Here is a 144,179-nt window from a genome sequence, read left to right as displayed (position 1 = left end):
TATCTAGTAATAATGGAGAGAGAGTAGTGAGAATTCATACATTACTACTGCAATCAAGGATGATTTGGGAGGGGAATTCTAATGGTTTATTAGCTTGAGAGAGAGGAGAAGAGAGGGGAAAGGGTTGGGAGTCTAATGAATGATTTTTTTATGGAAGTGTTAAGTGTGGGGAAGAAAGTGTGGGTGTGTATAAAATTGGGAGGTGGTCGCCACTACAGTTGGAAAAGGTTGGCATCCACCATTTCGGCCATATCTCCAAAAAATTATTAAAAAATACAAGCCAAAACTTCAACTCACACGCTACAACTTTCATGTTTAAAAGTTTTTTTGGATTGGAGTGGAAGTATTTTTAAAAAATCTTAAAAATCATGTGCCTGATTTTCCTTCCACTAATGCTTCCAAGAAGGGTCCCATTTGTTTGAATTATCATAAGGCTCCAAAGCCATGACATTATGAACCTCACATGCCCTTTGGATGGCTCCAAATCCATTTCATGTATTTTCTTTTCACATTACACATTTTCCCTTCACCTTCCTCCATTGATCTTTACTCTCCACCCCCCTTGGTAAACCGGTCCATGAAATATTTCCATCTAGTGATTTCTTGGATTTCCCAAGAGGTTGTTCCCACCCTCTTCTTTATTTCAAACCTCCAAATGTACAAAAAATCAACAAAGTTTTAGACAAATATTTTTTTTGTGATTTTCTTGGATCATATAGCCCCCCCAACTTGGCTAGAGGTATTTATGTCTCTAGACACTCTTTGGTATCTTGAGCTGACCCCACCCTGATGTGATAGGGTTTTAAGCGGCATCCATTTACCCTGGTCTTGTGCACTTTTCCCTCAATGTCTTGAAGTTTGTAGGAGCCATTGTTGAATTTTTTTGTGACCCAAAACAGTCCCTCCCACCGGTAGAGAAACTTGCCATCCTGTCTTTTATCAAAGCGATTGTCATATCGAAGCACTAAAGATCCCTCCTTGATATTTTTATCTGTTAGCTTCTTGTTGAACTTTTCTCTACGTTTCTCAGCTTCCTGGGAGTAGTGGTTGATGGCTTCTTCACGATCCAATTGTAGCCTCTCTAGGTCCAGTAATCTTTGATGTAACTTCTCCTTTTGAGAGTCTACTGTGCCACTTAATAACTGAAGGCTAGCTAATTTCACCTCAATAGGCAAAAGAGCCTCTTGTCCATAAACTAGATGAAAAGATGTGAACCTTAACATGGTTTTGAAGGAGGTTCTATAAGCCCATAGAGCTCCACTAAGGTGCTTGTCCCAATCCTGGGGCCTTGAATGTACCTGTTTGCTGATGATTTTACAAATCATTCCATTACCTTCTCCACCAATCCATTGCATGAGGGTAGTAAGGGGTAGAGTGTCGTCGTTGAATATTTTGCTTTTGTATGAGTTCACTCACCACATTAGCTCTAAACCCTGGTCCTCTATCTGATAGTATTTCAAGAGGGGTACCAAATCTACAACAAATGTGTTCAAAGATGAATTTACTCACTTCCTTAGCAGTGATTCTTCTAGTTGGCATAGCCTCGGCCCATCTAGTCATGTAATCTACCCCCATGATAATATACTCTTTTCCTGATGGAGTGCATGGTAGATGCCCTATGGCATCAATTCTCCACTTCTCAAAGGGTCCATAGACCGTGATTGGGGTTTGGGGTTCTACTATGAGCCATCGTAGTCCTGATTTCTGACATTCTTCACATGTTTGACACCAATATTTGACATCTCGGTGTAGACCGGGCCAAGTAAAGCCGGCTTGTAGAACCTTTCTACTTATGATGTCATGTGCAAAGTGGCCTCCACTCACATAATCATGGCAAGCTTTTAATATTTCCTCAATTTTCCACTTTGAAGGCACTTTCCTAAGCACACCATCCTTACCAAGACAATACAAACTATCATGTACCATGCGATGTCTTGTAGCCTTCCGAGCTAGCCACTGTCTTTCTCCCTTAGTCAGGTGTTTGGGAGCTTCTCCTTGCTCTAAGAGGTGTAGAATATATTCTAAGTCTTCCTTGCCTTGCTGAAGTGGGGGTTTGATAGCCACTGCTCCCACCATTGACTCATTCAGCTTTGATGATGCTAGATGGTCGGGATCCTTGTTCTGGTCTCTTGGCACATGATGTACTTGTGCCTCCCTAAATCTTCTCATAAGAGATTTGGCCCCTCTCATTTTACTAAAGAGGTTTGTATTTTTGCATGCCCATGTACCTTGCATCTACATTACCAATAGCATGGAGTCTCCAAAAGCATTCAACCTCTCGATTGAATTACTAAGACACCAACAAAGACCATGTATTAAAGCTTGATATTCTGCCTCATTGTTAGAGTGGACACCTTCCACGATGATTCCTTCACCATAGATTTTATCTCCTAAAGGAGAGAAAACAACAATGCCTGCGGCTGCCTTATCCTTAGTTCTCTTATATCAACCATCATAGTAGAGGCTATAAGTATCTACAAGAGTCTTTATGGATGGGGGTGGTGGAAGGCCCTTTCTTTTCACCCTGAGATTTTTTCCATAGCATCTGTTTGTCAAAATATCAACCAGGCATTCTCGAGTTTTTTTTCACCTGCACTGTATAATCAAACTCTTAAAGTCAGACCACCCACTTTGCTATTTTGTATATGTTGTAGTGCATAGGGAAACATATCCTCCACAGTGATGATCACAAACCTCTTTGGAAGCAAATATGGCTGAAATTTCGTTACTGTAAACATGAGAGCCAACACTAGTTGTTCCATGGAGGTGTAAGCCTTCTCTGAGGCTTTCATGAGGCGACTGGCAAAATACACAGGCCTCATGAAGGATGTTTTTGGATATTTTTGTAGGAGAGCAGCACCAATGGCCTCTTCGCCCATGCTAGGGTTTACAAAGAATGTTTCTTCCCAAGGAGGCTGGAGGATTATAGGAAGTGATCCCAACATTTTCTTTATCTCCTTAAAATGTCCTTCACTTTGTTCACTCTATACAAGTGTTTCTTGGCATGTCAGTTGCTGCAGGGGATATATGGCCTGAGAGAGTAAGTGTATAAATCTACCCAAATATCTTAGCTTTTGTAAGAAGGAGACTAATTGTTTGATGTGAAAGGGAGCGACGGATCAAAGGTTGGACTCAAGAGCTATGGCGGGAGAGCAAGAGCAAGAAAGGGAGAGACTAGAAATGGGAACTCCAATAGTCACAATGTGTGACCAGGCCTTCCTTTATTCAAACTGTCACTAAAAGAACAAAGAATAAAGTGACGGTGATGGGCGCCCACTACCTGTAGTGTGCAGTGGTGGTGACTGTCAGTGTAGTAATACATTGGCAGCTAGGTAGAGGCGCCTTTAGACCTAACAACCTCGCACTTAAAGACGAATCTGCCCCAGTGAGGAGTGAAAAGAAAAAGAAAAAAAAGATAGTACAACATGTACACATGTACAACAGGATAAGGAAAGACGTCATCTCATCCCACACCCATCAACCTCCTAAGGAAGGCAAAGCGCTCTATAGAGAGGCTTTTCATGAGCAGATTTGTAGGATTCTGATCAGTCGAGATCTTGACAAGATCAACAAACTTGTCCTCAATGACCCCACGTATGAAGTGATACCTCACCTCAATGTGTTTCGTCTTTGCATAAAAGACTGGATTCTTGGCTAACTGAATAGCACTCATAGAATCTGAATGCAGTGTAGGGATAGCACCAATACCAAGGTCAGCAACTAAACGACCCAACCAAATGGCCTCCTTGCAAGCCTCAGTGGCTGCAACATACGCGGCCTCTGTAGTAGAAAGGGCCGTGCATTTCTGCACCCTGGACATCCAAGAAACAGCACCTCCAGTATAGGTGAATACATAGCCGAAAGTGGACTTCCTACTATCTCCATGTTCTGCATAATCAGAGTTAGTGTACCCCATGACTCCTGTATCTTGGCTGCCATAGCATATGCACATATCTGCAGTGCCCTTCAGGTACCTCATGATACCCTTCACGGCATCCCAATGCTTATTGCTAGGTGTAGTCATATAGCATGCCACAACACCAACTGCAAAGGCAATATCTGGACGAGTGGCTATCATGGCATACATAAGACTGCCCATTGCGGATGCATAGGGAATATTGGCCATCTCGGCCCTCTGCTATTCTGTTTGCAGACAATCAGCCTGTGATACCTTCAGAGAAGAAGGCAATGGATAGCCAATAGGCTTTACGTCCTATATGCGGAAGCGCTCAAGGACTTTATGAATATACACTCCCTCTGTGACAAGTAGAGGAGTGCCTGATGCCTATCGCGTCTAATGCACATACCAAGTATGTGAGCGGCCTATCCCAGATCTTTCATCTCAAAGCTCTTCTTGAGCTGAGCCTTAAGAGCATCTAGCTCATCATGAGCTTTCCCTGCTATCAACATATCATCCACATAGAGTACTAAAACCAATAAAGAACCATCATGGGATTTCTTCCTGTAAAGACACGGATCCATAGCACTCCGGCTGTAGCCCAGTGACTGCATAAAGGCATCAAACTTATGATACCACTCCCTAGGTGCCTGTTTCAAGCCATAAAAACTTTTCTTCAATTTGCACACTAGGTGGTGCCAGGTTCTGCAAAGTCCTTAGACTGCTCCATATAAATCTCATCATGCAAGTACCCATGTAAGAAAGCTGTCTTCACATCCGTCTGGTATAAATCCAAGTCAAGCTAAGCAACCAAAGCCAAGACTAAGCACAGGGTGGTCATCTTAACCATAGGAGAAAAGACCTTATCAAAGTTCACACCATGCTTCTACTTAAAACCCTTTGCTACCAATCTAGCCTTGTATGCGGGCTTGGGGTGTCCAAGGGTACTTTTTAGCTTGTACACCCACTTGCATGGCAAAGCCTTCTTGCCCGTAGGCAAGGAAACTAAATCCCAAGTGTCATTCTTATGTAGGGAGTCTATCTCAGACTGCATAGCCCTCTCCCAGGAGTGACTGTCACCCCTGCGTATAGCCTCATCATAGGTAAAAGGCTCTCCTGTATCTGTAACCAAGACATAATGCATCGAGGGCTGAAATCTATCAGGTGGACGTCTGTCTCTAGTAGACCGTCTCACGACAGGCTCTACTGCCTGCCCAACTGCCTGTCCAACACCCTAACCATGAGCATCTGCTGCAGCTGTAGGCTATCCAACTGGCTACGCGGGAGCTCTCGGCTCCTCCTGAAATATGACCCTACAGATCTCAACAACTCTCTCAGGTTGCTTATGCATTTTGTCTTCATGGAAGACTACATCATGACTGCAAATGACTTTTCGCACCTGCGGATCCTAGAGACGGTAACGCATCTCACATGCATCCCCATAACTAGGGAAAATGCATTTGACACTCTTGGGATCTAGCTTACTTCTCTTGTGCCTAGGCACATGGAAAAATGCCTCATATCCAAAGACACAGAGATGCGCATAAGAGGGAGGTTTTCTAGTCCATACCTCCTCTCCAACCTGAAAATCCAAACCACTAGAGAGTGATCTGTTTATGACATGCATAGCTGTACCAACTGCCTCAGCCCAAAAGCTCTGTGGTAGACCTGCATGGCTAAGCATACTGCGTACACGCTCCTCGATGGTTCTATTCATTCGCTCAGCCAAACCATTCTGGGGGGGGTATAGGGGGCGGTCAACTGACACTTAATACCCCTCTCATCACATAACTTCTCAAAAGCACGTGAGACATACTCACCCCCATTATTTGTCCTTAGGCATTTTAGCTTGTACCCAGACTGGTTCTCAACCAATGCAAGCCATATCTGAAACACAGCCAAGACATCAGATTTTAGCTTAATGGGATAATCCCAAGCTTTCCGTGAAAAATCATCTATGAACGTAACAAAATACCTTGCACCACCCATAGACTGACAAGGCATGGGCCCACAGACATCCGAATGTACCAATGCCAAGGGCTCACTCATGCGTGGCCTACCAGACTTCTTATGCGTAGACCTAGTCTGCCTGCTATAAAGACAATGCTCACATGAATCAAAACATGCATAATCAAGGGGCGGTAAGTACTGCAAACTAGAAAGCATTTTCATTCCCTTCAAAGACATATGGCCCAAACAGGCATGCCAAAGAGATACATGTGGGATAGAACCCACAGACAAAACATGATCAAGGGGGGAACCACATTCTAGCTTCTTCCTTGAGCACCAAAGGAAAAGCCCTCACTTTAATGCTTCATAATCCCTCCCAGAGACAAGGAAGGCCATCTCAAGGTTGTCCAAAAAATCCAATACATTTTCCCCATTGCATGCCCAAAGAAGCTTGGAAGTGCCATGTTGCCTTAGTAGAGTACAAAGATGAACATGTCTACACTTAAGTTGTATTTTATGAGGGGAAGGATGAATGGGTTCACAGATGCATTGATTTCAGTAAGACATCTAGGCTCCAGTATGCTTCTAATAATGCCTTGGAATCTAAGCTTTGTGCTGGCTACAATATGCATAGTTTGCATAGCAAGAGGTTGGATTGGACCATACAACTCGGGATGATTCATGAGAAACTATTATAATAAAATAAAGACATGTACATTGAAGGATGCATTGTAGTCTAGCATTGGGAAGATTATAGGTTCAGGTGATACAAGAATCTCCCTTAATCTTTCAGCCCCAAAGTACATGACAAGACGCTGCTAGAAGAAAATCTTCCTATTGATGCATACATTAACTTGGATGTTTTGTATAGAGTGGAAGGTGTAGAAATTCCAGCCATTATTATTATTCATAAATGGAGACTACTTAAGGGAGTAGAGGGAATGCACTTTCTTTTTGGAACCCATCATCTTTGCTATACAGAGAATTTGCTCACTAGTGATTGTTCTTGCCTTAGTGTGTCCATCCTCGGTGACATATATTTCATAAGGTGTGATGGCCTCCTTTTCAACCACACCCAACCTTTGAGCTAGCAACAGTTGAAGGTAGTCTCCATACTTTGCACCTCTACAAAACTCCACACCGTTCATACATATTTGTCCTCCTTTGATGTGGATTAGACCCAGAGAGAGAGAGGGATTTGCTGATTTGGAGACGAGGACCTCCTGAAAGGGCCTTTACTTTGTTTGTAAAACACTCACCATAGTTATGAGCCTAGCAATTGATGACAACATGATTTTTTCCGTCGTGAGAGAATGAAATTTCTAAGATGAACACCTTTTACCCGCATACGTGCCGTCATCTAATAGGCCTACTTCCTTTCTTGGGCTTCCTTGGGAGCACTTGTTGGTGAAGGCATTGGAAAAGAGCCACTTGGAGCACTTATTGTAGAGGATGCACCACTATGTGTCGTATCGTCCCGCATAAGGAGGTAGAGAATTGTGGATGAGAATGTCCTCAGTGGAGGCACCAATTTATGAAGAAGGAAATTCGGTATGGCAACCTCTATACTATGCCAAACTCCCTTCTGCCACAAAATGAATGAGGTAAGGGCACCACCTAGTCATGGAAGAGCGGACTAGGACGCCATGCAAGAGGGAGAGGAGCTTGTGAGGGAGAAGAGAGAAAAACTAAGAGAGAGAGAGAGAGAGAGAGAGAGAGAGAGAGAGAGAACTACAAAAAATAGATGAATCAATAAAACTTAAGAGGGAACAAGAGATGAAGAACCCTCAAGACGTAACCAATATACACAATATGGACACTAATAGCATGGGCTTATTACACTATAGAGCATGCATTAGCTATAGTAAGGGAATGAACTGCATGAGCTCAGGAGAGAGAATTGAGAAGGCTCAATAAGGATGAAGAAGGCCTCTTGGCTCTCTCTTGCTTGCAAATTACAAAGGAGAAGGCCTCTTTATATAGGCCTTGAGGGTATTTAGGGAGGAGGTTAAGATAGAATAGGAATTAACACCACCAAAGCTACATTAAGGCGGTTCCACCAATGTGGAAGCTCCATCTAGATGTTTTGTTGACCAATTTTGTACTTAATCAAGTTCCATTATAGGCGAGTTGTCTCCATTCTCCCCCCTATATCTTGAGTTCAAGAGCTCTCCTATAAAAAAAATATAGAGAATCTTCATAAAATAAGATCATATCTAGCAATAATGGAGAGAGAATAGTGAGAATTCATATATTACTACTGTAATTAAGGATGATTTGAGGGTGATTTAGGAGGGGAATTCTAATGGTTTATTAGCTTGAGAGAGAGGAGAAGAGAGGGGAAAGGGTTAGGAGTCTAATGAGTGATGTTTTATGGAAGTGTTAAGTGTAGGGAAGAAAGTGTTGGTGTGTATAAAATTGGGAGGTGGTCTCCACCGCAGTTGGAAAAAGTTGGCATCCACCATTTTGACCATATCTCCCGACTCGTAGCTCCAAAAAATTATAAAAAAATACCAGTCGAAACTACAACTCATACGCTACAACTTTCATGTTGAAAAGTTTTTTTTGGATCGGAATGAAATTATTTTTAAAAAATCTTACAAAATCATGTGCCTGATTTTCCTTCCACTAATGCTTCCAAGAAGGGTCCCATTTGTTTGAATTATCATAAGGCTCCAAAGCCATGACATTATGAGCCTCACATGCCCTTTGGATGGCTCCAAATCCATTTCATGTCTTTTCTTTTCACATTACACATTTTCCCTTCACCTTCCTCCATTGATCTTTACTCTTCACCCCCCCTTGGTAAACCGGTCCATGAAATATTTCCATCAAGTGATTTCTTGGATTTTCCAAGAGGTTGTTCCCACCCTCTTCTTTATTTCAAACCTCCAAATGTACAAAAAATCAACAAAGTATTAGATAAATATTTTTTTGTGATTTTCTTGGATCACCACTATACTTTCCCATGATCATTTTTTTGAATTGAGTATGCAAAGAGATCTATTTCTATTCCACCTTGAACTAAAATGATGAAGAGAAAGAGTGAGCCAATTTTGCAATGTAAAAAAATGAAGGGCAAACACTACGACTTGGCTTGCTTTCGTGTTTTAACCTGAAATTGGACAAGTGTATCAAATTGGTGGTTTGAGCTTTGAGGAGAACTTGATTCTATGTTGGCTCCATCTTCTTATCCAAACAAAAGTTACCCTTAGTTCATGAACTTACTTTGTATCTATCTCCCACATTGTATCACATGATGTTGTTGCATGGGTTGTACATATGTATTCGCCATTATAATAGTGTAGACATGGCATAATAAGACCAAGATACAAGCATACTTCAAGGAAGGACTAGCCTAGAGTCCACAAAGTAGGTAGGATACCCAAGAGAGGGTGCAAAACCTAATTCACAATTGTGAAAACACTAAAATGCAAAATAGATACAAATCTCCCACCCTAGAGAAATGACCTAATAGTAGCCCTAATTTATGTTTACATAAGGGTGGGGGATCTTAGTTGTATTCACCCTTTTGGTGCATCCATGCTACAGAAGCTCTATCATTGCAACTATGGAAGCTTCCTAATCTCTTCTTATATTCTATCATCTTGCCTGCATTGTTGAGAATGACTGACAGAGAGTAAGTGAGAGGTGTGTTGAGTGAGTGACTGAGAGAAGGTAAAGCTATTTGTCATCTTCTTTCTCTTTTTCCTTTTCTCTACTAGCTTTTTGACTTATTTGTGTGCTCAATGGTGGATGCAAAGGAGTGAAATCCGATCATGTTTCTTGGGTCATGGAACCATCTTCCAATCTTCAAGCTTTCGGACTAGAATAGGAGAAGGTAAGTTGGTGAGTTTACTACACCTCAAGGCTAGTCTTGTATTCCTTGATAGAGAGAGATGATTTTTAGTTAGAGTGAAGTGTGGAGAGAAAATGTAAGATATTGTCACCACAGTGAGTTGCAACTTCTAAAACAGTAGAAGTCAGTCCAATGTCTTAATTGTTGTGTGTTTAGCTCAGCATTTTAGTTGCATTGTTGGGACCTGGGATGGTGCAACCATCAAGGTTCTCTCGCTTCTACCATGTGGTAGAATAGGAGGCTTGTTGCATTGTTGGGACCTGGGATGGTGCAACCATCAAGGTTCTCTCGCTTCTACCATGTGGTAGAATAGGAGGCTTGTGCATAAGCGTGGATAGGATTGGTGGGATGTGGATCATTTGCATTTATGGATAGCATACTTTGAAACCCATGTGACTAGTTTAGGAAGGCCAAATCAAGAGGGACCCATTTGTTAGAGTGAGGTTGCAGAGATACAAATTGTTAAAGTAGAAAAAATCACAAAACAAAAAGTTAAAAAAATAAGAGTCAAACTCAAAACTCAAAATGCAAAATGCAAAGCACAACAATCATACTCTTCTTGCTTGGACATGTGTGGTGAAATTGAGACTACTCAATGCATATTTCTTGTTATGGAAAAATATGTGGTGTGTGCATTGAGGAAAGAGATATTGGATAAACTTTAAATCCTAAAAACATAACACCCATAAGCCTAGCCCCACAAGGTAAGTCTAACCACATCTTTGATTTGTTTTTTGAAAAGCTTGATACATGATGAAGATTTGGATTTGTTGCATATAGGGTTGCATTGCTAATGGTTGTGGGGAAAATAGGGCATTGCTTGTGCCTTGCATTGCATCACCGTTTCTTTTGATACTTGCATGCTTACAATAATTTGGGGGGCTATGGATTTAGGGGGATGCTTCTTGCATCTAACTTGATTGAGAGGTCATATGGAGTTGAAGTTCATTACATTTTGAGCTAGCTATCAAGACTATCATCTTTTTCATTTGTGATTCTAGTAATTATTGACGTATTTGGCTCATTTATATTGGTAGGTTGATGTTGCTAGGGAAGTCATCATTATACTAGACATGGTGCCATTTGTCTACCTCTCTTGGAACACAAGCCTATGACCTCAAGTGCCATTGCAGCTCTCATTGTCTTGAGCAGTGATCTTTGAAGTGCTTTGAGTAGCAATCTTGTTTATCTGAAATGTAACTACTCAAATGAGCCATTACCAAAGATCAAATAGGGGCCATAGCTTATTTTGATATGATATGGACATTGTCATGGTTGGTAGATTCATTCTTGTTCAAAATGTGCTCTCTTGAGTTGTTTCCTGTGAGAAGACTTTCAGAGGACATCGCCGCCTATGAAGTTGCATAAGTTGGGGAAGATATAACTAAACTTGCACATCAGGTACATTTGGAGTTGTAACATTATAGGCGGCGGTTGGCAGGCTCATAGGCAACAATTGCATTCTATTCAATGATAGCTACCAGATTAGGTGGTGTGCAGCTTATGTAGCAGGCAATTCGGGGGCTGTGCGGTGATGTTCAATTTGCAATGAGCTTGCACATCAAGTGCATTTGGAGTTGTAACATTACAGGTGGCAGTTGGGAGGCTCCTAGGCAGTGATTGCATTATTGTGCTCAATGATAACTAGCAGACTGGGTGGTGTGTAGCTTGTGCAGTGGGCAATTTGAGGGCTATGCAGTGATGTTCAATTTGCTAGCATTAGCATGCAAGATACATCTTTCTTTCTTTCTTTTTTATTTAAGTTATTTATTTATTTGTTTCTAAAATAAAAACAAAAAATACCCCTTAAGATACACCACCACCATACAAGCACATCACCCACGTAACACATATACCCCCTACCCCTATAAGGGCTTTGTAACTATACCATGGCATTACTGCTAGAAAACACCTATTTACAGAGTAGTAGTGACTTTGAGCCTTGCTTAGCTTACACTCTACATGTGATTCCTTATGCCCAATGGTAAACCCTCACATGTGTAGCGTCACGAGGGTATAGTCCCTAGGATGTGCCTATGTTATACTATTTCCTTCATTGAATGATACAAGAGTGTAGCTTGTTCTTATATATCGTGTTACCTTTATGTGCCATGTTCAGTGTGAGTGATTGAGTGCAAGTGCATTACACTTGGTATCAGAGCAACTTTATAGGAGAGAACTAGTGTCTCAAAATCATATCGTGACAACCCATGTCATGACACCCCACATCACGATGTCCTATGTCATGTTGCCCCACATTGCATCACCCCACATCACATCAATCCCCATCACGATGCCCCTAGTGTGATAATTTCTGGTAAAAGTCATCATCTGAAGACATGACATGGATTTCAACCAGAACAACCATTATCGAAAGGTAGATACTTGAGGTATGCTAGAGTCACTGAAGATAGGAAGGGAGAAATGGCAATCATCTACCTAGGGGAGGACACTATTAGTTGGTACCTACTAGAATAGGAGAAAGGATGCACTATCTTTTCATGGGAAGAACTTCAAGAGGAGCTCAAAGACTACTTCATCCTAAATATGGATAAATTCAAAGGTACATATGAGTGGAGGAATCTCAAGCAAACACAAGGAAATATGAAGGAGTGTGTTAGCAAGTATAGGCAATTGATGCTGCAACTATCCAACAAGGACACAGATACAAAGTTATATGGATTTCTATTCAGCATGCAAGAGTGGACCAAGGGAGACATTGAAAGACAAGGACCAACTAGTTTGGTAGAGGCCATGAGGACGGCTAAAAGATTGGTCGACTTAGAAGGGAGGAGGGTAGCTGAAGGGAGTCAAGCTATATTCAACACCAACCTTACCACCAACTATTGGACCTCAAGACCCAATCCCCCAAGGGCCTCCATCTCAAAGATTCAAGGTCAAATCTCAAGAATAACCCCAGCCACATCACATTCAACCTTGAAACCAAGAGGAGCAGTTGGATATTGGAAAAACAACCACTATAGACCAACCCCTAGTGCATCTTATAGGTCTACAAGATCAAATACATCACGTGGAGACCCCAAGCCTCAACCATAGGGGTTAGATGTTTCAAGTGCATGGGATCCTATTACCAAAATAGATGACCCCCCATGGAAGACATCCTCAATAAGTGGGTCCAGGGTAATAGTCACAAGTGCTACTGAGGAGAAGAGCCACAACCCCTGCGCATCTAGGAAATCCCTAATGGAAGTGAAGAGAGCCTAGACCACCCAAGATTGATGACAATTAGTGCACATCCCCAATGCATGGTGGCTCGAGTAGCAACAATACATCACTTATACCTCAAGGGAAGAGTGAGTGAAGGGAATCAAGCAATCATGATAGACACAAGAGCCACTAATAGTTTAATTACACCACATTGTGCAGCAAAACATGGACTCTGACTGTTTAAGGCCCCACAAGGATTAACAGTGACCTTTGCACAAGGAGAAGCAAAGGAGGTCAAGCAAGTCTTTGTAGTGCAAGTGAAAGTAGGTAAATGGAAGGCCAAGCTCAACTTTCTAATCATGGATGACTTTGAAGTCATTTTGGGTCTGGAGTTCTATGACAAATATGCCATTGTAATGTTTGGAAAACAAGGTAATGAAATGCTACTAGATATGCAAGGAGAGGGCATAAGAGTACCATGGAAAGAATGCAAGTCCCACATAGGACATCAATCAAAGTGCAGATGAAGGAGACCAAGCTTGGAGTCTTATGCCAAGCTGCAAAGTCAGCACCTAATAAACTAGGAGCACTAGTCCAAGTAATGCCTAAGCAAGTCACCAATATTGGGCCCTGCATCATGACTTGTAGTGCCAAACAAGTGGAGAAATCATTGGTTAGGTTAGCATTATGTTTTGATTCTATTGTAGTTTTATGTAGTTATCTATGTTACTCAATGAATAATAGAAAAGATTATTGAGAGCACTCTCCTCTTTGAGATTTCCTCACTCAGTGTCTCTCTCTCTCCCTCTACATCTTGAACATGCCTCACTATCACCCACAATGATCGAATCATTCACATATATGGTAATGACCCACAATACTAGCATCACTCTCACATACATAGAGAGTGAGTGATCAACCTGTACTCTACAAAACCCAACGTTGACAAGGTATTCTGCAATCCTATCCTTCCATGCTCTAGGTGCTTGGTTCAATCCATACAAGACTTTACAAAGCATGCATAGATAATCTGGATGATTCTTATTCACATAACCACGTGACTACTCCACATAAAATTCCTCTCGTAATTCTCCATACAAGAAGCCATTTTTTAGATCCATTTGATGCATGGTCCCACCCTTTGATATATCCATTGCTATCAAGCAAGGAGACATGGTGCATTTATACATTATTTGACCTATAGAGCAGGAGGTCGCCAAGAAGGCCAAACCACAAGTTGGCAACAAAGAAGTGGAATTGATACTTGAGGAATATGTAGATATGATGCTAGCAGAATTTCCCAAAGGCCTTATGAATCCAAGAAGTTCACATATATAAAAACTAGATGGACCACACATAAGAAGGAAATGCTAGCAATTATTCACTACCTTAGAAAATGGAAGCAATGTGTACAAGATAAACACACAATTGTGTTCACGAATAACATATCACACATTCCAAGCCAACATGCTTACTTCAACCAATATCGGTACCTAGCCAACCATGGGATGTCATTAGCTTGGATTTCATTGTGGAACTCCTCAAATCCCAAAGCTATACCATCATCTTTGTAGTGATGGACTATTTTTCCAAACAAACCCACTTTGCCAAGCCACCATTGAATGCCAAGGAGGTAGCCTGTCTCCTCTTTATGCATGCCTTCAAGTTAATGGGCTACCCTTAGCCATTGTATCAAATCAAGATGGTTGCTTCATGAGTGACATGTAAAATGAACTCTTTACGACTTTGGAAAGACAATTGAGATTCTCATCATCCTTCCACCTTGAGAAAGGTGGACAAATAGAAAGAGTGAAGCAAGGCATTGAACATTGAAGACAATCTTAGAACCTATGCAAGGATGGACCAAACAGATTGGACCTTGTATCTTGATATACTCGAGCTCCACTATAATAGCTCAATTTATTCAACAATAGGTTACACACCCTTTGATTTAGCCACAAGGAAAGAGGTCATCACACTCTTAGCCTTATCTTTAGGAGCTTCCAAAGTCGAAGATCCGGATGCAAAATACTTCTTGAAGAAATGGAGAGAAAGAAATGTGGCTGTTAAGTAAATTTTGGAAAAGAGAAAATTTACCATGACAAACAAACCAATAAGAAATGCAAAGCAGTCCTCTTCACCAAAGGAGACATGATTTTGATCAACTCCAAGCATATGTCCCTTCCAAAGAATATAAGGCCCAAGTTTAACCACTGCTACTATGAACCCTGCTGCATCACCCAGGTCCTGAATGAGGTCACATACAAGCTAGACTTTCCAGAAAGCATTTGTGTCTAAAATGCATTCCATGTATGCCTTTTGTGCAGGTTTTACCCTGACACCTAATGGGGGTGGCATTTTTCATTGCTTCATTCCAATGGCCCCTTAAAAGTAGAAGCAATCATTCGGTGTTGAAAACACAAAGATTACCTCGAGTACCTCACCAAGTGGAAAGGGTGCCCTCTCAAAGAAGCCACCTTGATTTCGAAAGTGGAGGCCCATGAATGTGGCAATGAGGCCTTTACTACTTAGCTCAAGGAGAATCCCAATAATTCTTCCAATGTACCTTGAGTCATAACTTAACTTACCATAGGACTTGCAAACCTCCACTCCTCAAATGTAATTTAGTCAAGGGTGGATTAGCACAGTAATAAGAATAAAAGAAAAAATGAGCCTAGATGGGTAGACAATGGCCAACTTGATAGGAAAATCTATGTGAAGACCCCCAAGTTCTAGTGCAACATGCACTGACCAGCTTAATAGAAAAGGTTGCATTAAGAGCCCACTAATGCATCAAGTCCTACACTAGCAGAGACGTTGACCAACTTTTTAGATGGAGCTATCTTAAGACATCAAAATGATTCAATAAGCACTACCCTTAGATTACTAAGGACACCAATTAATTATGTGGGAGTAAGTGTAAGGGATTTGTAGCTATACCATAGCATTATTGCCAGAAATACCTATATAGAGAGTAGTAGTGACTCTGACCACCTACTTACTTTTCACTCTACGCATAATCCTCTATATCCAATGGTGGTGAACCCTCACATGTGTAACATCATGAGGGTGTAGTGCTAGGATGTGCAGATTTTTTTAATGTTTCTTTTATGGAATAATAAGGTATTTGTAGCTATACCATGGCATTACTACAGAAATACCTATATAGAGAGTAGTAGTGACTCTGATCCCTACTTAGTTTTTACTCTATGTGTAATTCCCTATATCTAGTGGTGGTGAACCCTCACATGTGTAATGTCACGAGAGTGTAGGCCTGGATGTGCCTATGTTGTACCATTTCTTTCATGGAATAATACAAGAATATACCTTGTTCTCACATATCATGCTACCTTTTTGCACTGTGTCAAGTGATTGAGTGCAGGTGCATCATAGACCTCCTTCACAAGCATAGATTTAGAAAAAATGTTCAACAAACACACACCATACATACCTATCCACACATGGCACTCCACTAGCTCATACCCACACACACACACACATTTACCCCACAAAAACCCCTTTCACATGACCACTCCATCAAATACACTAACCACCACCCTACCCTAATCATCACCACAAACCACTTAGCCCTCTCACTCAAACATCCCTACCTACCTCACACTATCTAGGCTCAGCACTCCCACTTTGTTTCCCTAATACTTAGATTTATACTTGCACCTCATCACTTTCAAACTTCCACCTAGGCCCACTCTAGCACCATTCATACCACTCATTGGAACTTACTTTTTTTCACTTAGCCCATATCAATCTTTTTCCCTATAATCCTAGCTAATAGCCATACTTATACATTAGGTCTTAACACATGTACTTGTGTACTAGGATCACAAACTTCCACCTCTTTGATCCCACTCATCTAAACACAACTCATTCTAATGTATGTACTATATCACTCACCACCACTCACACACTAGGTCATACACACTAGACCCTAGCCCTTGTACTCTACCCCTTAGTAGCACACTAGAACCTAGCCTACATACACTCATACACTAGTTTACTCACACACTAGAGCTCATCCACTTGCACACTAACCCACCCCTTGTACTTGCACACTAGACCGAGGTCTACCCCTTGCATGCTATAGCACTTACACACCATGCCATTTGGACTCACACTCGAATACTATATCCTCGGAATTTGCATAGTAGCCCTATCGTTTGTACTCTAGGATTCATGCACTAGGATTATTACCGTAGCACTCACTTCTATTCACTCACTCACTTCTACCCAACCCCCACCCACTTCCACTTCTACCCACATAATTCCATCCAATCACCCCTACTCACCTACTTCTACCAACCCACCTCTACTCACCTACACATGTGTACCATAGACCCTAAAACCCACCACTTCCACCCACTACTACCCACTCCCACCCATCTACTTCTACTCGTCACTTCTACTCACCCGCATTAAATCTATCTACTCACTTCTAGAACTTCCTCCACTATCCTCAACCCTAACCCACTTCTACACAACCTAGTCACTTCTATCCTACACATAACCCAACCCACTACTACCCTTGGTCCACTTCTACACTAAATCCTAAAACCTAACCACCCTAAACCCTTGCATACCATTCATTCCATTTAATTGCATCACATTTATCTAGTCCTTGCATTAAGAAAAGTTTTTTTGACTCAATGCCATCTTAAGGATTGTGATATAATTGAGGCATTGTTTGCACACGCGCATTGTGATTTTGAAGACAATAAGCCTCATTTTTGCACCAAGCTCTCTAGAAGTGTGATGTGAAGAGAGAATCACGATCACTAATGATTCTTCTGGGCAACCCATGTAGCTTGAATATCTCCTTGATGAACAACCTTGCAATGTCTGAGGCTTTATAGTTTGTCTTAACAGGAATAAGGTGTGCAACCTTAGTAAGCATATCAACCACAACTATAATAGAGTTGTATCCTCCCTGAACTTGGGGTAGGCCAACAACAAAGTCCATACTGATGGATTCCCGTTTCATTTGGGGAATGTCAAGTGGTTGCAACTTTCATGGCATTTTGACATGTTCGACTTTAATACGTTGACAAGACAAACACTTGGTGACATATTTGAGAATGTTACCTTTAGGACTCTCCCAATAGTAGCTTTTCCTGACTGCATTGAGGGACTTGGCATAGCCAAGATGTCCTGAGAAAGGGGAATCATGAGCTTCCCAAAGTATCTTCTGCTTGATTGACTGGCTTGCCGGTATACATAATCTCGCTCTATAGTAGACAAGTCCACTATTGATAGAGAATTCTTGATACTTAGCCTGTAGCTTCGGGTCCTGATCCTTGATAGGGATATCCCTTAGCATCTTCTGATAGGTTGGGGATCATGGCATGCTTCTTCTCTAGCTAGCTCAAGTATTGGGTTGTTTGGCATGGATACCTTTGTGGCTAGAGATCTAGCTGTTGATGGATTTTGCAAGATTAGAGAATTAAGGAATGCCTTACAACTAAGTGCATCGGCAACTACATTCTCCTTTCCAGGCCGGTACTTGATTTCAAAATCATACTCTTCCAGCACTTCAATCCACCGACATTGCCTCATGTTGAGTTCATTTTGGGTAAAGATCCACTTAAGACTTTTATGATCTGTCACTAGGGTAAACTTGTTACCCAGCAGGTAATGTCTCCAAATCTTTAGAGCATGGATGACAGCTAATAGCTCTAGATCATGGGTAGCATAATTCCTCTCATGGCTCTTCAATTTCCTTGAAGAGTATGCTATAGGATGACCTTCTTGCATAAGCACACAACCTAAGGCCAGCGTGCTAGCGTCGGTTACCACTTCGAACTCTTACTGAGGTCCGAAAGTTTCAGGATAGGTGCTGATACCAAACTTTACTTTAGTCTGTCAAAGCTAGATTGTTCAGCAGGTGACCATGCAATCGATGTTTGCTTCTTCAGTAGATCCGTCAAAGGCACTGCAATCAAAGCATAGTTTTTGATAAAGACCCTGTACCACCCTGTCAAACCAAGAAAACTGCGTATTTCTTTGGCAGTTGTTGGTATTGGCCACTCCAGAACATCTCTGCCGGATCCACTGAGATTCCTTCCGCTGATACGATGAATCCCAGATATTCAATCTGACACTTGAAGAATGCACACTTCTTGATCTTGGCATAAAGCTTGTGTGCCCTCATTGTCTCAAGGACAATCCGAAGCTGGGGTGCATGATCTTCTTCCTGTTTGGAGTAGACTAAGGTATCGTTGAAGAAGACGAGTACGAAGTCATCAAGATATGGCCTAAAGATATCCTGCATTAACCTATTGAAGGTGGCAGGTGTGTTTGTCAGCCCGAATGACATGACTAGGAACTCAAAGTGTCCATATCTTGTGTTGAATGCCGTCTTTGTGATATCTTCTTCCTTGATCCTTATCTTATAGTATTCAAACCTGAGATCAATCTTGGAGAAGATCTTCGCACCCTGAAGATGATCAAGAAGTTCATCTATTCTTGGAATAGGGTACTTGTTCTTAATGGCTGATTGATTCAACCCTCTGTAATCAATGCACACTCGAAGCGTTCCATCCTTCTTCTTCTGGAACAGCACTGGAGCTCCCCATGACGAAATGCTGGGATGGATGTAGCCCTGATCTAATAGTTGCTTGAGTTGCTCCTTCAGCTCAATTGCTTCCGGGATGGACATTCTATAAGGCCTCTTTGCAATTGGCACAGCTCCCGGCACTGGCTTGATCTCATGATCAACTTCCCTTTGAGGCGGAAGTTCTGTCAGCTCTTCAGTAAATACGTCTGCGTACTCCTTTAGCCATGAAGGTTCTTCACTGGACTCCTAATTCTAATCTAGCTTGTTAAGCTTAATCAAGTAGACAGGTAGCCCCTTTCTAACTCCCTTTATAATCCAAGATGCTTTGGCCAATTGAATTTTCATCTTTCTAGCCTTTTCTTGAGTTGTGACCAATTCCCCTTCAGAGTTTCGAAAGGAAAATTGGCCCTTTCCACAATGAATGTGGGCGTCATTAGGTTTAAGACAATCCATTCCGAGCAAACACTCATGGATACCTAGGTTCGAAAGGAAACTTGGCCCTTTCCACAATGAATGTGGGTGTCATTAGGTTTAAGCCAATCCATTTTGAGCAAACACTCATGGATACCTAGGTTCATGACTCTGAATCTGACTGAAGTCGTCTTTCCTCCCCAAAAGAATTCCACCTTAGCAGTTTGCCTAGTACAAGTGACCTCATGACCATTTGCTAATTCCACAAGCAAGGTAGGTGCTTCTATTGTGGCTATTCCTAATCTTCTTGCACAAGTGAGTGAGATAAAGGAATGTGTACTGCCACAATCAATCAAGGTTTTGAAGCCTTTACCTTGATAGTCCGATGGTGTTTGAATCACCGAAAACTGGGGATTTGGGCCTTTCTTGTGAAGGGTGGCATGGACTATTGCCCTCTCAAAGTCTGCTTCCATGGTCGGGTCTTCTTCTTTGCACATTTCCCTATTGGCAACACCGGTTCTTCCTTTGCCCTGGGTGGCGGCTCCTTGGCCACGGGCAGTTCCTTGGAAAGGTCCTTGACGTTGTCGTGTGCCAAGTTTAGGACATTGCCTTTTGAAATGATCGGGCTCATTGTAATGGAAGCAATGGAAGTTGTGGCCATTACCTTGGGTAGGAACAAAGTTGTTGACATTGTTGGTCCTCGCTTTCTTCCTTTGTCCTCGGTTTTGACCTTGAACTCTGTTTGCTTGGGACCTATATACTCCTTTGTTCTGATCATCAAAAGACTAATTTTTGTTACTTCTTGGCCTGGCCTGCACTTCCTGAATTATAGACGCAGCTCGAATGAGTGTGTCCTAAAGGTCTATTGGGTGCATTGGTTCGAGATGGGTATTTATGGGTGGGTTTAATCCAGCACAAAACTTCGACACCTGTTGTGTCATATCCATTTGTGGCGCATACTTCAGAAGAGAGACAAACTTTGAGTAGTATGCGTCAAGAGTCAAGCCTAGCTGTTTCAATTCATAGAACTCATTCATCTTCTGCGTGAGATACGCAAGTGGTAAGTATCTTCCTTGCACAGCTTTTTTCAGCTTTTCCCAGGTAACAAACCCTTCCGAGATTCCTTGGTCTCTCCACCATTTCTTCCACCAAGGTCTGGCTTTGTCCGTGAGCTTTAGCTTGGCGAGCATTGCTTGGTTGGCGGGTGCAGTACCGGCCGCTTCAAAGTAATCTTCCATTGACTCTATCCACATCTCAGCATCAGCTTGGACAGTCCTTCCTTTCCCGTCAAATTCTGGTGGCTTGATCTGCTTGAGAAAAAACTTCTTTTCCTGAATCACGACTATTCTTGGTGTAGGGTTTGGACTAGGAACCTGTACTTGAGGTTGTGCCTGAGTAAAGGACTCTTAACCTTAACAACTCACTAATCGTTACTATTATATTTCATATCCAATTTAGCTTTTAGCCAAGAAACCTAACCACTTAACTTTTTATCAATACTCATAGACAAGACAATCATTGATAAAAAGAAGTCTTATTTCATTCATGTGGGCATAGCCCTTTCGGAGTACAATATTTCTTGGGATGGTAGAGCAAGTTGATACATTAATTTGGGGAGAATAATGTTGTGTTACATTCAGCTACGGGAACTGGGTAGTAGTATGGATTTGGGTCATGGATCTTCAGGAATTGATATGTCATTGGAAGATTAGGGTATCCTCTCCTTTGGTACCCATTCTTCTCGTAGCATCCCAACACCTTGATCCTGTCGCGGCGGGGATTATGCGGATCACTTCCTCGTACACATATGTGTTCAGCTCGACCTTCTGACTTTCGATATGTAAAGTTGTGTTTACGTGAGCCTCAACAAAAATGAACAGCTTTACGATCTTCAGGTCCTCCAACCATTTGATTCTCTTTAGGTTGGTTCGAAGGTACGCAAACCAGTGGGCAGCTATGTAATAGATTCCTGAATCACCCCTCCATCTCCGTTCCATGTACAAAGGCGATGGATTGTAAATACGGTCTAGGATGTTCATCATATCAATCCTTCGTCGATAATCCAGGCATGCATTGCGGTCATAAACATGACCTGGAACACCATAAACCTGTTCCATGCTTCATGACTCTGCAAGACAGCATCGAAAGTAAGGAAATGTTCTTAGCAACATTTTCTTTACTTCTTCTTATTAAGTTTTCTTATAAAGACAGATCCTTCGCTGGTTCGCTCTGATACCAACTATAACGTGTCCACCTGTTCCCTTACAGGACACGTCTTAGCAGCCCATCAGAAAGAGGGTCTAGAAGGCTCTGCTCGGCACTCCCATGGAATGTTACGGGGTTTGCGATCTAGGTCTTTTCGAGTCTGCCACGTAGCGAAAGTATTCCGGCTGTTCCCACTTAGGATCACCTGAGTCAGGGTTCTCCCTAATGGTCAATTTCCTAAAACGGCAGCTAGCATCAATCCCATGCAAACTACTTTATGCAGAAACGTCAGGGATGAAGTGGATTCATGCTGCACTTAGTTCAAGGAGAATGGGAAACAAGAGGGATGCAAGGCTCGACCTCTCTGCCCATAAGACATGGTCCCATTCCGTTCCCCTAAAACAACATAAATTGGGATTCTAGTAACCTAAACTCTAGGTCAGCACCCTTATTGTTCATTTCCTTTGAGAAGAGCTCCTTTCTGTCTATTTCAATTGAGAAAAGTTCCCAGCCAATTGGGACCACCCATCTGTAGGACGGAGCCATGGCCACATCCACCACACTTTCCTCAGGGTTGCTTTAGTTGTCTAATTACCTACCACATTTAGTTAGACACACATAAAGCAACTTCCTTAATTAGCTAGTTAAGCACTGCTTCCTTCACGTAATCTTAGCACTTGACATAGAAAAACAATGCCAAACAAGTTCCTTTTCAACAGGTTATCTTACTTATCTTTGGAATACATCCATAAAATCCAGCCCGTAGGCTAATCCATAATCCGCCCGAAGGCTATCCATAATCTGCCCGAAGGCTATCCAGCAATCCACAGGGATTACTAATCCAAGATTCCACCTGTAGACTAGTATACAGGCCTCGAGATCCAATCCCAAGTCGCGTTGGCCTCTGCAAGGCCTGGAAGGCAAGGGATTTATGGCAAGATCCCCCCGTGGCACCCAAACGTCGTCCTGCTCCAAGTAGCACTCAACGAAGAGCTCACACGGTGGGTTCGATCCACGTTCCCGGTGTGGCTAACAACCCCCTTGGTTAGGATCAGGCAGACAGTCGGGGGTAACTGATGCTACCTCTTCCTTCAGGCCTTCAATCTGAAGCATTAATTAACTTTCTATCTTTTAGTTCTTTGAGGAAACAATGCAAACAGTGCTCCTAAACTGTTACAAGCACAATCAATCCAGTGGTCATTTATTTGGCCAACTACTAAAAGGAGTGAATCCTTCTCTCCGAATGCATCCAGAATTTGATCCGGGATCAATTGCGACTTGGAAAGATCCCCAAGGGTTTGTTTGTTCACCCTTTTGTCCTTGGGTTAGGGCCATACCTTGTTAATCCAACTTAACCAATACCTTAGGTTTCATAAATTAATAGTAAATCCTGGCGACCATGTCGCCCTAACTTGATTGATCCTTTGCTTCCACAAGCAAATACCTAACTTTCCTTAACTTGGCAAATCAGCCCAAGAAAGGTAATGTAGCAGGATGACTACTCATCCTCTTGCAAGTTAGACTTATGCCAGAACCTACCAACCTCATTCCAAGGAATGAAAAATTTATCTTGCGGATAAACCACAAGACAGAAGGCATACGCGGATTTGAAACATCAAGATAGAACCCTCGAGGAAGGAGGCATGGTCTTCATTTGCGTACACCCAAAGAAGAGTTCCCTATCATTAGGAGATTGCAAGAAGCTAAGTCCAAGGTATTGTGGACCCTACAAGATCCTCAAGTGCCTAGGACCCAATGCTTACAGACTGCAACTCCCTGAGAACCTAAAGGTTCATAATGTATTCAACATCAGCCTACTGAAGAAGTATGTACCTAATCCTAGCCATGTACTTGATGACCAACAAGTTGTAATGCCTAGCCAAGGAGTCCTTGAGCTACGGCCAGACAGGATCTTAGATGTTAGGGAGAGACAATTGAGATCCAGAATCTTGAGATAATGCCTCGTCCAGTGGAAAGATTATTCCGAGGAGGATGCCACTTGGATGGATGAAAGCACTCTCAACCAATAATACCCCCAGTTCTTCTCGAGATGAGGACATCTCGATTCCTCCAAGGGGGAGAGAATGTAATATTCCCACTCAAAAATATTACTAAACTTAACTCCCCCCACATCGCATAATACCTATGCAAGGTTCTCTCCCGCATCGTAATTACTGGCAGCTTAATCCGTACCATGCACGTGTAAAGATGAGGCATGCGTATTGTGAAATCAAGCCCGGGGGTTCAAGACTGCATAACCGTGAGGAAACACCCTTTTGGAAGGGGGGAAAATGGATAATGATGCATATCAAGAAAAAAATTTTAATTCCCCAGCCAATGCATGGCTGGAGGGAAGGGAATGGGAGAAGGAGGTGATGTGTTGAAGTTGGTGTATGGGGGGAGAGCCATGCACCAGCCACATGGTGGCTTCCCTCTCCCCCCCCTTTAGCTATAAACCCCCCCCTTAGTTAAGGATTGGAAGGAGGGAGGAGCAGACAAACGGTGTTGTGCTGAGGGAGAGGAGAGAGAGAGTGGAGGCCGCCATTGCCATCCCCAAGCCAGGAAGCTGCCGCTGTTTTGACTCCTATTGCCACCACGCAGATTTGCTGCCACTCATCATCAACGCCACCATCCGATTCGTCATCCTCATCACCTCCCTCTTCTAGATTCCCTCTCCACGTAAGCTCTGATTCAGAGCATAGAAGCTTCCTTGGAAGCTTCCATAAGGGGGCTTCCTTAAGCCCTGTTTTTGTGTAGCCACCCCGGTTTCAAAAAAACTGGCTCATAAAGCTCAATTTCCTATGCGAAGAGGAGGTATCGATCTATGGCAGTCTCGGAGAGCGAGAGTAGAGGCTAGAAGGAATCCACGGGGCTCAAGTCATCAACGATGGCTCCCAAGAAGTCGTAAGGTGCACCCGCAGGAGGCTCTTCCCCTAACATTCAAGTGGATATCATCGCGGATCCACAAACCCAGGTTCCACAAATTTATTTTCCACATAAAGAAATGCTTTAAAGCACTTATGCATGTTTCTAATTCACCTAGCATAGGGATAATGCATTTCTCGCTTATCGCTAGTTCAAGTAATAGTGATAAAAGTACATTCGATAAATTATCTCTTTGAAAGATAGATAAGGATTGGTGCATGTCACGAAAGTGGATCATTTGCATTTCCAGAGTTGTCCGTCTTAAGAGATTAGCTGCATGTTGCTATTTTTGGTGCATTTCCAAGTAACGAGTCTAAACGCCTATTTTTTAGGGCAAAGGGATGAAATTGTTAAGTGCATTTTTGATTGGACATGGAAAGAATAAGCGTATGTCGCATCTTAGGCAATATCTTCCTTGTAATGATTCATGAGGAAAAGTCGTTAACACCCGTAGGATGTTACCCGAAAAGGAATTGCAGAGCATGAAAATGAATCTATGGATTTGCATGTGGCATATGCTTGTAAAATGGAATAAGTTAACACTAGCCTTAGTTTTGCATGAACTTCATTAACTACATTGTAGCTAGGAGAAGGTTGCTTGTTGCATATTTGTCATGCAAAAAATTCATTCATCAAGAGTTGCATTTAGGAAAGGTTGCATGGCTTATCAAAGCATGAGATTCTAAAGCGTAGATAAAAGGGTTGTAGGCATGATTCTTTGATGTAAATCCTAGTGGGTCCTAGGTAAGTTATTCTTCAAATTATCATGCGTGTTGACTTTACCAAGGAAAGATAGGGTTATTGCGAATCTTGTGGTATGTAGAAGCAATGAATCGCATGTTTACATGTATTGTGACATGTTGCAACTAGTTTTCTCCTTTAGATCAAGTTTATCATCTCTAGGGAAGGGTCATTCTTGTCACAAGACAAATAGAACAGTTTACCCAAATCACTTGTGATATTAGAACTGTTAGGGTTTCGTGTAGGCATAACTAGTCGACACGATAAACACTTTAAGTACTAGCTAGGGCTTGGCATGTTGGAAGTGCTGCCTAATATCGCACTTGGAATGCCAAGCTGAAACCCTCAAACCCTAAGGTCCTTCCCACATTCACGGAATGTTTGGGTCAATTGGACGCTCATGCAAATAACGATCTAGGGTTTCTACCCTAAGGATCATTCGACTTAATGCTAAAACTCGGATTGAGTTTGGAAACCCTAGGACCGAACGTTGTTGCTCTAGTACAATTAGGATTGGGTTGGGTAAGAAGATGCCCTAATCCCTGCATATTGTCTAAACAAAAGTCCTCGACTAGGAAACACCATTCAATGGGTGAGATGATCCCATGAGTTAGGTGCGGCACTTGTGCAACAAGTTGCAACATCGCATGGCTTTGTGGTTTATCCACAAGATAAATTTGTCATTCCTTGGAATGAGGTTGGCAGGTTCTCGCGCAAGTCTAACTTACAAGAGGATGAGTAGTTATCCTGCTACATTACCTTTCTTGGGATGATTTGCCAAGTTAAGGAAAGTTAGGTATTTTCTTGGAAGCAAAAGATTATCAAGTTAGAGTGACATGGTTGCCAGGATTTACTGTTAATTTATGAAACCTAAGATATTGGTTAAGTTGGGTTAACAGGGTATGGCCGTAACCCAAGGACAAAAGGGTGAACAAAAAAACCCTTGGGGATCTTGCCAAGTCGCAATTGATCCCGTATCGAATGCTGGATGCATTCGGAGAGAAGGATTCACTCCTTAGCAGTTGGCCAAATAAAAGACCACTAGATTGATTGTGCTTGTAACAGTTTAGGAGCACTGTTTGCATTGTTTGCTCAAAGAACTAAAAGATGGAAAGTTAATTAATGCTTCAGGTTGAAGGCCTGAAGGAAGAGGCAGCATCAGTTACCCTCGACTGTCTGCTTGACCCTAACCAAGGGGGTTGTTAGCTGCACTGGGAACGTGGACCGAACCCGTCGCGTGAGGTCTTTACGTTGAGCGCTACTTGGAGCAGGAGGACACTTGGGTGCCAGGGGGGGCTTTGGCCATGTATCCCTTGCCTTTCGGGCCCTACACAAGAGGCCAATGTGACTCTGGATTGGATCTCGAGGCCCGCATACTAGTCTATGGGTGGAATCTTGGATTAGTAATCCCTGTGGATTGCTGGATAGCCTTCAGACAGATTATGGATAGCCTTTGGGCGGATTATGGATTAGCCTACGGGCTGGATTTTATGGATGTATTCCAAAGATAAGTAAGATAACCTATTGAAAAGGAACTTGTTTGGCATTGTTTTTCTATGTCAAGTGCTAAGATTATGTGAAGGAATTAGTGCTTAACTGGCTAATTAAGAAAGTTGTTTTATGCGTGTCTAACTAAATGTGGTAGGTAATTAGACAACTAAAGCAACCCTGAGGAAAGTGTGGTGGATGTGGACATGGGTCCGTCCTACGGATGGGTGGTCCCGGTTGGCCGGGAACTTTTCTCAATTGAAATGGACAGCAAGGAGCTCTTCTCAAAGGAAATGAACAGCAAGGGCGCTGACCTAGAGTGTAGGTTACTAGAATCCCGATTTATGCTGTTTTAGGGGAACGGAATGGGACCATGCCTTATGGGCAGAGAGGTTGAGCCTTGCATCCCTCTCGTTTCCCATTCTCCTTGAATCAAGTACAGCATGAATCCGCTTCATCCCTAACGTTTCTGCGTAAAGTAGTTTGCGCTGGGGATCGACGCTAGCTGCTGTTTTAGGAAATTGACCATTAGGGGAAACCCTGAATCAGGTCGATCCTAAGTGGGAACGGCCGGAATACTTTCACTATGTGGAAGACTCGGAAAGACCTAGATAGCAAACCCTGTAACATTCCATGGGAGGTCCGATCAGAGCCTTCTAGACCCTCTTTCTGATGGGCTGCTAAGACGTGTCCTGTAAGGGAGCAGGTGGACACATTGTCAAGATTGTGGGAGAGAAGGAAGGAGTCTCACTTGTAGCTTTCTTGCTTGCACAATGGGGGAATACACACAGAGGTGGAGGCTGAAAACAGATTTCCTCTTCTTAGTTGTGTAAGCCAAAAAGAACTCTCATACAAAGAAATAGAAGAACCCTATATATGGGTCTCAAAAACCAAACTCAAATAACTAAGGTGGCATACTAACTGAGCCACGAACTAGAGTAGATAAGGATAGCTGTCATCTAGCTATTATTCATGGGCGGTGTACCAACCACATCTGTAACTGACACGTCGGTGACATAAATGCACAATGGTCACCCTGGCATATCACGAGTGGAGCTCGATATCTCAACACTCCCCCTCGAGCTCAATCCCAATTCCTGCACACCAAGCAGGTCTCTGAACTTGCGCAGCTTCTCTGCGCCCAATGCCTTCGTAAATATGTCAGCTACCTGATCCTCTGTGCTGACATAAACTAGATCAATAAGACCTAGTAAAACCCTCTCCTGCACATAGTGATAATGCACCTCAATGTGCTTTGTTCTAGCATGATAGACTGGGTTATTTGCCAAGTGTATACTGCTCATGTTGTCACAATAAATGACAACTGGCCCATCTGTAGGCTAATGCATATCATAAAGTAGCTTATGCAACCAAGCTACCTCACATGCAGCCATTGCTGCACCCCTGTACTCGGCCTCTGTGCTCGACAAGGCAACTGTAGGCTGTTTCTTGCTGCTCCAAGTGACTGCAGCACTCCCAAAAGAGAACATATATCCACTGGTAGATCGTCTATCAGAAATACTACCAGCCCAATCAGCATCAGTGTATCCATGCAGCTGTATCTGAACCCTAGTCTCATAAATTAGTCCATACTGTAATGTGGACTTCACATACCTGAGTATGCGTCTAGCCACATCCAAATGCGGTTTCCTTGGAGCCTGCATAAACTGACTTACCAGTCCAACAGCATAGCTCAAATCTGGCCTGGTAATAGTCATATAAATCAAGCTTCCTACTATGCGTCTGTACATAGTAGGGTCTTCCAGAAGCTCACCTGCATCTGCGCTCAGCTTCACATTCTGCTCCAAAGGAACTGAAATAGGCTTACAGCCAGTCATCCCATATTTGGACAGCATGTCCAACCCATACAGCCTCTGCAAGAGTTGTATCCCACTTGGTGATCTAATCACCTCAATGCCCAAGAAATAACGCAACTCTCCCAAATCCTTCATCTCAAACTTCTGCTTCAATAGCATTTTCACATGAAGGATATCTTCATCACTGTCACCTGTCATAATCAAATCATCAACATAAATGACAAGTAGCATAATACCTTTCTCTGTTTTTCTCACATAAAGTGAGAAGTCTGCCTTGGAAATCTGAAAGCCAATAGTGACAAGATATTATCCTATCTTGTCAGACCATACTCTAGGTGCTTGCTTCAAGCCATACAATGCTTTCTTCAACCTGCAAACAAACTCAGGATGAACAACATGCACATAACCTGGTGGATGCTCCATATAGACCTCTTCTTGCAAATCACCATGCAAGAAGGCATTCTTTACATCCATCTGATGTAAAGACCATCCCTTTGATGCAGCCATAGCAATGACTGCTCTTACGGTTGCCATCCTTGCAACCGGACTGAATGTTTCTTCATAATCAATGCCATATGTTTGTGCATACCCCTTGACTACTAATCTTGCCTTGTATATGTTCACAGAACCATCTGCATTGTGCTTCACCTTATAAACCCACTTACAGCCAATTGCATTCTTACCTTTAGGCAAAGGTACCAACTCCCATGTAGCATTTGCTTCCAAGGCAACCATTTCTTCATCCATGTCTTTCTCCCATTTTTCTTTTCCCATGGCTTGCTCAAAAGAAGTGGGTTCTGGTTCCTGTATCACTTTGACCATATATGCATAGTGAATGGCTGTAAATCCATCATATTTCAGCCTATCCACAGGATACCTAACTCTGGTAGACCTGCGCAAAGTAGGTTCACTCCCAGGTGCTCTCAAAACATCCCTGGTCTTCCTTACTCCAGGTGTAACAATAGAAGGAATACCCAATTCATCATCAATGCTCTGTTTTGAGCCACTGGATTCACCATCCACATAAGAGTGACCTGCATTCACATCAAACATGGGCTGATCTACCTTCTCTTTTCCTTTTCGTGATACCTGCATACCACTAGCTACATTGCTTTGAGAAGATTCTCTTGATCTCAATCTGCCTGTCCATGGCGAAGAATGTAAACCACTGCTAGAGGACGCTCCAGGTCCACTAATATTTTGTGACTGCTGCTGTGAATTCTGTGCAGCATTACCATTTTGTGCATCTACATCATCAATCACATTTACTGGTTTATACCAGCTACTCATCTCATAAAAAAAAATATCTCTGCTCACTGTAAACTTACGAGTAAAAGGGTTATAACATCTATATCCTTTTTGCTACAGAGAGTAACCAATAAAGATGCACTTCTCAGCTTTTGGATCCAACTTGGATCTCAACTCATCTCGCACATGTACATAGGCAATGCAACCAAAAATTTTCAAATGAGAAATATCTCGTTTCCTACTAGTACACCTCTCCTCTGGAGTCATCGCATGTATTGCTGCAGTGGGAGTCTTGTTCATTATATAGACTGCTGTAGCAACTGCTTCAGCCCAGTAAAAATCTGGCAAGTCTTTTTCGTTGAGCATGGCACGAGATACCTCTCCAATATGCTTGTTTTTCCTTTCTACAATTCCATTTTGTTGTGGGGTATGACTGCATGAATATTGCTGCTTTATGCCATGCTCCTGCAGGAACCTTGCAAACTCATTTGAGAGGTACTCTCCCCCTCCATCTGACCTTAGGCATTTTATTTGCAGGCCTGTTTCTTTTTCAACCATAGCTTTAAGAGTTTTGAAATTCCCAAAAACTTCACTTTTCTTTTTCATAAAATACACCCAAACTTTTCTACTATAGTCATCAATAAAAGTGACAAAATAATGACAGCCTCCAAGAGATGCAGCTTTAGTAGTCCACACATCAGAGTGGATTAATTCCAATGGCTTCTTACTCTCTTGAACATGTCTAGGAAATGGTTTCCTTGCCTGTTTTCCAAATTGACAGGCTTCACATACCTTATGCATTTTTGCAACCTTGAATTTTGGCAATCTTGCAACAATATTTTGGGCCTGCATTGATTTAAGTCATTGTACATTAACATGACCAATGCGTTTATGCCAGATATCAATATCTGCAACTACACCGGTCCCATGTGCAAACATTGCTGCACTCAATTCAGACATGTCTGCATCCAACGTAAACATTCTGCCCTTCTTCTTTCCTTTTGCTATCAAGCGACCTTTATTTTTCATATCCTCAACAAAGCATCCATGAGGATTAAATCTGACCTGCAAGCCCTGCTCAACCATTTGACCAACAGAAACCAGATTCTTGGTGATATTCGGGACATGAAATACATCGGACAGGTATTTCTTTTTCCCATCCTGCATAGACAAAGGAATTTTTCCAATCTGCACAATAGGATGTGCAGTATCATCACCTGTCTCCACAAATCCTGGTTTTTCCATTTTCCTTGCATCCTGCATCCATTCTGCATGACCTGTCATGTGGTTTGATGCACCTGAGTCAACATACCATACATCGTTGCTTTCTTTTGCACTTGTCACAAAATTATTCATGTGCTGCACCATAAACAAATGCTCATTTCTGTCATCACCCTGTCTACTAGAAGATGCATAATTCCCTTGTTGCAGTTTTCCATTCATGATGTCATTCTGCTTTTTATAGCAGTCTTTAGCCATATGACCCATTTTACCACAGTAGTAGCATTCAACATTACTGTTTGCATTTTGGCCTCTTTGCCATCCACCACGACCTCTTTGGCTCCCCCTGCCTCTAGAGTTACCATGTCCTCCTCCATAGGACTGGTTTTCTTGAGTTTGCTACATATTCTGATTTCTACCACGGCCTCCAAATCGGCCTCCTCTACCTCTGCCTCTACCTCTTCCAGCATTTGAGTAGAAGACAGTTTCTTTTGAAGTTCCTCCTGAAGAAGATGCACCACCATTTCTCTGCTCCTCAGAAATTAGAAGAGCAATCAACTTCTCAAAATCAAGAAATCTTTCATGAACTGAAATGGATGTCCGAAACTGTGCATAATCCTTTCCTAGACCATTCAAGGTCACAGAAACTAAATCATCATCTTCCACTAGCGACCCAATGGAAGCAAGTGTATCTGTAATCTTCTTCACCTTCATGTGGTAGTCATTGATGCTCATACTTTCTCTTTGCACATTACGCAACTCTTGCTTGAGCTGCATTTTCTTGGCTTGCGTATTTGTGCTATACATTTTTGACAAGGTATCCCATGCTCCTTTGGCGTACTTGCATCCTGAATATGCACAATCATAGAGTCTGAAATACTGATAGACAGCCAATACATAACTTTCCTGGCTCTCTTATGCCATGCTTTAAATGCCTGCATTTGCTGTTGATTGGGAACATAAGGAAGAACTGGTTCTTCTTCATTTCCTGCAACAAATTCCCAATATCCTTTTCCCATAAGGAAATTCTTCATTCTAAACTTCCATGCTTGGAAGTTGTTCTTGTCAAGCTTTTCAGTTACAATCTGTGAAAGAGAATCAGACGCCATTACAGAACACTGCAAAAAATTCTGTCACTGCAAAAAACACAGCTTCACCCTCATAAGGGCAAATCTGCAAAACTGGCGAAAGTGGTATTTGACCACACAGTCACTTCCTAGTAACGACTTTGCATAAACAGGAACCAAGGATGATTCTGTAACTCCCAATGTCTCTGCGCACAGGCATACAATGCAATTTCTACAGTAACTTTTCACTGACTTGTAGAATAATGGTCGCACAGCATAAAACTGGGTCTTTTCCTGAGTGCGTGCAGAAAACTTCCGCCTCCAAAAATAGGCCCCGAAATGGACTCAAATAAAAAAAACAGGGTTGTCAAGGGCTAAAGCCCTTACCCGCAGCATATACTGCCCTCTTGCTTCATTGCGAAAGGCGTCTCAACCTGAGACAATGCGCTCTTGTAATTTCCGGCTGTGCTACCTGCAGAGATCTGCTCCCAAAATAGAAAATGAAAGCAACACTGCTCCTCTTACCAGAACACCGCGAGCTTGGCTTGCTTTCTTGAGCTCCTTACCACGAACAAGGCTCTGATACCATGTCAAGATTGTGGGAGAGAAGGAAGGAGTCTCACTTGTAGCTTTCTTGCTTGCACAATGGGGGAATACACATAGAGGTGGAGGCTGAAAACAGTTTTCCTCTTCTTAGTTGTGTAAGCCAAAAAGAACTCTCATACAAAGAAATAGAAGAACCTTATATATGGGTCTCAAAAACCAAACTCAAATAACTAAGGTGGCATACTAATTGAGCCACGAACTAGAGTAGATAAGGATAGCTGTCATCTAGCTATTATTCATGGGCGGTGTACCAACCACATCTGTAACTGACACCTCGGTGACATAAATGCACAACGGTCACCCTGGCATATCATGAGTGGAGCTTGATATCTCAACACACATTACACCTTAAATGATTGCAGTTCTAGGAAGAGAAGAGTGAGTTGTTGTGGATTGAATCTTCTTTTGGTGAAGTATGCAAATGACATGGTTTTGCTTTGCTAAATTTATTTTAAAGAAAATTTTGATTTCGAGTTGGCCTTGCTAGCCAATATAAGTTGTTTGATAGAATATTCAAGTGATTGATTTATGGAGAATAAATGTTTTTATAGCCATGGTTGAAAAGTTGATTGCTTGATTGTGTTTGCACAAAAGTTATTGTGCCCTCATGGGTGGATTTATAGTTACGCACTAGACCTCTCCTAAGGTTAGTGGAGGAAGCCATTCACCAATGGATTATTTAACCATACTAAAGTAAATGACAGATCCAAGATATGAGAGGTCTCTTTGTAGGAGACCCTTGGGCAAGAGGGGGTTGAGGATGCTAGGGGGCTATGGCTAGTAAGCCCCTTATGCTCCAAGGAATCACCTGACCATGACCCAAGATGGACTTCCTAAAAGGTCCTATTGCTAGATAAGGGTGGACTGGTAAATCGTGTGCATGAGATTGGATAGAAGTCCCAAATTAAGGGATGGAATACCGGGTTGGCACTTGAGTAAGTTCCTCATGAATATATGTGTGAATCACATGGGTTTAAAATAAGGCATTTTTTTAAATACCATTTTTATACATTTTTTACATACAGAAGAGTGTAATATAAAGGGATTATTTATAGATTGAATAGAAAATGGATATATTTTATTCAATAAAAATTCATAGATAAGAATATTTATAGATACGCCATGAATGCACATGATGTAGAGGATATACATATAGTAACTTCCCCAAGGGTTGGCATTGCATCTTAAAGAAGGTATAGAACAAGTACACTATTTTATAATTGATTTAAAAACATTTTTTTGACATTGTCTTTATATTTGTGATTATAATTTACCTAAAGAGACTAGTGTTTAATAGTCAATTAAAGAACATGTGTTTGTATGCGAAATATAAACATGTTAGGATAAGTAGATAACTATAATATGTCTTAAGGAAAGTAAGAGGGTGAGATTCCCACTGATCTATCATATGCATGGGTGATCTTGGTGAGCCGAGAGTTTTCCTTCAAGGTGATGTAATTAGGAAAGAGTTGCATACATGATTGTGTAATGTATTGTCATAGAACCCGATCAATGTCATTTTGGGAAAATGGAGTCTAGACTATAGCCTACAAGTAGAGGGGTCGATGTGCATTGGTGCCCCTCATTTCCACTCACCATGAACCAAGTGTGGCATTAATATGCTTCGATTTAAACTACAAATGTAGCGGGCTGAAAGGTCGATGCTAATTAAGCTATTAAGTAATCTTAGTGATGAGTTAGGAATCCAGTTTCAAGTTGATCCTTATGGGTTATGGCCAAAACCTTCCATTTGCAAGTTGGACTGGAGAGACCCTACATAACAAACCTCATGGTTTTCTAAGGAGTACCAAGTGGCATCACCTAGAAAGAGTCTTTCAATGGATGAATAAATTGTGCCATTTTTTAGGGCTCCTCAATTGAGCACATTACACGTGGTATATCAGAGTGAAATGAATAAGCTATCAATTAGCTATGTATGTGCTACCTTACCATTTTGATTTATATGTTCAAGAACAAAATAGTTGATGTTATCCTAAAGAAACTGCCTAAACGATATGATTTTGATTATTAGGCACCTTCTATCAACATGGATGCTTGAGTTCACACAAAAAGCATACAATGTCGAGACAGATGCTAAAGTCTAGACCAAAATCCTTGAATATTATCTTGATATGAAAGAAATAAGTGAAGCAAACAATGAAAAAAAAAACAAGAGGGGAGGGAGGGAAGCACTCAAGAGCACACACACATACAAAAAATCAATGGAGACTTCAGAACACAAAGAGATATGGCTAAAATATTATTATTCTTCTTCTTCTTTTCTTTCACACAAAAGAACTAAGTGTACAACATGATAAAAGAATAATATGAAAGTATCACGACATATGTACACAGGGTCACTAAGTATGAACATGTTAGGAAGGAAGAGGTGGTACAATAAATGTACCATAACCAAGGATGAACTATGTGGGTGTAATCCAATTGTAGAATCACTAGCATAATCTCATATTGATCACCTAATAAGCTAGTGAATAATATTGTGCCACATTACGAAGGCACGTAGTGGATGCCTTCTCATGTAGAGATTGACATCCCAACACTTTTCCTCAAGCTAGCATGAGCTCATAAACTCCAAGCATAGTCCTAAAGCATCAAAGCTTTTCAACTCTCAAGGCCTTGGTAAAAAAATTAGTAGTTTGATCCTCTATGATGACATAAACCAAGTCAATATTACCTACTAGAACTTGCTCCCAAAGGAAATGGTAATTGATCTCTATGTATTTGGTCTGCGCATGATAGACTGGTTTCTAGCCAATTGAATACTACTAAGGTTACTATGATAGATGATAACTTTCTTATCCACCTACATCCCCCAATCACCAAGTAGCTTGTGTAACCAAGTTACCACACATGCTACAATTGCAATACCTCTATACTCTATCTCTATACTAGACAAGGAAACCGTTAGCTCTTTCTTGCTACTCCAAGTAACAACACCACTGCCAAAGGAGAACATAGAACCAATGGTAGATCTCCTATCTCAAATATGGCTAGCCCAATCTACATCTGTATAACCATGCAAGTCTAATGGTACATTTGTGCCATAGAATAAGATATAGTCCAATGTGAACTCAACATAGTACAATGTGCACTTCACTGCATCCAAATGTGGCTTCTATGGAAGCTACATAAGCTAAATCTCCAAACCAACCATGTAGTTTAGGTCTAGCATAGCAATTGTCAAATAGATAAGGCTACCCACAATCTTCTCATACATAGTGACACCCTCAATCAAATCATCCTCATATGCACTAAGCTTATCATTAATATCCAAAGTTATATAGATCGGCTTGCAATCAGCCATACCATACTTCAACATATCCAATGTATATTGTCCTTATGAAAACTATATATCCTTTGGAGTCTTGATAATCTCTATACCAAGAAAATAGCGTAGCTCTTCTAAATCCTTTATATCAATTTCAACCTTGAGAAGATCCTTCATATTGTCAATTTCTATCTTAGTAACACCTACAACGATCACATCATCCATATATATAGTAATGACCACAATACCTGCATTACTCTTACATATATAGAGTGAGTGATTAGCTTGTGCTTTGAAAGTTCCAATGCTAACAAGGTATTCTATAATCTTATTATGGCGTACCCTAGGTGCTTACTTTATCCCATACAAGGACTTATGAAGCTTGCATACATAATCTAGATAATTCTCATTCACATAACCACATGGCTATTCCACATAAACTTCCTCTTGCAAATCCCCCTGCAAGAAGGTATTCTTAACGTCCAATTGATGCATGATCCAACCTTTTGATGTAAGCACTATTATGATGGCCCTTATAGTGGCCATTTTAGCCATTGGAGCAAAGATCTCCTCATAATCAATACAATGTGTTTGCATATACTCTTTGGCAACCAACCATGCCTTATAGCACTTAACAGATCCATCTAATTTATGCTAGACATTGTAAACCCATTTGTAGCCAATAGTTTTCTTTCCTTTCAGTTAAGTGCACTAACTCCCACATATCATTATCCACAAGTGCAACCATATTTTCATCCATAGCATGGTCCCAATACTCATTACACACTATATCCTCAAAACAAGAGGATTCTACATCTTGCATAATATTAGTCATGTACGCATAGTGATGAGCTACATAACTATCATATGTCAATCGCTATGTCGGCTTTCTCACTCTACTTGACTTGCGTAGACCTAGATCACTACCAGGTGCCTTAGCATCCTCTTGTGCCTTCTGTACACCAGGTTTTTTAATAGATGTAGTTTCAAACTTCTCATTCCAAGCTTTGCTCAGAGCCATCTAAATTAGCATCAGCATGAGAGAAACCTAATGATACATATGTCACAATATGTGATTTCCCAACCTTCTCTTTACCTTTTCTTAACATCTTTGATGTACTTGTTTGATCAGATTGCAAGCATATGAGAAATCGAGGCTCATGAAGATCAATTTATCTTATGGCGGATGATCTTCAGACTTGAGATTCGTGTGGCTTGTTGTTATTCACATGGCATTACCTTGATCAGATTTGCAATATGTATTTGAACAACAAAGAGGCTGATTTACTCCTTGTGACCTTAATTCCTTCTCCAAATATTATTATTTTGCCTTCCATTCTTATTCTTATGATTTTGAGAAGTTTCATCACCCTATTTTGTCCAATTTTCATGTTTGGATATGACAAATTATTCTCTCATGTAAACAAGATTCTTTAATTATCTTTTGTGGAAGATAATTGCAAAAAGCAACTTGCAAGAATGGAAAGTGATTTCTCTCTGTTCACCTTGCTCCAAATCATTATCAACAACAATCAGATATCTTTTTAATTATGATCTTCAACATGTACAACAAGGATTTATCTTGAGTTCTCTCCATCTCATTTAGCGTCCCTAGAGTGAGTGACTTCATGAACCCTGCATGTATTATTCTATCATGTGATATCTGGTGAACGTGATGGGAAAGCATCACTTCTGATTGTCTAGATGGGAGACTCTTCGAATAATCCACCCACTTCATCATCGAGTGCTTCTTCCTTTACGTTCGAAGAGATGAATAATTTATTGCAAACTCTATCTTCGGCTATTATGATGCAACATCAGCTGATGCAGTTATCTATGCAGTAGTAGCAGTAGTTACATAAGCAACAATTGGATCAACAACGAATGCTACATCAAGAACAAGAGCATACACATGGAGCAACCAAAGCGATCGAGGCCATGGTAAGTGAATGCAAATTATTTGATGGTGAGAATGTTTTCGCTTATCTTAAAAATTTTGAAAGCCAGACACGCTTCTTTGAAGTTCATACCAATCCGAGCAACTATTTTTTACCGCTTGTCACACCTACTTTGTGGGTTAGAGTGACTGATTTATTTATGTAAGATTCAAACTGGAATGTCTTCAAGAAAGCGCTCATAGATGAATATTTTGTGGAGGATTATGGTATTGCTACTCAAAAGACGTTCAGAGAATGGGTCTATCAGACCAACATAGAACTTGTTGCTTCTGAGTTATTGCGCGAGTTTGAAGAACATTACAACTAGTTGGATGCACGTGAACAAAGAGCCCTAAACTCAGAGAAAGTGGAGTTATTCTTGCAAGTGGCTGATCCTGCACTTGAGGATGAGTTGGGAGAACTTCTTGAAGACCGTACGTAGCCTATGGGATTGAAGACAGATTGGCAAGAGGCTGTTGATGCGGTTTCCACATTGACAAAGATGTGGGGATGGAAGGCTCACTTACAAAACGGTATACAATCACCTCTAACAATATCTTCTCCTACCTCCACTTCTCCTACTTCTCCTGCTACTCCTTTCACTTCTTCTCCTACTTCTCATCCTATGCCAATGCCTACTTCTATGCCTATGCCTATGCTTATTCCTGCGGCAGTTGTCAAACCATCTGCCAAACTAACTGTCGAAGACATGGTGGAAGAAATTTCAAAGAACTTGAAAGATCTTCAAATAAAGATGGCTAGAAGAGATCAAAAACCACTTAACCTAGCTCCAACTTATGCCCCAACCTCTTCTATTCCTATGAATTTTTCCAGAAATGATCGTGTTCAACATTGCATATGGTGTGACAGTCCAGACCATGAATGGAAGGACTTCCAAGACTTTAAAGAGGTAAAAAGGCTGAAGTTGGTGGTTTGGAAGGAAAGGATGATATAACTTAGAGATATAGAGAGTTACCACTTAAGAACAAATTTTGGCAAAGGAGATATGAAGAAATTATTGGAGGAACCTCTCTTACGTTCTTCTTATGTGAAGCAAGAGGTGGCAAGAGAAGTTGCTGCCTATGGTCTTCAATTGGAGCAGTTGCTGAAAGATAAGTCTCCTTTATGGTCCTATGCACTGCATGGAGAAAAGAAACGTAAAGCTTCATCATCCAAACTTTCATTAATAGGAGATGCAATTAGAAAAGGGATAGGATGGAATGATCGTATAAATGTATTCTCTATCTATGCTTATATTGCAAAATCTCAAGGATTTGAAGCACTTGTTGAAGAAAAGCGTAAAAGAGATAATGATCAACCTGAAGGATCAAAGAAGGCAACTAGGAGGAGTGAGAAAGTTCTTTACCCTTCTTCTTCAGGAGTAGAGAAGAGTATGACTGACGTATAAGTACAAGAAGATCAAAAGGCCCCAAAGTTAAAGGATTTGAAGTCGAAGAAGCAACCTCGATTCAAGTTGCTATCCGACATCAAGACATCCACAGACTTAAAAAAGGTACTTGAGGATCGAACTCTTAATTGCAAAATTGAACTTACACTTGGAGAAGTTTTGGGGATTGCCAAGAGAGAGTTTCATGATGTTATTATTGACATCATTAAAAAAGCACCAAATTATTGAAGAGCCAACAGAGGATATGATCCATTGAGAGGCTTTAGCTATTACTGAGTCTATTCTTTATGGATTGCAGATTGAGGAGGTTGATTCTGAAGAGGAGACTATTGAGGAGCCTACGGATGGAGCTCTATGTTTGCAGTCCAAGAAGTCTTTTTATCCTTTACTTCAGCCCATACAATATGATGAGGGTGACGATGTGCCTAGATTGGTGCCTCGTAGCCATTTTTCTTGAAGTCACTGGGCTCATGTGACTACAGAAACTATCATCAAGCTTAGTGAGACTTAGACTCCTTGTGTTGCTCTTTTGGATCATGATTCCAAGATTAATGTAATTGTGCGAGGTTTATATGATACTAGTAGATGGCTAGTTGATGTGGATCATGGTTGGCACGTGCGTGCAGCCAATAGCACTGTAGGAGATTTATATGCTACTTGTCCAAATCGGAAGGTTTCTATTGGAGATGTGGGTGAGTCTTATCCTTTGTTTGTACAAAACTCTTGTTCTTATCCTATTATTTTGGGGCAGCCATTTAATGCTGAGTCTCGGATGGAAACCAATGTTCTGGATGATGGGTCTGCCTATGCATGGACCCGAAGAAAGGATGGGAAGAGAGCCGCCGTCCAGTTCATGACGTTTGTATTAATCATTAGAGAAATAAGGATTCTTTGAGGATTCCATTCTTCCAGCAAGAGAGCCGGATTTTTGCTAGGTAGCACTGTCTTGCGAGATGATGGTGGTACGAGTTAGGGAAAGCTCTTGCCTCCTACCAGCGGCAAATTTTCCTCATGTGTATCCACTAAAAGTAATTTGTGCTTTCAATATATTTCAGTAGACATGCCTAGAATTGCCACGAAGTATGTAAAAAGAAAAGAAAAAGAATTGATGATTGCAGGTGTTTTGCAGGAAGAAGACCGAATAGATGGTCTCTATGATGGTAACAATCAAGAGTTGTCATATGTCTTACAGGTTCATTCTCTGGCAATGTATTGTGAGATTGTTGATTTCATGCTTCAAAAGCATTTGGGTGCTGAGGATTCTCAACAAAATGTATTCTTTGCTGACATATTTCAACAAAAAGATTTGGGTGTTGTTGTTTATACACAACAAAATTTGTGTTTTCCATGGTATTTTTATCGAAGGGTGAAATTTGCAGGTTGTAGGAATGAAGCTAGAGTTCAAACAAAATATAAGACATTTGACAAGAAGGTTAGACCAGTTGCAGGACCGCTACCTTTGGACAATGATGAGATGATTAGGAGAGCTGCTATGCAACCTCCTCTGTGAAGTCCTATAGGTATTGGTGGGTATATGTTTTCAGATGAGACATTGAAAGAGATAAAGATTGGGACCGAAGATTTTCTGCTTCCTCAAGAGGTACGATGTTTTGAAGAGATGTTATCCAGACATGAAAAAGCGTTTTCTTTCTTTCCACATGAAATTGGATGTGTTGATCCTAGGTTTGTGACGGCTATGGTTATTTTTACCATTCCACATGTCTGTTGCCATCTATGGCCTATTCCTGTGCCGAGGGCTCACTTACCTAAACTGGTAGAGCTCTTGAATGAGTGGATTAGGATGGGAATTCTAGAGCTATCTTCAACTCCATATTCCAATAGGTGGTTCATAGTTCCTAAGAAATGGGACACTCAAATTTATACAGGAGCTACAGCTAGTAAACAAGGTCACTATTCAAAATGTTGGTGATGGACCTATTGTGGATGAGTTTATTGAAGCTTTTGTTGAACGTGCTATCTATTCTCTTGGTGATCTTTATTCCGGATATGATCAGTTCGAGCTTGCCCTTGAAAGCAAAGATTTGACTACAATGAAGACACCCTTAGGCCTTGTCCGAATGTGTATGCTTCCATAAGGAGCTACTAATTCGGTTGCTCATATGATGAATGGGATGAATAAGGTTGTCTATGAGATTTTATTCCTGAGCTTACTATGCCTTTCATCGATGATTTACAGGCTATCAAAGGTTGTTTTGAAGAAGGTAAAGACGATTCTTTAGATGATCATGGATGTAGATTCTTTGTGGCTTCACATATTAGAGATGTTGAGAGGATTCTTTGCAGACTAAAAGAAGTAAATTTGACCTTGTCAGGATTGAAGTCTATTTTTGGAGCCAGAGAAGTTTTGATTCTTGGTCATATGTGTGGATATTACGGCAGGAAGCCTTCCCCTGCGAAGATTGATGCCATAGAGAAGATTGTGGAGACTTGCTCTTCTTCTTCGGAGGTTCACAGGTTTCTTGGAGCTTGTGTGTTCTATCTTATTTGGATTCCTCATTTTTCTCATATTGCAGATGATCTCTACTAGCTCTTGAGAAAAGGGAAATGTTTTTCTCGGGAGATAAAACATACTAAAGCCATGAAAAAATTGAAGAAATTATTGAGAGCTACTCCGAATCTTCGAAAGGCAGATTATGAGTGTGGAAGACCTATTGTGCTTACTGTTGATACTAGTCCTATCGACATTGGATAGACTGCTGGCCAAGATGATGCATATGGGAATAGGTATGCTATTCGGTTTGGGGCAAAATTCCTAAATGAGCGACAATGAAGATATCCACAAGTTAAAAGAGAGCTCTTAGGAATAGTCACGGCTCTCAAGAATGACAGAGAATACTTCATTGGTGCTGCTCTGGTGGTCGAGACTGATTTTTTGCCTCTTCTAGTATGATCATGGGTTGTTCTACTCCAAATATTGCCATGCTTAGGTGGATTGGGTACATTAAATCCATAAATTCTAAGTTCAGGCACATATCAGGTAAAGACAACCCAGTAGTAGTAGCTGATATACTTTCACGAGCGAGGTATGATGATATGGATTTTTCTTGTATTGATTATGCTAATGATGGGGCTGATCTTATAGCCATGCATGTTGACCATATTTGTCATGTGACTCCTTTGGAAAGCTTTGATGAGTCTTTGTATATAGGAGAGTATTTGCAAATTGGTCATTATTTGAGTACTATGTCTAGACAGGATGGATGGACTGATGCAGACTTCAAAAAGATTAGAAGAAAAGCTTATGGGCTCTTCTTGCGAAGTGGGCTACTTTGGTAGCATCCACGAAAGTGGGGAGGATAGCCATTGAGAGTTGTTTGTGATAGAGTTTCAAAGGTGTGTATCATGAAAGAATTCCATGAAAGTCTTTGGGCAGGGCATCAAGTTGTATGGGCGACCTATGAGAAGATCAAAGAGTGCTATTGGTAGAGAGGCGTGTACAAAGATATCTCAAAGCTTGTTGAAACATGCCCTGATTGTCAGTTGTTCTCTTTAGTGCGGCATAGAGATGAGCTTCATCCTATCTACCCACTATGTATTCATTACAAGTGGGTTCTTGATTTGATTACTATGCATGTTGGTTTATGGCAGATGTGTTATATTGTTTTGGCACGAGAAGATCTCACAAATCAAGTGGAAGGAAGAGCATTATGAACAAAGTCTACTTCAGTGGTTTGTAAGTTTCTATTGGAGAATGTTATTTGTAGGTATGGATGTATTGGAAAAGTTACTGTAGAGAGAGGTGAGTTGGATGTGGATGAGGATAGAGAGTTTTTCTCCCACCTTGGCATTAAACTTGCTTTGACTTCGGCATATAATCGAGAAGGCAACGGGAAGAGCGAAAGAGGCCATTCACCAATTGTGAGAGCCTTGGCCAAAGCATGTGGTGGACGGATTCCAGAGGGGCCTAGGTTATTGCCTTCTGCCTTATGGGCCGATCGCACTACTCACAGTGTGGCTACATGATATATGTGAGCTGAGTTGATGTATGGACAGAAGCCAGTCATGCCTACAAAGACTTGTACACTTGGAGTGCTTTACCGTGGCAACAAGAAGAGATGTCTAGAGAATATCTTTTGGCCCTTTGTATTTGTCAGTTGGAAAGAAGACATGAAGATATTAAGAGAGAAATTCAAAAGCTCAAAGAGGCCAAAATTGGTAACAAAGATCACTTTGATAATAGACACTGATTGAGGCCTAAAGAGATTAAAGAGGGAGATTGGGTGTTGGTATATGATAGCACTTTAGAGAACCAGTATAGTGCTATCTGCAAGATTTCCAGACGATGTTTTGGGCCCTATCTAGTGTAGCATGTCCATGACAATGCTACATATTTCTTAGTAGAACTTGATGGTACGGCCTTGCGGATTCTAATTGCAAGGAAGAGAATCAAACTCTTCAAGAGAAGAGATGCTACAACCTATGCAGTCGAGGAGTTGGATGATGTGATTTATGATGGTCTTGAGCGAGGAGAGGATGAAGATGAAGATGTGGACATTGAAGATGATTTTGTAGAAGATGAAGAGATTGTTTTGACCTTCGAGCTTGGTGGTGATGAGGATGCGTAGCTGTGGCCCATCTAGAGGATGTGCAAGTTTGGAGGGGGGTAGATGTTGTGACGGTGCCAATTTTTTTCCTCTATTATGATATGTTGTCATCATCTATCAATCAGATTGCTATCCTATTCGTAGTTTATGAATACTAAAGTCACCATATTGTCATCCACATGTACCGCTCCTTGGGCCTCTCAAGAGGCCCATGAACACATGATAGATAGTCCTCAAAATCGCCTAAACATAATTTGGTGGCACGATGCTAAAAACTTTGAAGTCATTCAAAGATGATTTTTGAAACAATTTGATGGCACTCAATATAGAACGTAGTAAAACGTCATCATTGATGTTAAACATTGCTTTTCCAAAGTTTTTTTAAAGCTGTGATATTTCAGGGTGAAAGGCGTACAACGAAGAGGAAGTGCCAAAGGCGACGAATGTGAGGCGACAAAGCTGCTAAGAATATGATGATAGAAAAAGCTTCTTGAGAGAAAAAGCATGAAACTTTTGTAACCCGCAACCAGCATGGTCGACGACTTTATAAGAAGGCAAAACATCGCAAAGGGGCGGGGAGTCGAAGATGAGGATCTGCTGAAGGCAAACGGAATTGAAGACGATCAGCCGAGGAGCTCTGCGACTTCGGAGTATGGAATGAGTGAAAGTTAGCTTCAAGTCTTCGGTGAAGGTTGCTGTGTCTGAGAGAAGGTGACGAAGGGATGCAACCTGTTGCAAGAGGCCATCTCTGTGCGAGGATGGAGAAAGAGTGTAGCAACGTTAGTCAAACGATTAGCCTAAGAGATCAGACTGCAATGTAGAGAACGGGTCATGATGAAGATGAGGAAGTAGCAAAACTCTTCAGAAAACGAAGTAGGAAGGAGAGAAATCATTATCTCCAAGGCTCATTTCAGAGAATTATCCTCTTACTGAGGATCATGATAGTAGTCAATATAAGCTTCAGACTATAACCGATTGTTGCAATTCGACTGCATGACAGAGTCCGGAAAATTGGATTAACTTGAAAGAGAAGGAATGTGATGCAATGCAGCTACGCAGGGTGATGAAGAAGAGGCTCTAGTGCTGCGACAAGAACGAATTTACAGGGAAACACAAAGGTGGAAGGTGGTGGACAAAGGTACTGATTGAAGGGGTGAGAGAGATGATCATTAATAGCATGTGTGATTTACATTATGGGTTTGACGGCATCTGCCACATCACGATAAAGTCTATTTTAATGGTTAATGAGAACTTTGTGAACAAGCAGAGATTGAAGCTGGGACGTGAGCCATCAAGAAAAGGTTTAGTTGCTGTTTGAGAAGGCAGAATTGGAGAAAGCTAGTCGTCACAGAAAATTCTTGTGGAGTTGATGAGATCACAAGCATATGAGAAAGAGAGACTCATGAAGATCAATTTATATTATGGTGGATGATCTTTAGACTCGAGATTCGTGTGGCTTGTTGTTATTCACATGGCATCACCTCGATTAGACTTGCAATATGTATTTGAACAGCAAAGAGGCTGATTTACTCCTTATGACCTTAATTCCTTCTCCAAATATTACTATTTTACCTTCCTTTCTTATTCTTATGCTTTTCAGAAGTTTCATCACCCTGTTTTGTCCAATTTTCATGTTTCGATATAATGACAAATTATTATCTCATGTAAACAAGATTCTTTAATTATCTTTTGTGGAAGATAATTGCAAAAAGTAACTTGCAAGAAGGGAAAGTGATCTCTCTGTGTTCACCTTGCTCCTTATCATTATCAACAACAATCAAACATCTTTTTAATTATGATCTTCAACATGTACAACAAGGATTCATCTTGAGTTCTCTCCATCTCATTTAGCATCCCTGCAAAGAGCGACTTCACGAACCCCACGTGTATTATTCTATCGTGCGACACTGTGCCCCATGGAGTGTCTCTCTTCCCTGTGATCCAAGAAGACCTTCTCTCAATTGATGACCCTTCGACAAGAAAGCAACGTATCCTTGATATACCATCTTCTTCATGATTTGTGACCTTCAGGAGTCTAACTGTGGCGACCCACACAATGGACATACTGCATGATAACCTGAGGTAACCAAACCTATCCCAACACCTCTATTTAGTGAAGACAAACTTGAACAAGCTATGATAGATATGACCAACGAGAATGCAAGCCTACTTACCTAAGCACTCCTGGAATTCCGAAAAGTCATGTATGGTCTACATGAGAATGGCTTGTATATTGGCAGACTGTCGACCATCATGCTTGCTCATATCTTCCATGGCGACCCCCTCCTTGCACAAAATCTTAAGCTCATCGACTAATGGATGGAGATAGATGTCCATATTCTTCACTTTGTAGCACTTAGGAATGAGCAAGCTAAGGATCAAGTGTCCTTTCTTCATAGAAAGCCATGGTGGAATATTGTAGTTAACAAGGACTACAGGTCACAGAATGTAAGATGTTGAGCGAAGATTGAATAGATTCATGCCATCCATAGCAAGACTGAGCTGAACATTCCTTGGCTCTCGTGCAAAGTCTGGAAAGGTAGAGTCAATGTTGCTCCATGTACATAAATTCGTTGATATTCATTGGACTCCTTCTATGGATCTATTCTACGCATGCCATGTTATTAAGGTCACCATGCTCGACGTATGAAACATGTGAAGTATCGGCGGGGGATAAGTAAAAACGGTCTAAGAATTTTCTGAGGGATGGTTTGCCCTTGCAAGTCATGTCAATACTTGTGAGCACCACACTTTGGACATGTCTCTATAGTCTCGTACTCTCCTCGAAATAGCATCCAATCGTTGACACATGCATGGATACTCTTGTAGTCCATGCCAAGCTTTTGTAAAATATATCGTGTATCATCACAAAACTCAGGTATGGTATTTCCAAGTAGTAATATATGATACTTTACAACCTAAAAAGAAATCATAAAACACCTTGAAAAAGCACAATTTTTTTAAATAATGGTGCCAAAAAGAAATCAATGAAGAGTTCGTAGAAGGTACTTGAACAAATCGGTCACACTCGCATCGCTCTAACCGTATTTTGCTTGCACACTAGGAGTGAAAGCAGTATCTTTAGGCGAGATACTTGGCACCCATCATATAATGGTATGGATGCTTCTTCTCTAAGAGAATCAGATGTCTTAGTATCCATGGGCATCAATGCATCGATCATTGCCTCCATCTTAGGCTCTAAGTTTGTAGGAAAGTGTGAAAGGCTGCCTATCTCCTTTGGTATTGACGGTATAGGCTAGGTAGTGCCTTCCAAGTGGTGGATTGGCTCAAGCACTTCATCCATCCCACGCCCACGAACTCTTTTAACTAGTTGCAATAGGTACACTCCTCCTTGGAATGAGACGTCACCTCATTGTATGAATTTTAAGGCCACATCCAATGTTGTTGTGTTTGGTATTCAATTAGTTTGCGAATATAATGCATGATTGATCATATACACTTTTCTTACCATTTGCTCAAAGTCTGAGATCGCATGATCAATGATCTCCGATTGAAACTCATTGAAGTGTCATATATGTTTTATAGACAAGCGACACTTTTGTCTGATTGCCAGCACTACAACAGAAATGAGGCATAGACGCGCACGTTAGACGCGCACAGTCGGGCGCGTCTATTAGAGTGTCTATAAATGCGTGTAAATGTGCGTATAAATAGACACGAATTTTGTGTCTATATATCCGTGCAAATAGATGCTAATATAGACGTGCTATCAGATGCACAATTATTTAACCACCTAAAATTAGCAATTCACATAATTGAAAAACCAAAGTTAATAATTATTTAACCACCTGAAATTGATTCTTGAGCATGCACATGTGCGCATGATAAAAACCATAGAATTAAGAATATACATTGAATCATTGAATTAAAAAAAGAGTTAATAATTACTTTTTTATTGCTCTCTAATGAATGGCAGTTCCTCCAGTTGACACGCCTGATATAAGTAATTAGCGGCAAGCGATAGAAACCTTACAATTAGTAGCAAGCATTGCAATATGTATCTCGTAATTTCTCTATGTACTTGAAGATGATAAAAGATACTTCCTTTTTACTATGAAAAATTCAATACTTGCTTTAAAATTGACTATTGATTCTTGAATATGCACGTGTGCGCATGATAAAAAGCATAGAATTAGGAATACACATATATTGAATTAATAAGCAAATTAAGTATGTTACAGTGAATGATCCATCTCATCTTCAATGAGATCAGCCCTTGCTAAACTATCTACTTCTAGGTCTATGTTACCAAGAGGTAACGAAACAAATAAGTCTATCCCACTATCAGGTGTGTTGCTATATTGCTCAATAACTTCATCAATATCATCGACAATCACATTATTGTCTTCTTCTGCGTTTCCTTGAACATCATCGCAAGGTTCATCTTGTACTATATCATGCATATAATCCATTATGGTGTCATCATGCACATCATCATTATTTGTTGGATTGTCATCTGCTATCTCCATGTCGGTAATATTACCATATATTGATTTTGAACGATTAGATATAGGGATGACATACCACCATCGCTTATTGTTTACCATTGGATGATACACAACCTGTATTTGAAAAACAAAAGTAAAAAACTTAAGTACTTATTATATTGTGTGTATGTATCACATGTATACATATAAAAAAATTAGCCTTTGCATATATACCTGCTCGCATTGTTGAGGTAGTACTAATGTGTCATTCTTGTTTTGGTGAAATTTTGTAGAGTTAATGATTACAAAACCACTTGGATGACGTCTGATTGTGCAATGCTCACCATTTGTTACCACTTCTTTAAACCACTTCACACCCAGTACATATATAAAGAATCGTCTAAAGTCAAGCTTCAGAATATCTTGGATCAAGTCACAATAACCTTCCATGGTACCATTGGCAACCTCGAAGTGAGCAAGGACACCACAATCTTGGGTATTTCTCTTTTCATCTATACGTTGAGTTCGAAGATGTTTACCCTCACACCAAAGTGCATTGAATAATGTGCACTAGTAGTAAAAGATAAAAGATCAAACATGTCAATTATTTATATAAAATAAAACTTATAGAAACAAATTAATTGATAGTATGTCTCACCTTTGATAAGCAACCTCATGCGTATTCCCACTCTTCTTGAGATATATTAATTTCCTCCTCTTTTTCCATTCTCTCCACTTCCTCATGTAACCAATCTATATCAATATGACGTGGGAGCGCATTTAGATGATCTGGAAATGAGACATTACGTTTATATCTAGTGCGAAATTCTTGTGTTTCGCTTTTTCTTCTTGCCCTTGCTTCATTATATAGTGTCACCCATTTACTCATAACATCACTATTGAGCACACAAAAACTATTTAACTTACAAAGTTCTTTTTTTGTTAGCACTTTACTCATTTCTTTTCCTTGAGGTACTATAGAGGTCATCCTTAAGTCTTCATCATCTTTCCATAGTCGTGGTTGAGAGGGATCCACTTTAGCAAGATATTCAGAGATATAAACAAGGGATGATTGCACTAACCAACCCTCAGCCATGCTTCCCTCAGGCCGTGCTTTTTGGCTCACAAAATCTTTCAAGGTTTTCATGAAGCGCTCAAGAAAAAACATCCACCTTACATGAACTGCCCCACAAAGTGCGATCTCATCAATCAAATGTACGAGTAAATGTAATTGAGTAGTCAAAATGGATCAAGGAAAAATTTCCTCCACCAAATAAACCACCTCAATAGATAATACTCGAGCATCTTGCAATGTGTTTGGATCAATTTCCTTCGAGCTCACGTATCTGTCAAGATGTATTTAAGAATTGTTTACTTTTATGTAGAAATTCAAAGATATATAATGAAAAAATACAATGTATACACACCTCACAAGCTCTCCATCTTGTAAATGATATCACATACATATTTGGAGGCACAATGGGATATGCTAGTAGGAAGTACGAACTGAATGTAAATAATATTCATAGATGCAAATGATTAGTGAGGAAAAAGTCATCATACCCCAAAGTTTACACATAGTTATGCCACTAATTACTATATTCATGGTTAGAGATACCCTTATTTGAATCATTTTGTGCCAATCGTGGGACTTCAAACCAGATAGTTGCTCCACATCTCTTTTCTTTTTCTTTATAAAGGCTCCCTTGAGACATCTCATACATCCTGTGGGTGTTCGAAAGCTATATATTTGTTCCTTCACTATTTTTTCCTCGTTCTTTGACGATATCCAAGGTGCATGGGGTAGCTCAATCTTTCCTCTGGGTCCAATTCGTGGCCAGGCTCGTCTCATGCGACCAATGTTACGTAAATCCTCCCTTACATTCACTGAATCGCAAGCCCCTATCAAGTGATCCCATAATGTAGATACAACATTTTTGAATATGTACATGGGGTCCAACAGGTGATTGATCTTGAGTTCAGTCCAGTACGGAAGACGAAAGAATATAGAGAACCTAACAAACAAACAATATATTATGTAAACATTTCATCATGCTAAATACTTTAAAGTCAATTGAGAGAAATGCACTTCTTACCGACTCATGCCATGTGGAGGGTGGCTGTCGGCATTAATCCATCTCTCCTTCCAATCTCGAATGGTTAGAGATTGTGGAGTCATTCCATTAGTAGGGAGAACATATTTGGGATGGTCAATAGGAAGAAATCGATGATGATTGTCGTAGATAACCTTCTTTAAACGTGCCGGCCTAGAGAAAACTAGAGAGGGACCGCAAATAGGACATGCATGATATCCTGACGTGGTTAAACCTGAAAAAACAAGTAAATTAATAAAATGAATTTCAAATATAGAGTTATATACATGTACCTGAACACTCTCCGTATCCTGGAAAGTCGTGGATGGTCCACAACAACATGGCCTTCAATGTGAAATCTCTAGAGGATGCAGATGCACTTGTATCTTGCACCTCAATACCTTCCCATAACATTTCTAACTCTTCAATCAAAGGCTCTAAGTAAATGTCCATGTTTTTTACCTTGCGCTTTCCAAGAATCAGAAAGGACAACATCGCATGTCCCTTTTTAATTGCTATGGATGGAGGAATATTATAGTTCACCAATACCACTGGCCATACATTGTATGATGTGCTTTTGATGCCAAATGGATTGATTCCATCCATACCTAAACCAAATCTCAAATTTCTTGGCTCTTCTTTGAAAATGGGCCACAAATTATCTATATGTTGCCATGCGGGTGTGTCTGCAGGGATCCTCCATTTTCCATTACTTGAACGATGACTAGCATGCCATGACATGAGCTTTCCAATAGACTTACACTTGAACATAAGTTTTATACGTGGAAAAATCGGAAAATGTCGCAAAACCTTACGAGGTACATCCATTGACTTCATCTCCACTTCGTATCTTGATTCGCCACAAACAGGACACTCTCGTGCGAACTCATGAATCCCATGAAATAAGACACAATCATTGACACATGCATGGATCTTGACATAATCGAGGCCTCCCAGAGATGTCAAGTAATGTCTTGCTTGCTCTCTCTTAGTTGGCAATTTGTTTCCTTTGGGACGCATTTGTGATAATAACCTACATATATTTTAAAAGTGAGTTAAAAAACCACCAATATATATTTCTGTCTAATTTCAAAATAGAGAGGCTAACAATTAATATTATGATTCATATATAAGCCAAACTGAATTGATACCTACTTCAATAATGCATCCAAACTGACATTACTCCATCCATAAATTGTTTGCAAGTTAAGTATCTCGAGGGACGCACGAAGAACGGAGTACGTACAACCTTCATACAACGGAGTAGATGATGCTACATATAGTGGATCATCTGGCTTCGTAGAGTGACCTTCTCCCTGAATCGGTTGTGAAAATAGATGGTGTACCATGTTGTCCAAAATCTCATCCTCTACGACTTGATGGGGCATTTCATGAGGGCTACTATCATGATCGTCAGTCTCTACTCTCCTTGAAGACTTTGCCTCCTCACGTCGACGTTTTGCAGCCTCTCGATGCCCGGGAGGGAGCATCTGAGGATGTGGCACCGCATCCTGCTCAACCACAAAAGGGAGTTTCATGTACGTTGATATATAATTCCCGTAACATATACTAGCAATCTTAGTGATTTAAAAAAACAATGAATACCAGTGATTTTTCTTGGTCCCATTCTCCATACAAGCTGAGGTGTGACATTGCAATTCGATGTGCTCGAAAAATACACCCTCGACAACGATCACACATGCATCTAATTTTTCGTGGTAGCCATGCATCTCGATTATGAAGATGCAATGTTTTATCCTCACTTGAGGATGTGCTCATTGACTCACCAACTTGCACTGCACTAGGTGATGACGACGTCGACATGATTAAACCTAATTCATGACAACATCAAAATATTTGTCATTCATATGTTTACATAAGATCTTAATTTTAAATACACAAAAATCATCATCTTAAAACTTATCTTAACTTATCTTAACTTATCAAAACTTAAGAAGAATTCACTATCAAAACTTATCTTAAAAACAAAAAATTATGATAAATCCCAAATGCACATCTAAATCCGCGTCTATCTATGCGTCTATTTTTGCATCTATATTCGCGTCTATCTGAACAATAGACACACATATACACGCGAAAATAGACGCACACGTCAAAATTCAAACCATACTTAAATCATTTCTTTTCAAACTGCACCTTTTCTTTCTTGCGTTTTTTGCAGTTCTGAAGCTTGAGTTTAGCCGACATGCAGTCTCTTCATGCCTCACCTAGTCTCTTCATGCCTCACCTCCTCATGACTCACCTCTTCTTTTATTTCAAACACACAAGGAGGGAAAAATGAAAGCCAAGGAGAGGAAGAAAGAGAGAACAAGAAAGAGGAGAAAAAGAAGAAGCAGTAAGCAAGCAAACAAGCATCAAGGTAGGGTAACTTACCAAGGAGAGGAAGAAGGAGAAGGAGAAGCACCACCACCCGCCACACCAAACACCCAAGGTGAGTCTCCTCTCTCTCTCTCTCTCTCTCTCTTTATTTCTCTCTTCCTCTCTCTGCTCTGTCTGTGTATTTAGGATTGGTGATTCCATTATAATGTATTGCATTATGTAAATCGTCAATGGCTGTCGTCGGCCTAAAATCGGCCGACCCAGCGCCTCTGCTAGTGCATCTACATCTCAGTGTAGACGCGGACATAGACGCGCAAAAAAGTCTCCTCTCAGAGCGTCTGAGAGCGCGTCTTAGAGCGTGTGTGCTGGCGCGTGTGCTCTGCAATGTACATGCGATGATACACGCATTGCACAGAAGGTTGACCTGCAATCTACACGCGATTTTAGACGTGCATTGACTTGGGATGCACGTCTGGCAGCGCGTCTGTGCTGCACGTTAGATGCGCAAATAGACGCGCTGGACAGAAGATGAACATCAATGTTATGTCAAAGACTTAAAAAATGCAATGTAGTGTTTTTGTATGCAATAGGAAAGCTATGCTACAATTTAGGACACCCTAGTCATAATCTTTTATAAATTTTACTATATTCAAGTTTATAAGGCTATAATCAATAATAAATACTTTTGAGCAAGATCCTATTGTGTGACATCACCTAGAGCATAATCTTGTTGCGTGGTATTGATTAACTCCTAAATAGAAGTCTAGTTAGATCTAAAAGTGACAAATTAGAAAATGGTATACTTTTATATACATTTATACAAACATTACATTCTTTACATAAAGTAAGATTGAAACTTGTGTGTTCTACATGTGGATCTCCTGAATTAGAGCCCTCACCTAGGCATATAGGCCTCAATGTGCCCTCTAGTCTATGGATAGTCACCTCCACCCCTCATCCATGAGTTGCTTGTACTGCACAATATCCTCCTATATTTTTTGTATGCAAATAAATGTGTCTTTTTCCTGTGTTTTTTTTGCAGATGTCGTATCCTGGTTCATCTAGCAATGAACCAGATGTGGATCGCATGAATGATACATTGGCCTCCTTTGGTAGGGGGGTCAATGCATTTTTTGGAGGTTTTCCTAGTAGGAAAGACTTGATGGGAGAGATGACCAGACACCTTGGCCGCTCTCCCACAGCGGACGAGGTGTTCACTGTCATGTCTGGGACGCCTCTGGCGTCTTTGCCTGGCACTACTTCCCAGACTCCACATGCAGGTACTCCACATACAAGTACTTCATATGCAGGTACTCCATTTGCAGGTACTCCACGTGCTCCACGTGCATCGACTGAAGCACAAGCATCTGCAGAAGCACGTGCATCTATAGAAGCTCGTGCGTCCAGCGAGGCAGAGGGCAGTTGACAGAGAGGGAGGAGGGAGAGTCGAGGGGGAGGACGAGGGTTGTGTGGGGATTGCCTAGGAGGTGGCGAGCGATCACCCTTACCAGTAGATCATGTAGAGGAGGTTGTACGCCATTACTATAGAGTTACAGATACCGGTGGCATCTTTCATGATGATGAGGGAAGGGATGTAATGGCGTACATGAGGAGCGTCGTGCATGTGACATATAAAGATTGTTTCATTGCCTTCAAAAATTAGAAAAGCGGCTTGTGGCAGGAGGTGTTGAGGGCAGTCCATAGGAGGTACCCAAATCCTGAGGGTCAGCGATTCTTAGATGATTGGGGACGTACAAAAGTGAGGGATATGCTTCACAACAAAAGATCCCACCTCATGACACGGGCCAGGGACTCACTGCGGAGGGTAGAGGAGGGGCGTGGAGCCTACAGCCAACCACATATGTGCCACCGCGTAGAGTGGAAGAAAGCCAAGAAGAAAGCAGCTGAGAAAGTGAAGAGTTGCCAGCACGCAGAGGTGCGACGGATCCAAACGGAAACAATGGGATCGTCACATTACGGATCGCGCGGCAGAGAGTCGTGGGAGGCAGAGTTTGTAAGTATATTTTGATTTCTAGTTTTTTTAAATTTATATTTCTTTAAATTCTTTATATATTTTAGTCTAATATATTGTGACGTCTAATTGTTTGTATATCTCTAAATGTTTTGCAGACTACCATCGTTGGTAGGACACCTACCCCTAGAGAGGTAGGTTACCATCGAGGCCATAACCACGCAGCAACATGGCTTCACTTTTATGAGAAGGGTCTCATCACTGAGGACCAATACAACTGGGCCATGAGAATTCGACAGCCAGAGGAGGTATGTTTTTCTTACTTTCCTATTAAAAGTATAACTAATTATAAGTTTTTCTCCACCTTGTCTATGTAAGCAACCCTAATCTTTTGTGTGTGTAGGCGAACCCGGATGTGGAGCATAGCGAGGAGGGGGATAGCGACACTAGTAGCCATGGTGGTACTAGCGAGGATGTCTCCTCTTCAGATTCGTAGAGGAGCACCATACCTCCTCATGAGGCCTTCTTTTCTTGTATATGTATGATATCTCTTTGAGCCTACTGCTTGCGGCCACGCTTTAGGTCGCAAGCACTCAAAACTTCCCTTGTAAATGCTTTGATATATAATGAATACATGGACTTTTACTTTCAATTCTCGTGCCCGTAAGATACATTGTCTTTTTCCCAAATACACAATTTGATGTATGGGAGGGGAAAAAAAAAAACCAGACACATGCTCTCTGGTTGTTTTTTTCCAGTTCTGTTTCGCGCGTCTATCAGCGCGTCTAAATTGCAGGTAATTCGCGTTTATTCGCGCGTCTATAATGCAGACTACACGCGCTGCATAATTCAAATTAAAAAAGAAAATTAAATATCTTTAAAAAAAGGTCATTTTTTGTTTTCCGTTCGCGTCTATCAGTGCTTGTAAAAGCGCGTCTAAAAGCGTATCTATATGCGCGTGTATATGTGCGTCTATTGCGCATCTATTTGTGCGTGTAAATTCGTCGATACATGCGATTATAGACACGGAATGATAGACGCGCAAATAGACGGGTGGATAGATGCGCCTGTAAGTTTTTCTCTGTATTCAAAAATCGCGTCTAAATGTGCATGTATGAGGCTTTTTTGTTGTAGTGCAGCTTGCATTGAGAGCAAGGATATGAGACATGCTGATTACAATATGCCTCGCAATCTTCAACATCAGGACCTTCATCATTTTTCATTTTTTCTATGTTATGACAAACAATTTGTTTTTGTTCTCATTCTCTCTTTTTTTCTTAATTTATTTGAGAAGGGATTTCTTCTATTGTAACTCTACAAAATTAACGTCAATTGTCGTCTTGGTTTTCTCCCTATTTCTTTGATTCTTCCTCTTTTTTGCATCTTTCTTTGCACTCTTCATTTTATATTCTCTCCCCTTTCTCTTTCTTTCTCTCTCTCTCTTTCTTTGTTGCCCTTCTCTTTGTTTTTCTCCACCCCTTATGTTTTCTCACTCATTCTCCTCTCTCCCTGTCCCCTCTCTCTCTCTCCCCATTTCTTTGTTGTTTTTTATGTTTATTCTCTCTCTCTCTCTCTCTCTCTCTCTCTCTCTCTCTCTCTCTCGTTCTCTCTTCCTTTTTCTTTCTTCTTCTCCCTCTCTCATTTTCTGTCTTTCTTTCTCTCCTATCTTTATTTCTCTCTCTCTCTCTCTCTCTCTCTCTCTTTCTTTGTTGCCCCTCTTTGTTTCTCTCCACCTTCATACGTTTTCTCACTTATTCTCCTCTCTCCCTCTCTCCCTCCCTCTCTCTTTTCCCATTTCTTTGTTATCTTTCATGTTTATTCTCTCTCTCTCTCTCTCTCTCTCTCTCTCTCTTCCTTTTCTTCTCTCTCTCTCTCTCATTTCCTATCTTTCTCTCTCTCTCTCTCTCTCTTTCTTTGTTGCCCCTCTCTTTGTTTCTCTCCACCCCCTTATGTTTTCTCACTTATTCTCCTATCTTCTTCCCTGTCTTTCTCTCTCTTTTCCCATTTCTTTGTTATCTTTCATGTTTATTCTCTCTCTTTCTCTCTCTCTCTCTCTCTCTCTCTCTCCTTCTGTCTTCCATTTCCTTTGTTCTTCTCCCTTTCTCATTTCCTATCATTCTCCCTCAATGCACCTCATTCTCAAGAAAAACCATCTCTTTGTTTCTCTCCACCCCCTAGTGTTTTCTCACTCATTCTCCTCTCTGTCTCCCTCCCTCTCTCTTTCTCTCTTTCTTTGTTATCTTTCATGTTTACTCTCTCTCTCTCTTCCTTTTTATTTCTTCTTCTCCCTCTCTCATTTTCTCTTTCTCTCTCAATGTGGATCTATTCTATTTTTAATTTTTTTTTAAAAAAAGAAGAAAGAACAAGAACAAACCCTCTCTTTGTTTTTCTCTACCCCCTTGTGTTTTCTCATTTATTCTCCTCTCTCACTCCCTCTCTCTCTCTCTCTCTCTCTCTCTCTCTCTCTCTCTCTCTCTCTCTCTCTCTCTCTCTCTCTCTCTCTCTCTCTCTCTCTATTCTTAGAAGTGTAGGATAATCATAGTGTGGTTGTGAGTCTACTATATTAAACACACAAAATCTCTTGGAATTACTTATGATGGCAATAGTAATGATGTCATTACCCTTGAAGGCTATTGTGATGTGGATTTGGCCTTTGATCTCAACAAGGCTCACACTAGGAGTATATATTTTCTTATACTAGCTAGAGGTGTAGTTTCATGGAGAATTAAGGAGAAAACTACTATCTCTTTATCGAGCTATGAAGCAAATTATAAGGTAGCATGTGATTTTTTTTCTCTAGTATAAGTGAAACTATCTATCCTCAGACCTTGTACAATCAATAGCAAAATCATAGATGAGGTTGGGCAATATATTTTATCAAACCAACTTAGAAATCCCTAGGAAGATCAAGAAGAACAAAAATACTTGATGTTTAAATGAGTTAGAATGCTTCATTATCCTCACAAGGAGTTATCAATAAATTTTATTTATGAATAAATTAAGATAGGGACAGTTAGCTTTGCTCTTAGTGAGCATATCTATACAACAATTATTGACTCCCTTTCAAACACTATAATAGATTAAGCTTATTATGACATTAGATTCCAATGTGATTAGAAAAAATTTCATGTCATCGCTATTTACCATTAGTGCAAGTGTCAATATATATCATTGAATATACAAACATAATTTTTTAACAACCTATCAATGCACTTATCAATGATATTACTAGCGATCATAGCGACACTACTAAAATTTACATAAACGTGAAAGTTTCCCCTAAGTATGCTCATTCTTTTGGTGCCATCTTTCAAGGTAAGTACACAAACTCTTCACAAATTTATGGTTGATTTCTCTCTCTCTCTCTCTCTCTCTCTCTCTCTCTCTCTCTCTCTCTCTTTCTTGGTTGTTTCTTGCTTGTACATGAAGTATTATGCGATGTAGCTATGTCTTAGGGATTTGTGAAGGTAATTTTTGTTGATCACACACACGCACACGCACACGCACACACACACTGTAACGTGTCCACTAGTATCATCCAGGACACGTCTTAGCAGTCCATCGGAAAGGATGTCTAGAAAACTCCGCCCGGCACTCCCATGGAATGTTACGGGTTTTGCGATCAAGGTCTTCCCGCGTCTGCCACGTAGCGGAAGTATCCTGGCCGTTCCCACTTAGGATCGACCAGAATTAGGGTTTTTCTTATTGGTCATTAGCTAACAGCAACTAGCGTCAGACTCGAGCGAACTACTTTATGTAGAAATGCCAGGTCCGAAGCGGATTCACGCTGCACTTGGTTCAAGGAGAATGGGAAATGAGAGGGATGCAAGGCTCAACCTCTCTACCATAAGGCATAGTCCCATTCCGTTCCCCTAAAACAGCGTAAATTGGGTAAGACATAACTCTAGGTCATCGCTCTCGTTATCTGTTTTGCTGATGATGATCATCCGCTGTTCTTCGAGATTTTTGAGAAAAGTTCCCGGCTAATCGGGACCACCCAACCGTAGGACGGACCCCTGGTCCATCCTCCGCACTTTCCTCGGTTTGTTTTAGTTATGTAATTATCTAACACATTAATTTGACATATAACAATCAGCTTCTTTAATTAATCCTATTAAGCACTGGTTCCTTCACGTAATCTTATCACGTGACATAGAAAACAATATCAAGCAAGTTCTTTTTTTAACATTTCATCATTTTATCTTTGAAATACAAGAAGTTCCGCCCGTAGGCTTGTCCATAATCCGCCCGAGGGCTATCCAGTAATCCCCAGGGATCACTATTCCAAGCTTCTGCCCGTAAACTAGTATGCGGGCCTCGAGATCCAATCCCGAGTCACGTTAGCCTCTTGTGCAGGACCCGGAAGGCAAGGGATTATGGCCAGAGCCCCCCTTGGCACCCAAGCGTCCTTCTGCTCCAAGTAGAACTCAACGGAGAGACCTCTCGCGGCGGGTTCGGTCCACGTTCTCGGCGCGGTCAACAACCCCCTTGGTTAGGGTCAGGCAGGCAGTCGAGGGTAACTGAAGCTGCCTCTCCCTTCACGCCTTCAACCTGAAGCATTAAATATCTTTTCATCCTTTAGTTCCTTGAGCAAACAATGCAAACAGTGCTTTCTAAACTGTTACAAGCAGAATCAATTCCAGTGGTCGTTTATTTGGCCAATTGCTAAGGAGTGAATCTTTCTCTCCGAATGCATCCAGCACTCGATCGAGGATCAATTGCGACTTGGCAAGATCCCCAAGGGTTTGTTTGTTAACCCGATATCCTTGGGTTAGGGCCGTACCGTACTAACCGAACTTAACCAATACCTTAAGTTCTATTAACAGTAAATATATTATTCCAATTTACTAATTGATCTTTTGCTTCCAAGCAAATATCTAATCCTCGTAACTTGGTTACTTTACCGAAGAAAGGTACTATATCACGACAATTATTTCTCCTCTTGCAAGAAAATCTTGCGTAAGAAACTTCCAATCTCATTCCGAGGAATTGGCCATTCCCTTTTGATCAAATCACAAGATCATGCGACTCTGCAACCTATTGCGCGAGTGTCGCATCAAAATCATGGGACTATTTTACCCATCGAATGGCATTGTCTAATCACGAAATCATGATTAGATAGGAAGCAGGGTTAGGGTATCTTCATAAGAATCCGTTCTTGATTGCACTAGGTGGATATTGTCGATCCTAAAGGTCCAAATCCAAATCGAGTTTCATTCTTTTAGCGAGCGATCCTTAGGGTAAAAACCCTAGATCGTTTCTCGCAAGTGTGTCCTATTGTCCCTACATTCCGTGAATGAGGGCAAGTCTTTAGGGTATAAGAGTTTCAGCTTTGGCAATAAGAGCGATTAGGTCACGTCCTCAATGTGCTAAACCCTAGTTAGCTCTTTGGGATATGTTGCATTGATTTAACCCTTCTTGAATGAGTTGCTTGCGGTTTAGGTGTTTTTAGGGTAAACCAATTTACTTATCAATTCTTGAAGGTATTTACGATTCCCTTCTCGTAACCTCATGATTCATTTCCTACGTTTGAGTATATTTACAAACCCTACTTTTCTGGTTAATACCAAAGCATATGCTAAGTTACGACATAACTTCTATTGATGCATTTAAGATTCATGATGCTAAGCGATAGGGTTTTATGTGAACCAAGCAACCTTTTTCTAACTTCTTTTCTAAATGAGATTTTCGTATGCTGCATAAGCATTGTACAACCTTTCGTAACTATTTACGTAGTTGATTGAGATTTAAGCCAATTGACTAGATTTTAATCTACTTTACGCAGTTTTAAAAACCATTTCCATGCCTTGTAAATTCCTATGGATTATTAGCGACCTTCTTTTAATGAATCATTTCGAAGGAAAGATGCCTAATAATGCGACATATGATTTATTCTTTCCCATGCATAATCGAAAGTGTACATCAGTAATTTCAATTTTATAAAGATGGGCATTAGTTAATTTGAGTTCGTTACTTTGCAATGCATAATAACCACTTGCCAGGAATGCATAAAGATCTTATGCTCTTCTTTTTCATTTGTTTAATACAAATGACCGATTCTTTGATCAAAGTTATTTCCTTTAATTTAGCCAAGGTATTTCAATCCAAAAAGTGCATCCTAATTTCCGTAAATGAATCATGCACAATTGAAATATTACGACGTAAACAAAATTAGGAAGAAAACCTGGACTTGTGGTGAAATGTCCACATGGATGTTAGGAGATGATCCTCCTGCGGTTGCGCCTTGTGCCTTTTTAGGGGCCATCATGAATTCAACTTCTTGCCTTGGCTGCAGACTTATGATCTTGGCCCGTTTCCCTCGGACGTGCAATTCCCTTGAGAATCGACTTCCTTGACCGACGCACCATCTTGCGGAATCAGCCTTGGAAATGGGGACTTGTGAAATTCTCCTTCCTTTCATAGAAGCTCAAGGGAATGCAATTGGTCTACACGGAAAGGGGCCTAAGAAAAATCCCGAGGTAAAATGGCTTGAGGGAGTTACGAAGGGAAAGGGGATTAAAACTAGCTGGGGGGGGGGGGGAATCCACTGGAAGGGATTAGAGGACTTGTGTGGGAAGGATTTAAAAGGAAACCGAGGTTGTAAAAAGGCTTTGTGGGATTGCTAGGCAAGGCCTTTAAAACGCGACTAGTGTGGCTTATGGGGGATGCAAGGAGAAAAAGTCTAATTCCCGAGGATATAAGAGACTGCTTGGGAAGGGCAATAGAAAGGGAGTTTTAAAGGAACCCTAGGGTTAAAATGAAGTTTTGTTGGACTTGCAATAGGAAAGGGGCTTAGGTGGAACCCCATAGAAATGGGTGCTCAAATCCCGAGGGGGGGTATATAAAAACCCACTTGGAAGGGCTTATAAAAGCCCATAGGAAGGGGGGCTTCCTAAGGGCCCTTAGATGCTTCCCAAGAAGCTTCTTGGAAGCTTCTGTGGCCCACGGAATCCACCACGTGGAAAAAGAAGAATATTTGACGACGCTTGGCAGAAAGTTTTGTCCCTCTCCCTTCACGGGGGTCTTCAGCAGAGTCACGACAGCTTTGGATGTTGGCAGCGGTGCAACACATCAATGCCCTTCGGCTCCTCACCTCCACAGCCTAGCACAATAAGCACGCGACTCTCTCCTTCAGCACTTTCCACAATCCTCTCAGACCGCAGCATTATGGCCCTCTCCTCCTTACTCCCCCCCCCCCCACAGGGGGTTTTTAAAGGGTAGGGAGAGGAGACCTCTCTCTCTACGTGGCCAGTTGCATGGCCCTTATCCCTTCCATGAGCTCCACCAACGAGCTTAGTCATCCGCGCCTCACTCCCTTCCCTCCAGCACGGCCTTCGGCTAGGGGGAAGAAGGATAATAATTTTTATTTATATTTTAAACAGCCATATATCCATCAATTATCCCTTTGGCCTCCTACCAAGAGGAGGTTCTTATGAAGAACGTGGGTTAGGCATTGGAAATATTACATTCTCTCCCCCTTGGAGGAATCGAGATGTCCTCATCTCGAGATAAACTGGGATATTGATGGTTGAGAGTGCTTTCATCTATCCAAGTGGCATCCTCCTCAGGATAGTCTTTCCACTAGACGAGGCATTCTCTCAAGGTTCTGGATCTCAGTTGTCTCTCCCTAACATCTAAGATCCTATCAGGCCGTAGCTCAAGGACTCCTTGACTAGGCATTGCAACTTGTTGGTCATCAAGTACATGGTTAGGATTAGGTACATACTTCTTCAATAGGCTGATATGGAATACATTATGAACCCTTAGGTTCTCAGGGAGTTGCAGTCTATACGCATTAGGTCCTAAGCACTTGAGGATCTTGTATGGTCCACAATACCTTGGACTTAGCTTCTTGCAATCTCCTAAGGATAGAGAACTCTTCTTTGGGCATACGTGAATGAAGACCATGTCTCCTTCCTCAAACATTCTAACTTGACACTTCAAATCCGCGTATGCCTTCTGTCTATCCTTTGCAGCTTCGATGTCTTGTCTTATTGACTTTACTTCGTCATCCATCTCCTCCAATATCTGCCTTGAAGCTTTTAACCCTCAAGGTTGGATCTGAGAAGTTTAGGGAACTTCGATAGTCATGACCATACAATGCTTGGAAAGGGGGTCATCTGAATGTTTTGTTGGTAAGAAGCATTATAGGCAAATTCCACCAAAGGCAAGTATTGAATCCACCTTTTTGGTTCACAATAGCAGCGTGCCCTAAGCATGTCCTCGATAACTTGATTGACTCACTCTGTTTGACCATCGGTTTGAGAATGGTAAGCTGTGCTAAAACAGATTTGAGTCCAAATGGCTTCAAAGATAGCTCTCCAGAAGTGTGATGTGAAGAGAGAATCATGATCACTAATGATTCTTCTGGGTAACCCATGTAGCTTGAATATCTCCTTGATAAACAACCTTGCAATGTCTAAGGCTTTATAGTTTGTCTTTACTGGAATAAGGTGTGCAACCTTAGTCAGCATGTCAACCCCAACCATGATGGAGTGGTATCCTCCCTGAACTTGGGGTAGGCCAACAACAAAGTCCATACTGATGAATTCCCATTTCATTTGGGGAATGTCGAGTGGTTGCAACTTCCTTGGCATCTTGACATGTTCGATTTTTAATACGTTGACAAGACAAACACTCAGTGACATATTTGAAAATGCCACCTTTAAGACTCTCCCAATAGTAGCTCATCCTAACTGCATTGAGAGTCTTGGCATAGCCAGGATGTCCTGAGAAAGGGGAATCATGAGCTTCCCACAATATCTTCTACTTAAGTGATTGGCTTGTCGGTATACATACTCTCGTTCTATAGTAGACAAGTCCACTATTGATAGAGAATTCATGATACTTAGCTTGTAGCTTTTGGTCCTGGTCCTTGATAGAGATCTCCCTTAGCATCTTTTGATAAGATGGATTATGGCATGCTTCCTCTCTAGCTAGCTCAAGTATTGGGTTGTTTGGCATAGATACTTTTGTAGCTAGAGATCTGGTCCTTGACGGATTCTGCAAGATTAGGGAATTTAGGAATGCCTTGCGACTGAGTGCATCGGCAACTACATTCTCCTTCCCTGGTCGGTACTTGATTTCAAAATCATATTCCTCCAATACTTCAATCCACCGATGTTGTCTCATGTTGAGCTCGTTCTGGGTAAAAATCCATTTGAGACTCTTATGATCGGTTACTAGAGTAAACTTGTTACCCAACAGGTAGTGTCTCCAAAGCTTTAGAGCATGGATGACAGCTAGTAATTCCAGATCATGCGTGGCATAATTCTTTTCATGACTCTTCAACTTCCTTGAAGAGTATGCTACTGGATGACCTTCCTGCATAAGTACACACCCCAAGGCAAGAATGCTAGCATCAGTTACTACCTCGAACTCCTTATTGAGGTCAGGAAGTTTTAGAATAGGTCTTTGCTTCAATTTTTTGAAGCTATTTTGTTCAGAAGTTGACCATGTAATGGAAGTCTGCTTCTTTAGTAAGTCTATAAGAGGTGCTGCAATCAAAGCATAGTTTTTGATGAAGACCCTATACCATCCTGTCAATCCAAGAAAACTACATATCTCTTTGACGGATACTGGTATTGGCCATTCAAGCACATCTCTGACCTTGGCTGGGTCTACTGATATTCCTTCTGATGATACTATGAATCCCAGATATTCAATCTGACTCTTGAAGAATGCACACTTCTTCATTTTTGCATACAGCTTATGAGACCTCATTGTCTCAAGGACAATCCGAAGTTGGGGTTTGTGATCTTCCTCCCGTTCGGAGTATACTAAAGTGTCGACGAAGAAGACGAGTACAAAGTCGTCAAGATATGGCCTAAAGATATCCTGCATTAACCTGTTGAAGGTGGCAGGCGCATTTGTAAGCCCGAATGACATAGCTAGGAACTCAAAGTATCCATATCTTGTGTTGAAGACTGTCTTTCGGATATCTTCTTCCTTGATTCTTATCTGATAGTAACCAGACCTGAGATCAATCTTGGAGAAGATCTTTGCACCTTGAAGACGATCAAGAAGCTCATCTATTCTAGGAATAGGGTACTTGTTCTTGACAGTTGATTGATTCAACCCTCTGTAATCAATACATAGTCGAAGTGTTCCATCTTTCTTTTTCTGGAACAGTACTGGTGCTTCCCATGGTGAACTGCTAGGACGGATGTAGCCCTGATCTAGTAGTTTCTTGAGTTGTTCCTTCAGCTCAATTGCTTCCGGTATAGACATTCTATAGGGTCTCTTCGCAAATGGCGCAGCTCCTATTACTAGCTTGATCTCATGATCTACTTCTCTTTGAAGCGGGAGTTCTGTTAACTCTTCAGGAACTACGTCCGCGTATTCCTTTAGCCAAGTGACCAAATCACTTTACTTCTTTATCAATATTCACAGTCAAGACAATCATTGATTTTTAAAAAAAGTTTTATTCCATTCATATCAGCATAGCCCTTTCGAGGTACAATTATTTCTTGGGGTGATGGAACAAGTTGATACATTAATTCGAGGAGAATAATATGTTGTTGCATTCAACTACAGGAACTGAGTAGTATTACCGATTGGGGTCATCGATTTTTAGGAATCGATAGTTCATTGGAAGATTAGGGTATCTTTTCCTTTGATATCCATTCTTCTCATGACGTCCCAAAACCTTGATTCGGTTGGCAGGGATTCTTTGAATCACTTCCCCGTACACATACTTATTCTGGTTAACCCTTCGACCCCCGACCTGTACGGTCGCGTTTGCGTGAGCCTCAACAAAGACGAACAGCTTCACGATCTTCAAATCCTCCATCCACTTGATTCTCTTCAAGTTAATTTGAAGGTACGCAGGTTGATGGGCAGTTATGTAATAGATCCCTGAAACACCCATCCATCTTCCACGTACACAGGCAATGGATTGTAAATGTGGTCTAGGATGTTCATCATCTCAACCCTTTGTCGATAATCCGTGGAATGCATCGCAGTCATAAACATGACTCGGAACACTAAGAACCTGTTCCATGCTTCATAATTCTGCAAGACAGCATTGAAAGTAAGGAAATGTTTGGGACAATAACATTTGCTTTACTTCTTCTTATTAAAATTTCTTAAAACAAGTCCTTTGTTGGTTCGCTCTGATACCAACTGTAATGTGTCCACTAGTATCATCCAGGACACGTCTTAGCAGTCCATCGGAAAGGATGTCTAGAAAACTCCGCCCAGCACTCCCATGGAATGTTACGGGTTTTGCAATCTAGGTCTTCTGGTGTCTGCCACGTAGCGGAAGTATCCAGGCCGTTCCCACTTAGGATCGACCGGAATTAGGGTTTTTCTGAATGGTTATTAGCTAACAGCAACTAGCGTCAGACCCGAGCGAACTACTTTAGGCAGAAATGCTAGGTCCAAAGCGAATTCACGCTGCACTTGGTTCAAGGAGAATGGGAAACGAGAGGGATGCAAGGCTCAACCTCTTTGCCATAAGGCATAGTCCCATTCCGTTCCCCTAAAATAGCGTAAATTGGGTAAGACGTAATTCTAGGTCATCGCTCTCGTTATTCGTTTTGCTGATGATGATCATCCGTTGTTCTTCGAGATTTTTGAGAAAAGTTCCCGGCTAACCGGGACCACCCAACCGTAGGACGGACCCATGGTCCATCCTCCGCACTTTCCTCGGTTTGTTTTAGTTATGTAATTATCTAACACATTAATTTGACATATAACAATCAGCTTCTTTAATTAATCCTCTTAAGCACTAGTTCCTTCATGTAATCTTATCACATGACATAGAAAATAATATCAAGCAAGTTCTTTTTTTAACATTTCATCATTTTATCTTTGAAATACAAGAAGTTCCGCCCATAGGCTTATCCATAATCCACCCGAGGGCTATCCAGTAATCCCCAGGTATCACTATTCCAAGCTTTTGCCCGTAAACTAGTATGCGGGCCTCGAGATCCAATCCCGAGTCACGTTAGCCTTTTGTGCAGGACCCGGAAGGCGAGGGATTTACGGCCAGAGTCCCCCTTGGCACCCAAGCGTCCTCCTGCTCCAAGTAGAACTCAACGGAGAGACCTCTCTCGGCGGGTTCGGTCCATGTTCCCGGCGCGGTCAACAACCCCCTTGGTTAGGGTCAGGCAGGCAGTCGGGGGTAACTGAAGCTGCCTCTCCCTTCACGCCTTCAACCTGAAGCATTAGATATATTTTCATCCTTTAGTTCCTTGAGCAAACAATGCAAACAGTGCTTTCTAAACTGTTACAAGCACAGTCAATTCCAGTGGTCGTTTATTTGGCCAATTGCTAAAGGAGTGAATCTTTCTCTCCGAATGCATCCAGCACTTGATCCAAGATCAATTGCGACTTGGCAAGATCCCCAAGGGTTTGTTTGTTAACCCTATATCCTTGGGTTAGGGTCGTACCCTACTAACCCAACTTAACCAATACCTTAAGTTCTATTAACAGTAAATATGTTATTCCAATTTACTAATTGGTCTTTTGCTTCCAAGTAAATATCTAATCCTCGTATCTTGGTTACTTTACCTAAGAAAGGTACTATATCACGACGATTATTTCTCCTCTTGCAAGATAAACTTGCGTAAGAATCTGCCAATCTCATTCCAAGGAATTGGCCATTCCCTTTTGATCAAATCACAAGATCATGTGACTCTGCAACCTATTGCGCGAGTGTCGCATCAAAATCATGGGACTATTTTACCCATCGAATGGCGTTGTCTAATCACGAAATCATGATTAGATAGGAAGCAGGTTTAGGGTATCTTCATAAGAATCCGTTCCTGATTGCACTAGGTGGATATTGTCGATCCTAAAGGTCCAAATCCAAATCGAGTTTCATTCTTTTAGCGAGCGATCCTTAGGGTAAAAACCCTAGATCGTTTCTCGCAAGTGTGTCCTATTGTCCCTACATTCCGTGAATGAGGGCAAGTCTTTAGGGTATAAGAGTTTTAGCTTTGGCAATAAGAGCGATTAGGTCACATCCTCGATGTGCGAAACCCTAGTTAGCTCTTTGGGATATGTTGCATTGATTTAACCCTTCTTGAATGAGTTGCTTGCGGTTTAGGTGTTTTTAGGGTAAACCAATTTACTTATCAATTCTTGAAGGTATTTACGATCCCCTTCTCGTAACCTCATGATTCATTTCCTACGTTTGAGTATATTTACAAACCCTACTTTTCTGGTTAATACCAAAGCATATGCTAAGTTACGACATAACTTCTATTGATGCATTTAAGATTCATGCTACTAAGCGATAGGGTTTTATGTGAACCAAGCAACCTTTTTCTAACTTCTTTTCTAAATGAGATTTTCGTATGCTGCATAAGCATTGTAACCCCTTTCGTAACTATTTACGTAGTTGATTGAGATTTAAGGCAATTGACTAGATTTTAATCTACTTTACGCAGTTTTAAAAACCATTTCCATGCCTTGTAAATTCCTATGGATTATTAGCGACCTTCTTTTAATGAATCATTTCGAAGGAAAGATGCCTAATAATACGACATATGATTTATTCTTTCCCATGCATAATCGAAAGTGTACATCAGTAATTTCAATTTTATAAAGATGGGCATTAGTTAATCTGAGTTCGTTAATTTGCAATGCATAATAACCACTTGCCAGGAATGCATAAAGATCTTATGCTCTTCTTTTTCATTCGTTTAATACAAATGACCGATTCTTTGATCAAAGTTATTTCCTTTAATTTAGCCAAGGTATTTCAATCCAAAAGTGCATCCTAATTTTCGTAAATGAATCATGCACAATTGAAATATTACGACGTAAACAAAATTAGGAAGAAAACCTGGACTTGTGGTGAAATGTCCACATGGATGTTAGGAGATGATCCTCCTGCGGTTGCGCCTTGTGCCTTTTTAGGGGCCATCATGAATTCAACTTCTTGCCTTGGCCGCAGACTTATGATCTTGGCCCGTTTCCCTCGGATGTGCAATTCCCTTGAGAATCGACTTCCTTGACCGACACACCATCTTGCGGAATCAGCCTTGGAAATGGGGACTTATGAAATTCTCCTTCCTTTCATAGAAGCTCAAGGGAATGCAATTGGTCTACACGGAAAGGGGCCTAAGAAAAATCCCGAGGTAAAATGGCTTAAGGGAGTTACGAAGGGAAAGGGGATTAAAACTAGCTGGGGGGGGAGGAATCCATGGGAAGGGATTAGAGGACTTGTGTGGGAAGGATTTAAAAGGAAACCGGGGTTGTAAAAAGGCTTTGTGGGATTGCTAGGCAAGGCCTTTAAAACCCGACTAGTGTGGCTTATGGGGGATGCAAGGAGAAAAAGTCTAATTCTCGAGGATATAAGAGACTGCTTGGGAAGGGCAATAGAAAGGGAGTTTTAAAGGAACCCCGGGGTTAAAATGAACTTTTGTTGGACTTGCAATAGGAAAGGGGCTTAGGTGGAACCCCACAGAAATGGGTGCTCAAATCTCGGGGGGGGGGGGGGGGGGTATATAAAAACCCACTTGGAAGGGCTTATAAAATCCCATAGGAAGGGGGGCTTCCTAAGGGCCCTTAGATGCTTCCCAAGAAGCTTCTTGGAAGCTTCTGTGGCCCACGGAATCCACCACGTGGAAAAGGAAGAATATTTGACGGCGCTTGGCAGAAAGTTTTGTCCCTCTCCCTTCACGGCGGTCTTCAGCAGAGTCACGACAGCTTTGGATGTTGGCAGCGGTGCAACACATCAATGCCCTTCGGCTCCTCACCTCCATGGCCTGGCACAATAAGCACACGACTCTCTCCTTCAGCCCTTTCCACAATCCTCTCAGACCGCAGCGTTATGCCCCTCTCCTCCTTACTCCCCCCCCCCCCCACAGGGGTTTTTAAAGGGTAGGGAGAGGAGACCTCTCTCTCTACATGGCTAATTGCATGGCCCTTATCCCTTCCACGAGCTCCACCAATGAGCTTAGTCATCCGCACCTCACTCCCTTCCCTCCAGCACGGCCTTCGGCTGGGGGGAAGAAGGCTAATATTTTTTTTAAAAAAACAGCCATATATCCATCAATTATCCCTTTGGCCTCCTACCAAGAGGAGGTTCTTATGAAGAACGCGGGTTAGGCATCGGAAATATTACATACACGTACACGCACACGCACACGCGCACACACACAAAGCCTAGAAAGAGTATAGAGAACAAACCAATACACTTAGAAAGGGTAAAAGATAGACCTATGAAACTAGATGCTAGGTAATATTTTATGTAAGAATATATCCATGGTCCAAAGATACATAATACTACTAGAAAAGAGGAGAAAAGAGAACTGCTAGAAGTACATTCTCTCACCCTTAGTGAAGTATTTCTGATCTCAAGTGGAAATGTTGCTTTGTGTGGTTCAGATGCCTCATGGTCTATCTCTTGTGTTTCTCAATGATAGCTTAATTGATCTATCTACATCAAGGATGTTTGGGCCTCCTCCTCGGTGTATGTGCACGTCTTTATTGACTAAGCAACATTGTGCTCTCCAAGGAGATACCACCTAAAGATGATCATTACTTTGCTATTTGTCAGCAATGGTTGGCATATACCAATTGTGATAAACATTTGAATTAAGTATATCAATAAAAATATTGGAATAATCAAGAGTAGATTTGGATCGATCCTTCATTAAATGGCTTCTTACTCTCTTGAACATGTCTAGGAAATGGTTTCCTTGCCTGTTTTCCAAACTGACAGGCTTCACATACCTTATGCATTTCTGCAACCTTGAATTTAGGCAATCCTGCAACAATATTTTGGGCTTGCATTGATTTAAGTCGCTGTACATTAACATGACTAATGCGTTTATGCCAGATATCAATATCTGCAACTACATCGGTCATGTGGTTTGATGCACCTAAGTCAACATACCACACATCGTTTCTTTCTTCTACAGTTGTCACAGAATTGGTCATGTGCTGCATCATAAACAAATGCTCATTTCTGTCATCACCCTGTCTACTAGAAGATGCATAATTCCCTTGTTGCAATTTTCCATTCATGATGTCATTCTGCTTTTTATAGCAATCTTTAGCCATATGATCCATTTTACCACAGTAGTAGCATTCAACATTGCTGTTTGCATTTTGGCCTCTTTGCCATCCACCACGACCTCTTTGGCTCCCCCTGCCTCTAGAGTTACCACGTCCTCCTCCATAGGACTGGTTTTCTTGAGTTTGCTACATATTCTGATTTCTACCACGGCCTCCTCTACCTCTACCTCTACCTCTTCCAGCATTTGAGTAGAAGACAACTTCTTTTGAAGTTCCTCCTGAAGAAGATGCACCACCATTTCTCTGCTCCTCAGAAATTAGAAGAACAATTACCTCCTCAAAATCAGGAAATCTTTCACGAATGGAAATGGATGTTCGGAACTGTGCATAATCCTTTCCTAGACCATTCAAGGTCACAGAAACTAAATCATCATCTTCCACTGGCGACCCAATGGAAGCAAGTGCATCTGCAATCTTCTTCACCTTCATGTGGTAGTCATTGATGCTCATACTTTCTCTTTGTACATTGTGCAACTCTTGCTTGAGCCGCATTTTCCTGGCTTGCGTATTTGTGCTATACATTTTTGACAAAGTATCCCATGCCTCCTTTGGCATACTTGCATCTTGAATATGCACAATCATAGAGTCTGAAATACTGATAGACAGCCAATACATAACTTTCCTGGTTCTCTCATGCCATGATTTAAATGCCTGCATTTGCTGTTGATTGGGAACATCAGGAAGAATTGGTTCTTCTTCATTTCCTGCAACAAATTCCCAATATCCTTTTCCCATAAGAAAATTCTTCATTCTAAACTTCCATGCTTGGAAGTTGTTCTTGTCAAGCTTTTCAATGACAATATGTGAAAGAGAATCAGACGCCATTACAGAACGCTGCAAAAAATTATGTCACTGCAAAGAACACAACTTCAGCCTCACAAGGGCAAATCTGCAAAACTGACGAAAGTGGTATTTGACCACACAATCACTTTCTAGTGACGATTTTGCATCAACAAGCAACAATGATGATTCTGTAACTCCCAATTTCTCTGCGCACAGGTATACGATGCAATTTCTACAGTAACTTTTCACCGACCTGTAGAACAGTGGTCGCACAGCATAAAACAGGGCCTTTTCGTGAGTGCGTGCAGAAAACTTCCGCTTCCAAAACAGGCCCCGAAATGGCCTCAAATAAAAAAAACAGAGCAAGTAAGGGCTAAAGCCCAATCCCGCAGCATATACTGCCCTCTTGCTACACCGCGAAGGGCATCTCAATCTGAGACAATGCACTCCCGCACTTTCCGGCTGTGCTACCTGCAGAGACTTTCTCCCAAAACAGAAAAATGAAAGCAACACTGGTCCTCTTACCAGAACACTGCGGACTTGGTTTGCTTTCTTGAGCTCCTTACCATGAACAAGGCTCTGATACCATGTCAAGATTGTGGGAGAGAAGGAAGGAGTCTCACTTGTAGCTTTCTTGCTTGCCCAATGGGGGAATACACACAAAGGTGGAGGTTGAAAACAATTTTCCTCTTCTTAGTTGTGTAAGCCAAAAATAACTCTAGTACATAGAAATTGAAGAACCCTATATATGGGTCTCAAACCAAACTCAACTAACTAAGGTGGCATATAAACTGAGCCACGAACTAGAGTAGATAAGGATAGCTGTCATCTAGCTATTATTCATGGGCGGTGTACCAACCGCATCTGCAACTGACAAGTCGGTGACATAAATGCACAACGATCACCCTGGTAAATCACGAGTGGAGCTCGATATCTCAACATGACCAGCCAGAACTCTCTTCGCAAAACCATTTGATTCCCTTCCACCAACTTTCAAGTCTCCTGCTTTAATATCTTCTACCTACACAAATGAGACATCTTACCTATCAACAATATGAAAAAGAACATAATGAGATTAAGAAGTACATTATCTCAACTATTTCAAAAGTGCAATTAAGTACCAAATTGTGCTAGAACTAAAAGTGTTCTTTTATACCTATGCATGAAATACAAACTATGCATCCCAATTCAATAGGTCTTCATGATCAATGCCATTTATTGTAGGGTTAAACTCTTGAAACTCTGCCTCAGATTCAAGATCCAAGGGAATTGGGCAATCATTGATATGATTGTGTGTCTTAACATCCAAGGAAGGGGGTAAGGAATTAATAATGTAATTTATTATTGTAGTTGAGACCCACCACTCACTTAAACTGACTCAATGATAGGCATCGATAAAGTAAGGTGCAAGCTTGATCCACCATCATTATTTACAAGCATTTGAAGATAGACTAGTTTGCCTTTCCAACCTCATTACATAGCCAAACTGTACAAGTCTATGTACACTATATGTGTATCAAAATCAAGCTTCCAAATATACCCCAAATGGTGTAATATAAATAGATTGGTATTCCATGAAAGAGAATCCTATGCATGTTAGAACTTCACATTCTCCATGTTGCAATCCTTTAAAAGAAGACTTAAAGTTAAGTCACGAAAATCCAAGGACTTAATATAAAGTTATATTATGCAAAAAATAGATGAGTTCAATATGTACATTCCAAAACTCTCTTGAATTTTTGGATATGCAAATCACTAATCTATGTCATGCAAATCATCTACAGCTTTTACTCATATCTAGGTTATGTATATGATTGCCGAATACAATTAGATGCTTTTGATAATTCCCTTAAAGAGGTTTTGTAAGATTCAGATCTAAATTCCTATTAATTGGGTGATCAAACTATCCAATGATAGCCCTTGACTATAACCATAAGGTTGATTTTATTTAGAGTAAGTCATATAACATTTCATGTAAATTAGATTATTAAGCTTGGCATAATGAGAGCTATTAACCAAACTTGTAAGAATCAAATCATTAAGAAACAATATCCGCTGATTGTAACAATAATAGGAAAATTTTGTTATCAGTAAAATACTAAATTTATATAAATTTGACTATCTAACTATCACAATTATATCCCCCAACTATAACCATAAGAATCCATGTATCAAAAGTACTTCATATGCACCACAAAAAGGGTCTTCAATAATTCTCACCCACCTTCAAATATCTAGCATTCATCAATAGCCATTGTATCATAACACTTAGATGACCAAACTATCATATGAGAGACATTCATAAGAGCCATAAGAATAAATAAACCATACTCATGTTAAGAAGGGATCAAGTATACCATTCAATTTCATTCCACCTAAATTTACTCAAGAAAACCATAAACTAAAATCCCAAGAATTAGACTATCATGAATAAGCTCTAAAATATTATCCTTATCCATATTAATTAGATGATCTCTATAACATTCATACACCTCAAATGATCATGGAAAAATTAAATGCATGACAAGATGGGGCCGCAATAATTTACACCCATCAAGCATCTTGTGACTACCAAAGTGTTCAAATCAATGGTAAGACATGCATTTATATTAGTGTTTCAATACACATTTCATGTTGTAAATGTTGAAATATAGACAAGAATCTGATGAAATTTTTGATATGTTTAACATACTGTTTGGTTAAGTATTTGTATTAGCGGTGGTTAAGTACAAGTTTTTTCTTGTAAGCCTTGAAACATAGACAAGAAGTTAAGGAATATTTCTACTGTATTTAACAGAGTGCCTAATATGCAAAATGGTGTTTAACACAGCCTTAAAGGTCATGTTTACTTTGTGAAAAGAGCATGGAAAATGTAGTAAGCAAGAACATAACATTTGATCTCTATAGAAGAAACCCAATAAAAATTCACAAACTCTCCATTATAAGACTAAGAGAAGCATACCTTACATGCTTCATGAGACATATATATGGTATTGCAAAGCCTCCTCCAACAAGCTTTCTTACATTGGCATCTTGCTTTGTGTGTGTGTGTGTGTGTGCCTGCAGGGAGGTTTAGGTGTATAGATACTCATAGCTTCAAATTTGGAAATTTTGGGAAAGAAGGATAAAGTTTATGCAGTCAAAATTTTGAAATCCCAAATGTGTTGAAGATCACTTAAAAAAAGCATTAATATTTTTTTTTCATGTGTAAAATTCAATTTATGCTTTTTATAAAAAAATTGCACATAGTGCCATGTGGTTTTATGAATTTGTACATTAGATGTTAAACATAGCCATATTTTGTGTCTCTCTTCTACATCTTTGTTTCCATTGTGTTGTAGTGGCTCAATAACTGTTTGCTTTTAAGATCCAGATCACATGGAGCTCAAACAAGAGGACAAGCCAAGAGTTTGGTAGCTAGCTCAAAGGGATGAATTTTAGTGTGGGCACACCCAAGTGAACCTATTGAGAATGAAATAAAGCTCACAACCATTTCTCCTATTGCTATACAAAAAAAATGGTAGATCAATAACTCTTGACTTAGGAGGGAGTGCTCCACCAACACAAACTCATTGAATCACTGATCCATACAAGGACCTCAAGAAATAGATATTCATCTCTCACATGATGCATTACTCTTGTTTTGCTAAACACATGAAAGAGACAATGTACAAGATACTAGGAATAGGAATCCATTATGATTAAAGTACAATGGTTAATGCTATCTCATGCACTCCACAAGCTCTTTCTCAACATCAAGCATTTGCAAGTACAAGTATATGAATGGATATTGAATTATGGACACACTCCTTTTATTTAAAAAAATAAAGGAGTTGTCCTACTATAAAACAAATTGGTCAATTACCTAACATTCATTAGAGTGGTCAAGGATATTTCTAATAGATTGTCCAAATGTACTTTTATTGATGGGCTTTAAAAAATGGAAACTTTTAGCTATTCTTTGTTTGTAGGAGGTAGCAGAAGACTTTTCGTTGGTTTCATGAATAAGGCTTTGTTTCTACTCATGCACAAAAGATCACATTAATGAACAAGGACTTTAGTATGGTGAGTAGGCTAAGATATAGCTTTGGCAAAGATTTGAATCCCTTACCTTCTACTAATCATAAGGACTTTGAGATCTTGAATATTCTCCCAAAATTATCTAAAAAGGAGAAAGAGTCCATTGTTTAGAGTGTTATTAACTTGTATCCAACAAGAGGTGCAACTAAGTGAGAGACTATCTTGGAGGAGAAAATGAAAGAGATAATTGAAAGTGAGTGTGTGATTCTCAAGAGGAAGATTAAGTATCTTGGCCCATTTAACTATGAGAGAGGATGGGAAAATTTGTTTGGCTAGATTATTGTAAATGTTTCTCTTGATCCAAACAAAGAGGAATACCTTAGCACATCTCTTGATGACAAGACAATGCTGGAGAAAAATGATATTTAAGTATTAGATTCTGTGGTTTATCATTATTTGAGGTAAGTCCATTTTCCTCTCTTTCTTATGTATTGACTTATTCAATGATTGTTGAGCCCTCATTCTCTTGTTTTTTCTTTGTTTTGTGTACAAGGGGCGTATATTGCTTCTCTTGGCTATGATATCACTAACAATATATTTATTATTAATCCAATTCTCTCTACAGATATTTCTTTAAATTTTGGTTCAAATGTTACAAGGTTTTTATAAATTTTGACAGTGTCACACACTTTGATATCTTTTTTATGTTGAAAGGTATGCCCTTTATAAACACTTGCTTTTAGTGATTTATCTTCATATTTTTTTTTGTTGATTAATTTTTTACTCTACAGAGGACACTAGAGTCTAATCTACATTGACATTCTTACTAGAGAAGTCATCCTTATGAATTCTCTTTCTAGATTTCATGGCATAGAGAAAATGTATTGTGAATGGTTTTCCCATCTTTTCGATTTTAGGTTCTTTACTATTTGCTAATAAGTTTTCATTTGCAATGTTGCTAGACTTATTATTATCCACTTGGACACCAACTTTGAGGTTCTCAATGAGCTTTCAAGTTTCTCCTTCAAGAGGTCCCAGTACAAGTGAGATGCATAGTTGCAAATGGAAAGTGATTTTGAATGTTTATAGAATAATAGATTTAAAGTTAGTGAACATAGACCAAGTGAATGTTAGTCCTCTTATCTTTAGCTTTTAAATTGAAATTTTTGTAATTTCAACTAACTTGTTGTGTGCTAGATTATAGTGTAAAGATTACCATGAGTCATATGTGTGGTGGATAAGGGAGAGGATTATTGAGTTAGTTTTGGATATAGCAATTAGACCAATGAACCATGAGTATCCACTTCCACCTAGGGCTTTGAAGGGTAAAGAAATGAAATAAGTAAAGGTAACAACCAAGGGAAAAGGAAAGGGCAAGTCAACAACCAAAAAGACTATTGTAGCATCTACAAAGAAAGGAATAATATTCAAGATATCTCCTTTGAAACCTCAAGAGAAGAGAGTGTCCGTGAAATTCAATTTCTTCCCATTACTAAAAAATAACCTATTAATCAAGCTTGGCATAATGAGAGATATTAATAAAACTCGTAAGAATCAAATCATTAAGAAACAAAAGCCCTTTATTGTAATAAGAACATCCAAATTTTGTTATTACTAAAATGTTTTAACTATATAAATTGGATGATCAAACTATCCTAGAGCTATAGCCCCCAACTATAACCATAACAATCCATTTATCAAGAGTATTTCATATGTGTTAGAAGGGTGGTCCGGAATAATTTTCACCCACCTTCAAATATCTAGCAATATTCATTAGTAACCATTGCAGCAAAACAATTAGATCACCAAACTATCATACGATACACATTCATAATAGCCATAAGAATTAATAAGTCATACTCATGTTAAAAGAGGGTTGACAAGTATACCATTCAATATCATTCCAACTAAATTATCAATCTTACTTAAAACAACCATAAGCTAAAATCTTAGAAATCACACTATTGTGAATAAGTTATAATATATCATCCTAATTCATATTAATTAGAGGATCTATATGACATCCATAAGCCTCAAACTATAATGGAAAGTAGGATGTAATGAGGCTGCAATATTTTACACTCACCATCAAACATCTAGTGACAATCATAAAGCATTCAAATCAATGGCAAGACAGTCATTTATGTTAGTGTTTAAATACATATTTTATGTTGTAAATTCTAAAACAAAGACAAGAAGTAGAGGATGATTCTTAATTGTTTAACAGAGCATTCAACTAGGTATTTATATTGGCATTTACCTATATATTTTTTCTTGTAAGCCTTGAAACATAGACAAGAAGCTCAAGACAATGTCTGCTACGTGTAACAAAGTGTTTAATATCCAAAATGATCTTTAATAGAACCTTAGAGGTCAGGTTTACTTTGGAAGCAAAGCACTCAAATGCAACAAATAAGAACAAACATTGAATCTATATAGAAGAGACCCAATAAAAATTTACCTTTCATGTGTAAAAGTCCATTTATACAAATGTTTCCTTTTGCACATAGTGCCTCATGCTTTTGTGGGACATCTTTATTTATATTTTATTATAGTGGCTTATGGGCTATTTGATTTTAAGATCCAACTCAAAATGAGCTCAAATTATAGGATAAGCAAAGGGTTTAGCACTTAACTCCAAGGGATGAACCAAATTCCAAGTGAACTTGTTGAGAATCAAATCAAGCTCATAACCGTTTCTCTTATTACTATGAAAAGAATGGTAGATTTGGAAATCTTAGACTGAGGATAGAGTAGTCCACCAAAACAAACTCATCAAATCACTAATCCATACAAGCATCTTGAGAAATAGACACCCATCTCTCACAATGGTTGACTCTCGAGAGGACATTATTACAATAGAATAGATTGCAACACCAAAAACTAGTGGAATCAACTTGCGTAACATACAATAATATACATGATTTCTAGTTGGAACGAGTAGTTGGTGGCACTACTGATAGAAACATAAGAGATCAATTTAATATTGGACCTAGAGGCATTAGGGTGAAAAATGCAATGCTAAAGTTGGAATTGGGAAAAAAGATATATAGCTAGGTAGGTGACATGAAAATGAAACCAAATGGAACTATAGAGTGATCAAAACATTGAAGTAAAGAGGCTTACACTCACTATTACCATTCAAAACATGGTTTCAATTAAGTGATCAACCAAAAAATACGAGAAATTGGATGACCAAGGTGAGAGAATGAAAATTGGAGTTATGTATTAGATGGAAAAGATGTTGGCTATATCTAATGCTTGCAAGAGAGATTCATAACATAGCATGCATATAAGAAAATAGTATCTTTGGGACAGGTTCATCCATGGAGACTAGTGAAGCATCCCTATGAGGTTGAAAAAGCTCTAAGAAAGCAAGAGGGGAAAGTAACTCCTAGAAACATCCTTGGTGTGTTGTAATCTAGCTCTCGATCTATTAGCAATCCAGTGCCAAGATGGCATGGGATATATACCTAGTCAATATTACGGCCAAGAATATGCTATCCACAAGCATAAATATGCTTATCATAAATACACGAGAAAAGGAAAAAAGGGAAAATAACCTTATTAATTATTCAAGAGCCTAGACTTAGTAGTAGACTCGAAACTTAAAACTCTAGTTTGACTTTGTTGTCTCTAACTAATTGAATGCTACATTCAACTAATGGAGGGGAAATCTAACCCAGCCAAAAAGTTTGAATTGAGTAGTAGAATAAACACTTACAATTGTGAATTCTATTGTGTATTTGATTGCATTACTATAGTCATAAGCAAAGGAGAAAAACCCAACTTGAATGTTGATCCAAAAGCTTGAACTAAGCCATTGGCCGATGATTGAATTTGGACATCATAACTTTGTCTTATTGCTTGAATTCTTGACTCAAGATTGAGACATTAGGAAAAAACCGAACTCACAAATGGGCCCTTAAAATAATAATGTTTAAGTTATGGGCCTTTTGGATTTTCCAATAGTAAGGCTAGATGTTGATATCCATGGAGGGTGAATCTTCTCTCTCCAAATCTTGGGTTTTTAATTAAAAAAATGGGTAGTGGGGGATTTTAAAAAAGGAAGAATGAATAGTACACGAAATTTGAGTTTCTCTGAGCTCGTATTTTTCCCATTTTTTGGGAGAATTTTTAATTTTTAAATTTTCCTCTCACGAAATCAGTTTGACCCAAAATTTGAGTAGCAAACCACTTCCCTCTATTCTCTATATTGCTGAATTTTTGTCTCCATTATTGAAGCTCCTTGGTGAGAGTAATTAGGTTTTTGAGCGTTTTGCTTACCTTTGCACTTTCTTCTCTATGAAGCTCTAGATTATGAGCAAATCATAGGTGAGAGTAATTAGGTTTTTGAGTGTTTTGCTTACCTTTGCACTTTCTTATCTATGAAGCTCTAGATTATGAGCAAATCATAGGTGCCCATCTCTCTTTGCATTTTCTCTTGTTCGCTATTTTTTCAATAGGGTTTGATGTCATTTCTTATTGTTATTGTCATTTTATTGTAGAGGTTGTTTTGGCCAGGAGGCACATGTGCTCATTCTCTCTCTCTCTCTCTCTATGTTGTTTCTCTTTTATATTGTGTTTTCAATAGAATGTGATGTTGGTTCTAATTGTTGTTTTCTTATAGAGTTTATTTGGAGTAAGAGGGAAAGATGTTAATCTCTCTCTCTCTCTCTCTCTCTCTCTCTCTTTGATGTTATCTTTTCCATACAGCATGATCTTAATTCTAACCCTAGTTGTTTTATTACAGAGATCATTTTAGGTGACATTGCATAAGTACTCATCTCTCTCTCTCTCTTTCTCTCTCTATGTCTCCTCTTTTCTACTGTTGAGAGTTGAAAAGATGAATGGGTTGTCTCTTACCCACCAAGCTAAGAGAGCTAAAGAGGGGTACCACCTAGCCAAAGGGAGGATGGGCTAGGACATCCCTTTCCTCAAAGAGAATGGAAAGAACCAAAAATAAAACTTCACGAGAGAGAATTTGTAACCCATCTTAATGGAAATGAAGATAATGGAAGGTTAAGAGAGGTGATGGCTCTTAAATTCTCACATGAACATATATATAACATGAAAAAATAAGGATTCCCCACTAACAGAGAATATGGTAAATCTTACTTAATAAGTTTAAGTATGAATGTAGAGGGAGAATTAGAAGAGAGTACATATGATTTAGACACCATATTAGAAAATGAGAGAGAGAGAGAGACAGAGAGAGAGAGAGAGAGATAGATGAGAAGAGAGGGAGATAAGAGAGAAGAGGTAGAGGAAGCTTGCCATTATGTATTAATGGAATGAGAAGATGAGAAGAGAGGGAGACAAGAGGAGGAGGTAGAGGAAGCTTGCCATTATGCTACATAGTAAAAGAGACTCACTCATAGCTTACCTCAAAGAGATGGACTAGCATGAGGCTATTCTAGAGTGCTCTCATGTGCTTGTCATTGTTATTGTGTTTCTTTACATATCCATGGGCTCCTTATATAGTCTCCATGAGGAATTAGATTAATTCAATTTGTTTGATTAACATAATCCTAGATGATGTATGATATCTTTGAAAATATAGAGAATAGTGAATGAAACAAGTCTCCACCTTGGTCATCATGCAAGAAGCCAAGTGTGGTGGTAGACAAGCTAGAGAAAGGGAGCTAGATTACAAGAGGTGGGTGCTCAAAGCACATTATTATAATATATTTACAAGAAGGATAAAATGGAAAGCCGATGTGGTGAAAGAGAGAATAAAATTGGATGTAGCCAATAGTCTGCAACTTCGTAACTTCAAATTGGTGAAGAATCTGAAAAAAGTTTCTTCTGTAACTTTGTAGAATAGGTTGAAACTAATTGGGCCACGCAAGAATTTTCTTGAAATTCTATTTTCTTTGGGATTTATTGAAATTATAAAAAATGGCTTTCAAAAGCTCCTTTGACTTTAGTTCCTCATATATATATAAATACATATAAGCATGTGACAGAGGGGGTCCATGCTTGTAAGCTTTTGTGTAAGATCCAGATGACACCATGATGTGGATATTGAGTTGTATACAAGGGTGAGGTGTCCTCTAATGATGGTGATAGATTTCAAATCTTGGTGATGCAGGTGGAACCCACATGTAGTTGGAGGCTAATCCTTTGAAAAAATCTATGCACTCACTCAACCCCTAGGTGTAATCCATTTTCATCTTCACTAAGATAACCCATCCCTTTTACCATTTACATTGACATCTCTCCTAAAAACTTGTTCCCCCACTTGCTAGAGTTATCATAAACAAGAAGCAATAATGTAGCATACCTAGTGCTTGAAGAGTAAACCCAATGTGATATGGTAAGGCTCTTAATAGGGGTTTAAGCCAAATTTTGTGGTAGAAATCCGGTTTGTAAAAAATCGGGATCACTTTTTTTTCAATATCAACTCTTATTATTGTCTTTTACATAGATCAATTTGGGCAAGATTGAATAGGTGCTCATTTCTTTCTCTCTCCCTTATACTCACACACTCTCTCTTTCTTCCTCTCTGTGTTTTCCCTTTTCTACTATCTTTACAATAGGTTTTGATGCTAGTTCTAACTTAAAGATCAATTGTTGTTGCAGCGCTTAACATAAGGTAGAGTAGAGATTCTGTAGCTCGATTTACAGATAAATCTTTTACATTTTGTGTACCAAAATTTATTCATTTGATTAGTGAATTTTATATTTGATGGGATTGATATTTTCTTTTGTCCACCATTTGCAATGGGTCAACGATTCAATCTTATCTTCAACAGATTAGCTTATAGGTAAATTGGTCCTATTTTGTGTTGCTTTCATATATTTATCTAGATATTTTTTATTAAAATGAATTCATGCATGTAATTTTTTGTACATGTAGATATTGTACAAGGTTGAGGAGAACCACATGATTCTCGATTGACTATTTTGCTGTGGCGAGTTGTGCTGGATGATATAGATCTACTGAAAGTCGATGGTTCAAAAATCCTTTGCTTTATTGGTACTGTGTATCCATTTGGATCTCCATGCCCATTGTTAATGATCCATGAAACTCTTGTATCATATCATCCATATAACGCAGAATGTGTTGAGTCATAGATTATCTCAGGTTTCAATCCAATGTGCCTATTAAGATTTGCATGCCATGTGGCTACTATCCTTGTAACAACTACTTTGTAATACCGATGTTTCATACAATGTATTGATTAAAATCAAACTTCTATTCATTATAATGAAATTTATTTTGTGAAAATTCTCTGAGTATTATTGCGTTATTCTTTTCATTATATTTGATGTAAATGGTATGATTAAAGTGATGCCTTGAAATTGAATCTACACTTTGTGTCGATGTACATATCCACATGCATTTTGATATCTATGTTTGTGTCTGTTTACAAAAGTGTAAATACCTCTTAATGCCATGTTGATTTGTATGGAATATTAGTGATTACTAGACATACTTAAAAGTTATTGTTTAGGGGTTAATACATATTTCTTTACATCTAATGCCTAGGTTACAATGCTTAAGAGAATAACAAAGATTCTCTCAATAGAACTACATAACAGAAAAGATGAAGAAGGGAATTGGATCATTGATACTATCATTGCTCGTCTTGGATACATATGTGTCCAAGTATGAAGGGAGCTTTCTGGGTGAAAGCATCTACAATTACAGATGTATTAAAGCACTGGAAGGGTAAAATTTTAGTTCTCAGACAAAGGAATTTTGATTCTCACCTTGTAACTGAGGTATTGATACAACATGTATTCATGCAAAAACTAATACATATTACGCCCACTGTGCCCTTTCAATGAAACATTGCAAACAGTAAGTATTTGCAACTCATTGAGAATGATAAATTTCATGATATCTACGTAACACTTGTCTCGTATTTTTCTTCAGATTATTGTGAGTTAAAAAATATCGAGAGTTTCACATGTTCTTTTAAGTGTTACTACCTCAAAATCTGTAGATTGCTCTTTGAGGGGTGTACATCTAAGGAGGTTGCAGAGAGAACCTTGTTTTTTTCTATGACTCCAAGTACGTATTGCCCAAGGGGGGTCGAGAATATGGAACCCTTAAGTCTATGCACATACCAAATCTCAATAGCATAGAATGGTCATTGTGTAGTAGCGACATTTTGCACGTGTAGCACAAAGAATTTCAAGACATATTGAAATCTATGGCACCAAGCACTAGCTCAAAGAATGTACATCTAAGCTGGTTCATACCAATTGCAATTTTTTCACATATGTTCAAGGAATGTAAGGGTTTGAGAGGTACCAAAATCATGTACATCATAAAAAGTGCATTCGAGGATTATGTAACAAGGATTCTATGCAAAACTTAGACATAAAAAATGACTCATAGTCCTAACAGAGTGGAGTGTCCACTCATAACAAGGGACATGGATTTTAGGTAAACATTTTCTCTCTTATTTGACTATTATCTTACTTTGGGATGGATCAACTAACCTTTCTTTCTAATTACAGGTACTTTGTCACACGACAAACTTTATGCCTAGTGTTCAAGTATCATAGATGGAGTATGCTCAAGGGTGAATGGTTGTGCCTTGATCAAGACATGCGTGAAAGTGTAGCTGTTGATGTTACAATCATTTGTAAGGGCCGCAAACCCCAAGTGTTGCAAATGGAGGATAATTGGCCCTTGAGTATAATGCAGCAAGAAATTACAATGTTAATGCAGAATCCACCTGCTAGCTTCTATTTAAGACCAGATGGTAGGAAAATTCGAAGCTGAGTTGAGGATACTATTACTAGTGGAAAGTGTGTGGCTCCACATATTTTAGAAATTGTAGAGTCTCCCTAAGAATCCTGACAACACAAGTTTTAATATCAAACACTGGTAAATTTTTGGATTTTTTTTGCCAATAGAATATTATCGCTAGCAAACTTATAATATTTAGAAATTATGGTATTTATGAAAAATCATACACTTGCTATACACTTTCCACATCCATACATTTACATATACATGTAACCTTTACAAATACATTAAGTAAAGCCATAATTAAATATCGTATGTGAACAACCCTTAATGGTTTAAAACTTAAGGTTTTTAAGATAGAACTAGTTTAGTTCTTATTTCATTGTTTAATTTCACACATTCTCTCTTCATCTGTTTACGTCCACCACATCCCTCCTACTTGCTACAATGGATTCTTGCGCATACTTTGATGAGTGGATCCAAGAGACTATCTTTGCCAGCTAGGGTGACGAGATATTTTAGGTTTTCTCTAAGAACTTCAATCTTGAAAGTGTACTCTCATCATTGGATCCCCCCTTCATGTTTTGGAAGTGAGTACCATTGCTACCTGCACATACAACATCGAGGGATCCAACATGACTTGGGTGCCTCTGGAACATCTCATGGTATTTCAGGCAAGGAGAATAATCACCAAAAATTGGTGAATAGGTGTCTGGCCCAGGTGGATCCTTTACATAGAGTATGCATTGTTCCCATGGGCAGTGCACTAGGTACAACACCTTTAAGTGTTGAAGAGGAACATTGGGGTGGTGGTGGTAGAGCAAGGGTTGGCTCTCATGGTGCCATCTTCTTCAGAACAACCACAACTCAACAAACCCAACCTTGCCTCATTGACACCCATTAAAGTAGATGGTGTATAGTACTTGCTTCTGTTAGATGTGTTGCAATACTTGGAAATGAAGGAAGGAGAGTTGTTTTTTGTCCTAGTCAGGGATTCGATGGAAGACTTGATCAATTATGATTACATGGATATACATATCCGATGATGGCAGAGATTGGAAGATATGAAAGCACAAGCTTAGATACAATGAGTGCCATCATAATAGCACGGGAGCAGATTACCCCGGTTAAAGAAGATTACCTTGTGCTAGATATTGAATTTGATGCACTACAACATGATCTATTCGAACCAAGGCCCTAGCTTCCTACCAAGGAGTTTGTAGATCCCTCTGTCCAAAGAGGTGCCTCACTGACACACAAAGAAATGAAGATACAAGATGATCTAGAGAAGGTAAGATTTCTAAATACCACATATTTTTATGGGACAAAACTTGACGGTAGGTTGCATTGAGTCTCTCAAAGTCCACAGTGAAATGTTGGCCAAAAATGATACCTACAGTTGTCATGTCTGAAGTCTGGCGCTTGGAGCCACTTTCTAGCCAAGATTTTACCGTGGACTCTAGGGGACCCGATGCACCCTATCGTCAAGTTTTGTCACTTTCTAATAACTCTAGATTAGTTTCTAGTTATATTACTTGATTTGACTTTGTCATTCATGACATATTGTATATAGATGAGTTTGCATCAAAGCAAGGAGGAGCTTGGCATGTGGATCGATGAAAGGATTCAGCTTTGAAGGAGTATATTGGCAACCTTGTTGCAGACTTGGTGGTCTTCCATAAGAAGTGTTCAGCACAAGGGTAGGGAACAATCATGAAAATTTGAGCTTTGACCAAGTTTGGACCTTTTCGAGCGATACTTGTGACATCTAGCTTAGAGAAGTTTCTGCTAGTCAAGTGATCAAAGCTTCTTTACTTATTTGACCAAATGCGTGGTGGAGCAATGTTTGTCTTGCTACATTAGGTGACCTTGCTAAAGTATCAGATCTGCTTCTCCTAGAGAAAGAGTTGAAGGGCGAGTGTGTACTTTCTGAAGCAAAGAAGGAGCTTCTATTTTCATCGGAAGCTGGCCCCTCCTCTCCACTGATGAAAAAGCGAAGAAACGAATGAGAGTTTTTGTTGACTATTGGCTTTTTGTATATGCCATCACTATTAGCCATCATCACATGTATTTTTCTTAATGAATATAAGATATTTTACTTTGTTCCTATAAATTAATATTTATTAAAGAAATGTGTGCTTCGTGTAAGTATGACGATAATGTGTGGTATGTGAATGATGCATTCGTATATGTTAATATAATCCAATTTAATTATGTCAACACATAATACTACACTTGCAATTGTGGATAGGCAATAACATAACTCATATCTGTATGTATTACTACTTTTGATGTAGGTGTACATTAAATAAAAATTAAGAGTCATGTGTTTCAAGAAACAAAACAACTTTACTAAATTATTTGAATTCGGTACATATCGCATGAGATATTATATATATGTATAAATATTATAATTTGGCACAGTATAGAGAATGTTTTAGCCTTCCAAGATGCTATGGTGCTATAACAATCATTTCAAAACCTTGTATCATTAATATCATAACCTATGGAGGAGTTCCCTTGCCGTGTCGAAGCTGAACAATAAAGTTCATGTCTTTATCTGTGATTGTGGCATGCTTTGCGTGGATGACTGCTAGCTGTCTATCATCAAACAAGTCAACAAGAAACCCCTCTGTTACGATTTGTAGGGCCTCCATAGCTACAATAGTAGACTTTCTTGCTAGTGGGCCATCGCACACTCGCGCCCAAATTCTTCCCATCCCATTTAGCTCCAAGTCTTGCATAACTTCCCAAACAACCTTATGAAAAGATCTTTTCGGGATGAGAAGCTCATATCTGCATTGGATTCTCCTTATCTCTTTGAAGGGCAATAGTACTCGGTTTCCATCTCCTCTTCTTATGTGGTGATCATTGTGCTCTATGGGGAGCATCTGCTGCTGCAGTAGAGGAGGCTCCACCTTGTGCTCTAGGTGGCAAGCCTTGGTGTGAGGCCTTTGCCTAGCCAAAATGATAACATGCTTGCTTGGTGCGTGCCATGCAAGCTCGAGGAGGGCAAGATGAAGAAGAGACAAAGCTTAAGGACATGAGAATGAAGGAAGCAAATAAATCAAGATGTGAAAATGAGAAGAAAAATGAACTTTTAACCCATTTAAACCCAAAAATTGAGTTAATGCAGCTTTATACGCAACGTCCATCGTGTGATTGTAAATCCATAACCTTTTCGAAATGCGAAAAGCACACACTCATTAGGTGGCTAAGAGCCATGCCAAACTTTGAACCAGGGATTTGCAGGCTTTTTGTTTCACTTTTTTTTTTTTTTGGAATCTTGGCCATCTAACGAGTGCCTATGTGAAGTTTTGTCGCATTCCGATATAGTTTAGTATTTTAAAAATTATCCCACACCAAAATATGAATGGATTGGTAATTGAGAAATCAACATCGCGACTACTGGCCCTTGGAAACTTTGCACCACATAGACTATATACAAAGGCATCACGAGTGAAGTCTGCAACAAGAATTGGTAAATTTTTGCATGTTTTTCCTATTGAACTTGACAGTGCTAGAAAAAAATGTAAGCAAGAGTTGAAAATATAGCGAAGATGCACAATCAAAGTTGAGAGAGAAGGATAAGAGTAAAAATTTAACTCATATTTTAAGGGTGCGTACAATAGTTTTGCACTAGGACATAGTCCTATGTCCAATGCATGAGGAGAATAGTATACCAAAAAAGATAACACAACAAAATGTGTCCGTTCCATTGGAACGAATGCATCCTTCACTACTTGAAGATTTCTTACAAGTTGGAAGTCCTTGGGAGTTATAGTGATATGCTTCGCATGTATTGCACAACGCTGAGCATCAATCATCAAGTAAACTAAAAAGGCCTCTGTAGCATACTATAGGGCATGAAGATATTCTTTTGTGAAGTGATCAAGTTTATCCTGACCTTATGCCGAAAAGCACCTCCTTCTTTTTGTGTGGTACAGGTCTTGCACAATCTCACAAACAAGTCTCGAGCACTACAACAAAAAGGGTCATAGACGTGCTTGTAGACACAATATTTGAATTGTGAAAAAAAATGTTGGGCATGTTTATTAATGCGTCTATTTGCGCGTCTACAAAATCGTGTCTAAAAGCGTACTTATGATCAGAGTTACACGCACACTTAGACGCGCCTATAGACGCACGTATAAACGCGCTACGTAAATATATAATCATATTTATAAAAAAGTGGACATATTCATATTGTGCGTCTATACAAGCGTGTATCTACGCGTCTAAAACTACGTTTACTCTTAAAGTTTTTGATGAGAATAGACACGCATTTATCCTGCAATTTAGACACGCTGATAGACGCGCAAAACAGAGGCATGAAAAAAAAACCAGAGAGCATGTGGCTTTGCAAGCCACATGCTCTCTGGTTTTTTTCCCCCCATCAACATCAAATTGTATGCTTTGGAAAAACAGAGAAAGATTATTTCGAAGATTGGATACTGAAAACAAAACAATGTATGTAGCACACGAAATTTCATATATATAGATGAAACATTTTTACATTATGAGTTCTAGTGCTTGTGATGCCATGGTCGCAAGCACTAGCTGAAAGTAATACATATCAAAAATGAAAATTACAAGCCAAGGGGAGGCATGCATGCATGGGGCTCCTCTATATCTCCTCAGAAGAGGCATCATCATTGCTACCACCACCGCTGCCTGTACCACTGCCGTTGCCACCACCGCTACTGCTAGTCCCCCCTTCACTATCCTCAACTGCATCAAGGTTCGCCTACACAAAGGATTAAGGTATATAAATACCATTACAAATAATAAATTAGAGTTATCTATACTTTTCATGTAAAAAATAAAACATACCTCTTCTGGTGGTGGAATCCTCATGGCGCGATTATATTGCTCCTTCGTGATGAGTCCCTCCTCGTAGAAATGCTACCAAGTGGACGCCAGGTTATGACCTCGATGGTAGCCTACCTCTCTAGGTGTAGGCATCCTACCAACGATATGATACTACAAAACAATTTGAACATACAACGTATTAAAACACACTACATAATGAAGTGAAACAAATTACAAAATTTAATTTAAAAAAAGAAATCAAATAATACTTACAAACTCAGCCTCCCATGACTCCCTGCCACCCAATCCATAATGCGACACTCGATACGTTGCGCCTCTGCATGCTGGCGACTTGTCATTTTCTCCGCTGCTCTCTTCTTGGCCTCTTTCCACTCCTTGCGGTGGCAATTGGGTGGTTGGCCATATCCAGGGCGCCCCTGCTCTTGTCTCCGCAATGACTCCTTGGCGCGCGTCATAAGGTGAGACCTCTTGTTATGAAGCGCGTCTCTCACCTTTGACGATCCCCAATCATCTGAGAATTGTAAATTCTCAGGATTAGGGTACCTTTTATGTACTGCCTGCAGCACCTCTTGCCACAAACCATTTTTTTGGTGCTTGAAGGGAATCATACAATCTTTGTATGTGGCATGCATGACACTCCTCAAGTAGGCTATCACTTCCCTCCCCTCAAAATCATGCAAGATACCACCAACATCAGTGATAGAGTAGTACATTTGTGGAAGCTCACCTCTCTCATTTTCCGGTGAGGGTGATCGAGAGCCACCACCTAGGCAACCCCCACAAAGCCCTCGACCTCCTCGTCCTCCCGCACCACTCTCCCTCCTCCCTTGACGTGCATACCCTCTACCTCACTCGATACACATGCTTCTGCAGATGCACGTGCTTCGGCCGATCCATGTACCTCAGCTGATCCCTATGTAGGCAAAGATGTGATAGGTGTCCCAGACATCACACTAAAAACCTCATCTGCAGTGGGAGGGCGACCAAGATAATTGGTCATCTCCCCCACGAATTTCTCCTTATTGAATGGGGTGCTGGAGGATCTAGGATTCCACATCTACACAAGAAAAATCATATTACCCTGTGTAGATAAAACATATTACATACAGCGTCTATACCTGTGTCTTTGTGCGCATCTACACCTGTGTCTCTGTGAGCGTTTGTCAGCGCGTCTCTGTGGGCATCTGTCAGTGTGTCTATTTCCGCGTCTATAGCTACGTCTACATTGTCATCTGGATGCGCTGACAGACGTGCACAGTCGCACCATTTCTTCTCAAACTTGCTTAAAAAACAAAGCCAAAAAACCTCCATAGATGACAAGATCCAGCATGTGAAGAGAGAGAAGAGAGAGACAAACAAACAGAGAAAGCAAACAAGATTGAGAGAGAGAAGAAGAACTCACCTTCTTTGCTTGTTCCAATGGGTGGCGGCGGCTAGGTTGCAAGCTCCTTGTCCTCCTTCTCCCTTCCCTTGGTAAGTTGCTTCAATCTTGTTCTCTTCCTTGTGGTTTGGCTCTTGTTCTTTACTCTTTGGCTCTTCTTTCCTCCTGTCCTCTTTTTACTCTTATTTCCTTGCCTCATTGTCTTCATGAAGTGATAAATAGACACGAGTAGTGATGTCGAGCTCGAACTGCAGAAAACACGCAAAAAACACAGGAAAGCACAGTTTTGAAAAGAAAGCCACAACTTTTTTTAAGTTTTTCTATACTTGCATGCCGCGTCTGTCAGCGCGTGTAATGACGTGTGTATATGCGCAGATAATTCCTGTTACATGCGCTTATAGACGCACAGGAACAATTTAAGGAATCAATGCATGCATTTAAGGAATCAATTGACCTATGTGGTGACATATATAACAAATCTTGAGGATAAGAGATAACACATTGGCAAGTCAATTGGCACATATATATGTAGTGACTTACTAGACCATCCCACTTACAATTGCATATTATCCCACTTACGTATCAATAGGTGGATAAAGCACGAATGGTTTTTAGCTAGAAAAAGATAATGCAATGAAGGTGTACACAAAAGAGATAGAGAAAGGCATATTATCCATCAATCAATCAAAGATATGTACATGAAGTGACTTGATATAGTAATTAAAGTATCATCATTTTTAGGATGCTCCATTGACCTCTGCAACTTCCTATAACCTTGAAGTAGAATATGTTTTAAACTACTCAGAATCTTGGGAAATTTAAAGAAAAGATAGGATTCTTTGCCACCCAAGCCTACCTTGCTTACTCTATTGTTGCCTGAGAGATTGTTGCAGGGGCTTCCCCCAATTATGAGGTCAATCTTTCCCACTGCATCCATAATCTCAGCCAACTTATCATCAGTAAGATCTCTAACATCATCCTCCATTTGAAATCGGCCTGTTTGTAAGGTTTTGTTCCACTAGGCTGGCTATTATGTTTTTACATTTATCATTGATCTCCACAATAATAACAGCCTTCAAAATTATACCCAATTTGTGCAACGCCATTCTTTCCTACCAAGGCTCGAGAATAAGGATAGAACTGTTAAACCTTGCGGATATAATTCTTTCAGTGGTGAAAGACTGTATGCAATAGTATTGACCTGAAATGAGTTGCCCAATGCATCATACCGATCTGAAAGGGTAGAGCAGCCTCAAGTGTGGTCACGACCATATCCAAGCACCAGCTCAATCTCATGGGGTTCAAGTGGGGCAACTTGGCCTGGGTTGACCCAAACCAAGTTCCATATTTTGCATGCCAGGACAATCTCATGTTGAAGATAAGAAGGTATCTTGCTTTCTTTGTGGGAAGAAAATATTTTTCTGATCAATCCACATATAGTGCTAGGGGCACCCCGTGTGTTTATGCAATTCAGCTTCTCTCTCGGATCCCATGGGGGCCAATACTTCTTTGTTTTTGGAAGAACCTCAAAGATTGTCATGGGAGCAAGGGGAAGGATCAACCTTCTTCCATCTACTGGAAGGTTATAAATATAACCACCTCAACCTAAAGCATGCTGAAAAATATCTAGAGTCTATGAACTCTGGATCTATGCCATTAAAATGCCATTTGATGGTCTCCCACTCTGAATTGGGAACGTTCTCAACATTTTCAAAATAGAAAAAGGGAAGGCCTTCCATCAAACTATTCAATGGTTTTGGCTTGTCTTTAAAAAAGCCAGGAATTCCAAACCCCATGCCCTTTTTGAACTTGAAGGGTGGGATAGAACCTAGATGTGGATGTGATGTTTTTCCATTCATAGATTGAGTCTCGAGCCATAAAACACTTGAGTCTTCACTCGAAATTTTATCCAAGTCTAGAGTAGGAGTAATGTTGATCTTTGTTTTAAGGCCCAAGTAAGTGTACCATAGCTTAAGGGCTCTTTCATCTACCCAGTATATTTTGCTACAGACACCTCGTGAGGGTCCAGCATGTCTAGTTATTTGAACACCTCGTGAGGATCCAGCATCTCTAGTTTGATCTTTTATCTTTTACGACTAATGCACATTATTCAATGCACTTTGGTGTGAGGGTAAACATCTTCGAACTCAACGTATAGATGAAAAGAGAAATACCCAAGATTGTGGTGTCCTTGCTCACTTCGAGGATGCCAATGGTACTTCGAGTAATTATTAACTCTATTTTTTTAATTCAATGATTCAATGTGTATTCTTAATTTTATGGTTTTTATCATGTGCACACGTGCATACTCAAGAATCAATTTCAGGTCATTAAATAATTATTAACTTTGGTTTTTTAATAATGTGAATTGCAATTTTAGGTGGTTAAATAATTGTGCATCTGCTAGCGCGTCTATTTGCGTGGATATATAGACGCACAATTCGCATCTTTTTACACGCACGTTTACACGCACTTATAGACGCTATGATAGACGCGCCCAACTTTGCGCATCTAACATGCGTGTCTATGCCTCGTTTCTGTTGTAGTGGAGAAGCTCGCATTCGGAAAGATGAGATCAAAAGAGAATTGATACCTCCTGATTTTGCTTAGGGCCATTGTACCTGGCTTCCACTTTCGTTTCTTGTTGGGATGCTGAGGAGGACCCTTGTGAGGGTGGCTTGAGGAAGCTAGGTTAGGTTGAGAAGGGGGTGCATTTGTGCTACTAGATACTCCAAGGGGCTGAACATGATATGGAGCTTTGAGCAGAAGCTTATTTGTAACTACCTTAGGCCTAGCCATCCTTCCTGCACAAGAGATATGAGCACTCAATGAATAAGATAGAAAGTGAAACCCTCTTTTATATAACCCTAAATGGTAAGACTCATTCACATAAATGCACACTCTCTCTTTCTCTCTTAAATCATGAATTGCATTCACATCGAACACATTGTTTATCTTAGTATCTTAGCTCTCTTCAAACCCATTTTCTACCTTGTCAAAGCCTTGTTTCTAGCCACTTGGCATGGTTTTCTTTGGTAGTTGAGGCTTCATAACGCACTCTTTTAGTGACACAACTTGATTCCATCATGTCCACAGCAGCTGATTCATCAGCACTTTCATTTTCTCTCTTCTGCGAGAGTTTAGTTTCATCCATTATTGTAATCCTATACCACCAAGATAGAGATTGGATCATTGGATTGCTACCATTCACTTGTCCACCATGATCGGTTTTTCTTTGGTATGCACCATGTGCTATCCAATGTGAATTTTCCATCCCTTGTGTGGACCAAACTTCGATGCTTCCCTTTTCTACAAAGTATGGCCCATGTGACTCAAGGATATGCTACAACGACACATATTACACATGAGTAAAACTATGATCAATAATTTATATAATTCATACAATTTTAAAATATTAACTTAGTATGCACCATGTAATGTGTGATAGAGTTTTTTCCCCACGATTCCACCATGTTTTCGTAGAAGCTTTGAACAAGATCGATAAATTCTTGCTTATCTTTATTGTTAAACACCATCATGCGAAGTAAGAAATTCAATTTGTTAATACTTATCCAAACCTTAGCTTTGGCCAACCTTGTTTTTTCTCTATTATTTTGATCAAGAACTACAAAATGTAAATTTTTCCACATCGTAGTCCTATGGCACTATAAGTATACAGAGGCATAGCCACGGCGCTTTCTGATGCAAAATAGTGGCATCACTATTTGCGTCGCAATTGTGACGCAAATGGCGACGGTTTTTTGACAAAAAAATGCGGGCCGAAACCCGAGCACGTTATTTTGTGCGAACGAATGAAAGAGAGAGCGAAAGTGAGAGAGAAAGGGAGAGTGAACTCCATCTTGCATTTGAGAGAGAGAGGGAGAGAAAGAGAAAAAGAGGGAGAAGGAAAGCTTCTCACCGTCGCCCGCCGCCATTTGCGAAGAAGAGGAGGAAGTGTACGGAGGGCCAAGAGGAGCCGCCTTGTGAAGAGGACCCGCCGAATCCATCCTCGGGAGAGAGAGAGGTTTTGTTAAAGGAAATGAGAGAGGGAGAGGAAGAGAAAAAGGAAGAAGGAACGAGAAAGAGGGAATAACCATACAACATAATAAAGAAAGAGAAAAAGAGAGAGATGGAAGGAGAGAAGATAATGAATGGATTAAAAAAAAAGAGAGAGTGGTGGCGAGGTCTAGTGAGGTCCACTGCAATACCATGAGACGGGAAACACTCCGACATACGTTAATTTGTGGGTGGGTGGAGACTTTATATACGTTAATTTTACTGAGTTACAAGAGAAGAAATCCCTTCTCAAACAATTTAAGAAAGAAAAAAAGAATTATAACAAAAAAAAAATATTTGTCATAATGTAGACCAAATGGAAAACGATGAAGGTTGTGATGTTCAAGATCGCGAGGCGTATCTTAATCAGCATGTCCCATGTCCTTGCTCTGAATGTAAGCTCGCAATTAGACAAAAACGTCGATTGTCTATAAAACACATATGACGCTTCAGCGAGTTTCAATCTGAGATCATTGATCAGGCGATCTCAGATTTTGAGCAAACAGTAAGAAAAGTGTATATCAATCATGCATTGTATTTGCAAGCTAATTGAATACCATATACAAAAACAGTGGTTGTGGCTGGCAAATTTTCTATACAAGGAGGTGACGTCTCGTCCCAAGGAGGAGTTCATCCTTTGCGACCAGTTAGAAGAGTTCGTGGGCGTGCAATGGATAGAGTGGTTGAGAGCCAATCCACCACTTGGAAGGTACTACCCAATCTATACCATCAATACCAGAGGAGACAGGCAGCCTTCCAAACTTACCTACAATATTGGAGCCTCAGATGGAGGCAATGATCGATACATTGATGCCCATGGATATCAAGACTTCTAATCCGCTTAGAGAGGAAGCATCCATACGACTACAACAATATCCATGCATGTATCAATGATTGCATACTGTTTCGAGGAGAATACGAGATTATGGAGACATGTCCAAAATGTGGTACTCACACGTATCAATAGGACTTGCAAGGGCAAACCATCCCTCAAAAAGTTCTTAGACCTTTTTCCCATATCCCCCGCACATAAAGAACATGCTTCATATGTCCGACATGGTGAGCTTGACAACATGGCATGCGTAGAATAGGTCCACAGATGGAGTTTAATAAATATCAGCGGATTCACGTGCATGACGTCACATTGACTCTACCTTCCCAGGCTTTGCCCGAGAGCCAAGGAATCTTCAGCTCAGCCTTGCTATGGATGGTGTGAATCCATGCAGTCTGCGCTCAACTTCTTACAATGTGTGGCATATAGTCCTTGTCAACTACAGTATCCCTCCATGGATTTCTACGAAGAAAGGACATCTCATCCTTAGCTTGCTCGTTCTTGGCCGCTACACTACAAGATATAGGCCTTATACTGATGTTAAAAGCGACAAAAATATAAATAACAAAATTTTCCCCCTTCATCGCAAAAAACTTCGTTATTGGCGACGCCATAGAACAATTAGTATCAGCGTCGTTATCAGTGTCGCTATTTTCGTCGATATCATGCGACGCTGATACCGACGCAAATAACGACACTGATAACGATGCTCTGTGATACTAATGATGATGCAAATAATGACACATGCAGGTAAATTTGTGACACTAATAGCGACGGTAATAGGGGAAAAAAATTTGTGGCAGGGCAACAAGCTGTGCCCCCTGCCACATATAGCACTGTGTACTTTATTTGGGCCATACAAAATAGTTTCTGCACTGTGTACAATGCTCGTGTAAACAAAAAAATTTGTACTTAAATGATAACACTAATACATGAAATAAATACATGATCGCATAATGAAAGGGACTGGTATAATCATGACAATATATCACTACTACATAGAAAATGTCTACACAGATCAGGCGACCAAAAAAGAAGGGTGTGTGAGCTCCAGGGATCCAAGGGCGAGCTACATATCCTCGCCATCTGAAAGCTCATCCCATCGCAAAGGAATATCGAACGGACTCTGCAAAAAAAGAAACAACTACACATCAGTCCACCATACAATAATGCATTCTAAATAAACATGGTAACTACGGACAAGAAAGATGAGTGACTTACAAGGCTGCCACGTCTATACAATCGATCGATCAATGTAGTGAGACCGTACCTCTTTGCATATCGAGTCTCAAGGCCAGTTAGATCGTGATTTGTAATGGAGTGCTGCAAAGAAAAAAAATACTAACTATTAGAAACATGATTGTCAGTATAAAGAATATTGCAAAAAAATAAGCAAGAAAAACAAAAGAAAAACTTACAAAGTTCTCCAGATATGTCCTGTGGCCGCCGCCACTCCCAAGATGATGGACCACTCCGGCCTCTAGTCATGCCCTCGCCACCTCGCGGTGTTGACTGCAACGTCCTAGAGAATCTGTAGCCTCCTCCCTCAGTCGGCGCCAATCGTCTGCGTCTAGCCACTCGGGCTTTACAGCCCCACTCTTGAGTGCCTTGCATGCGTCTCATCATCTGTGTGACATATATGCACGCATGCAGTTTATCATCCAGATTGTAGAAAATCTATTTGCTCTGGCTGGAACCGAAAAATCATCATTAAAGGATGCTACTATGTAGTCCTTACTCCCCTCCGGTATGTTTTTCCAATGATGTAAGACGTTGTGCCGAAAAAATTATTGGCGCTCATAATGTCATGAATTTGGAGCCTTATGATAATTCAACCAAATGGGACCCTTCTTGGAAGCATTAGTGAAAGAAAAATCAGGCACACGATTTTGTAAGATTTTTTAAAAATACTTCCACTCTGATCCAAAAAAACTTTTCAATATGAAAGTTGTAGCACGTGAGCCGAAGTTTTGGCTGGTATCTTTTATAAAATTTTGGAGCTACGAGTCGAGAGATATGGCCAAAATGGTGGATGCTAACTTTTTCCAACTGCGGTGGAGACCATGTCTCAATTTTATACACACCCATACTTTCTTTCCCACACTTAACACTTCCATAAGACATCATTCATTAGACTCCCAACCCTTTCCCCTCTCTTCTCCTCTCTCTCAAGCTAATAAACCATTAGAATTCCCCTCCTAAATCACCCTCAAATCATCCTTAATTATAATAGTAACGTATGAATTCTCACTACTCTCTCTCCATTATTGCTAGATATGATCTTATTTTATGAAGATTCTCTATATTTTTTTAGAGGAGAGCTCTTGGACTCAAGCTATGGGGGGGAGAATGGAGACAACTCACCTATGATGGAGCTTGATTAAGTACAAATTGGTCAACAAAACATATAGATGGAGCTTCCACATTGGTGGAACCGCCTTAATGTAGCTTTGGTGGTGTTAAGTCCTATTCTATCTTAACCTCCTCCCTAAACACCCTCAAGGCCTATATAAAGAGGCCTTCTCCTTTATAATTTGCAAGAAGAGAGAGAGCCAAGAGGCCTTCTTCAGCCCTATTGAGCCTTCCCCATTCTCTCTCATGAGCCTATGTATGCTCTACAATGTAATAAGCCCATGATATTGGTGTCCATATTGTGTATATTGGTTATGTCCCGAGAGTTCTCCATCTCTTAAGTTTATTGATTCATATATTTTTTTGTAGTTCTCACACACTCTCTCTCTCCCTCTCTTAGTTTTCCTCTCTTCTCCCTCACAATCTCCTCTCCCTCTTGCATAGCATCCTAGTCCGCTCGTCCATGGCTAGGTGGTACCCTTACCTCATTGACTTTGTGGCAGAAGGGAGTTTGGCATAGTATAGAGGCTGCAATACCGAATTTCCTTAAATTGGTGCCCCTGCTGAGGACATTCTCATCCATGCGGGACGATGCAACACATGGTGGTGCATCTTCTACAACAAGTGCTCCAAGTGGCTCTTGTCCAATGCCTTCACCAACTCTTTTTGAAACTGGTTGAAGTCCACGACTCCCACAATGGTCTCCCAAGGAAGCCCAAGAAAGGAAGTATGCCTATCGGATGACGGCACATATGTGGGTAAAAGGTGTTCACCTTAGAAATTCCATTCTCTCACAACGGAAAAAATCATGTTGCCATCAATTGCTAGGTTCTCATAATTGTGGTGACTGTTTTGCAAACAAAGTAAAGGCCCTTCCGGGAGGTCCTTGTCTCCAAATCATCAAATCCCTCTCTCTCTCTCGCCTAATCCACATCAAAGGAGGATAACTATGCATGAACGGTGTTGAGTTTTGTAGAAGTGCAAAGTACGAAGACTACCTTCAACTGTTGTTAGCTCGAAGGTTGGGTGTGGTTGAAAAGGTGGATATCACACCTTATGAAATATATGTCACCGAGGACGGACACACTAAGGCAAGAACAATCACTAGTGAGCAAATTCTCCGTATAGCAAAGTTGGTGGATTCCAAAACGAAATACTCTGGGAAAAATCCTTCATAATTCAAGAAAGTGCATTCCCTCTACTCCCTTAAGTAGTTTCCACTCATGAATAATAATAATGGCCCGAATTTCTACACCTTCCACTCTGTATAAAACATCCACGTTAATGTATACATCAGTAGGAAGATTTTCTTCCAGCAGCGTCTTGTCATGTAATTTGAGGCTAAAAGATTAAGGGAGATTCTTGTATCACCAGAACCTATAATCTTCCCAATGCTAGACTACAATGCATCCTTCAATGTACATGTCTTTATCTTATTATAATAGTTTCTCATGAATCACCACGAGTTGTATGGACCTATCTGTCCACTTGCTATGCAAACTGTGTATATTGTAGCCACCACAAAGTTTAGATTCCAAGGCATTATTAGAAGCATACTGGGGCCTAGACGTCTTGCTGAAATCAATGCATCTATGAACCCATTCATCCTTCCCCTCATAAAATACAACTTAAGTCTAGACGTGTTCATCTTTGTACTCTACTAAGGCAACATGGCATTTTCAAGCTTCTTTGGGCGTAATGGGAAAAATGCAGTGGATTTTTTGGACAATCTTGAGATGGCCTTCCTTATCTCTAGGAGGGATGATGAAGCATTAAAGTTGAGGGCTTTTCCTTTGGTGCTCAAGGAAGAAGCTAGAATGTGGTTCCAAACTCTAAATCTGGCCCAAAGAGCTGAATGGGAGGGATTGAAGGCAGTTTTCTTGCAGAGATTTCAACAAACTAACTCAACTGAAGAGTTATGGCAACGAATTTTGGCCCTCTATCAAAGTGATCCTTATGGTTATGCAACTTATGAGGAAGGATTTTTGAAGCTTTGGGGGCAGTGGTCAGACTCACTGAACCCTGGAGAGAGAGCTCCAAATTGCCTTCAAAAGGATCGATTTATTTGAGGTTTGTACCCCTTGCTCAGGGAGAAGGTAAAGATAAAACTTTCAAACACTTTTGAAGATGCTTTGATAATCACTAGGGAAAAGAATCGAAAGACTCTCTACCAAGCCCAAGCTAGCCAAGCAGTTTTGGGAAACAATATCACAACTATGGAGGCCTCTCAAGTTCCCCCAAATGTATCTAATGCACCAGGCCTTGTTAGAGGTCAAGAAGACATGATCCAATGAATAAAAAATCTTACTAATCAACTAGAGGGTTTGAGAGTGAATCTTGTGCAAGGTGTAAGAAGACCTATCGAGGGAAATGGTGGAAATCGACCACAAATGCGGCGACAAGCAAGGGAGATATTGTGTTACAACTGTGGAGAAAATGGACATGGCATGTACAATTGTCCTCACCCTAGAAGATATGATCACCCTGCCAAAGGTCCTCGACAACAAGTAAGCCCTCCTCATTCTAGGACTCAAGAGCAAGAGCAGTCACGACCTGCAATTTTACAACCACCTTATGTTCAAGCTGAAATCCCTGCTGTTCAACCAAATGTTAATGTCATAAAAATAGAGGAGGTGGTCAGGGATAGAAGGCTCCAAGAAGAAATAGAGAGAGGTAAGATGAAGGTAGATGTAGTAGAGACCATGCCTATCAAGCGGGTACGTGTCCAAACTGAGGCAAGCAAGGAAGCAATCAATGAGGCAAGTACATCACGAGCACCTAGAGATGAAGGGAAGAAGAGAAAGACTCGAGCTAGGTCTGAAATTGATATCTCTGACTTCCCTTTGGGTTCTCGGACACAACCTTATGATATGGTGGGCAGATGTGAGCTCTTAAGGGCCAAAAATTACTTGGCCACAACTACTTCATGTCTCTCCAAAGCTACGATGACAATGGTAAAAAACAATAAGCACAAGGGCAAGGCAAGGTAAAATGGTTAGTGCAATCAAGGCATATGGCCTCAAAGATATAGTGCCTTTTGTGGAGGCTCAAATCAAAGGTTAACAGATTCGAAAAACATACATCGATAGTGGAGCAGAGGTTTGTGTCATGACAGAAAAGCTTATGCATCAATTAGGTTTAGAAGTAATGGAATCCTCAACATTTAGGGCAAAGATGGCCAACAATGATGCGGTCACATGTGTGGGTGTAGTGAAAGCTTTGAGAGTTTCTGTTTTTGGAATCACTACAACAGTGGATATTTATGTGATACCAGTAAAGGGAGAAGGATATCCCCTCATCCTAGGGAGACCTTAGCTTATGGGCATCGGAGCTAGGCAAGATTGGGCAACAAGAGATCTGGAGTTGAGGCCACGTAAGGTGGGTGGCCACAATCAAAAGGTGGTTTACAACTTGAAGAGTGGGCGTCAAGAGAACCTTGAACTAGAAACTTCTGCTAATGAGTGGAGCTCAAGTGGATGTTCCTCATCAGTAGAAGAGGAAGAGAGTTGAAGTGGAGAGAGTGATAGCACTCTCGAAGTTATGGGCGTCACCTTAAAGGAACCTACCTCATCAGAAGACAACCCAAGAATCCAAGGAGAAGATGTGTGGGATGCTAGCCTAGAGAAGATGATATCCAAGGATATGAAGGATGAAGAAAGGGAGGGTTATGTGAATGTTCTCAAGAAGCATGCATCATTGTTTATTTCTGATTATACTCACATTACAGGTGTCATTGCAGTGAAGCATCACATCCAACTCAAAGAAGGAAGCAAACCTATAGTACAAAGATTGAGAAGACTGGGAGTTGTGCAATAGGATGCACTGTTGACGGAGGTGAAGAGACTCTTGAATGCAGGATTCATATGCCCAGTGGAAGATTCAGAATGGGTCTCCCCAGTAGTAGTGAGGCCAAAGAAAAATGGTAAGTGGCTAGTATGCATAGATTACAAGCCACTAAATGCTGCAACAAAGAGGCACCACTTCCCTCTCCCATTTCAGGATGAAATCTTGAATGAAGTAGCGGGACATGAGCGGTATACGATGTGTCATGGCTACTCTGGCTACTTCCAGATTCGCATTGTAGAGGAGGATCAAAAGAAGACCACTTTCATCACACCATGGGGCTGTTTTGCCTTTCAGGTCATGCCCTTTGGTCTCACAAATGCCCCAGCAACCTTTCAATGATTCATGAATATGGTATTCCAACCTTACTTTGGTAAGTCCATAAGGGTTTTCATAGATGACTTTTGTATTTACAGCTCAAGGAACATACATCTACGCAAGGTTGATGAAGGATTTACTCGCTTAGCTAGGTTGGATGGACAACTAAATAAGGATAAATGTCACATTGGGGAAAGCAAGGTTACACTACTAGGGCATGTAGTGTCAATTGAAGGAATTGAGGTAGATCCAAATAAGGTAGAAACATTGCTAGCTCTACCTTCCCCAACCTCCATCAAACAATTAGTCTCCTTCTTACAAAATCTAAGATATTTGGGTAGATCTATACACTTACGCTCTCAGGCCATATATCCCTTGCAGCAACTGACACACCAAGAAACACTTGTATAGAGTGAACAAAGTGAAGGATATTTTAAGGAGATAAAGAAAATGTTGGGGTCACTTCCTATAATCCTCCAGTCTTGTTGGGAAGAAACATTCTTTGTAAACCCTAGTGTGGAAGAAGAGGCCATTGGTGCTGCTCTCTTACAAAAAGATCCAAAAACATCCTTCATGAGGCCTGTGTATTTTGCCAGTTGCCTCATGAAAGCCTCAGAGAAGGCTTACACCTCCATGGAACAACTAGTGTTGTCCCTTATGTTTGCAATAACTGAATTTCGGCCATATTTGCTTCCAAAGAGGTTTGTGATCATCACTGTGGAGGATATGCTTCCCTATGCACTACAACATATGGAAATCTCTGACAAAATAGCAAAGTGGGTGATCCAACTTCAAGAGTTTGATTATACAGTGCAGGTTGAAAAAACAACTCGAGCATGCTTGGCTGATATTTTGACAAACAGGTGCTATGAGAAAAATCTCATGGCGAAAAGAAAGAACCTTCCACCACCCCCATCCATAAAAACTCTTGTAGATGCTTATAGCCTCTACTTTGATGGTGCATACAAGAGAACTAAGGATAAGGCAGTTGCAGGCATCATTGTTTTCTCTCCTTTAGGAGAGAAAATCTATGGTGAAGGAATCATCTTGGAAGGTGTTGACTCTAACAATGAGGCACAATATCAAGCTTTAATTCATGGTCTCTGTTGGTGTCTTAGTAATTCAGTCGAGAGATTGAATGCTTTTGGAGACTCCATGCTATTGGTAAGGCAGATGCAAGGTACATAGGCATGCAAAAATACAAACCTCTCTAGTAAAATGAGAGAGGCCAAATCTCTTATGAGAAGATTTAGGGAGGCACAAGTACATCATGTGCCAAGAGACCAAAACAAAGATGCCGACCATCTAGCATCATCAAAGCTGAATGAGTCAATGGTGGGAGCAGCGGCTATCAAACCCCCACTTCGACAAGGCAAGGAAGACCTAGAAGATATTCTACATCTCTTAGAGCAAGGAGAAGCTCCCAAACACCTGACTAAGGGAGAAAGACAGTGGCTAGCTCGGAAGGCTACAAGATATCACATGGTAAATGATAGTTTGTATTGTCTTGGTAAGGATGGTGTGCTTAGGAAAGTGCCTTCAAAATGGGAAATTGAAGAAATCTTAAAATCTTGCCATGATGATGTGTGTGGAGGCCACTTTGCACACGACATCACAAGTAGAAAGGTTCTACAAGTTGGCTTTACTTGGCCCAGTTTACACTGAGATGTCAAATATTGGTGTCAAACATGTGAAGAATGTCAGAAATCAGGACCACGACGGCTCATAGCGGAATCCCAAACCCCAATCAAGGTCTATGGACTCTTTGAGAAGTGGAAAATTGATGCCATAGGGCCTCTACCACGCACTCCATCAGGAAAAGAGCATATTATCATGGGGGTAGATTACATGACTAGATGGGCCGAGGCTATGCCAACTAGAAGAATCACTGCTAAGGAAGTGAGTAAATTCATCTTTGACCACATTTGTTGTAGGTTTGGTACCCCTCTTGAAATACTATCAGATAGAGGACCAGGGTTTAGAGCTAATGTGGTGGGTGAACTCATGCAAAAGCTAAATATTCAACGACGACACTCTATCCCTTACTACTCTCAATGCAATGGATTGGTGGAAAAGGTAAATGGAATGATTTGTAAAATCATCAACAAACAGGTACTTTCAAGGCCCTAGGATTGGGACAAGCACCTTAGTGGAGCTCTATGGACTTACAGAACCTCCTTCAAAACCATGTTAGGCTTCACACCTTTTCATCTAGTTTATGGACAAGAGGTTCTTTTGCCTATTGAGGTGAAATTAGCTGGCCTTTGTGTATTAGGTGGCACAGTAGGCTCTCAAAGGAGAAGTTACATCAAAGATTATTGGACCTAGAGAGGCTACAATTGGATCGTGAAGAAGTCATCAACCACTACTCTCAGGAAGCTGAGAAGCGTAGAAAAAAGTTCAACAAGAAGCCAACAGATAAAAAAATCAAGGAGGGATCTTTAGTGCTTCGATATGACAATAGCTTTGATAAAAGAAAGGATGGCAAGTTTCTCTACGGGTGGGAGGGACCGTTTTGGGTCACAAAAAAATTCAACAATGGCTCCTACAAACTTCAATACATTGAGGGAAAAGTGCACAAGACTAGGGTAAATGGATGGCAGTTAAAACCCTATCACATTAGGGTGGGGCCAGCTCAAGATACCAAAGAGTGTTTAGAGGCATAAATTACCTCTGGAGCTTTGAAATAAAGAAGAGGGTAGGAACAACCTCTTGGAAAATCCAAGAAATCACTCGATGGAAATATTTCATGGACCGGTTTACCAAGGGGGGTGAAGAGTAAAGATCAATGGAGGAAGGTGAAGGGAAAATGTATAATGTGAAAAGAAAAGATATGAAATGGATTTGGAGCCATCCAAAGGGCATGTGAGGCTAATAATATCATGACTTTGGAGCCTTATGATAATTCAACCAAATGGGACCCTTCTTGGAAGCATTAGTGGAAGAAAAATCAGGCATGATTTTTTAAGATTTTTTTAAAATACTTCCACTCCGATCCAAAAAAACTTTTCAACATGAAAGTTGTAGTGCGTGAGCTGAAGTTTTGGTTGGTATTTTTTATAATTTTTTGAAGCTACGAGTCGAGAGATATGGCCAAAATGGTGGATGCCAACTTTTTCCAACTACGGTGGAGACCACCTCCCAATTTTATACACACCCATAATTTCTTTCCCACACTTAACACTTCCATAAAACATCATTCATTAGACTCCCAACCCTTTCCCCTCTCTCTCAAGCTAATAAACCATTAGAATTCCCCTCCTAAATCACCCTCAAATCATCCTTAATTGTAATAGTAATGTATGAATTCTCACTACTCTCTCTCCATTATTGCTAGATATGATCTTATTTTATGAAGATTCTTTCCTCCTGTGATTCATTGCTTTTGATGCACTCTGGCCTTCAGCTGATAGAGGTGGTTTAGCAGGGGATTTTGGTATCCAAATCCATTGGTTACCTGCGTAGTACCCTTGAGCACGTAGCAACGCTTTGGATATCCATTGCGGCGTTGTGCTGACCCTCCATCGATGCCTGCGTCTATAAGGCTTGGGCTTCTTTTGGGATCTTCTACGATATTTGTAAGTCCAGAGCCTGTCCTCGGCATTGTCTCTTGACCTTCTTTTTTCAGGCGTGGCCTCACTCACTGGTTCTCGTTGTTCGACCTTCCTTGCCTTTCCCTTGAGGTTTGATGAGGTCACCCTTGCTAAAGGTTGTGACTATCCTCACACCCAGTAGTGTCAGGTGTATCCTCTGTGCCACATAGTCAGCCTCACACTTGGTCACCCTTTTGAAGGGTCTTCCTAGGAGGGTTTCTTTCCTGTAGCTAGCACTATTTGGAGGAACATGAAATAGGATAGGCAAGCTTTCCGTTTCAATTGTCACAAGGATTTTGCACTTCCCTATGAGTGCTTGTGGATGTCCCCCATAAGGGCTAAGAGTTGCACTAGTTGTAGTGAGCTCTGGTTGGCCTAGTAGGGTCCATAATTCATAGGTCAAGATATTAAAATCTGCTCCTTCATCAATTAGAGCATCAATAGTATGCTCTCTTTTCGCGGTGAGTTTGACCCTAAGATAAGCAGGTGGTACTATGTCTTCATCTTTCGGGTCTTGGCTTGTAAATTTAAGCCTTCTGATAGATGCCCTTGAATCCCCACTTGCATGACCAAACGTGGATTCTCCACCAGTGTCTTGGGTTGTCTGTGCAGTGTTGCTCAAGGTGTCAAGATTGTGGGAGAGAAGGAAGGAGTCTCACTTGTAGCTTTCTTGCTTGCACAATGGGGGAATACACACAAGGGTGGAGGCTGAAAACAGTTTTTCCTCTTCTTAGTTGTGTAAGCCAAAAAGAAAGTCTAGTACAAGGAAATAGAAGAACCCTATATATGGGTCTCAAACCAAACTCAACTAACTAAGGTGGCATACTAACTGAGCCACGAACTAGAGTACATAAGGATAGCTATCATGTAGCTATTATTCATGGGCGGTGTACCAACCACATCTGCAACTGACAAGTCGGTGACATAAATGCACAACGGTCACCCTGGCATATCACGAGTGGAGCTCGATATCTCAACACTCCCCCTCGAGCTCAATCCCAATTCCTGCACACCAAGCAGGTCTCTGAACTTGCGTAGCTTCTCTACACCCAATGCCTTCGTAAATATGTCAGCTACTTGATCCTCTGTGCTGACATAAACTAGATCAATAAGACCTAGTAAAACCCTCTCCCGCACATAGTGATAATGCACCTCAATGTGCTTTGTTCTAGCATGATAGACTATGTTATTTGCCAAGTGTATGCTACTCATGTTGTCACAATAAATGACAACTGGCCCATCTGTAGGCTGATGCATATCATAAAGTAGCTTATGCAACCAAGCTACCTCACATGCAGCCATTGCTGCACCCCTGTACTCAGCCTCTGTGCTGGACAAGGCAACTGTAGGCTGTTTCTTACTGCTCCAAGTGACTGCAGCACTCCCAAAAGAGAACACATATCCACTGGTAGATCGTCTATCAGAAATGCTACCAGCCCAATCAGCATCAGTGTATCCATGCAACTGTATCTGAACCCCAGTCTCATAAAATAGTCCATACTGCAATGTGGACTTCACATACCTGAGTATGCATCTAGCCGCATCCAAATGCGGTTTCCTTGGAGCCTGCATAAACTGACTTACCAGTCCAACAACATAGCTCAAATCTGGCCTAGTAATAGTCACATAAATCAAGCTTCCTACTATGCGTCTGTACATAGTAGGGTCTTCCAGAAGCTCACCTGCATCTGCGCTTAGCTTCACATTCTGCTCCAAAGAAACTGAAATAGGCTTACAGCCTGTCATCCCATATTTGGACAGCATGTCCAATCCATACTGCCTCTGCAAGAGCTGTATCCCACTTGGTAATCTAATCACCTCAATGTCCAAGAAATAAAGCAGCTCTACCAAATCCTTCATCTCAAACTTCTGCTTCAATAGCATTTTCACATGAAGGATATCTTCATCATTGTCACCTGTCATAATCAAATCATCAACATAAATGACAAGTAGCATAATACCTTTCTCTGTTTTTCTCACATAAAGTGAGAAATCTGCCTTGGAAATCTGAAAGCCAATAGTGACAAGATACTGTCCTATCTTGTCAGACCATGCTCTAGGTGCTTGCTTCAAGCCATACAAAGCTTTCTTCAACCTGCAAACAAACTCAGGATGAACAGCATGCACATAACCTGGTGGCTGCTCCATATAGACCTCTTCTTGCAAATCACCATGCAAGAAGGCATTCTTTACATCCATCTGATGTAAAGACCATCCCTTTGATGCAGCCATAGCAATGACTGCTCTTACGGTTGCCATCCTTGCAACCGGACTGAATGTTTCTTCATAGTCAATGCCATATGTTTGTGCATACCCCTTGACTACTAATCTTGCATTGTATCTGTTCACAGAACCATCTGCATTGTGCTTCACCTTATAAACCCACTTACAGCCAATTGCATTCTTATCTTCAGGCAAAGGTACCAATTCCCATGTAGCATTTGCTTCATCCCTCGGGTTTTCATTAGGTACCGTCGTTTCGCGAGACGACGGTGGTACAGAGCAGAGGAGATTGGAGTTCTCGCCTCCTGGCACCAGTGTTTTCTCCTCCAGTTTTGTTGGAATTTCAGCAAACAGTTCGATGAGTTATCAGAAGACTTCTAAGTTGCCTAGAGCTGCCAGGCAGTACCCATCCCTTGTCACACTTCATTGAAAAGGAGAATGTGCAAAGTGAAGGGAAAGAAGGATTTAATTGAAAGTTCATTTTACAATTTAATTATCAAAGGGTGAATTCTATATTAAGTGATAAAACTTAATAAGAAAATGATGGTTTATTTTATTTCATTAAAAATTTCTTAATTTGATGGTGCTTTCTAACGTTTCCAAACTACGTCTCGACTCTAGGTCTCTAAATGCAAGTTCATTTTTACAAATTAATATATGTATAGCACTTTTTATTTAGTGTGTGCACTTGTGATTGAGTGTTTATTTCATTACAAATTCATAAGTGTGTTTGGCACACGAAGCGTGTGCTTTGTGAATGGTTGGTTCTTTTTAATTAAGTAAAATGTGTGTTTAGTGCGAATGCACATATGAAAAATGTGACCATGCCAACTAGTTTTTTTTAAAAAAATATTTGTGATATTTATGCAAAAAGAAAAATAATGAAAGGAACGAGGTACATGGAGGAGGGTGTGTATGCAAATAAATTTTGAATGTGCAATCAATAAACTAATGTGATGCAGCCAGAATGCAATCCAAAAAGAAAATCTAATGAGCTAGAAAATTTTGTCAATATAAGCTTAATAAACCAAACACTATGGTGAAAAGTTTCCAATAAATTGTGACGTGCTTTTCAAAAATCGATTTTTCATTCAATAATATCCATGGAATTTGGTTTTATGATGTATGTTTTAGTTTGTTTATGTAGTTTTATGGTTAGTGGTGTTTTTTTTAATTCTTAAAAAAATAATATGTGAAATTTTTGTTTGTTTTTTATTTTATCTTTGTTTTTATGTATATCAATTTAGGGTTTTCTCTTTTGGTTTTTGTTTTTCTTCTTAATCTGTTTTCATATGGATGTGTGATTAATATTTTTCTATTTGCTTCATTCAGCAATGCAAGTTGAAAGCTAAGCACAAAAGTAAACTAGATTTTTCAGAATTTTTCTAGCAATTTTTGAGAGTTGATTTTTTTTTCAAAAATGTACACGTTTAATAAGGATTTATTATTAAAACAATTGGTTCCCAATTAATTTTGACAATTTCAACACATGTAAATTATCCAAAAATATAAAGGAAAGTTAGAAATTTTTTTAAAAAAAATTGGGAATTTTTCTTTATTTTTAAAATAAAATTTTAAGAATTTTTGGTCATTTTCCATGAAACTGAAGTTTTTAAATTGTTTCTTATTTTTTTGTTGGCATTTCTAGTTGAGAAAAATTCTTAAAATTTTCAAAAAGTGTAACATTGTATCAAAAAATTTATCAGAATATTTTCATTTTTATTTATAATATGTATGGGTTTTTTAAATAAATTTTTGTGTGTTTTTAGGGTTTTTGAAAGATTAAAAATTTGATAAAATATACTAAAAAATGGGTTGCATGTCAGCTCCATGTGAACAACAAGTGGCTCTCCATGTCGAAGAAAAAATATGCACACACATCCTAGCACGTGAATGATGGTGATCATGAATATGCACAATGAGGTTCTAAACCCCGCACGCGAACAAGGCCTTAGAAGGCAACACGCGCACAACAACAAAAAAAGGAGTGGCCAAGCTTTTATAAGCCCCATTAAGTCCCCCCCCCCCCCGCGTTCTTACACAAGGGTTCATCTTAACCTCAGGGTCCCTTAGAACCCCCCCTTGCTATTGGCCTTCACAAACACCCTTTTTCCCCTTAGGCTCCCCACAAGTTCCCCTTTAGCCAAATTTAAGGAGGAAAAACCTATAAAGCCTTCTAAAGCCGACTCTGAAAGACGGGGCAATCAGTCACAAAGGGAGTTTCGCGTTCGAAGAAGATCGGCCAAGATCATAAATCTACATCCAAGATGGAAAGGCCGCATTCGCGATGGCTCCTAAGAAGGCACAAGGCACGACTGCAAGAGGATCGTCTCCCAACATCCATGTGGATATTTCACCACAATTCTAGGTTCCCCTTCCTAAATTTGATTAATGTCATAATATTTCAATTATGCATGGATCATTTGAGGAATAAGGATGCATGGTTTTTTCGATTGAAAATACTTTGGCTAATAGATCACAATTGAGAGATGCAGTCATTAGTATTTTTCAATAAAACGAACAAAATAAAGTGAGCATAAGATTTCTATGCATTTCTAGCAAGTCGTTTTTATGCATTGCAAAGTAATGAAATTAGATTAATTAATGTCCATTTTTACAAAACGGAATTATGATAGTACACTTCGATTAAGCATGAAAGGAATAAACCGCATATCGCATTATTGAACATCTTTTTCGAAATGATTCTTAAAGAAATTTACTAGCAACCGTAGGAAATTACTAGGGCTGCATGAAGAAGATTTAACTCTAGGCAAGTGGCCTAAAAACTCAAATCAACGAAAGGTTATGTAAGTTCAGCATACAACAAATTCATTCGGAAATGAAAGTAGAAAAAGACTGCTTGTTTAAAACATAAAATCCTAAAGCTTAGTAGCATGAATCTTGTTGCATATTATAGGATGATAAATTGGAATTATGCTATAACTTAATCTATGCTTTGATCTTAACCCGAAAAGTTAGGGTTTGTAAATTAACTTATATGTAGGTAATAAATAATGTGGTTACAGAAATGATAGCGTATTTATCTTCAAGGATAGACAAGTGAAATTGATTTAAACCTAAAGACCTAAAATCGAGAGGTACTCGTTTAGCAAGTGTTAATTCAATGCAACATATCCCAAAGAGCTAACTAGGGTTAGCACATTGAGGACATTACCTAGTCACTCGTATTACCAAAGCTAAAACTCCTATACCCTAAAGACTTGCCCACATTCACGGAATGTAGGGACATTGCAACATACTTGTGAGAAGTGATCTAGGGTTTTTCCTAAGAATCTCTCGCTAAAGAGATGAAACTCGGAACCCTAGGACCGACAATGTCGGCTTAATGCAATCAGGAATGGACTGTTATATCTAATCATGATACCGTGACTAGAAGACACCGTTGATGGGTAGAATAGTCCCATAGTTTGATGTGACACTTGTGCAACAAGTTGCAGAGTCGCATGATCTTGTGATTTGATCACAAGGGAATGGCCAATTCCTTGGAATGAGATTGGCAGATTCTTACGCAAGTTTATCTTGCAAGAGGATGAATAATTGTCCTGATATAGTACCTTTCTAGGGTAAAGTGACCAAGATACGGGGATTAGATATTTGCTTGGAAGCAAAAGACCAATCAATAAATTGGAATAATATACGAACTTAAGGTATTGACTAAGTCGGGTTAATAGGGTACGGCCCTAACCCAGGATATAGGGTTAACAAATAAACCCTTGGGGATCATGCCAAGTCACAATTGATCCCGGATCGAGTGCTGGATGCATTCGGAAAGAAGGATTCGCTCCTTAGCAATTGGCCAAAAATAACAACCAATGGTAATGATTGTGCTTGTAACAATTTTAAGAGCATTTTTTTGCTTTGTTTGCTCAAAGAATCAAAGGATAAATAGATATCTAATGCTTCAGGTTGAAGGCCTGAAGGGAGAGGCAGCTTCAGTTACCCCCGACAGCCTGCCTGACCCTAACCAAGGGGGTTGTTAACCGCGCTAGGAAGGTGGACCGAACCTGCTACGAGAGGTCTCTCCATTGAGTGCTACTTGGAGCAGGAGGATGCTTAGGTGCCAGGGGGGGCTCTTGCCGTAAATTCCTTGCCTTCCGGGCCCTACACAAGAGGCCAACGTGACTCGAGATTGGATCTCGAGGCCCGCATACTAGTCTATGGGCGGAATCTTGGATTAGTAATCCCTGTGGATTGCTAGATATCCTTCGGGTGGATTATGGATAAGCCTATGCAGTGGACTTTATGTATTTCAAAGATAAATATGATAACCTGTTGAAAAGGAACTTGTTTGACATTGCTTTTCTATGTCAAGTGCTATGATTACGTAAAGGAACCAGTGCCTAACGGGATTAATTATGGAAGCTGATTGATACATGTCCAACCAAATGTGTTAGGTAATTAAATAAGTAAAACAACTTGAGGAAAGTACGAAGGATGTGGCCATAGGTCCGTCCTATGGATGGGTGGTCCCAGTTGGCCGGGAACTTTTCTCAAACATGATGGACAGCGAGAAGATCGTTTCAAAGGATACGAACAGAAAAAGGGCGCTGACCTAGAGTCTAAGTTATAAATGATCCTTATTTACGCTGTTTTAGGGGAACGAAATGGAACTATGCCTTATGACAGAGAGGTTGAGCTTCGCATCCCTCTCATTTCCCATTCTCCTTGAACCAAGTGCAGCGTGAATCCACTTCGGACCTAGCGTTTCTACGTAAAAAGTAGTTCGCTCGGGTTCAACGCTAGTTGCCGTTAGGAAATGACCAATAGGGAAAACCCTAATTCAGGTCGGTCCTAAGTGGGAATAGCCGGAATACTTCCGCTACGTGGCGGACGCGGAAAGTCCTAGATTGCAAACCCCATAACATTCGATGGGAGTGCCGAGCGGAGCTTTCTAGACATCCTTTCTGATGGACTGCTAAGACATGTCCTGAAGATAACAGGTGGACACGTTACATCAAAGCTTCTATTATATGCAACCACTTAGTTTTGAGCCATATTTCTATTGTCTCATCTTTCAAATGGTCCCCTAATTTTTCCTACAAGGCTAGATCTATAACTTTTAAGAACATTTCAATTTTTTGACCCTTTAAATCTTGCTTCTCAACAACATCAAATTGTGTGTACTAATTCTCAAAATTTCATAGCAAAGTAGTAGTTGCAAGACCTTTGTTGAGTCTCTCAACCCAATCCATAAATTTCATGCATGTGACCAAACTAGTGTCTTTAAGAAAAAACTCTTCTCTCACAGGTTTATGTAAATTTAGTCCAATTTGAATCTTTCATATAGAAAGCTGCAAAGTTGATATTTTAGTGCTTATATGGCAAGACAAACTCCATGCATGTAATGGAGCCCCAAAAAAGTCCATTCTTACTATATATACCCACAAATAAACTGATATATTATGACCATTAAGCTGCTTTAATTCATGCTCAATTTCGTAGAGACCATTTGTGGCTATAGACTCAAGCTTATCTGAGTCTAACCATTATTTTTATTGCCACTTTTGATGTAGTAGCAATAGCACCTACCTTATATCATAATTAGATCCTATAGAAGAACCAAAACATATTGCATCACCCATGCTTGCAATCCTTCTACTGTGCTGATGACCTTCACACTAGGTTCACCAAATGCAACATCTAGGATTAAAGGCCTAAACATAGGGATTTAGGAAAAAAGGGATGTAGAGACTAGGGAGAGAAAGATATTCAAGAAGTTCTATGAATCACATTAGAGAAGACTCTAACAAGTTCTCTTCAAAACAATTCCACACAATACATTGCAACTCTTAATAAACTCTTCTCGATACAACTAAGAAAACTCAGTTAGGCCTAGAAACTTTGCATCTAAGACAATGGATTAGAAAAAACTCTTCTTGAGACAATAGCTTAGATTTTTATCTTAGTCCTAAAGGAATTTATACCAGTAATACAAAATATTTTGTTCAAAACAATGCTTCTGGATCACTTTAAGCAACCCAGATGATGCATATAGCCACCTAGATATAGTTCAGCCCAAAAATTCTTGAATTCCCTAATCAAAAGCATATAAAAACCTTGTTACATAGGAAATAAGGAGCTAAAGTACTCTAAGCAAAGAATTCAAGTGTTCTCAAATTCTTCAAGCTTCTACTAGTTGTAACTGAGCACATATAATAATATTTGAACCTAGAGAGCAAAGAAGCATGCTACAAATTCAAGATAGCACTATGTAGTTTAAATACCCTATTTTTCCATGTTTTAATCTTTGAACTAGGAGATTCTTGATGAAGCAATGGTGTAGAGCTCTAAACTCAAGATAACCCAAGATATTCAAAAGGCCATGAGTCTTGGAAGGATCTCGAGAATAATGAACTTATCGTGGTTCATACTCTCACAATCTTTGTAGCTTGCTTTAAAACAACAAATTTGTAGAGGAAAAAGGTTTCATGGCTAAGCAAAAACTTTTCAGGGGAGGATTTGGACAACATTCTACGAGTAGTTTGAAAATTTAGGGAGTTTGGCCAAAATGTAATTTTATAAGATACAATGCATGGTCTTAGTCCTTGGCTTTATCTTACAATATATCTCAACAATCTCTTATTATGGGTTTTAATTATATAGTACATAAACTTAGATATGGTACTTGGGATCCTTTAGATTCTAATGTTGATTACATGGAGATAAAACTTCAAGTTCAAGTTGCTGGATAATGTGGAAGCTTTCGCTCTCGGTTGCCAAGACCCACAAACTGCTTATTGTTTCAAGCGTTTCAAGTGTTTCAAGCCAAGTACAATGGCTACCTCTCACATAGCCATACGGGCTCTCACACCTACGAGTGTAGTGAGCTTATCTCCATGCTCATGTACCCTTGTCTACACCCAAAATTAGAGCATCACCCCCTCTTGTATAAAACCCTACTCGAGAAGGAGTTGGACATAGCTAACCACCTTGAGGGTCCCAACCTCTTGATCGACATTGTTACTTATCATTGTGTGTTAGTAGCTTGAACATTTGATTTGGATCCTCTTGCTAAGTTAGTTGGGACCTCTTAAGTGATGCTCCATATCAATTTTACTTCGATTCTCTCAAAGCTAAGCATCAAAGAGAGACTATCACATTTATTTAGGATGAAAATAGATGCACCTTTACTGATGATGACTATCACATTTATTTAGGATGAAAATAGATGCACCTTTACTGATGATGACTAGGATATGCCAATGTTTTCCACAAGAATCTCTCAGTGCTAGCCCAAGAGTGTTGTTGATTGGTCCTAGTGTGTTGCTAAAATCTTGGATTTCCACTCTAGGACCAATCAACAACACTCTTGGGCTCAACTTTGGCTAGCACTAAGAGATGCTTGTGGAAAACATTAGCATATCCTAGTCATCAATAATGGTGGATCTATTTTCATCCTAAATAAATGTGATGTATCCTAGTCATCAGTAAAGTTGCATCTATTTTTGTCCTAAAAAATGTGATAGTCTCAAGAGAGACTAAATGTGCACCTTTTTTAAAGAGAGACTATCACATTTATTTAGGACAAAAATAGATGCACCTTTATTGATGACTAGGATATGCTAATGTTTTCCACAAGCATCTCTTAGTGCTAGTAGCTGAAGTTAAGCCCAAGAGTGTTGTTGATTGGTCCTAGTGTGTTGCTAAAATCTTGGATGTGGAAATGGAGAGAGTCCTTGGCACCTTACTGAAATTATCTTGCTCTTGGAAAAACCATTCATTGAAGGGGAGGTATTATTTGTGCTCAAGTCTATGAAGAGGAGAAGCCCCTTAGCATTTATGGGTTTTAGGGAGAGCTCTGTTTTGCTTTGCAACTTTCAAGATGCATGCTTCAAAGATCTGACTAGCTCAAGTTATTGGACCATGAGTACCTCAAACCTTTTGGTTCTAAGAATTGTGTACCTCAAGTTATTGGACCATGAGTACCTCAAACCTTTTGGTTCTAAGAATTGTGTATATGTATGTACGAATACAAGAGTAGATGTAATGCTGAGTAACGTGTATGGGCGGAGGGGTGTGTGAGTCATGTGTATGAGTATGTAAAGAAGGAGCAAGGATAAGTAGTATGTGACATGTGTCTATGTATGTACTATGTGTATGAGTACATATGTAAATGTGGCGAAGGTTTCTATATATATCCCATAACTTATAAATACTATGGCAAATTTAATATATTTCTTTCAATATTTGTTTCACATGAATGGCGAAAGAGCCTTCAAAATCTTGATATACCTTAGAAATGTTGCAAATAGAAAAAATTAGAGTTATAACTCAACCTACTTGAGTTTCAAAAAAAAAAAATCTGAAAAAATAAAAGTATAGCCATTTGGCGACATATAGTCACTAAAATCATCTATGGTGGAGGGATATGAGGCACAACTAAGGTTGCACTAGAACATCTGGGACTCCATCTTGGAGGCGTGTATCACTTTTTGCAGCACACTACCTTATTAGTGGGATGATCCTATCTACATGTCCTACCCAAGAAGAATTAGAGTCCATTTCAATTCGGAGGTGCATGGTAGATACGACTTTCCATTAGTCTATAATGTAAAGGCCTTAATCCTTGAAGAGAGCCGAATTTTTGTCGAAAGAGATCTCTACCCCTCTGTAACAAATTTTCTTAATGAATTCTCCTCATGCCTTAACCCTCCTTCTATCACCACTTATAATTACCTCCGCCTACTGCGACTATTATTAAAACAAAAGCCTATTGTAGAGGCAGAGCGATTACCATCCTTGCTTTTTGACCTCAATGATGGGATTAATAGCTGTGTAATGGTGCAACTCATGATGAGAGCCACCCTCTTGTTAGCATTTTGCATGAACCTCCTAGAGGACATGTGTGATAGTAGATTCACCAAGTGTAACCACCCATCTTTGTCATCTACTCCACTCAATGTCAAAACCAACTTAAAGGGGTATCTACAAAGTAGGGCATTCCTCAGTAATATAACATCACGACTAACGATAACCTTTTGAGTAGAAGGATCATAAAATTTGTAACCTTTGGAATGATCTGAATAACCAAGAAAAATAACCTTCAAACCTGGAGGATCCAACTTATGTCGAGTGTCCTTGGGCACATGAATATAAGCAATGCAGCCAAATGTGCGAAAGTGAGAGACTGAAGGTGTCTTCCCTGTCCATATTGTTATAGGAATTTTACTAGCAGGTGCAGTTTTTGGAAGATGATTTTGAATAAAAACGGCTATTAGAAGTGCTTCAGTCCAAAACTTTCGAGACAAACCAGAGTGTATAAGCATGCAACATATAGCATTAAGAATAGTTCGATTTTTGCGTGCAACAACACCATTTTGCTGAGGAGAATAAAGAACTGTAAACTCATGATGAATAACTTGATCCTTATAGAAGTCATCAAATAGATTGGATACATATTCACCCCCATTGTCACTGCGAAGAGTCTTTATAGAGAATCCAGTTGTAACAATTCCGATCTCTAAAACTGCACTCCTCACGAGAACCTCCTCTTACTAGAAATTCAAATGAAAATTGTTAAATCTATGGTAAAAAAAATTTATTACCCCTTTCCCCGAGCTGACTATCGTGCTGGAGGAGGGGGGGAATAGCAAGGGTGAGCAAGCTCCTTGCTAGAGCTTGCTGAAGGGAGAAGGCATACACCTACATAAACCGTTTGAGGGCGGTCAGACTATGGACACTGCCGTAGAAGAGGAGAGGGCTATGAAAGAGGAAGAGCTGAAGGCCACGCTTGCTGCCATGAAGGAGGACCATGTGGCTTCTGTGATGATGCCAGGAGGCATATTCCATGGTGGATTCCGTGAGGTTTTGCGGTGGATTTCGTAAAATTTTATTACCGGGGCTCATACACAAGGTGGATTCTTTGTGCAAAAAATCGATGGGGACGCCTATCCTTTTCGAGCGTTTTGTTAATTTCATGTATAAGTGGGTGATTCCATAGCAGGTGATTCCACAAAATACATATTTAAATTAATAAACGTTTATGAGTTTAGAGTGCGCACTCGTAAGAAATTAAGGTTAGGATTGATTTCTAACCAATTTATTTTTGTAGCTGAAGACTGCTAGGTATTCACTTTTGTTGGTTTAATTGTATTATTTTTCTAACAATTGTGAATGCTTCAGTTGATGTGTAGAGCAAGCAGCGGTGGCATTGGGAAGCATTGGAGGATAGCGTGTATTCAAATTATCATCAATTTTTCATGGGCACGTATCATAGGCATGGCGCCTATATTTTGTCACGCTTATTTATTAAAGCACTTGATATTTATTTATTATTTTTGTATGCACATGGGCGCACAATTTAAATAGTTGTATTGGACATTGTATTTGGGTACCGCTTGAATTCTTGGGCGCCCAATAGCTTTAATTCTTTAGTGGCACAAAAGCAAACACAAAAGCTAAAGCGTGCTATTTTGTAAATTGGGCTATTTTCTGAGCTTGAATATGAATAATATATAAAATAAATGCTTTGTGGAGCGCTCACATAAGGCATGGGGGGAGATTGCACCCAATTGGTCTCTTGTTCATGTCGTGCAAGCTTTCTTCATTGGTTCTTGTGTAAAAAGTAGAGTTCTTTTGTTCTTGGGGGCCTTCTGACGGTCACTACACGCGCATACAGCATTTGATCTGTGCACTAGTGGTATCAGAGTGAAGCTAAGATCGAGAGCTTCCAATCGCTTACCATCTCGTGCGAAGGGGGAGCTCTTGGAACAATCGAGCTCTACAGTTAGTCTCGTGGCAAACAGTCGATACTAGCGTGCTCTTGGCAGTCAAGAACCCCCTACTGTACACTCAGATCATGAGGGACCAGCCTCTGCAGCGGAGGACCACGTGGATAGTTCCTTCATCAAGTCATTGATACAGATAAGAAATTTTAGCCATATCTTTTCAAGCTTAAGTAATAAGCTTAGTAAGCTTCAAAAGAAGCTTAATAAAAGCTTCACAATCCATTTTTAAATGTCGACAGCGGCAGTACGAACTGCCCGTCATCAAATCGGCCGAAAACGTCATCTGGTCCTCAAAAATCAAGCTTAATCACCAAATCTTAAGCTCTAAGTTCTCTAAGTTCCTCAAGTCACCAAGGTCATCAAAGTCATCTTCAACAACTACCATAGAGGCAGTTCATACTCAGCAATACACGATTCACTTTACTACTCTCAAGAAGTCCCTGTTCACACTTGCAGTCTTGTTGAACCAGTTTCAGCAAAAACAAAAGTTCACACACAGATTATACGCAGTCTATACACAACACTATTTTCTTGGAAGACGATTGCGATGTTGAATTTTGCAATCATTAAGGAGAGATACTACAAAAGCTTTTTAAAAAATGCAAGCCTTGTAAACCCGCCTTTGAGCTATGCTCATCCTGCTAACAAGGTTTGGAGTATGTGAGGTCTTTTGGAATTTTGCAGGATGATTGATCAAAACATGGACGATCTTATAGCTAAAGGTGATCTACCCGAACCGACAATGGATCAAAAGTTGGATTTGATTATGATGCAGCTACAACGACAAGCTTTGCAAGCTCAATGGGCCAATCTACAATGATCTACCACCGACCAAGATGGATCGCAACCTGAAGATCTTATACGGCGTACCATCGATGCAACACTTGAAGCTCAATCCATTCGCAAAGAAACAAAGATAAGTAAAAGCAACTTCAAATTTTGTACTTTCAATGGATCACATGATGGAAAGACTGTTCTTGCTTTTATCAGTTAATTTGATGATTATTTCTATGAAGAAACATATGCTAAGAAAAACAAAATTAAATGTGTCACTAACCATCTAGTTGACCGAGCATCCTTATGGTGGACTGTGGTCTGCAAAAGCATTGATTATCCTACTACTTGGGAGACTTTCCAAAATAAATTTTTGCAGAATTTCCTTCCTCCCCAATTCCACGAAAAAGACATCAAGCAATGGGATCTTCTACAACAAAGGGATCGCAAACCTATTTCACAATACACTGAACGTTTTTGGAATGCCCTATTGCAACTACGTATGCTCGAAGATGTACCTGAAGCAACTCATAAACCCAAGTTTATGTCTGGCCTACTTGGACATTTTTATGCAGAAGTCAATATGTTCAAGCCAACAACCCTTGAAGATGCAATTTCCTTGGCCCATGACACTGAAGACAAAATTCGCGGACGAGACAAGTGACCACAACAATTCTCAACTAATGGTAATTTTGGTTCCAAACAATTCAATTCAAATTTTTGAAGATTCAATCAAAGTCGTTTTCTTCCATCTTCATTTCGTAAATCTTGGACATGACCACCTGCCTTGCCATCAAACACAAATCCAAACCCTAAGCCATCTCTACCATCAAATCCCAACATTCCTAAACTTCCTGCCATTACCAATAATGTATCCAAAGAAAAACCCATAGTTTGTTACAAATGTCGTCAACCTGGACATCTAGCAGCCAATTGTGAATCCAAAAAGCCATCCGTCCATATCAATTATCTGGGAGCAATAGAAGATGAAGAATGTGAGGAGATGCCGGACTTTACGGAAGAAAAAGACGACATTGGTACTACTTCAGATACTTTGCTAGGTATGCCAACTCCCCATTCCTTATTAACAATGAAATGTTTTGTGCATGGTAAAGAAAAGACTATTTTACATGATGATGGGAGCACACATGACTTTATTTCTGCAAAATTAGTCAAAGAATTGAATTTACAAACTGTTTCTACATATTATCGCATCAAGGCTACATTCCTAGGTATGAGATATAATGGAACACAAGAGGTGCATAATTTAGAAATTAAAATTGGTGATTATACTGAACGAAGAAATTTCTTAGTTGTACCTTTGCAGTCTAGTGACATTATCTTAGGAATGCCTTGGCGTCATCAATACAATCCTGATATAGATTATTCTACGCATTCAATTAAAATTTATTTTCAAGGAAAACAAATCACATTGCATGGTATGCACGCTTCCAATAATTTCCCATTACTTACTCATACTCAGGCTAAACGTGCATTACGTAAAAGCATCAAATCCTATTTAATATGGGTGAATGAAATTCAAGCTAAAGAAAAACAGATGCATCCTAGGCATACACAATTTCTTGCCCAATTTCAAGATTTTTTTGCTGTTGATTTACCACTTGGATTACCATCTTCACGTCCTGAAGATCATAAGATAGATTTAATTCCTGGAACACAACTACCATGTAAAGCACCATATAGACATAACCAAATTGAACAGAAAGAAATTCAAAACCAAATAGAAGAATTGATTAACAGAGGATTAATTAGACCTAGTAGTTCTCCATCTGGTGCACCTGTCTTATTAGTGAAAAAGAAAAATAATTCTTATCGCATGTGCATTGATTATCGTGTCCTAAATAAAATTATTGTTAAGAATAGATATCCGATTCCTAGGGTAGATGATCTTATGGATAAGCTACAAGGATCTGCCATATTCAGTAAGATAGATCTTAAATCTGGATATCATCAAGTAAGATTAGACAAATCTGATACATTCAAAACTGCATTTAGAACACAAATTGGACACTATGAATTTCTGGTTATGCCTTTCGGTTTAACTAATGCACCAACCACATTTAGTCGTATGATGTATCGCATATTCTTGAAACATCAGCATTGTGTCAATGTGCATGAATTACGTTCTTTTCTAGGTCTTGCTAGCCTTTACAGAAAATTTGTGAGGAATTTCTCATTACTTGCATTACCTTTGACAAAACTCTTAAAGAAGGGTATTGTGTATAATTGGTCTGACAATCAATAAAAATCCTTTGATTTGCTGAAACATGCTTTAACTCATGCTCCTGTATTACAATTACCTGACTTCAATAGACCATTCTTTTTAGTAGTTACTGATGCAAGTGGATCTGGAATAGGAGCAATCCTTATGCAAGATTCTCATCCCATAGCCTACTCTAGTTGCAAACTCAAACCATTTGAACTTAAATATTCTACCTATGACAAAGATTTGTTAGCCGTAGTACAAGTCTTACGTCAATGGAAACATTATTTAATGGGATGTGAATTCATGATCAAAACTGACCAACAAAGCATTAGACATCTCCTTAGTCAACCACAAATATCTAATCGACACATTAAATGGGACGCTTTTATTCAAAGTTTTCATCCCATTATACAATATCAACTTAGAAAAGAGAATGTTGTTACTGATGCTTTGAGTAGAAGACCGACAATTCAAAATATTTCTGTAATATCATTTGATTCCCTTATTCCTATGAAAGATACTTATCATCAAGATCCTACTTTTCAAGCTGATTGGAATAAACTAGTTGCAAATAATTGGATTCTTATTGATTCACTGTCTTATACTAATGGATTTATGTTTTATGAAAAAAGATTGTGTGTGACTGTTCCATTTCGATCATTTGTTTTGCATGAAATTCATTGTCCTCCATATCAAGGTCATAGAGGAATTATATCTACTTTGGGTACATTGATTGAAGATTTTTATTGGCCACATATGGACACTGATGTATCTACTTTTGTATCTGAATGCTTAATTTGTCAACGAGTTAAAAGACACCGTGGTAAACAATATAGTTTATTAATGCCATTATCCATTCCATCACAACCATGGGAACAGATTTCAATGGATTTTATCACTGGTCTACCTAACACTAAAGCTAATCATGGTATGATTTGGACTGTTGTAGATAGGTTTAGCAAACAAGCATATTTTATTTCATGCAGAAAAACTTTAACTGCATCTCAAGCTCCTCAATTGTTTTTGAAAACTGTTTTCACTAATCATGGTTTACCCAAAGTTATTATTTCTGATCGTGGTTCTAAATTCTGCAATAATTTTTGGATTACTTTGTTTGCTAACTTAGGAACAAAGATTGATTTTTCATCTGCATTTCATTCTGAAACAAATGGTCAAACAAAAGCTACTAATAGTACTATTTTAGATCTTTTACGTGCTTATACAATTTCAAAACCACACACATGGGATACATATCTACATTTACTTTAGTTTGCATATAATAACACACCACATACAGCTACAAAGAAAGCACCATTTGAAGTTATTTATGGATATCGATTACCTACACCTGTTACATCATTATCAAACAAAATTCAAACTGTTGATGATATTGCTAACATGCATGCTACTATTTTTTATAAAGTTAAAGATATGATTACCAAAGCCCAGTAATCATACACAAAACAAGCAAACAAGAAAAGACATGCTATGACTTTTAAAGTTGATGATTATGTTTGGTTATGAATTGAAAAATGAAGATTACAAAGTGTAGATAAACACGCTGTTGTCAAATTAGCACCTAGATTTTATGGACCATTCAAGATCATACACAAAATCAATGACAATGCATTTAATCTAGAATTACCACAACATTGGAAAATCCACAACACTTTCCATATCAGTTTATTACGACCCTTTAGAGGACAACTACCTATCCATCATGTCTATGAAAACCCTCCTTTGCTAGATGATGAAACTGAAATCCTTGAACCTGAAACTATTATAGATACTGAATTTATGACCATTAGAACTGGTCGTAGATAATCTAGATATTTGGTCAAGTTTAAAAATCATCGTGTTGAAGAGGCCCAATGGATGCACGCTAGAGACCCAAGTGCTTTTCCCACACTATTAGCTCCACATTGAGCTAATAGCAATTGAGGACAATTGCTATCCCACCCCGGGGGTATGATGCCAGGAGGCATATTCCACGGTGGATTCCGTAAAATTTTATTACCGGGGCTCATACACAAGGTGGATTCTTTGTGCAAAAAGTCGATGGGGACACCTATCCTTTTTGGGCGTTTTGTTAATTTAATGTGTAAGTGGGTGATTCCATAGCGGGTGATTCCGCAAAATACATATTTAAATTAATAAACATTTGTGAGTTTAGAGTGCGCACTCGTAATAAATTAAGGTTAGGATTTATTTCTAACCAATTTATTTTTGTAGCTGAAGACTGCTAGGTATTCACTTTTGTCGGTTTAATTGTATTATTTTTCTAACAATTGTGAATGCTTCAATTGATGTGTAGAGCAAGCAGCGGTGGCATTGGGAAGCATTGGAGGATAGTGTGTATTCAAATTATCATCAATTTTTTATGGGTGCGTATCATAGGCATGGAGCCTATATTTTGTCGCGCTTATTTATTAAACCGCTTGATATTTAGTTATTATTTTTGTATGCGCATGGGTGCACGATTTAAATACTTGTATTGGACATTGTATTTGGGTACCGCCTGACTTCTTGGGCACCCAATAGCTTTAATTCTTTAGTGGCACAAAATTAAATACAAAAGCTAAAGCGTGCTATTTTGTAAATTGGGCTATTTTTTGAGCTTGAAGATGAATAATATATAAAATACATACTTTGTGGAGCGCTCACACAAGGCATGGGGGAAGATTGCACCCAATTGGTCTCTTGTTCATGTCGTGCAAGCTTTCTTCATTGGTTTTTGTGTAAAAAGTAGAGTTCTTTTGTTCTTGGAAACCTTCTGACGCTCACTATGCACGAATACGACATCCGATATGTGCACCATGTGAGGAGGGAGAGGTCGTGAGGATTCAGCATGGCCGCCGCCGTTGAAGGGGAGGAGAGAGTCGCAGCTGCTGCTGAAGCAACACCGCCATCATAGGGGAGCACGCCATCTGCCGCCTTTTCCATCCTGCATGTGGGGCTCCACGGCAACTCCCAGAAGCTTCAGAAGCTTCTTAGGAAGCTTCTAAAGCCTCCTAAGAAGCCCCCCTTCATGTGGCCTCTTTAAAGCCTTCCTTTAAAAGATCTTTCACACCCCTTGCTTCCCCCCTTTTTTCCGTGGGGGTCTCAGCCGATCTTGTAAAAGGCCATTAAGCCCCCTTCCCGTGGCTTTATTAAACCTTACTCTCAAAAAGTTCCTATAACCACTTTTCCCCTCCCCGGGATTTAAAACCCTCCCCGTGGGTTCTCCCCACCCTCAAAATTCAAAGGCCCCTTAATCCTTTCTTGTGGACCTCCTTTAAAGCCCCTTTTGCGTGTTGTCCCATCCAAGATTTTATAAGCCCCATTAAGTTTTCTTTTTTTCCCCCCTCACGTTCTTACACAAGGGTTCATCTTAACCTCAGGGTCCCTTAGAACCCCCCTTGCTATTGGCCTTCACAAACACCCTTTTTCCCCTTACGTTCCCCACAAGTTCCCCTTTAGCCAAATTTAAGGAGGAAAAACCTATAAACCCTTCTAAAGCCGACTTTGAAAGATGCGGCAATTAGTCACAAAGGGAGTTTTGCGTTCGAAGAAGATCAGCCAAGATCATAAATCTACATCCAAGACGAAAAGGCCGCATTCACGATGGCACCTAAGAAGGCACAAGGCACGACCGCAGGAGGATCGTCTCCCAACATCCATGTGAATATTTCACCACAAGTCCAGGTTCCCCTTCCTAAATTTGATTAACATCGTAATATTTCAATTATGCATGGATCATTGAGGAATAAGGATGCATGTTTTTTTTTATTAAAAATACTTTGGCTAATAGATCACAATTGAGGGATGCAGTCATTAGTATTTTTCAATAAAATGAACAAAATAAAGTGAGCATAAGATTTCTATGCATTTCTAGCAAGTCATTTTTATGCATTGCAAAGTAATGAAATTATCACTTTGTCATGATGAATCCAATCAGTATGATCAATTTTCCATTGTTCAAGCTATCAATTTGTCTCAAAGGGATCAATGGCAAGAAGCTATGCAAGCTGAGTATGATTCTTTAATCTCCAAAGGTACGTGGATTCTTACTAAACTCCCCCCAAATCGTGTTCCTATCAAATGTAAATGGGTTTATAAAACTAAGACCAAAGCTGATGGCTCGTTTGATAAGTTCAAAGCACAACTTATTGCAAAAGGTTACTCGCAGATTGCAGAAGTAGATTATCAAGAAACATTTTCTTCCGTTGTGCGCTCCACAACTGTTCGTATGCTTTTGGCTTTTGCAACACTATTTGATCTAGAAATTCACCAGATGGATATTAAAACAGCTTTTCTCAATGGAGATCTTGAAGAGGAAATCTATATGGAGCAACCTGAAGGTTTTATGATTGCAGGAAATGTAACGTGTCCACTAGTATCATCCAGGACACGTCTTAGTAGTCCATCGGAAAGGATGTCTAGAAAACTCCGCCCGGCACTCCCATGGAATGTTATGGGTTTTGCGATCTAGGTCTTCCTGCGTCTGCCACGTAGCGGAAGTATCCTGGCCGTTCCCACTTAGGATCGATCGGAATTAGGGTTTTTCTGATTGGTCATTAGCTAACAGCAACTAGCGTCAGACTCGAGCGAACTACTTTACGCAGAAACGCCAGGTCCGAAGCGGATTCACGCTGCACTTGGTTCAAGGAGAATGGGAAACGAGAGGGATGCAAGGCTCAACCTCTCTGCCATAAGGCATAGTCCCATTCCGTTCCCCTAAAACAGCGTAAATTGGGTAAGACGTAACTCTAGGTCATCGCTCTCGTTATTCGTTTTGCTGATGATGATCATCCGCTGTTCTTCGAGATTTTTGAGAAAAGTTCCCGGCTAACCGGGACCAGCCAACCGTAGGACGGACCCATGGTCCATCCTCCGCACTTTCCTCGGTTTGTTTTAGTTATGTAATTATCTAACACATTAATTTGACATATAACAATCAACTTCTTTAATTAATCCTGTTAAGCACTGGTTCCTTCACGTAATCTTATCACGTGACATAGAAAACAATATCAAACAAGTTCTTTTTTTAACATTTCATCATTTTATCTTTGAAATACAAGAAGTTCTGCCCGTAGGCTTGTCCATAATCCGCCCGAGGGCTATCCAATAATCCCCAAGGATCACTATTCCAAGCTTCTACCCGTAAACTAGTATGCGGGCCTCAAGATCCAATCCCGAGTCACATTAGCCTCTTGTGCAGGACCCAAAAGGCGAGGGATTTACGGCCAGAGCCCCCTGGCACCCAAGCGTCCTCCTGCTCCAAGTAGAACTCAACGGAGAGACATCTCGCTGCGGGTTCGGTCCACGTTCCCGGCGCGGTCAACAACCCCCTTGGTTAGGGTCAGGCAGGCAGTCAGGGGTAACTGAAGCTGCCTCTCCCTTCAGGCCTTCAACCTGAAGCATTAGATATCTTTTCATCCTTTAGTTCCTTGAGCAAACAATGCAAACAGTGCTTTCTAAACTGTTACAAGCACAATCAATTCCAGTGGTCGTTTATTTGGCCAATTGCTAAGGAGTGAATCTTTCTCTCCGAATGCATCCAGCACTCGATCCAAGATCAATTGGGACTTGGCAAGATCCCCAAGGGTTTGTTTGTTAACCCTATATCCTTGGGTTGGGGCCGTACCCTACTAATCCAACATGTATTAAAGCTTGATATTCTATCTCATTGTTAGAGTGGACACCTTCCAAGATGATTCCTTCACCATAGATTTTATCTCCTAAAGGAGAGAAAACAACAATGCCTGCGGCTGCCTTATCCTTAGTTCTCTTATATGCACAATCATAGTAGAGGCTATAAGTATCTACAATAGTCTTTGTGGATGGGGGTGGTGGAAGGTCCTTTCTTTTCACCCTGAGATTTTTCTCATAGCACCTATTTTTGTTCGGAAGTTGACCATGTAATGGAAGTCTGCTTCTTTAGTAAGTCTGTAAGAGGTGCTGCAATCAAAGCATAGTTTTTTATGAAGACCCTATACCATCCTGTCAATCCAAGGAAGCTACGTATCTCTTTGATGGATACTTGTATTGGCCATTCAAGCACATCTCTGACCTGGGCTAGGTCTACTGATATTCCTTCTGATGATACTATGAATCCCAGATATTCAATCTGACTCTTGAAGAATGCAAACTTCTTCATTTTTGCATACAGCTTATGAGACCTCATTGTCTCAAAGACAATCTGAAGTTGGGGTTTGTGATCTTCCTCCCGTTCGGAGTATACTAAAGTGTCGTCGAAGAAGACGAGTATGAAGTCGTCAAGATATGGCCTAAAGATATCTTGCATTAACCTGTTGAAGGTGGCAGGCGGATTTGTAAGCCCGAATGACATAGCTAGGAACTCAAAGTATCCATATCTTGTGTTGAAGACCGTCTTTCGGATATCTTCTTCCTTGATTCTTATCTGATAGTAACCAAACCTGAGATCAATCTTGGAGAAGATCTTTGCACCTTGAAGACGATCAAGAAGCTCATCTATTCTAGGAATAGGGTACTTGTTCTTGACAATTGATTGATTCAACCTTGTGTAATCAATATATAGTCGAAGTGTTCCATCTTTCTTTTTTTGGAACAGTACTGGTGCTTCCTATGCTGAACTGTTAGGACGGATGTAGCCCTGATCTAGCAGTTGCTTGAGTTGTTCCTTCAGCTCAATTGCTTCCCATATAGACATTCTATAGGGTCTCTTCGCAAATGGCGCAGCTCCTATTACTAGCTTGATCTCATGATCTACTTCTCTTTGAAGCGGGAGTTCTGTTAACTCTTCAGGAACTACGTCCGCGTATTCCTTTAGCCAAGTGACCAAATCACTTTACTTCTTTATCAATATTCACAGTCAAGACAATCGTTGATTTTTTAAAAAAAGTTTTATTCCATTCATATCAGCATAGCCCTTTCGAGGTACAATTATTTCTTGGGGCGATGGAACAAGTTGATACATTAATTCGAGGAGAATAAGATGTTGTTGCATTCAGCTACAGGAACTGAGTAGTAGTACGGATTGGGGTCATCGATTTTCAGGAATCGATAGTTCATTGGAAGATTAGGGTATCTTTTCCTTTGATATCCATTCTTCTCATGACGTCCCAAAACCTTGATTCGCTCGGCAGGGATTCTTTGAATCTTTTCCCTGTACACATACTTATTCTGGTTAACCCTTCGACCCCCGACCTGTAGGGTCGTGTTTGCGTGAGCCTCAACAAAGACGAACAGCTTCACGATCTTCAAATCCTCCATCCACTTGATTCTCTTCAAGTTGATTTGAAGGTACGCAGGTCGATGGGCAGTTATATAATAGATCCCTGAAACACCCATCCATCTCCGTTCCACGTACACAACAGGCAATGGATTGTAAATGCGGTCTAGGATGTTCATCATCTCAACCCTTTGTCGATAATCCGTGGAATGCATCGCGGTCATAAACATAACTCAGAACAGTAAGAACCTGTTCCATGCTTCATAATTCTGCAAGACAGCATTGAAAGTAAGGAAATGTTTGGGACAATAACATTTGCTTTACTTCTTCTTATTAAAATTTCTTAAAACAAGTCCTTTGTTGGTTCGCTCTGATACCAACTGTAACGTGTCCACTAGTATCATCCAGGACACATCTTAGCAGTCCATCGGAAAGGATGTCTAGAAAACTCCGCCCGGCACTCCCATGGAATGTTATGGGTTTTGCGATCTAGGTCTTCCCACGTCTGCCACGTAGCGGAAGTATCCTGGCCGTTCCCACTTAGGATCCACCGGAATTAGGGTTTTTTTGATTGGTCATTAGCTAACAGCAACTAGCGTCAGACCCCAGCGAACTACTTTACGCAGAAACACCAGGTCCGAAGCGGATTCACGCTGCACTTGGTTCAAGGAGAATGGGAAACGAGAGGGATGCAAGGCTCAACCTCTCTGCCATAAGGCATAGTCCCATTCCGTTCCCCTAAAACAGCGTAAATTGGGTAAGAAGTAACTCTAGGTCATCGCTCTCGTTATTCGTTTTGCTGATGATGATCATCCGCTGTTCTTCGAGATTTTTGAGAAAAGTTCCCGGCTAATCAGGACCACCCAACTGTAGGACGGACCCATGGCCCATCCTCCGTACTTTCCTCGGTTTGTTTTAGTTATGTAATTATCTAACACATTAATTTGACATATAACAATCAGCTTCTTTAATTAATCCTATTAAGCATTGGTTCCTTCACGTAATCTTATCACGTGACATAGAAAACAATATCAAGCAAGTTCTTTTTTTAACATTTCATCATTTTATCTTTGAAATACAAGAAGTTCCACTCGTAGGCTTATCCATAATCCACCCGAGGGCTATCCAATAATCCCTAGGGATCACTATTCCAAGCTTCCGCCCGTAAACTAGTATGCGGGCCTCGAGATCCAATCCCGAGTCATGTTAGCCTCTTGTGCAGGACCCAAAAGGCGAGGGATTTACGGCCAGAGCCCCCTGGCACCCAAGCGTCCTCCTGCTCCAAGTAGAACTCAACGGAGAGACCTCTCGCGGCGGGTTCGGTCCACGTTCCCAGTGCGGTCAACAACCCCCTTGGTTAGGGTCAGGCAGGCAGTCGGGGGTAACTGAAGCTGCCTCTCCCTTCATGCCTTCAACTTGAAGCATTAGATATCTTTTCATCCTTTAGTTCCTTGAGCAAACAATGCAAACAGTGCTTTCTAAACTGTTACAAGCACAATCTATTCCAGTGGTCGTTTATTTGGCCAATTGCTAAGGAGTGAATCTTTCTCTCCGAATGCATCCAGCACTCGATCCACGATCAATTGCGACTTGGAAAGATCCCCAAGGGTTTGTTTGTTAACCCTATATCCTTGGGTTAGGGCCGTACCCTACTAACCCAACTTAACCAATACCTTAAGTTCTATTAACAGTAAATATGTTATTCCAATTTACTAATTGGTCTTTTGCTTCCAAGCAAATATCTAATCCTCGTATCTTGGTTACTTTACCCAAGAAAGGTACTATATCACGACGACTATTTCTCCTCTTGCAAGATAAACTTGCGTAAGAATCTGCCAATCTCATTCCGAGGAATTGGCCATTCCCTTTTGATCAAATCACAAGATCATGCGACTCTGCAACCTATTGCGTGAGTGTCGCATCAAAATCATGGGACTATTTTACCCATCGAATGGCGTTGTCTAATCACGAAATCATGATTAGATAGGAAGCAAGGTTAGGGTATCTTCATAAGAATCCATTCCTGATTGCACTAGGTCGATATTGTCGATCCTAAAGGTCCAAATCCAAATCAAGTTTCATTCTTTTAGCAAGCGATCCTTAGGGTAAAAACCCTAGATCGTTTCTCGCAAGTGTGTCCTATTGTCCCTACATTCCGTGAATGAGGGCAAGTCTTTAGGGTATAAGAGTTTCAGCTTTGGCAATAAGAGCGATTAGGTCATGCCCTCAATGTGCTAAACCCTAGTTAGCTCTTTGGGATATGTTGCATTGATTTAACCCTTCTTGAACGAGTTGCTTGCGGTTTAGGTGTTTTTAGGGTAAACCAATTTACTTATCAATTCTTGAAGGTATTTACGATTCCCTTCTCGTAACCTCATGATTCATTTCCTACGTTTGAGTATATTTACAAACCCTACTTTTCTGGTTAATACCAAAGCATATGCTAAGTTACGACATAACTTCTATTGATGCATTTAAGATTCATGCTACTAAGCGATAGGGTTCTATGTGAACCAAGCAACCTTTTTCTAACTTCTTTTCTAAATGAGATTTTCGTATGCTGCATAAGCATTGTACAACCTTTCGTAACTATTTACGTAGTTGATTGAGATTTAAGCCAATTGACTAGATTTTAATCTACTTTACGCAGTTTTAAAAACCATTTCCATGCCTTGTAAATTCCTACGGATTATTAGCGACCTTCTTTTAATGAATCATTTTGAAGGAAAGATGCCTAATAATGCGACATATGATTTATTCTTTCCCATGCATAATTGAAAGTGTACATCAGTAATTTCAATTTTATAAAGATGGGCATTAGTTAATCTGAGTTCGTTACTTTGCAATGCATAATAACCACTTGCCAGGAATGCATAAAGATCTTATGCTCTTCTTTTTCATTCGTTTAATACAAATGACCGATTCTTTGATCAAAGTTATTTCCTTTAATTTAGCCAAGGTATTTCAATCCAAAAAGTGCATCCTAATTTCCGTAAATGAATCATGCACAATTGAAATATTACGACGTAAACAAAATTAGGAAGAAAACCTGGACTTGTGGTGAAATGTCCACATGGATGTTAGGAGATTATCCTCCTGTGGTTGCGCCTTGTGCCTTTTTAGGGGCCATCATGAATTCAACTTCTTGCCTTGGCCGCAGACTTATGATCTTGGCCCGTTTCCCTCGGACGTGCAATTCCCTTGAGAATCGACTTCCTTGACCGACGCACCATCTTGCGGAATCAGCCTTGAAAATGGGGACTTATGAAATTCTCCTTCCTTTCATAGAAGCTCAAGGGAATGCAATTGGTCTACACGGAAAGGGGCCTAAGAAAAATCCCGAGGTAAAATGGCTTGAGGGAGTTACGAAGGGAAAGGGGATTAAAACTAGCTGGGGGGGAATCCACGGGAAGGGATTAGAGGACTTGTGTGGGAAGGATTTAAAAGGAAACCGGGGTTGTAAAAAGGCTTTGTGGGATTGCTAAGCAAGGCCTTTAAAACCCGACTAGTGTGGCTTATGGGGGATGCAAGGAGAAAAAGTCTAATTCCCAAGGATATAAGAGACTGCTTGGGAAGGGCAATAGAAAGGGAGTTTTAAAGGAACCCCGGGGTTAAAATGAACTTTTGTTGGACTTGCAATAGGAAAGGGGCTTAGGTGGAACCCCACAGAAATGGGTGCTCAAATCCCGAGGGGGGGTATATAAAAACCCACTTAGAAGGGCTTATAAAAGCCCATAGGAAGGGGGGCTTCCTAAGGGCCCTTAGATGCTTCCCAAGAAGCTTCTTGGAAGCTTCTGTGGCCCATGGAATCCACCACGTGGAAAAAGAAGAATATTTGATGACGCTTGGCAGAAAGTTTTGTCCCTCTCCCTTCACGGCGGTCTTCAGCAGAGTCACGACAGCTTTGGATGTTGGCAGCGGTGCAACACATCAATGCCCTTCAGCTCCTCACCTCCATGGCCTGGCACAATAAGCACATGACTCTCTCCTTTAGCCCTTTCCACAATCCTCTCAGACCGCAGCGTTATGGCCCTCTCCTCCTTACTCCCCCCCCCATAGGGGGTTTTTAAAGGGTAGGGAGACGAGACCTCTCTCTCTACGTGGCCAGTTGCATGGCCCTTATCCCTTCCACGAGCTCCACCAACGAGCTTAGTCATCCGCGCCTCACTCCCTTCCCTCCAGCACGGCCTTTGGATGGGGGGAAGAAGGCTAATATTTTTTTATATTTTATTTTTAAAAACAGCCATATATCCATCAATTATCCCTTTGGCCTCCTACCAAAAGGAGGTTCTTATGAAGAACGCGGGTTAGGCATCGGAAATATTACAAGAAAGGAGCATCTTGTATGCCAGCTTCATCGTGCATTATATGGATTGAAGCAAGCCTCTCGTGCTTGGTATATTAAGATTGATCAGTTCCTCACATCTAAAGGTTTTGTTGCATGTTTTGCTGACCCAAATGGGAGGACAAATGTTTTACTATTCTTGCTCTATATGTTGATGATACTATTCTTGTGTCAAATAATATTGCTTTCTTGGATGCTATGAAGAAGCTTTTATCGACTGCATTTGAAATGGTGGATCTTGGTGAGATACATCCTTGTTTGGGTATTCAAGTTCAACGACACCGACAATAAGGCATTCTTCTTCTTCGCCAAACAAAGTTTATTAATGATATTGTTGAGAAGTTTGTGTTGACAAATGCGCACTCTGCCAACATTCCCATTCTTTCGAGCTCTACCAAGGGTACATCTACAACACGCAATGAAGAATCAGCCATTCATCAACCTTTTGCTAATCTTGTTGGCTGTCTTCAATTTATTAGTTTACACACAAGGCCAGATATTTTATTTGCAACTAACTTTTTGGGACAGTATCTTTCTTCCCCTTCCACTATTCATTCGAGTGCTGCAAAATGTATTCTTAAGTATCTCAAGGATACTAAGGAGTTTGGTCTTATTTATTGTCGTCGAGATGATTCTTCTTTATCTTCTTCAACTTCTCTTGACCTTATTGGATATACAGATGCTGATTGGGCAATTTCACATTTATCCATGCAATCTACAAGTGGAAATTGTTTCTTTGTAAATGGATGTTTGGTTTCGCATGTTACGTCTATTTCGGGCTTTCTTTTTAGTCACTCAATATTTTTCGTCGTTCTCACATGCATCTCCCTATTTTGATTGTCACACGTCTCAACTACGCTCGTCTTGTTCATGGTTTGCAGATTCTGTGATCTCATCTTATTTGTTTTCTCTCGAAATACAGGCATGGCTAATTGCGTAATTATTAACGGATATCCGTCTGGCCAACGTTCGGTTCCCTTCTTCCAAGGACAAGGCTTTCCTAGGTGGAAAGCAAAGATGATGCTAATTGTTGAAGGTGACGAATTATTTGATATTGTTTTGAGCGACCTGTCTTGCCCAGTTCAACCTATTGATGTGATGAATGACAATTCTCGGATTATTGATGGCCCATTATTTGAAAAATGGAAAATTGATCATACTTATTGGATTCGTCGTGACAAAGTGGCTCATCGTTATATATTGTCTACACTTCCTGACTCACTTATTGTAATATTCCTGCGGAAAATTATTACGTACACGTTTGAAGTCTCAGGCAAAAGACAATGCCGGTATTGTGGTTGTGAACGATTCGGTCATTAATTGTACACTCTCCACGGGCCAATCGAGACAGGACTATGGGTTAATAAAAACCCGCGCTCTTCATAAGAACCTCCTCTTGGTAGGAGGCTAAAAGGATAATATTTGGAATAATGGTAAATTTTCTTTGTAATTATCCCCTCGCAGTGGATTGTGTTGGAGGAGAGGGAGGGGAGGCGCGATGGCTAAGCACCGCGCTTGATGCCATGGGGGGGAGGGGGGGTGAATGCCATGCAAATGGCCGCGTGGGGGGAGGGAGGTACCTCTCCCTTCCCTATAAAAACCCCCTGTGGGGAGGGAGTAAGGAGGAAGGAGTAAGGAACCGTGAGGCTGCTGTAGAGAAGGAGAGTGAGGGATGGGACGCTGCAGTCCCCGCCAGGTCGGAGAGGAACAGAGATTGTCGTGAGGCTGCCGAAAACAGTCATGATGGAGGAGGATCGTCGCCGAAGATCCATCTCGGCCACCATTTTGCCCTGGTTCACCAACAAAGCCACCATAAAGAAAATCGTCTCTTCTTTTTCCCCCACATGGATAACTAAGTCCACAAAAGCTTCCAAGAAGCTTCTTGGAAGCTTCTAAGGGGAGGGATCTAAGCCCCCCTTCCTATGGGCTTTCTTATGCCCTCCTCTAGAGGGTTTTTATAACCCCTTTTCCTCGGGATTTAAACCCCTTCCCGTGGTTTTTCCCCCCCACAAAAATCTCTCCTTAAAAGTCATTTAACCCCCTTTCCCGTTGCCTTTACAAAGAGGGTTTTTATAACCCCACCCCTGAGATTTAACCCCTTCACAGGCGGTCTTTTACACCCCCCTTTCCCCCTTTTTCAAATCCACTAAGTCCATTTAGAACCCCCCTTTTCATGTGGGTTTCCATCCAAGCCCCTCTAACAGCCCATTTACCCCGAGAATTAAGCCCTTTTTCCCTTTTTTTTCATCCCACAAAAATCCTATAAGCTAACATTGCCTTGGGTTTAAAGTAAACCTTCCCCTGGGAATCCTCACTTCCGGGTTTCAAAATGTTTTTCCCATCGACCCTAAAAAGCGGGTTTTTCAAACCCAGAGTTTAAGCCCTTGCATTCCACAAAGTCATTTTTTGACGATTGTAAAGTCCTAATTGTGAAATCATGCCCTACTTCGAGGAGGCAGCTTTAAGGCCTTCTAAAGCTCGATTCTAAAAGACAGTGGAATCGATCAAGGAAGCCAAATCACAAAGGGAGTTTCACGTGCGAAGGAGACAGCCAAGATCATAAATCTGCATCCAAGGGGAAAAGGCAAAATTTGCGATGGCTCCTAAAAAGGCACAAGGTGCAACTGCAGGAGGATCATCTCCTAACATCTATGTGGACATTTCACCACAAGTCCAGGTTTTCTTTCTAATTTTGATTAACGTCGTAATATTTCAATTATGCATGGATCATTTAAGGAATGAGGATGCATGTTTTTTCGATTGAAATACTTTGGCTAATAGCTCACAATTGAGGGATTCGATCATTAGTACTTTTCAATGAAACAAAAAAAATAAATTGAGCATAAGATTTCTATGCATTCCTAGCAAGTGGTTTTTATGCATTGCAAAGTAACGAAATTAGATTAACTAATGCCCATCTTTAAAAGTCAGAATTATGATAGTACACTTCAATTATGCATTGAAGGAATAAACCGCATGTCGCATTATTGAACATCTTTTCTTCGAAATGATTCTTTAAAGAAGGTTTCTAACAACCAAGGAAATTGCTAGGCATGGAATTGACTCTAGGGCTGGATGAAGAAGATTAAACCCTAGGAAGTTGGCATAAATCTCGTTTCAATTGTGTAATTGTTAGAAAAGGTTGCATGGTTCAAACATAAAACCCTAAAGCTTAGTAGCATGAATCTTGATTTCATGTTATAGAAGGATCAATAGAAATTGTGCCAAAACTTAACTTACGCTTTGATCTTAACCAGAAAAGTTAGGGATTGTAAATCTACTCATACGTAGGCAATGAATCATGTAGTTATGAAAATGGTATCGTAAATATATTCAAGAATAGACAAGTAAATTGGTTTAACCTAAATACCTAGACCGCGAGGGACTCTTTTAGGAAGGGCTAAATCGATGCAACATATCCCAAGTGCTAACTGGGATTTAGCACGTTGAGGACGTGACCTAATCGCTCTTATTGTCAAGTTGAAACTCTTATAAACCTAAAGAACTTCCCACATTCACGAAATGTAGGGACAATAGGACATACTTGCGAGAAACGATCTAGGGTTTTTACCCTAAGGATCGCTCGCTAAAGAGATAAAACTCGGATTGAGTTGGAACCCTAGGACCGACAATGTCGGCCTAGTGCAATCAGGAATGGATTGGTATGAAGACACCCTAACCCTATTTCCTATCTAATCATGATTTCGTGATTAGAAGATCCCATTCGATGGGTAAAATAGTCCCATGGTTTTTGATGTGACGCTTGTGCAACAAGTTGCCGAGTCGCATGATCTTGTGATTTGATCACAAGGGAATGGCCAATTCCTCGGAATGAGATTGGTAGATTCTTACGCAAGTTTATATTGCAAGAGCATGAATAATCGTCTTGATATAGTACTTTTCTTGGGTAAAGTAACCAAGATACGAGGATTAGATATTTGCTTGGAAGCAAAGGACCAATCAATAATTTGGAGCAAGATATTTTGTGTTAATAGAACTTAAGATATTGGTTAAGTTGGGTTAATAGGGTATGGCCCTAACCCAAGGATAAGGGTTAACAAAGAAACCATTCAGGATCTTGCTAAGTTGCAATTGATCCCGGATTGCATGCTGGATGCATTCAGAAAGAAGGATTCACTCCTTAGCAGTTGGCAAAAAATAACGTCCAATGGAACTGATTGTTCTTGTAATAGTTTTAAGAGCAGTGTTTGCTTTGTTTGCTCAAGGAATTAAAGAATGAAAAGATATCTAATGCTTCATGTTGAAGACGTGAAGGGAGAGGCAGCTTCAGTTGCCCCCGACTACCTGCCTGTCGCTAACCAACGGGATTGTTAACCATGCCGGGAAGGTGGACCGAACCCGTCGCGAGAAGTCTCTCTGTTGAGCGCTACTTGGAGCAGGAGGACGCTTGGGTGCCAGGGGGGCTCTGGCCGTAAATCCCTCGCCTTCGGGGGCCTGCACAAGAGGCCAACGTGACTCGGGTTCGGATCTTGTGGCCCGCATACTAATCTAGGGGCGAAATCTTGGATTAGTAATCCCTCTGGATTGTTGGATAGCCTTTGGGCGAATTATGGATAAGCCTACGAGATGGATGTTATAAATGTATTCCAAAGATAAATATGACAACCTATTGAAAAGAAACTTGTTTGACATTGCTTTTCTATGTCAAGTGCTATGATTATGTAAAGGAACCAGTGCCTAACAGACTAATTAAGGAAGCTATTTGATGCATGTCCAACTAAATGTGGTAGGTAATTAGATAACTAAAACAACTTGAGGAAAGTGTGGTGGATGTGGCCATGGGTCCGTTCTACAAATGGGTAGTCCCGGTTGGTTGAAAACTTTTCTCAATCTTGATGGACAGCAAGAATATAGTTCAAAGGACACGAACAGCAAGGGCGCTGACCTAGAGTCTAGGTTATAGTAATTCCGATTTACGCTCTTTTAGGGGAACCGAATGGGACTATGCCTTATGGTAGAGGGGTTGAACTTTGCATCCTTCTTGTCGCCCATTCTCCCTGAGCCAAGTGCAGCGTAAATCCACTTCGGCCCTGGCGTTTCTGCGTAAAGTAGTTCGCTTGGGGTTCGATGCTAGTTTCTATTAAGGAAATGAGAATTAGGGAAATCCTTGATTCAGGTCAATCCTAAGTGGAAATGGCCAGAATGCTTCCGCTTCGAGGCAGACGCGGAAAGTCCTATATCGAAAACCGTGTGACATTCCATGGGAGTGCCGGGCAGAGCTTTCTAAACACCCTTTCTGATGGACTGCTAAGACGTGTCCTAAAGAGAACAAGCGGACAGGTTACAGTTGGTATCAGAGCAAACCAACAAAGGATTTGTTTTTTAGAAATCTTAATAAGATAAAGAAAAGCAAAAGTTACTGTTCCGAACATTTACTTACTCTCGATGATGTCTTATAGAATTATGAAGCATAGAACAGGTTCTTAGTGTTTCGAGTCATGTTTATGAGTGCAATGCATTCCTCGCATTATGGACAAAGGGTCGAAATGATGAACATCCTAGACCGCATTTACAATCCATCGCCTATGTACGTGGAATGAAGATGGATGGGTGTTTCAAGTATCTATTATATAGCTGCCCATCAACCTGCGTACCTTCAAATTAACTTGAAGAAAATGAAGTGGATGGAGGATTTAAAGATTGTGAGGCTGTTCTCTTTATTGAGGCTCATGCAAAAGTGACCCTACATGTCGAAGGTCGAAGGGTTAATCAGAATAAGTACCTGGTACGGGGAAGTGATTCGAGTAATCCTTGCTGACTGAATCAAGGTGTTGGGACATCATGAGAAGAATGGATATCAAAGGAAAAGATACCCTAATCTTCCAATGACCTATCGATTCCTAAAAATTGATGACCCCAATCCGTACTACTACTCAGTTCCTGTAGCTGAATGCAACAACATCTTGTTCTCCTCGAATTAATATATCAGCTTGTTCCATCGCCCCAAAAAATAATAGTACCTCGAAAGGGCTATGCCCACATGAATGGAATAAGAATTCTTTTTATCAATGATTGTCTTGACAGTGAATATTGATAAAGAAGTAAAGTGATTTGGTCACTTGGCTAAAGGCTGAAGTAAATATGTAATGTAATGTGAAATTCTTCCTGGGAGGAAAGACGACTTCGGTCAAGTTACGAGTCATGAACCAAGGTATCCATGAGTGTCTACTCGGAATGGATTGGCTTAAACCTAATGACGCCTACATTCATTGTGGAAAGGGCCAAATTCCCTTTCAAAACTCTGAAGGGGAATTGGTCACAACTCAAGGAGAGGCTGGGAAGCCAAAAATTCAATTGGCTAGAGCATCTCGGATTATAAAGGGAGTCAGAAAAAGACTACATGTATACTTGATTAAGCTCAACAAGTTAGATCAGAAGCAGGAGTCTAGTGAAGGACCTTCTTGGATTAAGGAATACGCGGACATATTTACTGAAGAGTTAACAAAACTCCCGCCTCAAAGAGAAGTGGATCATGAGATCAAGCTAGTACCAGGAGCTACACCAATTGCAAAGAGACTCTATAGAATGTCCATCGTGGAAGTAATTGAGCTAAAGGAACAACTCAAGCAACTGCTAGATCAGGGCTACATCTGTCCTAGTAGTCCACCATGGGGAGCTTGAGTACTATTGTAGAAAAAGAAAGATGGAACACTTCGACTGTGTATTGATTACAGAGGGTTGAATCAATCAACTATCAAGAACAAGTACCCTATTCCTAGCATAGATGAGCTTCTTGATTGTCTTCAGGGTGCAAAGATCTTTTCCAAGATTGATGTCAGGTCTGGTTACTATCAGATAAGGATCAAGGAAGAAGATACCCCAAAGGCAGCCTTTAACACAAGATATGGACACTTTGAGTTTCTAGTTATGTCATTCGGGCTCACGAATGCGCCTGCCACCTTCAACAAGTTAATGTAGGATATCTTTAGGCCATATCTTGATAACTTCGTGCTCGTCTTCTTCGAAGACACTTTAGTCTATTCTAAACAGGAAGAAGATCATGAACCCCAACTTCGGATTGTCCTTGATACAATGAGGGCACATAAGCTGTATGCTAAGATGAAGAAATGTGCATTCTTCAAGTGTCAGATTGAATATTTGGGATTCATCGTATCAGCGGAAGGAATCTCAGTGGACCCAGCTAAAGTCAGAGATGTGCTAGAATGGCCAAAACCAACAACTGTCAAAGAAATACACAGTTTTCTTGGATTGACAAGATGGTATAGGGTCTTCATCAAAAACTATGCTTTGATGGCAGCACCTCTGACGGATTTACTAAAGAAGCAAACATCCATTACATGGTCAACTCCCGAACAAACTATCTTGGATAAATTGAAGCAAAGCTTGGTATCAGCACCTATCCTAAAACTTCCAGACCTCAGTAAGGAATTCGAGGTAGTAATTGATGCTAGCACGCTTGCCTTAGGATGTGTGCTCATGCTGCAGGAAGGTCATCCTATAACATACTCTTCAAGGAAACTGAAGAGCCATGAGAAGAATTATGCTACCCATGATCTAGAACTGTTAGCTATCATCCACGCTCTAAAGCTTTAGAGACACTACCTATTGCATAACAAGTTTACTCTAGTGACTAATCATAAAAATCTCAAGTGGATCTTTACCTAGAAAGAGCTCAACATGAGGGAACATCGGTGGATTGAAGTGCTGGAAGATTATGACTTTGAAATCAAATACCGACCTGGAAAGGAGAATGTAGTTGCCGATGCACTCAGTCGCAAGGCATTCCTTAACTCATTAATCTTGCAAAATCCATCAACAGCTAGATCTCTAGCCACAAAGGTATCCATGCCAAACAATCCAACACTTGAGCTCGCTAAAGAGGAAGCATGCCATGATCTAGCCTATCAAAAGATGCTACGGGAGATCCCTATCAAGGACCAAGATCAAAAGCTACAGGCTAAGTATCATGAATTCTCTATCAATAGTGGACTTGTCTACTATAGAATGAGAGTATGTATACTGGCAAGCCAATCACTTAAGCAGAAGATATTGTGGGAAGCTCATGATTCCCCTTTCTCAGAACATCCTGGCTATGCCAAGACTCTCAATGCAGTTAGAAAGAGCTACTATTGGGAGAGGCTTAAAGGTGATGTTCTCAAATATGTCACTGAGTGTTTGTCTTGTCAGCGTATCAAAGCCAAACAAGTCAAGATGCCAGGGAAGTTACAACCACTTGACATTCCCCAACTGAAATGGGAATTCATCAGTATGGACTTTGTTGTTGGCCTACCCCAAGTTCACGGAGGATACAATTCCATCATGATTATGGTTGACATGCTTACTAAGGTTGCACACCTTATTCCAGTAAAGACAAACTATAAAGCCTCAGATATTGCAAGGATGTTTATCAAGGAGATATTCAAGCTACATGGGTTACCTAGAAGAATCATTAGTGATCATGACTCTCTCTTCACATCACACTTCTGGAGAGCTATCTTTGAAGCCATTAGGACTCAACTCTGTTTTAGCATAGCTTACCATCCCCAAACTGATGCTCAAACAGAGCGAGTAAATCAAGTGATTGAGGATATGCTAAGGGCACACTGCTGTCATGAGCCAAAAAGATGGATTCAACACTTATCTTTGGTGGAATTTGCCTACAATGCTTCTTACCAACAAAGCTTTCAGATGACCCCTTTTCAAGCATTGTATGGTCGTGACTGTTGAAGTCCCCTAAACTTCTCACATCCAACCTTGAGGGTTGAAGCTTCAAGGCAGATGTTGGAAGAGAAGGATGACCAAGTAAAGTCAATAAGATAGGACATCCAAGCCGCCAAGGATAGACAGAAGGTATACACGGATTTGAAGTGTCAAGATAGAATCTTCGAGGAAGGAGACATGGTCTTCATTCACATACGCCCAAAGAAGAATTCTCTATCCTTAGGAGATTGCAAAAAGCTAAGTCCAAGGTATTGTGGACCATACAAGATCCTTAAGTGCCTAGGACCTAATGCTTATAGACTGCAACTCCCTAAGAACGTAAAGGTTCATGATGTATTCCATATCAACTTATTGAAGAAGTATGTACCTAATCCTAACCATGTACTTGATAACCAACAAGTTGTAACACCTAGTCAAGGAGTCCTTGAACTAAGACCTGATAGGATCTTAGATGTTAGGGAGAGACAATTGAGATCCAGAACCTTGAGAGAATGCCTCGTCCAGTGGAAAGATTATCCCGAGGAGGATGCCACTTGGGTAGATGAAAACACTCTCAACCATCAATATCCCTAGTTTATCTCGAGATGAGGACATCTCGATTTCTCCAAGGGGGAGAGAATGTAATATTGATGTGGAAAATTATTACGTACACGTGTGAAGTCTCGGGCAAAATACAATGCCGGTATTGTGGTTGCGAACGATTTGGTCATTAATTGTAAACTCTCCACGGGCCAATCGAGACTTAGGACTATGGGTTAATAAAAACCCGCGCTCTTCATAAGAACCTCCTCTTGGTAGGAGGCTAAAAGGATAATATTTGGAATAATGGCAAAATTTCTTTGTAATTATGCCCTCGCAGTGGATCATGCTGGAGGAGAGGGAGGGGAGGCGCGATGATTGAGCACCGTGCTGGATGCCATGGGGGGGGTGAATGCCGTGCAAATGGCTACGTGGGGGGAGGGAGCTACCTCTCCCTTCCCTATAAAAACCCCCTGTGGGGGGGGAGTAAGGAGGAAGGAGTAAGGAGCCATTGATGCTACTATAGAGAAGGAGACTGAGGGACGAGACGCTATAGTCGCCAGGTTGGAGAGGAACAAAGATTGTCCTCAGGCTATCGCAAATAGTCGTGAGGGAGAAGGATCGTCGCCGAAGATCCGTCTTGGCCACCATTTCGCCCTGGTTCGCCAACAAAGCCACCATAAAGAAAATCATCTCTTCTTTTTCCCCCACATGGATAACTAAGTCCATAGAAGCTTCTAAGAAGCTTCTTGGAAGCTTCTAAGGGGAGGGATCTAAGCCCCCCTTCCTGTGGGCTTTCTTAGGCCCTCCTCTAGAGGGTTTTTATAACCCCTTCTCCCTGGGATTTAAACCCCTTCCTATGGGTTTTCCCCCCAGAAAAATCTCTCCTTAAAAGTCATTTAACCCCCTTTCCTATTGCCTTTACAAAGAGGGTTTTTAGAACCCCACCCCCGGGATTTAACCCCTTCACAGGCGGTCTTTTACATCCCCTTTTGCCCCTTTTTAAAATCCACTAAGTCCATTTAGAACCCTCCCTTTTCACGTGGGTTTCCATCCAAGCCCCTCTTAAAGCCCATTTACCCCGAGAATTAAGCCCTTTTCCCTTTTTTTTTCATCCCACAAAAATCCTATAAGCTAACCTTGCCTTGGGTTTAAAGTAAACCTTCCTATGGAAATCCTCACTTCCGAGTTTCAAAACCTTTTTCCAATTGACCCTACAAAGCGGGTTTTTCAAACCCAGAGTTTAAGCCCTTGCATTCCACAAAGTCATTTTTTGATGATTGTAAAGTCCTAATTGTGAAATCATTCCCTACTTCGAGGAGGCAGCTTTAAGGCCTTCTAAAGCTTGATTCTGAAAGATGGTGGAATCGATGAAGGAAGCCAAATCACAAAGGGAGTCTCGCGTGCGAAGGAGACGGCCAAGATCATAAATCTGTGTCCAAGGCGAAAACGCCGAATTCGC

This window comes from Lygodium microphyllum, chromosome 12 (assembly GCF_053477565.2).
Source record: "Lygodium microphyllum isolate KBCC chromosome 12, Lygodium_microphyllum_v1.1.10, whole genome shotgun sequence".
NCBI lineage: Eukaryota > Viridiplantae > Streptophyta > Polypodiopsida > Schizaeales > Lygodiaceae > Lygodium > Lygodium microphyllum.
This window is presented reverse-complemented; position numbering follows the sequence as displayed.